Raw genomic sequence first — 144,179 nt, 5'->3', positions numbered from 1 at the left:
GCAGATTAACAACTCTATCTGAAATAATTGTGTCCTAAATGTAGTCTCCCAACTCTCATGCACATGAACTACTTAACATTCCAAGCTACAGATTCTCATCCAGCAGGCCTAGGGGGTTCTCGAATTCTGCACTTGGAATAGCTCTCAGTGATCCTGAAGGTGCTGTGTAGCCTGACACCTTAAATAGGATGGAAAATAATGCTGCATCCACACTTCTTTTGCTTTTCATTTGGTAGAAATATTTTCATTGTTTCTGAAAACAACCTTTGTATATTGCTTGTAATTTCTTATTTTACTTTGAATTCTGTGAGTTAATGAAGCTTTCTTAATGATTCCAACTTCCTGATTGGACTTAGAGGCACATACAAAAATACTCTGTGTCCTGTCCTTCCTGACAGAACTTCAAGAGCTGGAAATAATGACTACTTTTGTGAGGGTGAGACTCAGGCCCAGGAAGTGATGCTCAGGATCTGGCAGTTGAAAGATATGAGGCAGGTGGGAATTCTGGTCATCCTTTATTCAGAGGGGGCAATAACCTGTAGCCAGACGCCATTCCTGAGCCATTTTCCTAGGCTCTTTTAATGTGCAGTTCTCACAAGAAGGCCCCTGCCAACAGGGTACACAGGGCTCATGCTCTCAGGTTACACTTTATGACCTTGAGTGCATGTGGTGATTTAGAGGGTTTATGGCCTTTACCACACAGTAACCATGATGCCCACATCATGGCCTTAGCAACACACTAAAAACATAAAACACATCAGCCCACACGAAGGCTAATTCTATGGTTCACCAATGAAACAAATATGGAGGTTTGGGATTTTAAGAAAATTAAAAATTACAGTACTTATGCCCCATTGAAAAACATATAAACTCATTAGTACATATTGATATTTTGAAGAATAAAGAGATATTCATAAATCACCAATAAAATTGTCCACAAATTCTTATTTGTTACAAAGGAGACAACTAGCAAGATATTGGAGAACTCTGGTGACACCCTGAGTCCAGGTTCAGAATGAGCATCACTAAGATGAAGGGCCATGAAACCATGCCCGGCCTGGCTGGAGGCCATGAGAAGGGCAGAGCTTCCCCTCTGTGTACTTCTGCCTACTAAGGGCTGAGCTGTGTCACCTGAACATGCACTGTGGCCCCCAAAACCTCACAATGTGACTGTCTTCACAGACATGGTGTTGGAAGAGATTATTATGCAAAATTGAGATTGCAGGTTGAGGTCTAATCCAATACGACTGGGGTCCCTTTAGGAAGTGGAAACTAGGTCTCAAAGACACCAGGGAAACACCATGTGACACAGGAGGATGGCCATCTGAGAGCCAAGAGAGAGCAGAATGGCCTGCTTGTACCTTGATGTCTGCCTGAGATCCCACAGTCATGGGAAAGTCCATTTCTGATGTGATGCTGCCAAGTGGGGTCCCTCATTATGGCAGCAGAATGACCACAATGCTGGATGTAGGAGCAGAATTCAGTCCTGAGGGACACTGCATCCTCTCTGAGGATATTCTATAGGGCTACTGGCACAGCACCTTCAACAGAGACAGGACCATGAGATCCAAGGAAGCAGAGGCTGTCACCCCAGGCTGAAGGAGGCTGAGGAGACCTGGCTCCACAGAAGCCGTGGGGAGTGACCCCTGTGCAGGACTCTTAAACCCTGCAGAGGATTCCCAATGACCATGCTGCACCTGTGAGCAAACACAGGGCAGAGCAGCTGCAGGAGCTGCTGACCCCACCACAGCAGGCTGGGAGGTGGGCTGTGCTCAGCTCAGGTCCTGGGAGAAGCTGCAGGGCCTCTTCCCAGGGCTCCCCTCCACATAAGTTCTTGACAGGATCCCCACCTGTGGTGGTGTGTACGTGAGGGTCCAGCAGGGGTCAGTCTACTTGAGGGTTGGATGCTCAGAAGCACTAGGAGCAAGTGAGTCCTGGCTAGCTGAGAGTCCTGCTGTGGACACCTGCAGCAACCTCACTGGATGGGCTGGGTGGTGGCTGACTGGGATCTGTGTGTTGGCCATGTGGGTGACTGAGATCCCCCTGCTGAGCAGAGACCAGCTGATGTATATGCACTTGGAAGGTCAGTGTTTCCATCCATGGCCATTTTGAAAGCTCCAGTCCTGCTTTTCAAGACAATTTTATCTCTAGACTTCCATTTGTGTTTCTTTTAAGGTGTGACAAGCTGTCAAAATGAGCCTTCAATGTCACTGAAGTGCCCCTGCTCTTTGCAAAGGGACTGTGAGAGGTTGCCCCTGGAGTTCCTCTGGTGTGATCTTCAGTCTCCCAGGGAATCCCTGACTGAGTCATAGTCCAGTATGACTGTGTGACAAAGGTCAAGGCAGACACACCCCAAATCCAGAAATAACTCAGAAACAGACAAAGTGCCTGGAGGAGCCGAGACACCCTGCCTCACCTCAGGCCTAGGGCAGTGGAGTGGCCGACCATGGACTGAACCATTGAAACCATGAGCACCAAGTAAATGTCCCTCCTCTTAAGTTGTTCTTGTCAGGTCTTTTGGTCACAGTGGGGAAAAGTTCACTATCACCCTGGGCTACCAGCTGTCATTCCTGTCATCAGTTTCATTCCTGGAGCACATTTGCCACTAACACTTTTTACTCCTGGTTTCCTGTACAGTTGCTCAATAAGGGGCTGAAAGTGGAGAATCCTGTGCCAGCCCCGGCACCTATGCTAATACCTGTGCCCATAGAGGAGGACAGAGGAGCCCCTGGGAGGGGTGAGCACTGATGGCACCACCCTTCCCACCACTGGGATCCCTGAGAGTCTTGAAGTCCTCATGGGTAGAGGTTTACAGCTTCAGTGGCAGACGCACATTGATGGCTGGGGGAGGACAAGAGTGTCTCCGTGTCTAGAATCTGTGCCTTTTATTGACAAAGGTCAAAAGTTTGAAATGCTGACCAAAAAGACTTGATAAGTATCTAAGGGAAAAAGTATGCTAATTGCATGATTTCATCATCACCCAGTGTACAGAGAGAAATCTCACATTGCAACCCACAAGTTCATAGCATTAGGTTCATTAAAAAAAATTCAGAAGGCTGGAGGGTGGACTCTCATTTTTTTCATTTTAAAAATCCCTGCTTGGAATACCTACAATAGCTCCTCTGTGCCACCTGAACAGAAACATATTCCATGAGCCCTTTGCTCAGTGCACTGATCAGTGTCCTTTATTAAGCAAAGAGGCACATTTGCATGTCTGTCTGCTAGTGCTGAGCAGAGGAAAGAGAGTATGTCTACAGAGGAGCCTCCCTGACCCTTTCATCAAAACCTCCCAGTGACCCTGAGAGCCTGGTTGCCTCTGAGCAGTGCCCTCAGCAGGTGGAGACAGCAGGAAGAGCAGCTGGCACAGCTCAGCCTCACACTTCTGCTCCCTGGAAGGTTTTTGTCCTGGCCTATGTCACGGTGTGAAAGGTAACTCTAATACTGTAGACAGTAATAAGTGGCAGCATCTTCAGGCTCTAGGCTGCTGATGGTGAGAGTGAAATCTGTTAGAAATCCACTGCCACTGAACCTCAAGAGGACCCCCAGATACCAAATGGGTCACATCATAGATTCGGCATGTAGGACATTGCCCTGATTTCTGTTGATACCAGGCTAAAAAATTGGCAATGCACTCACTCGCCCTGCAGATTATGGTGACTCTGTCTCCTGGAGATATAGGCAGGTATGATGGAGACTGGTTAATCTGGATGTCATATCTGACACCTAATATTGGAATCAAAAGCAAATAGCCACAGAATTACACAGAATTATCCATGTTATTACAGGACTGTCCTGAAGATCCAGGCAGCACTGACCACACTGTGATTAGTAAATCCCCAGGAATTTCCCTCCTTACCAGGGAAGCAGAGAAGCAGGAGACCCAGGAGCTGAGCAGGGGCCCTCATGGCCATGCTGTGTCCTGACTGGGACTGACTCCTGCACAGGATGTGAGCAGCCTCTTAAGAAGTCTTCAGGGCAGTGGGCTGTGCTGTGGGCACATGCAAATTAGTAGGGGTGGGCAAGCTGGGCTCAGATGCAGGGCGGGCTTCTCTCAGTTACTCAGCCCAAGCTCCAGGTCATGAGTCCAAGATTAGACCAAGGAAGCTCAGAATTGCTGACAGATTAATCTCTCCTCTCTGGGGCTAAATGAGGTATATGTGTGGAATCATGCATGGAACATGCTATTTTGACCACCTCTACCTTCCATCCATGATTTCTTCCATCTCTGACAGAGGCTGTAGGCTATGGCACAATCCGGAGGCTTTCGGAATGCTTACTAGATACTTTCATTCAGCACCTGTGAACATTAATGTGTCCAGAGTGGCTGTTTTCTCTTATTCCCTGTGGTCTAGGCATGAAGGAGACAGGCAGTAAGAAAAAATGTTGGGTCATAATTTCTAAGAAGGTAAGATCTATCCACACTCATCTGTCCTCCTTTGAAAGTTCGAATATAGATTCAAATTGAAGAATTTCAATTCTGTGGGCTTCAATGTCATTTAAGACAAGGTAATTGGTTTTCTGTGGCTTGTCTGCCATCTACTGGTTATTTTTAGGCATAACATCATTAGGACTTGGGTCTCAGTGAGGCTTCACTGTTAATCCTCACTGTTACTCATGAAGCTGATCCTATTGCATCCGTCACTGGGACAGGTTTTGTAAAAAACAGAAATGTTCCAATAATATTTCTTCAGGTTGAGAACAAATGACTAACAGACAACCAGGGATTCAAAAGATGGATTAGTCATAAGAGAGTGAAGGGCTGGGCTCTGGTGCCTGTGAGGTGCCAAGGGTGTGACCTTAGAGAGGCTCCTGAGGATGCAGGTGTGAAGCCAGGGGTACAAGGACCTCAGGCCTCCTGGTCTCCATCTGACAGTACAGCCTCATCCCTGCCCTCTCAGAAATACACACTAGAAATTCTCTAGACCCCAGACCTATGCCAGCTAGGGAGGACCCGAGGCCACTCAGGCCTGTGACCTATTGCTGGGAGGTTTGTGCTCTCGGCTACAACAACAAAGATGGACAAATTCACATTTAGAAAAAACATTGACCAACATAATATTCTGTTCCCACCAGCCACCAATGGGAATTGAGCACTGGAGATGTAGCAAGTGCATCTGGAAGACTTAAATTTCAAAAAAAAAAATTATTAACTTACATGTGGCCAGTGTTCACCATAGAGGCCAGCATAGTTCTAAAAGTAACAGTAAGGAATGTCACCGAGAACCCCAGTGTGCCTGTTTGTAACCATGTGCTCTGTCCTGTGCCACCATAAGAGTGAGGGACAGTGGCATCCCAGCCCCCAGGCTGCTGTGTCAAGGTGACATGGCTGTCAGACCCACTGCCACTAACACACTGAAACAGCCCCCAGAGACCTGCAGATGCAGAGACTGTGACCAGGGCTCTCTGTGGGAGCTCCACCCTTCCTAGCCAACAGGCAGAAGGCAGATACCTGCACCCACCAGGGGTGCCTGGCAAGACTTTCCCCATAGAAATCCACACACCTGGACTCCTAAAGCATCATTCCTGGGTGAAATCTTGGTTATGTCCACTTCCTTATCCACCTGCATCCTCCAGGCCCTGTAATGAAATCTAGGGGATTAAAGAAATTGGGTGATGAAGTACTAGTGACAATCAACCCCAGCATCAATCTCATGCTTTCCAAGGACCCATGGCCCCTCTCAGCCTTCACTTATGTACACCTTACCTACCTACAGTTTCCACCATTCAATCCACAAGCAAGAGTTTACCCACTGACTAGGCTAAGGCTCTCCTAACTCCCAAATTTTACAGAGTCATGGGGAAGCACAACACACCCATCAACAGATGCTCAGGTGCTCGCCCTTAACAATCATGGAAAGCTCTGTTTACACTCCTGATAAGGTGCCAACTAACATCGTGATCAGTGAGTAAATATTCATTATCTCTCCTTTAGATTGATTTTTAAAGTGTCCATTTTTTCACTTTCATTACACCCCTGGACAGTCAGTCTCCCTCTCCTGCAGGTCCAGTCAGAGCCTCCTACACAGTAATGGAAAAAATTTACTTGCACTGAGTTGTGCACAAGCCAGGCCAGGCTCCACAGGAACAAATATATTTGGTTTCCAACCGGTTCACTGGTGTCCCAGACAGGTTCAGTGGCAGTGGGTCAGGGACAGACTTCACACTGAGGATTAGCAGGGTGGAGCCTGAGGATGCTGGAATACATTACTGCTATCAATCTAAAGAATACCCTCCCACAGTGGTGCAGCCCTGAGCAAAACCTCCCTGCCTGGGTGGCCCAGCTGCCACCTGTGCTGCTGGTCTGGGCAGCAGCTCAGCAGATTGTCTGAGATGAAGAAGCTGCAGCTGAGGACTCTGGGCCAGGAGTGCATGGCCACAGCTCAGTCACCACTTACCAAGGTCCCACCAGCTGCAGAAGCCCTGGTGTGTGACGAGCAGAAGGGAAATTTCTGGGGAAAAGATGTGTTCCAAGTTTAAATGAAGTAGGCTAAGAAGTAACTAGAAATTGTTTAAAACTACAGAGTTCTTCTGTCAAAACAAATACAGGAAATAATTTTTTAATCATTAGTGTAATTTCATTATAACTCTAGTCTTGGTTTTCACAGGATATTTAGGAAATATATTAATGGTAATCATCATTAAGCATTATGTTAACACCTGCACAACTAACAGATGTGAATTGACATTAGTAATGTCAAGGGATTCGGAGTGTAAAGGGAGGGCAGTATTTTAAGGAGACTGAATTCAAATCATCACCAGCTCGTGTTAAGATGTTATAAATTGGATTAGGGGGCGGGAACATGGTCGCCGAGGAGGAAGCAGCGACTCTAATGTCTCCGCACTAACGAGATCAAAAAGACCCTTTGGAACAGCGGCAGTCTTCACACTGAGGAACTTCTAGCAAAATTCCATGAAGAGGGGTCCTGCCGGGATCTGGTAGGTCTATTAGAAGTGTCGGTTTGTGGCCGCCGGGACTCGGGACCTGGGGACTGCGGTACTTGCCGGAGACAGACCGTCGCCTCCCCGGCCCCGGGCGCTGCTGGAGCCACGAGCCATAAAGACACGGACCGGGCCGCGGTGCGGCTAGAAGCCAGGAACGCCGGGGGCGGAGAGAGCAACCAGGGCAGTGCTGGCTGTAGAAACCGCGGCGGAGAGAGGCGTGGGAGCTCGAGGCAGAGACACACCGGAGAGAGCGAGCCAGCACCCCGCCATCATCCCGAAATAGCGAGAAGAGGAAGATGGCGGCGGGAAGTGAGTAAGCCCCTCTGTGTTCCGCGCCCCGCACCGCCGCGTCTGAAAAGCTGAGACAGACAGCTGCAACTCAGCATTAAGCTATCCGGCTGAGGCGGCTGGTCAGCCCTTCTCATCCTACGGAGGTGGATGCCTGCCGGGCCTTTGTGGGTAGTGGCCGCAGGGTCCAGGCGGGGCTTGGGAGACAGTGGGGACCCGCCCGTGGCGTTGGTCGCCCAGCAGGGTGAGGCGAACTGTAGCCGTTTGCGGAGGACACCACTGTGGCAGAGTGCTGGCGTGGCAGGACTGCGGCGGAGGAGATAACTTCTTTGAAGCCTGCAGGTGTGTGGTCTCCTGGCTTTCCCTCTCTATGCATCAGGGAAACCTTCAGAGCCCCTCCCAGCTCTCCCGAGAGTGCTACAGCCAGCCCAAGGGAGTCAGAGGTGGTGCTGGACTGCCGCTCCCGCAAGGGCTGACTGCTGAGGTCTCTTGCACCAGCTATGGGGGTGTGGCTACCGGAGGGCAAGCAAAATTCGCTGAGGATTCTCAGCACCAAGCTCTACAAGCTTAGGGTCTGAGGGAATGGCAATCTGGAGGAGTGAGCCCAGTCGTTCATGAAAACAGGGCTCCCGGGAGCAGCAGACCTGGCCTGTAGCCAGTATTGTGGTGAGAGGGGCCTGGCTAGAGGAAAAGTGGAAGTGATTGGACACAAGAGGACTCCCTAGGCACTCAGGATTGGAGACTCGCCCAATCTGGGAGGAGCTGCTGCACAGTGATTGGTTCCCGTGTACTGACGGGAAAGACTTGACCTGGTGGGCACAGCGCCACCTAGTGGAAGAGAAGTTAAACAAACTCTAAGACGGCATTTATTAGTCTTTTTTATTGTTGTTGTTTTTTTTTTTTTTTTTGATTGGGGTTTTTCTTTCATCTTCATTTTTCTATCTTGTTTTTTTTTTCTTTTCTCTTTTTTTCTTCTTTCTATTCTAATCTTAATTTTATTTTTTTAATTATTATTAATATTTTTTTAATTTTTGTTCTTTTTTAGTTCCTATTTCTTTCTTCTTTTGTCTTTTCATTTTTCTTATCCCCCCTTCCTTGAATTCTACCTGCCTACTCTCATTTTCCTTAGTGACTTCTTCCCTTCCCTTCTAATACCTTTCCTCCCTAGCATCAAATAAATTTATAGGAATAAACAGTAACCCAGCAGTCAATCAGAACAAGAAGCAACATGAGCAGCTTCAAGAAACAAGGAAGAAAAGGAGTACAAACAATGCAGGACAGCCTAAATATTCAGGAGGACCTAGAGTCATCAGAAAAATGGTCATATAAAGACCTCAAGGAACACCTTAGACAGATGGAATGGAACCTCAAAGAGGATACAAGACAGCAAATTCAAGCAGCAAAAGAACACATTGAGAATGAGTTACATAAACAGCTAAAAGAAGAAGTTAAGCATCTTTATAAGGAGATAGAGATTATAAAAAATAATCAAACAATAATTCTAGAAATAAAGGAAATGATAAACCAAATTAAAAACTCAATTGAGAGTATCACTAACAGAGTGGAACAAGTAGAAACCAGAACGTCAGATAATGAAGACAATATATACCATCTTGAAAAGAGTCTAGCCAACTCAGAAAGGCTGGTAAAAAATCACGAGAAAAACATCCAAGAGTTATGCGATAACATGAAGAAACCAAACTTACGAGTCATCGGGATAGAAGAAGGTACAGAGATTCAAACCAAGGGAATGAGAAACCTGCTGAATGAAATAATTACAGAAAACTTTCCAGAAATAAAAAAGGAAACAGATATACAAATTGAAGGTGCATACAGGACACTGAGCACACAAAATCACAGTAGACCAACGCCAAGACACATTGTTATGAAGATATCCAATATACAGAACAAAGAGAAAATATTAAAAGCTACAAGAGAAAGGAGACAGATTACATTTAGGGGTAAACCAATACGGTTAACAACGGACTTTTCATCACAGACACTGAAAGCAGGAAGGTCATGGAACAATGTATTTCAAACACTGAAAGACAATGGATGCCAACCAAGAATTCTGTATCCAGCAAAATTAAGCTTCAGGTATGACAAGAAAATAAAGATCTTTCATGATAAACAAAAGTTAAAAGAATTTGCAGCCAGAAAACCTGCATTGCAAAGCATTTTGAGCAAAACACTACACGAGGAAGAAATGAAAAACAATAACCAAAACCATCAGTGGGAAGTGCCTCAGTAAAGACAGAGGGCGAGGGGAAAGATAATCACGGAGAAACAAACTAAGTATTTAAAAAAAAAAAAAAGGATAAACATTCAAACATGGATGGAAGTTCAAACCATATATCAATAGTATCTCTGAATGTAATGGCCTAAACTCTCCAATAAAGCGACATAGGCTGGTATCATGGATTAAAAAAACAAATCCAACAATATGCTGCCTCCAGGAGACACATCTGATTGGAAAAGACATACACATGCTGAAGGTGAAAGGATGGGAAAAAATATACCACGAACACAGTTCTCGTAAGCAAGCAGGAGTGGCCATCCTCATATCGAATAAAATCGACTTCAAGACTAAGTTAATCAAAAGGGATAAAGAAGGTCATTATATACTGTTGAAAGGAACCATTCACCAACAAGACATAAAAATTATCAATATTTATGCACCAAACAATGGTGCTGCGACATTCATAAAACAAACTCTCCTCAAGTTCAAGAATCAACACATTAATTATGGGTGACTTCAACACACCTCTTTCACCGTTGGACAGATCCTCCAAACAAAAATTGAATAAAGAAACTATATAACTCAATATCACAATCAACAACCTAGACTTAACTGACATATATAGAATATATCAACCATCATCAAATGGATATACTTTTTTTCTCAGCAGCACATGGATCCTTCTCAAAAATAGACCATATATTATGCCATAGGGCAACCCTCAGTAAATATAAAGGGGTGGAGATAATACCATGCATTTTATCTGATCATAATGGAATGAAACTGGAAATCAATGATAAAAGAAGGAAGGAAAAATCCTACATCACATGGAAAATGAACAATATGTTACTGAATGATCAATGGGTTACAGAAGACATAAAGGAGGAAATCAAAAAATTCTTAGAGATAAATGAAAATACAGACACAACATATCGGAATCTATGGGACACAATGAAAGCAGTTTTAAGAGGAAAATTCATCGCCTGGTGGTCATTCCTCAAAAAAAGAAAAAACCAACAAATAAATGAGCTCACACTTCATCTCAAAGCCCTAGAAAAGGAAGAGCAAAACAAAAGCAAATGTAGCAGAAGGCTAGAAATAATTAAAATCCGAGCGGAAATCAATGAAATTGAAACAAAAGAAACTATTGAAAAAATTAACAAAACTAAAAGTTGGTTCTTCGAAAAAATAAATAAGATCGACAGACCTTTAGCCATGCTAACGAAGAGAAGAAGAGAGAGAACTCAAATTACTAACATACGGGATGAAAAAGGCAATATCACAATAGATCCTACAGAAATACAGAAGACAATTAGAAATTATTTTGAAAACCTATATTCCAACAAAATAGAAGATAGTGAAGACATCGATAAATTTCTTAAGTCATATGATTTGCCCAGACTGAGTCAGGAGGATACACACAATTTGAACAGACTAATATCAATGGATGAAATTGAAGAAGCCATCAAAAGACTACCAACCAAGAAAAGCCCAGGACCGGATGGGTATACAGCGGAGTTTTACAAAACCTTTAAAGAAGAATTAAAACCAATACTTTTCAAGTTATTTCAGGAAATAGAAAAAGAGGGAGCTCTTCCAAATTCATTCTATGAGGCCAACATCACCCTGATTCCGAAACCAGACAAAGACACCTCAAAGAAAGAAAACTACAGACCAATATCTCTAATGAACCTAGATGCAAAAATCCTCAATAAAATTCTGGCGAATCGAATACAAAAACACATCAAAAAAATTGTGCACCATGACCAAGTAGGATTCATCCCTGGGATGCAAGGATGGTTCAACATACGGAAATCAATAAATGTTATTCACCACATCAATAGACTTAAAGATAAGAACCATATGATCATTTCGATAGATGCAGAGAAAGCATTTGACAAAGTACAGCATCCCTTTATGTTCAAAACTCTAGAAAAATTAGGGATAACAGGAACTTACCTTGACATTGTAAAAGCTATCTATGCTAAGCCTCAGGCTAGCATCATTCTGAATGGACAAAAGTTGAAGGCATTCCCTCTAAAATCTGGAACAAGACAGGGATGCCCTCTATCTCCACTCCTATTCAATATAGTTCTCGAAACACTGGACAGAGCAATTAGACAGACGAAAGAAATTAAAGGCATAAAAATTGGAAAAGAAGAACTTAAATTATCACTATTTGCAGATGACATGATTCTATACCTAGAAGACCCAAAAGGGTCTACAAAGAAACTACTAGAACTAATAAATGAATTCAGCAAAGTGGCAGGATATAAAATCAACACGCATAAATCAAAGGCATTTCTGTATATCAGCAACAAATCTTCTGAAATGGAAATAAGGAAAAACACTCCATTCACGATATCCTCAAAAAAAAAATAAAATACTTGGGAATTAACCTAACAAAAGAGGTGAAAGATTTATACAATGAAAACTACAGAACCCTAAAGAGAGAAGTTGATGAAGATCTTAGAAGATGGAAAAACATACCCTGTTCATGGATAGGCAGAACTAACATCATCAAAATGGCGATATTACCAAAAGTTCTCTATAGGTTTAATGCATGCCAATCAAAATCCCAATGGCATATCTTGTAGAAATTGACAAAGCAATCATGAAATTCATATGGAAAAATAAAAGACCCAGAATAGTAAAAGCAATTCTAAACAGGAAATGTGAATCAGGCGGTATAGCGATACCAGATTTCAAACTACATTACAAAGCAATAGTGACAAAAACAGCATGGTACTGGTACCAAAACAGGCGGGTGGACCAATGGCTTAGAATAGAGGACACAGAGACTGATCCACAAAGTTACAACTATCTTATATTTGATAAAGGGGCTAAAAGCATGCAATGGAGGAAGGATAGCATCTTCAACAAATGGTGTTGGGAAAACTGGAAATCCATATGCAACAAAATGAAACTGAACCCCTTTCTCTCGCCATGCACAAAAGTTAACTCAAAATGGATCAAGGAACTTGATATCAAACCAGAGACTCTGCGTCTGATAGAAGAAAAAGTTGGATCCGATCTACAGATTGTGGGGTCGGGCTCCAAATTCCTTAATAGGACACCCATAGCACAAGAGTTAACAACAAGAATCAACAAATGGGACTTAATTAAACTTAAAAGTTTTTTCTCAGCAAGAGAAACAATAAGAGAGGTAAACAGGGAGCCTACATCCTGGGAACAAATCTTTACTCCTCACACTTCAGATAGAGCCCTAATATCCAGAGTATACAAAGAACTCAAAAAATTAGACAATTAGATAACAAATAACCCAATCAACAAATGGGCCAAGGACCTGAACAGACACTTCTCAGAGGAGGATATACAATCAATCAATAAGTACATGAAAAAATGCTCACCATCTCTAGCAGTCAGAGAAATGCAAATCAAAACCACCCTAAGATACCATTTCACTCCAGTAAGATTGGCAGCCACTATGAAGTCAAACAACAACAAGTGCTGGAGAGGTTGTGGAGAAAAGGGTACACTTGTACATTGCTGGTGGGACTGCAAATTGGTGCGGCCAATTTGGAAAGCAGTTTGGAGATTCCTGGGAAAGATGGGAATGGAACCACCATTTGACCCTGCTATTGCCCTTCTTGGACTATTCCCTGAAGACCTTAAAAGAGCATGCTACAGGGATACTGCCACATCGATGTTCATAGCAGCACAGTTCACAATTGCTAGACTGTGGAACCAACCCAGATGCCCCTCAGTAGATGAATGGATAAAAAAAAATGTGGCATCTATACACAATGGAGTACTATGCAGCAATAAAAAATGACAAAATCATAGAATTTTCAGGGAAATGGATGGCACTAGAGCAGATTATGCTTAGTGAAGCTAGCCAATCCCTAAAAAACAAATACCAAATGTCTTCTTTGATATAATGAGAGCAACTATGAACAGAGCAGGGAGAAAGAGTAGGAAGAAAAGAGTAACATTAATCAGTGACATGAGATGGGAGGGAAAGGGAGAGAAGAGGAAAATTGCATGGAAATAAAGGGAGACCCTCATTGCTATACAAAATTACATATAAGAGGTTGTGAGGGGAATGGGAAAATAAATAAGGAGAGAAATGAATCACAGTAGATGGGGTAGAGAGAGAAGTTGGGAGGGGAGGGGAGGGGGGATAGTAGGGGATAGGAAAGGTAGCAGAATACAACAATTACCAATAGGGCATTATGTAAAATTGTGGATGTGTAACCGATGTGACTCTGCAATCTGCATTTGGGGTAAAATTGGGGGTTCATAACCCACTTCAGTCTAATGTATGAAGTATGATATGTCAAGAGCTTTGTAATGTTGTGAACAACCAATAAAAAAAATAAATAAAATAAAAAAAAGAAGTGATTAGAACAGCATAACAAAGACATTCTCATTAAAAAAAAAGATGTTATAAATTTAGTGTGTTATATTTCAACCCAAATTCACCAAAAAAAAAAAAAAAAAAAAAAGAAAGAAAGAAAATGGGAAGACTGATTGTCCAGGGGTGACAGGCTGAGAGAGAGGAGTCTGGTCCATCACAGTATCCCCACTAGTTCCTGGAAAAACAGAAAAAACAAAGTTTTTGTCAAGTATTATAGACATATTTGTATTACTTTGTATATTTCCATAGAAATAATGTTTGTGATTTTGATATATGTGGCCAAAATATTTATTTTTTAGAAGTGAATCAAGTGTTCTAAGTCATGAGTGACTGTGAAAAATTTACCTATAGCATCTCCTTATATTCCTGTTTCAATTTTTATCACATTTCCTGTCATATGCACAGGAAAAAAAGAAAATGGGAAGAAAATAAAAATATTTTACCCTCAAATCCACTAAAGATAAAGGAGGAGATGGACAAATAGACATGAGACAGAAAGAAAGGTTTAATAAAAAGGGAAAGGGGAATTTTTCCCCCTCTGTACTTCTGCCAATGTAAATAAATTAACCTCCCATTAAAATAGTAGATTGGCAACATTGATTGAAACTGTATGTCTACATGCTGTGTCCAATAGTCTCACACTTGGTCTTTCTTAAAACAAGCAGAGCTTGACAGTGAAAACATGGAAAAATATGATACGCAAATACTGAGCAAGAGACACAAAAGAATTTATGTTCTTGTCCGACATCTGTAAGTTTTTCAAAATTGCTTTAGAGACAAAGGAGGAAATTATTTAATGAAAACATAGTCAATTCACCAAGAAGATAGAACAGCCAAATACATGTGCACTAAACCTCAGAGCTCCAAAACACATTTAAAACAGGGACAGCTAGGGGGGACAAACAGATTATAATACAGTAACAGAGGAGACCACTCTATTGTACCTTTAATAGTCCCTGGGACATCCAGACAGAGGACAAGTCAGGAAACAGAGACCTGCAGTAATGCCACCCACCTAACAGACATGTAGGAGGATTCCACCCACAGTGGCATGTTACATGATTGCTCAAGTGCACATGGAATGCTCTTCAAGATCCTGCATGTGTTAGGCCACAAAGCAAATCTCAATGACATTATGAAGCCTTAGAACATAGAACATGCAAATTTTCTGCCCTGAAGAAAATGGTATGAAGGTACAAATTAACAGCAGAAAGTAAACTGAAAAATTCACAAATATGAGGAAAATAACATACTCATATGTAAGAACTGGGTCAAAGTATAGGTTTTACTCAGCTTTTCATCCTTGTGACAAAAAGAGCAGACATGATCTGGGACTCCTTTAAGGGCCCATGCAGTGTGGGAAGCCAGGTGCACTGGAGCTGCAGGGGCAGGTCCCTTCCCTTCCTCAGCACCCTGCAGAGGCTAGGAGGAAGGATGCAGAGTGGCAGTGGGGGCTTGATCTTGGTCACCTCTGGAACCTTCTGCAACACTCCTCAGCTTCCCCTGCCCAAAGGCTAAGTAGGGAAGCTCTTCCTAGGAGCCCTGTGAGACCCTCAGCAACTCTGGAAGGGGTTTTGAGTGGGAATCATGAGGCTGGGTTGGCCTCTCTAGACCAGGAGTCCTCAGCCTCCATCACCAATGCCACTGCACACCAAAGGGTCTTTCAGAACTCTTCTCTTCTCTGTCAAAACTCTAGCTTTGGCATCTCCTGTGGGTTACACACCTAGACCCCAAATGCCCTGAGATCAGTATGTTTTCTGAATTCCTGGTGAATTGTTGGTCTTTGGTTTGACAACTTACTGAGGAAAGGGATCCCTTGAGTTTTCCAGGAAATCTGTCCTAGTGACGTATGGAAGAGAATCAGCTTCATGAATGTTATGAATGTGGGAGAAAGAATCCACAGTCAGGACTTTGGGTCCCCAGACCCCAAATTCCACAACTTGCTGTGTCACAAACCTACCACTAGATGGCAAATAGACCTCATACAGAGCAAAGCCTCAGCATCACTGGGCAAGCAGCAGAGATCCTGTCCCACAGGAGATCTAAGGCTTGGGGGCTGTGTGTAGGGCCCATGCTCATGGATGCTGGGGCTCTGTTCACAATGGGCCAAGTGTCCCACAGTCTAGTCCCTGGATACATTCCTATGTAACTTTGTGATCTCTCTTCACCTCAACTTGACAAGCATGACCCTCCCTTTGACACCAGTCTTAGAATCAGGGTGGGTCCTTGTTCCTCTGTGGTGGAAGATGAAGCACCTGAGAAGAGCCAGAGAAAATATAGAGAGCAAGTTTTATTTAAGCAACAGAACAGAGATGGCAGACCTCTCTGGAGTGAAGCCAGGGCCAGACCTGGCATCTGCAGGAGATGGGGTGTCATGCTTTTATCATAGACAGCTAGCCTCTTTATTTCTTGTATATATTCCCCAACTCCCAATTTCAGTTAACTTACCTTATTATCTTTTGAAATTCAGAAAGAAAAAGAAAAGAAAAAAATAGACATCTATGGAAGAAACTAAGGGCATAGAACTGCCAAACTTGTATAATTTTACAATTTTAGGCTCAACTCTTATTACACAATTTTTATGAATATTATCCAATAACTGTATCTGTTAATCAGATTAAATGACAAATTTTAACTTAGCAGTTACAGTTTGCTTTTATTCCTTAGTTTGTTTGTGTATTATAATTATACACAATGGTGGGATTCATTGTTACCTATCCATTCCTGAATATGACATAATAATGGTATGGCCAATATGATTTCCATTATTTTTGTATTATAGTGGCCATAGACAATACACATTTGCAAAACTATATTTATTCCTGCAAAAAAACTTAGATGCTGTGATATACAAGGGTCAATTCCCGTAACCCAGTGTCTGAGTCTCACCTAGTGACACCCAAATTGAAACTCATGCCAATTCACCCTGCCAAAGTTCCAACAATGCCCTAAAACTGTCACACTGAGAAAACAAGCATATTCTTTGCTTCAAATCCTGAGAAAATACCTATAGCACTCCAGAAAATGCATGGAAACTTCCTCCTCTTAACTACTGGTGATATTAATAATGCATTATCCTAGTTTGGGGTTTCAGGTGGGGAGAGGAACTGGAGAGTATCATGTCTATTTAGAGCCTCCTGAGATTCTTCAGGCTACTGTAGACCTTGGGGAAGGAATTCCTCACATGTATCCTTGTGAGACAAAGGGCCTTTAAAATACTCCATTCCATTCACAGAGTTCATGAGTGGCAAAGGTCTGTCCCCAACATAGATGGTCTGATTCAGGGTTCAACACTACAGGTCAAAGTCCCCTGGTTGGATATGGCATAGTTTTGGGTGAAGCTTTGTATCAGTGGTCCACCTTGTCTTTGAATATAGCCCTTGCTGCTCTGCAATGGACATTATTTTTTTAAAAAATTTCAATTATTTGTTCTAAATAGTTATATATGACAGCACAATGCTCTTCAATTCTTAGTACACAAATGGGGCACAATTTTTACTTCTCTGGTTATACAAGATGTAGAGTCACATCATTTCTGCAATCAGGATAGTGACATTCTTCTCATTCCACCATCTTTCCTACCTCCAGGTCCCCTTCCCTTCTTTCCCTCCTATTTTCTGAATCCAAAGATCCTCCATTTATCCATGCCTCCCCACCCCCTGAATTATGGAGCAGCATCCACTTATCATAGAAAACAATTGGCCTTTGGTTTTTTGGGATTGGTATATTTTGCTTAGCATGATATTCTCCAACTCTGTCCATTTACTTGAAAAGCCATAATTTTATTCTCTTCTAATTCTGAGTAATATTCCATTCTGTATATATACCAAGTTTCTTTATCCATTCATTCGTTGAAGGACTTCTAGGTTAGTTCCACAGCTTAGCTATTGTGAATTGTGCTCCCATAAACATTGATTTGGCAGTGTCACTGTAGTATGCTCTTTTTATGTCCTTTGAGTATAAACCAAGGAGTGGGATAGCTGGTTCAAAATCCAAGTTTCCTAAGAAATATCTATAATGTTTACAGATTGGTTGCACCAAATTGCAGTACCACAAGCAATGTTAAGTGTGTGCCTTTTCCCCCACTTCCTCACCAACACATATTGTTGCTTGTATTATTGCTACTTGCCATTCTAACTGAAGTGAGATAAAATATTAGAGTAGTTTCAATTTGCATTTCTGTAATTCCTAGAGATGTTGAACATTTTTGCATATATTTGTTGATCAACTGTATTTCTTCTTCTGAGATCAAATGTATTTCTTCTTCAGTTCCTTTGCCCATTTAATGATTGGGTTATTATTATTATTATTATTATTATTATTATTAATTTGGTGTTACTTTTTTGAGTTCTTTATGTATCCTAGATATTAGTGCTCTATCTGATGTGCATTTGGTAAAACATTGCTCCCATTCTATAGGCTCTCTCTTCACCTCAATAATTATTTTGCTGAGAAGAAGCTTTTTAGTTTTAATACAACCCATTTATTGATTCTTAACTTTATTTCTTACATTTTAGGAGTCTTGTTAAGGAGGTGGGTGTCTAATCTGACATAATGAAGATTTGAGCCTACTTTTTCTTCTATTAGTCACAGGGTCTCTTGTTTAATTCCTAGGTCCTTGACCCATTTTGAGTTGAGTTTTGTACATGGTGAGAGTTAGCAGCTTGATTTCATTTTGCTTTATATGGCGTTCCAGTTTTCCCAGAACCATTTGTTAAAGAGGCTATCTTGTCTCCAGTGTATGTTTTTGGCGCCTTTTTCTAGTATGAGATAACTGCATTCATGGGGTTTGACTCTGTGTCTTCTATTCTATACCATTGGTCTGGCTTTCCTTGTGATTCTGTATCCCCACAAGGGGAGTAGAGCTATTCTAAGTTGTGCTTTGCAACATTTTAGTCTAATAAGATTCATATTAATTTCTAAATTTGTCTGTCTACATATGAGCTTTTGTTGGTGTATTAATGTTTTCTTAGTCCATAACAAAGCACCAATTCAAGTCTTTCCAGAGGACCTCACTCTCATCAACTCATACTAATTCATCAAGCATCCTCGCTGCATCTGAAAAGTCTCTCCACTTTGGTGATATTGCTTGGGCTGGAAGCCAGTCAGAGCTCTACCACCTTGAGAGGATGTTTGGTGACATTGGTGAACAAAAGGGATCTGTACCCTGTGTACCTCAACTGTCATAGTGTCAAGTTTTGGCTGTTTCCTTCCCCTGTCTTCCAAATGGCCCCTGCACTCAGCTATCCCATGTGGGAGCTTCCCTTGGTGACAGGCTTGAACTTCACAGCTCACAGGAACCTCAGGATGGCTTCCTCATTCCACTTCTCTAGCTCCTGCTGTTGATTTGCAAGAGAGGAAATGGCCAAGCTGCCCCTCTGTCAAAGTGGCAAATTTGTATTAAACAAATGAATATTTGAATTTACAAATATAAGCCTCTAATTTTATGTTCTAGTAATGATGAAAAAATCTGAAATCAATTATGTAACCTTAGAAACTACGAGAAGAAAGAGAAATCTAGAGCAAGCAGATAGAAGCAAATCATATAAAGTAGAAGATAGATAAATGAAAGAAAAATGGAAAATCAATTACACCAAATAGTTATTTGCTGGGAAGATCAAAAACCTTGCAGATCCTTACAAAAATTCATTCAGAAAAAAAGTGGAAATGCAGAGATGACCAAAGTCAGTGTCATAATTGATCACGAATGTACAGAAATTTAAAAACAGTATAAGTGAATATGAAAACCTGCCATTATTGTTAAATTATACAATTTAAATGAAATACAACAACTCTCTGAAAGAGATAAATTATTAAATGACTTAGGAATATCTAGAAAAATTGGATAGTATTATAAAAAGGGAAGAATTTTAAAGTGTTTAAATAAAGCAAAGCACAGAGTCAGGACTTCATTGGGGAATTCAATCACATATTTGAAGTAGAAATGTCATCAGTCTTACTCAACTGTCTTGAAAAGCAGGAAGAAGAACTTCCAACCTTTTCTATGAGACCAGTTTCACCCAGGACCAAGCCAAAGGGCCTGTCAGGAAAAGGAAACTGATAGTGTCATTTGATCACTTTCTCCTTGTCCCCACAGTGGGACCACTGAGGATATCCCTGGGAGATTACTCACCAGGGAGCCTCTGAAGCAGCTGCCTCCATCATGAGGAATCTCTAGAGATAGCTCCAGGCTTCCTCCTGATTTCTGCCTCTCTGCAGTGTACACAGGAATGGGGAGTGGATTTGCTGTAAGACTGGACAAATCGTGTCACAACCTGGCCTTGATAAGACTCTTAGGTAAACTTTCTGACCTCAGTACAGTCGCTCATTCTTTGATAATGAAAAGATCATTTACTTAAAACTCCTCTTCCACACTCCCATCGGGATGTGTGACGTCAGCTTAACCCTTCAGGACAGGACAGGGCTCCTATTGAGGGTAAATGGTCATCACTTGGACTCACTGTTCCTTAGTCTGAGGCTTCCTTCAACTTCTCAAGCCCAGGGTCCTGTGACACCAGGCCAGAATGGAGCCCTACAGAAACTGTAGCTGTGATGTGCAGAGGGCTGCGTCCCTTCAGTGGGACAGGGTCCCTGCTGCTCCTCACTGGGGCTTTCCACTCTGGATGGAATCCCTGCCTGGCTTCGTTACCACCTCCCTGAGGATGTGAGATCAAGCTCACATTGGAGTTCAGCCATCTAGGAGGCCATGAGGGATGAGAAAGGCCTTGGAGCCACAGGCAAGGAGACCAGAGGCAGGGTGTGGCCTGGGACACTCTGATGGACAGTCCATGTGGTCCTCCTGAGCAAGTCCTTCTCACAGAGGACACTGACCTGCTGCAGACAGGAGAAGCACAGGGACAGGAGGGCTTCCTTGTTCACTAGGTCAAATGAAGCCCAGAAACACAGGAGGACTCTGGACAAGAGCTCAGGACACACTCAGGTCCTCCTCCTTTGGCCACTTCAGCTTCTGCAGTGGGAGGACCACGTGGTCTATGGGCCAGTGCTGCGCCGCCCACCCTGCTGATTTGCCTGTTTCCTCTCAGATACCACAGAACTGTGAGCCAATTTAAGGGGTCCCTGGGGGAAGAGGAGTGTTCAACACCATGGAGCTTCAGGCTCAAATTTTCAGCTTCCTGCTGCTCAGTGTCACAGGTAGGAAAGAGAAAGCTCAAGACCCAGAGTCCACTTCCCACATGAGTCAGTTGGAGCCTACATCAGGGTCTTTTCTTAGTTGCTTCTGCACCTTGTCTGGTATGAAGACATCCATGTGTCTCTGTTTCTGCTAATTTCTCTCTCTTTTCATCTCTCCCACATGAGCATAGTGTCCAGTCTCCAGGGTCCCTGGCTGCTTCCCAAGGGGAGAGGGTCACCATGACCTGCACAACCAGCTCCAGTGTAAGCACCAACTACTTGCACTGGTACCAACAGAAGCCAGGGGCCTCTCCACGGCTACTGATGTATATAGAACATCCACTCCAGCCTCCGGAGTCTCAGCACGCTTCAGTGGCAGTGGGTCTGGGACCTCCTACTCTCTTACTATTAGCAGGGTGGAGGCTGAAGATGTCGCAACCTACTACTGTCAGCAGTGGGACAGCTCTCCACCCACAAGGTGCTACAGACTGTAACAAAAACCCCTTGAGCTCCTTGGGCCAGCTGCTTCCCCCTCAGAGTCTGGCAAGGTCTAGGGCAGTGTCTGCAACAGAATCTCCATCCTTTTCTGCAGTGGTACCATGGTGAATTTTTCTCAAGGGTGTTTGGCTTCTGAACAAGAGGAAAGTGTAGATGTGCAGCTGGGATGGGGTCCTCAGAGGGCCCAGCTTTTGTGACAAGCGTAGAGTTTGCTAATGATGACACAGAGCTCCTGAGTGGAGCATTGATCCTGGGGAGGAAGTTCCTGGGCTTCTGAACCACTGTGCAGGGGCCTGAAGAAACATTCCTTCCAGAGTCATTTCCTGTCAGTGAGGAGCAACTATGAAGAGACAACCTACTGCTCTAGGACCAAGTCACTCAGCACAGAGCAGCTGTGCTTCCAAGGCAAAGGACTGCAGGGTAAAGCCATTATTGCTTCTTCTTTTGGGGAATGCTGAAGTTACATCTTGCATGTTTCTGAAGAATGTGTTTCACTATGGAAGTGGCCAAGACAGCCATCCAAACAGGAGAAAGTGACAGAGCTCCCAAGTTATGACAGAATGGGTGTCCTCATTCTCTTTCTGTGGTTTGTTACTAATCCTCCTTTGGGGTACTGATGCTGTGATAAACGTGTGGAAAACAACTCATGTCAAACAACTGTGCACAGGAACAAAGTGTCTGAGGCAGAGACCTCAACCTCTGCACCCCACCCCATTTCCTTGAATGACAGGAAGACTGCTTGACACCCTTTTCCACCTAAAAAGTGTTTTGAAAATTTAAAATGTATTTGAATATTTCTAAAAATTGAAACAGAGAACATGAGCATAACAGAAAGAGAGAATATTTAGTGAAAGGTCCTGTTTAGGTGTGGAGACAGAGCTCTGCTGGAAAGGCACCTCTCAGTTCTCTTTCCCTTCTAAACAAAATTAGCTAACACAGTCCAATTAACTAAAGGAGAGTGTGGCCTGGAGTCACCTGCTTGGTCTCTTCAGTGACAAAGTAAAGAGCTTTCACAAGGAGCTGTCAGTTTTGCAGGGATCCAGAAAAATACTAAATGGTAGTGAAGATATTGTGTCTTCATAGGCTGGTCAGTAGATGCCTAGCCAATTCACTCTTTGTGCCCTGGACATTCTACTTAGGGCTGTCACTAAGCAAGGTCTCGGGGTTCAGAGGGCCATCCTGAATTTTCATGTGTGCATGAAATCCATGTAAGTCTGCAGAGCTTAAAAGTACCCAAAATATTTTGCTTCCTCTAGGCTTCAGTGGCAACCAGAGGCTAATCCCATGGCAGATGTATGGCAGAGATCATTTGTTATTTATAACAAGAAGGGAAGTGAGAACATGTCAGAGACAGCTTTAGAAGTGAAGTTATTTTTTCTGCAAAATCTTTCTTGATTCATATAATTTGTATTTTATATTTCAGAGGCAAAAAATGCTAACTGAAGGCTATTTTATGGGAAAATAATTTGGGAGGATGAAAGAGGACGTCTCTGGAAGTAGCTGGGTGAGCCTTGGTATGTCAGGTACAGGCCCTTCCAAGTCTAACCTGAGCAGCTCTTGAAAATAGCAAAGATGTGGCTCTGTCTAGTCCAAATAATGAAATTATAACACTCAAAATCACACTCTCTTACCTGACTCCTGCCTTTAAAATAAGGATAGTCATAGGATACTGGGCCACTCCACCCACACTCCCTCTGAAATGTATTCCTTGTTCCCTGCACTCTCCGCTCTCCGTGAATTTCCAGCCTTGTCCCTGACCAGTCCTGGCTCCCCAGGGTCCTCCTCACTGAGGAGCTGGCCTAGGGCAGAGGGGGCAACCTGTCTGCTCCCTGGCCAGGTTGGCAGCCCACACAGCATTGTGTTATCCTGAGTCTAGGATGTCCTGCAAGGATGATCTGAGCATGCAGCTGAGGAGGAGGAGTGTAACAGAGATCTGCTCAGTGGCCCTCTTCTTTAGGCCCCAGCTGAATCTGCTTTGCATATCCCTCTCCAGAGAGCCCCCACCTCACACAGTTGCTATTAATGGACCCCCAGGAGAGGAGACAGGTCAGCGGGAGGGAGTGAAGGCACTCCTGGCAAGATGAGGTCCCCATCTCAGCTCCTGTGCTTTCTGCTGCTCTTCATCTCAGGTGAGCAAAGGAAGGGAACATGGTGCTCTGAGCCACCTTCCCATGGACTTTGCCAAAGGGGACCCACTGAGCATGTGCCTGAGACAATCTTTCTTTAAAGGAAATGGATTCCTCACCCTAAATTCCTTCATACTTTGAGTAGTTTAGTATGTATGCTTTGCATGGTTTAAATTGATTGTGTCCTTACACTGACCTTGAAAAGTCTTATGAGATTGCAGGTGTGAAAATTGGCAATGCCCTCACCCAGTCCCCAGCTCTCCTGGCTGTCTATCCTGGGGAAAGAACCACCATCACCTGCACAACCAACCCCAAGGAGAACTCCAAGTTTTCTTGTTACCAGCAGAAACCAGGCCAGGCCCCTAAACTCCTGGTGCATGGCACATCCACCCTGGCTTCAGGAGTCCCAGCACGGTTCAGTGGCAGTAATTTAGGAGCAGATTTTATGCTCACCATCAGCAACATTGAGACAAATGATGCTGGCACTTATTACTGTATTGAGTGGCCAGGAGACCACAGTGACACATCCCCAAACAAAACCCCTCACAGCTGCGGAGAGCAGTGCCACCTTATGATGCATGAAGCCCAGGGTCCTGGGTGTGACTGCTTCTCCTCTGAGGCACTGTGTTTGTCCTGTCACCTGCAGAAACACCTCCCAATTGTACCCAATGACCCAGCACTGCTCTTCCAGAAGAGAGGTGGTGGAGATTGTTGAAGTCTCTGGAGGATTCCAGGAGGAAGGTCAGACATGGAACATGAGGTGTGCTTTGACTGAGCAGCTGCCCTTCCATAGCACGTCTGCATGGAGCCATGAGGACACAGTAGATGTCATGGCTGAAACCTTCATCTCCTAATTGGAATCTGATTCCTGGAGGGAGATAGTCACAATTAATTATATTCATAAATAAGGGTAATTCTAAGCTGAAAGTGCCCTTGAGAGAACCTGCAGCCTTACTCCACACAATGTAGGGTCATGCACCATGCACAGGTTGAAAAGGAGAGAGGGCTCATGCCCCTCAACCAGAAGACCTCCAAGCCCTACCCTACTGAAGATGGAAACTATCTCCCAATAGGCCTGTAGCATAAAGCCCAACTTTAACTCATGGGTCTTGGGGGGACATTTATTCAAACCAAAGCTCAGATTAGAGGTTATGTCCTGTGCCACGCAGAGGAGCAGAGCAGTGAGTTTAGCTTGTCCTGCTTCAGAATAATCTCTCCTCTTGTGTAAGGTACAGAAGATGAGCACCAGAGGACCTGAAATCCCAGAGTGTCTAGGTCAGAGTTCTCAGAAAACAGGAGGGATAAGTTTGTGTCACAGAACACTTGCTGTGAGCACTGGGTACAGGATTAAGGAGTTAGGAGCCCTGGTGTCTCAACTGCTGTGCCCTCCAGACAGCACAGGTGGCAGCTGAGCCACCAGCAGGAGGTTTGTGTTCTGGCCTGCACCCCTATGGAAGGAGCATGAGTCCCTTGGATACAAATGCACTCCAGGGTCCTCAGCTCCTTCCTGCAAATTGTCAGTGTGAAGTCTGTTTCTGACCCACTGCCACTGACTCTGCCTGAGACCCCAGAAACCTGTGTGGGCACATAGTAGGCCTTCTGGAACCTGGCCTGGCTTCTGTACAGCCCAATAGACATAGGTGTTTCCATCACTGTGTAGGAGGCTCTGACTGGACCTGCAGGAGATGGAGGCTGGCTGTGCAGGGGTGATGGGCAGGGAGATGGGAGTGTGGGTCAGCACAATGTGCCCACTGATCCTGAAATAAAGACATTGAAATGCAAGGTTATCTACATCATTAGCCATTTTCATGAATTGTTGTTTCTATGAGCTTAAATCAGTTTTCATGTGCATTATTTTGATTATTTCCACCCAAATGTTCAATTTCAAAACAGAAGCCAGTTAACTCAGGTCTATTTGTTCTCTAAGATTCTCCCAACTTCATTTCCCTCTTTCTCTGTCTTCACCAGAGTACAACTCCTTACTAAACCTCACCTGGCCCATCTGGAGGACAACACTAGCACATTTCCACGTGATTCTCAGGGTTCACCCCCCTCCTCCTTCTCCTTCCCCATTCTCTTTGTCAGCAGGAGGGATCCAGAGCAGCAGCAGCCCAAGGAGCAGAGCAGGGAGCCTCATTTGGAGAAGCTGAGCTGAGGAGTCCTGGTGAGTCAAGGCCAGATTAGAGCTGAGCTTTTATGTCAGCCTTGCAGGAAGGTCCTCCTCAGGGAGCAGCATCCAAATCCCCAGGTGGGTGCTCTGGGGTGGAGGACCCAATGGTGTGAGTGAACATCAGTCCTGTCAGCAATTAAACATGGCAGGTCCTCTCTTAGGAAGCTAAGAGAAAAAAACTGGTTCCCTGATTTACAGTTTCTTCCTGTTTTTCCTTGGAGATTTCCAATTTTTTATTACTTTCTCAGGAACATATTAGTTTATTTTCTAAATAATGCCTAGTTTCCATAATCCTGTGGCAAATGTTATTTCTTTGTTCACATTAGTATGAAACATCAGGGCATGATTACTTTTAGAGACATAACACACACAGAGCAAAGAGCAGACCCTTAAGAGTGAACCTGAGTGGATTTAAAGTACAGTCCTGACCCTGGAGGAGCTGCAGAAGATACCATTTCTCCTTCTGCCTCCTGCTGCCTTCTCCTCATCAACAGCCTCCCATGGTGGCTCTATTCTGAGGTCTAGCACAACTATTTGGGTCGTCTTGAACTTGAACTTTATGCTAAATTCATTTTTGCCTTGTGTCCATAGCCTGTCTTGTTTCTTTACCATCTTGAGTCTATCCTTGCTCCTTGTGGACTCTAGACCTGTCTGTGGTCATTTCTTGGGGTCCTACAGGGCTTCCTCTGGGGATTCAGGTAGGGCTGTCTGTCTGCCCAATGGCGTCTTCATTTGTGATGATTTGCCTCTATTTTTTTGGTGTGTTTAGGGGTGTGGGATTCTGCTCTAACTTTCCTTTCAACACCCCTCACTCCACTGTCATTCAGTGTCCCTTGGTCACAATGACAGTTGGCCAATTGCTTTGTGTCTGTCTGCAGAGAGTCAGTTTTCACTGGTTCATTTAGGGTTTCCTCTCAGTTCTCCCTTCAGCATTTTAGCTGTAATATGTGGTGTTAGAAATCTTATCCTGTTTACTCTGACAGGTTCTGTGATATACACATGAATCAGCTGGAGGGGTCTCACTCCCTGTCCACCCTACCCACATCCACCCATATGATCATCAGTTGCCCAAGTGTGCTGCCATCCTCCTGTTGGGGACACTGTGAATCCCCTGGTCTGGGTGTGGAAAGTTGGGTCCCAGAAGACAGGCCACAGACTCCTCTACTATTACCCTAAGCTCTAGGGCTTTACAGGAATGAACCTTCTCAATCTGCTTTATTCCTGAGATAATTTCCAAAGAACAGAGTCATTCCTAAGGATTTTAATGGATCATTTTCAGTTTTCTGCTTGTTTTCATGGTCTATCGTGCTCAGAGGATGCACCAAGTTGTTTGTGGCAGCAGAGCTGGCTGCACCTTCCCATGTGAGTTTAAAGCCTGTTGTTGCCTCTCTGAAGGAGACGGGCTGGCAACTTGGTGCACCACAGAAGTACCTGTGAGCCTGGAATTGGACTGGTGCAGCTGGGTGCAGAGCACTAGGGCAGCATGTGCAAGGTCCTTCAGCAGCACCTGGATGGGAAACCAGAGTTTGGGCTCAGTGCTCTCCTGTCACAGAGAAACCAAACCCTAAGCACACGCTGGATTCCAATCTGGAGATGCTTGCACTCAGAGGTATTCATGGCAGTGTCTACAAACATTTTATGTAATAAGATTGAAAAATCAGTTCACACCCGGGAGACAGTAGGACAAGGACACATGCCAACACCAGGGTTCAGAGAGGAATTGCAGGTGGGGAGAGGAGGAAACAGCAGGAGAGCTGGGGTTACTCAGAAAGGCTCCTGCTCCCTCAATGGCATAGTTAAATTTATTATGAAATAATCTTAAATGTGGAAAATTTAAAATATAAACCCAGATGATGGGAACCAACTGCCAGCCAGAAGGAGGTGAAGGGCTCCTGGTCTGTCCACAGGAGGGCTCTGCCCTCACAGTCTGCTGCTTTATTAGCAGCCACAGGAAGGATGCCTGAGGCTGCAGACACAGGGCTGGGCAGGAGAGGGACCTGCTGATTCCCTGAGGTGACCACTGCACACTGCACCTGTGCTCTGCCCCCACAAACTTCTCCACGACTGTGCACAGTCACTAGGTGCCAATCAGACATGAAACCATGGAAACAAATCCCCCCTGTTCTCCTCCTCAAGCTCCTCCAAGCTCCCCTTTCACAAAACCACATGTGATTATGCAAAGGGACAATCAGCATGGACACAGTGCTGCCAAGGAGTCCAGTCTGGGATTTCATCACACTGATTTTTTTCCCCCCAAGAATGCCATTTTTATGTTCATGGACCTAATTTCAAATTCCTTTCTTTTTTGGGGGGAGGGGGCCAGGGATTATTTGTCATGAGTCTTTATCTTCCTAGCATCTGTGATTTTTTTTTGTTAGATTATTTGTTCTTTTCTTTCATGACCTTGACAATTCCAAAGGGTACAGATAGGCTATTTTCCAGAATGTCCCTCTGACAAGATTTTTCTGGTGTTTTTCTACTGATCAGATTCACATTATATATGTTTATAGGAATGCTTCAGAAGGAATGCTTCTCCTTACCACACCATATCATGGGTTACAAGTGACAATGTGACATTACTGAGGAGGATAAACAAATGTGACTATGGAGCACTCTGTGTGAGGGAGAGGAGTTCAGGAAACCTACCTGGTCACAGCTTCTCTAGTATTAGGAATAGTCTTCCTCTAGCTGAGCCTGTGGTTTTAAGATTCAGTTGTGTTTGAACTTGCTCTCCAATAAAGAAGAGTGAAGAAATAAATTGCTTTCACTCAAATGACAAATGATTCCATGATGGACACTAATGGCTGAAATGGAGAAAGGAACAGAAGTATGGGCTCATTAAACCATGGGAGAGTCCACTAGAGAACAGCTGTGGCTGAGTCATGTATTTGGGTAAACAAATGGACATTTCCACCACTCAGTTTCTGCTGAAGTCAAATGGACAGGTGGAGCAAGTACAGAGCTTCTTCCAAGGAGGTGATGGGTGGAGCTGCCCTTGGTGACACTGGGTGCACCATATCTGGAGTCACACAAGGACAAAAGCCATCACTGCTGAGGAGAAGTGGATGTGGCTGGTTAGCAGTCCAGGGGAGGAAGCTGAGGTCACAGGACACATAGACACAGCTCTCTCCAGTCTTCCTTTTTGGAGGCACGCATTTGCTTCCTTCAGTAGAGGCATCCCCCTGAGATTTAAATTATTTCATCTCCCTGAAGAATGCATAGCTCCATATATATGGCACTTGTGTCTGGAATTCTGTGGTTTTCCTTGTTTCAATGTTTTTTTCAATTTGAAAATCAACAGGATTTTTGCCCTTAGATTTTTAGTGAATGAAAAAACAGAGGGGAGGTGAGAGGTTCTTCTAAAATTTTACAGCAAAGAAGAACCACCAGATATTCAAGGAAAACTAAACTTGTTGAGGAGAACTGGCAATGTGACTGGGACAGTGGTAAAGAGCTGAGCGCTGAAGTACTACAGCATAGGGAGGGGGACACCAGTTCCTTAGAAGAGAAAATGGGAGGAAGGCTGAAATGCCCTTCTCTCATATTTGTAACTCACATTTACTTGACACATTGTCTGAGACAAATTACTAAGCTGGCAGCCACTCCCTAAGGGTCTGCCTGCTCCCCTCCTTGGCTCCCAGCTATTTCCACCTCAGTCCAGTTTGGCCCTCCTCTGAGCAGGGTGCTGGCCCCACAGGGTAGGTTTGTGTTTGTCCCTTTCTTTTGGAGGTACTGTGAGTGTCCTGCCCACAGTAGAGTGCAACACCTGCACCCCTCAGCCAGACTGTGAGTCATAAACCTAAACAGACCTGCTCCTACAGAACCAGACTGGCACCCCAGGACCCCTGTTGATAGAGAACTGGCTCAGGGGACAGTGTGGCTTCTGCTGGAACTAGTTCACAGAGGTGCTTCCAGGACTGTGGCTGGGGGGAGGGAGGCCATGTAGGGCTTGGAGATGCTCCCTCCTGTGGGTGGAGTCAGGAGGGATGCAGACTGAGTCAGCATGGCAGCCCCCCAAGAAATACACACAACTAAGATAATCCTGAATTAGCCAGAGTGGCTGAGTGTAGTCACAGCCATCCTCCTGAGAGAGAGACAGAGGGATATTTAACACAGACAGAAGAGAGGAGGTCGTGTGGACACAGAGACAGAGACTAGAGTGATGTGGCCACATTCAGGGAGAACTTCAGCTTCTAGAAGCTGAAGACATGTGGGCAGACTCGCCCAAGCTACGCAGGTGGCCCGACCTGCCAACACCCTGATGGTGGCTCACTGAAAGTGAGTCCTTCCTGTGTCCTGCAGAGCTGTGCTGCTGGGTATTGCTGTGGCTTCCAACCACACTTTGTTCCCATTTGTTACAATAATCCTTGAAAATGGTGCAGATAGTGCTCAGGAACCCCAGAGCCAGGTCTGTGTGCTTGTTGCCTCCTGCTTCCTTTTCTATTGCTGCACATAAATTAGTTGTTAGGAATTTGTAAGTTGGAAAAAAAAGCACATGGAACACCGGGAGGCATTGGGGAGCTTGTGGCTGCTGTAGAATAAATGTTGATGACTCCTGGAAGAAAATGATGAATGCCTGGGAATATCCTACACAGTAAATTCTTTCTGTGTTCTTCAAAGTGCATGGAAAGAGGGTGGGATGTGTTCCTGAGGATCATTTGATTAAACTCTCAATACCCTGGATACCTTTTGTGCTGCATTTCACCAAACCATCAAATCACAGGTTGTTTGCCCAGAGCTATGAGTCAGTGATGCAGGGTTGTGATTTGAAGGCAGGTAAACCATTTTTACCTGAAGTATATCTTCTATGTGGCCAGATGCTTTTCAGAGAGAGTGTCAAATCCAGAAGGGTTATGTACAGTTGACCATTCCTTCTGCCCCCACCCACACCATGCTGACCATGATCCTAATGTCTCTTCCTCATCCTCCCAATTCATTCCAGATTTGGGGGAAGGGTGCATCTCCATATCCTAGGTCGTCTCTTGTCCTTCTCTTCCCATTCTTCTGACTCACTTCTTTCTTCTCATATTCCATCATGCAAACATAATCATACCCCTCTTAGATGAAAAAACCCAAGACTTCTAACTGCCCTCCCCATCACCCCATGTCTGTGAGCTATGCCCAAGCTCTCACATCATGTAATTGGCAAGAGGTTGCATAATCCACACAAGAGACTTTCTACCTAAGATCTCTTTGCAAGTTCTCCCTATATTAAAAGGGCTTATGAATTTTGTCAAAAAGACACCAAATCATGACATGGTGGAAATATTTGGGGAATCAGAGGACTGGCTCCCTCTCAGGGAGACTACAGAAGATCTCATCCCTCTCTGACCATCCTGCTGCAGCTCCAACAGATCACCAGCCCCCCCCCCCCACCCCGGCTTTAAGCAGCACAAACTGATCATCTAATAGTTCTGAAATCAGAATTGGTTCTGAGCCAAGATCAAGGGCTCAGGATAGCTGAGTTCCTCCAGGAGGCACCTGTGAGTGAATCTACCTCAAACCTTTCCATGTTTCAGTTGCACCCATCCTACCTGCTCCTGGCCCCTTCCCCATCACTCAAGGCCCCTTCCCATGTTCAAGACCCCTCTCTGATTGAGATTCCCTCTCTAAACAGTGAGGGCTATGTTGGTCTCTTCCAGGTAGTTGTGGACACACTCCACATCTTATAATTCTCAACTCATTCACATGTATCAAATAATGGATCGCTTAATGCACATGACCTCTGTCTTTACTAGAAAGATCCCTCTGGTAGCTCCAGTGCTGGGCACAACCCATTGGAAACTGGGCAGTCCACCTCTTACCCATGTTGTGCCAATGTCCACAAACCCCAAACCATCATATAGTTTATACATCTTCCTCTCTTTCTGTCTATTTTTGTTTTTACTTCCAAAGCTTAAACTATCCCCTTGTTTCTTTCACGCCTCCTCCATATCCTCCAAGGGTCAGTAACACAGAACTGTGCTTATGTCAAGGATCAGGCTACATGGGCAGTGACCACACAGACTCCATTTTGCCCTGAGACTCCATGTCCTGTAAGAAGTGCTTCTCCCAGGGAAAGCCCTGCATCTGTGCCCATCAAGAGGGGCTGAGAACAGCATGTTTGGCAGCACAAAATGGCAATTCTTATTCCATGTAAAAATATTCTTTCCTTTGTTCCAATTTTTTCTTGGATAAAGTACCCTGTCAGAGATTAATTGTCTAGATGTAACTAACATTTTTTAACTTGTACTCAATGAGAGAGGTTTGGGCCCACTCCCTTTTCTGCTTATAATTTTAGATTTCATGACATTTGTTCATGGTTTTGAATCATAGCAACAGCCACTTATGTTTTAATGTGGTTTTGTACTATAAAGGGTGTATTCAAACCCCAGGAGGGGGTTGAAGGGTGTAGATTTGCAGCCTCCCCCTTGGCCCACCAGCTGGTGGATCCGGACCACCATCTCCTTCTCTAAGATGGACTTGGTGATTTATTGAAATCTCTCCTTAACACTTAAAACACAAGGACAGCCTGTCCTCAACCAGGAAATGGTACAGATCACCCCTCATAGCTCCAGGGGCTGACTGTGTCCAATGGCCCCATGGAACCATGTTCACCCCAAGCAAATCTGAGCTGCCCTGGTCTGACCTGGGACATCTGGACACACTGAGCCTGTGTTGATTGACCAGGAGGAGCCTCCCTGAAGCTGTGCCCAGCCTGCCCAGCCCTGCTGATTTGCATGTGCCCACAGCACAACCCACTACCTTGAGGACTTCTTAAGAGGCTGCTCACACCCTGTGCAGGAGTCAGTCCCAGTCAGGACACAGCATGGCCATGAGGGTCCCTGTTCAGCTCCTGGCATTCCTGCTGCTCCGCCTCCCAGGTAAGGAGGGATAGCACTGGGGATTTACTAATCACAGTGTGGTCAGTGCTACCTGCTACTCAGGAAAGTCCTCTTGTAACATGAGTACTTACAAGGATATTTCTTTTATGTTTCCAATGACAGGTGTCAGATGTGACTTCATGATGACCCAGTCTCCATCCTCCTTGCCTGTGTCTCGTGGAGACAGAGTCACCATCACATACAGGGCGAATGAGGACATTTATGATAATTTAAAATGATATCAGCAGAAACCAGGGCAAGCTCCTAAGCTCCTCATCTTTGAAACATCCAATCTGCAATCTGGGGTCCCCTTGAGGTTCAGTGGCAGTGGATCTGAGACAGATTTCACTCTCACCATCAGCAACTTGGAGCCTGAAGATGTTGCCACTTATTTCTGTACACGAGTTTGGAGTTCCCTCCCACAGTGATACAGGCCATGACAAAACCTCCCAGGGAGCAGAAGTGTGAGTCTTGGCTGTCCCAGCTGCTCCTCCTGCTGCCTTCACCTGCTGAGGGCACTGCTCAGAGGCATCAGGATCCCAGGGCCACAGGGAGGGTTTGTGGAGGATCCAGGGGGCTCCTCTGCACCCTGACTCTTTCATTCAGTTCAGCCCCAGCAGGCAACCATGACAATATTCTCACTGGTATGATTAAGAAAATAATTTAAAACCTGAAGAGATTTAAGCAGTGTCAGGGCTTGTGCAGCCAAGCTAGGCCTCTCTATGGGAATATTTTAAGAATTTATTTTTAGTATATTGTATGTCCCAGAAAAACTGGGGTGAAGTGCAGAGTTCTCCCATGTCCCCTCTGTTCCCACAGCCCCTCCATCATCAGCATCTCTCAGACACTATTGCATTTCTTACAATTCATCAGCCTCTGCCCGCATTTACAATCACACTAGGGTTCCTTTTGGAATTCTATGGAATTAGACAAGTGGACAGTGATATGTGTCCATAGTGTGTCTTGGCCATTCCCTAACGGAGATGTTTTCTCCTGTGTTTTAATTTACATTTCCCTGGTGACTTGGGGTTTCACTGTGATGTTTGGACAGATGTCCACAAAGTGCAGTGGTCAGCTCAGGTATCAAATGCTTGTCATCTGTCCTCCCTTTATGGTCTTTGTCCATCCTGTGTTCCAAGATCCATGTTCCTATCACACAATATTTCTTTATAGAACACTTTGCCCCCACTTTGGGGTTAGCTATGTATTATTCTCTTTGTTTTTCTACACCTGAGGGGCTCTTGATTTTACCTTGATTTCTGAAGTACATTTCCCTGGATCTAGAGTTCTAGATCAACAGAATTGTCCTTCAGCACTTGAAAGTGTGTCCTTTCCCTTGTCCTCCTTGTTTTCTGGGGAGAAATTCTCTGATAATTCTAGTTGCTTCTCCCATCAAACTAAGGATTCTGTCTCTGTCTTTAGAAGCTGGCAGAGTGGCTGTGAGAGGAGCTGAGAGGCACTTCCTGGTTTATTCTGAGTTCCTGTGCATTTGCCTTCTCAGGGTTCTCCCAGGGTTCTCTAGCTGGGTGTGACCTTTGCTGCTTCCTGCTGCCTCCTCCCTCTGTCTTCTCCATTTACCTGCTCAGCTCACCTCTGCTTTCATTGTGGTGGATGCATTTTTCAGTTATGAAACTTTTATTCTTTGCCTATGTACAGTTTCAATACTCTTGTTGAGGCTTTCTGATTGTTTATCATTTCTTTCAAACATATTTGCAGGTGCTTGTTGGTGCACTTTTATGGTGGCTGCTTTAAAATCCCATTCATATAATCCTTAGATACATTTCAACTCAGTGTTAATGTGAACTGACTGAACTTTCTCATTCCCATGAGTTTACCCAGGTTTTCATATAATGAAGAATGTTTTCTTTTTTACCTTGACATTACTGGTATTTGGTCCCTTCATAGGCCTATAACTCTTAATTTGTAGCAAGCTCTTATTTAGTGCCAGTTCTGTGACTTCTGGTCAAAGAGGGCCTCAGCTCACACTAAAGAAAGGTTTCTTATCCTGCTAGGCCCAGGAAGCACATTCTCCTTGGTAGCACTTAGTCTCCACAGATGCCTGAATTCAAGGCAAATCCTCTTAATCACTTGTGGTCAGTTTCATATCAGTGGGGCAAAATTCCAACAGTCATCTAACTTAGAGGAGAAAAAGTTTATTTAAGTACATTGGTTCAAAAAGTCAGTCCATGTTCAGCTAACCCCATTGCTCTTGACCTAGGTGGGCAGAACATCAGGGTAGAAGGGTGTGGGGGAGGAGAGCTGCTTTACCCTTGGTGGCCAGGAATTGTAAGTGGCCTCTGGGATGATGTACATTCCAGGGTTCACCCCTAGTGACCACCTGCTCCAGCCACACACTCCTACCCTCATTCAGCACCCAGTTAGTCCACGCAAGCCAGGAAGGACTGAATAATCTCAGGTCTCCTAGTCTCTTCATTTCACCTCTGAATATTCTTGCATTTACACAGTAGGTGTAGAGGGTCACCTGAAGTTGAAACCAAAGCACAGTCTACAGAACTGCACATGCAATGACATCAATATAACTGTTTTGATTCAAGAAGAATTTTTTTTTCTTAAAACAGTGACTTGTGGTCTGGAACCAAATACCACACATGGCACATGATCTGAGGGAAGTATGTCATGGAGCAGAAAACTAAGAAGTCCTCACTGTGCCCTTTCCCTTTTCTCTTTCAGTCACTGGCTTGCCACAGTGAAGCTGCAGCCTCTGCTGAGCCCTGTGTTTGCAGGGACAGGAATTAAAATATCCTCCCTATTTTTGTTTCTTCTGATTGTTCCCAATTTTACTCTATCTTCATCTGAGGACAATTCTCATCTGCTTTTGACAAGTGTATATCTTCTCAGGATCACTTGGACTCTGATTTCTGCCTTCTCCCTGCATGTCCTGACCAACCTGCTTTCCAGGAATGCATGCACAGATCTTTGACAAGGACACACATCTCTCCACACAGAGCTTGTGACCATACACTCTTCTTAAATATGGGCTAGCTTGATAAAATATATCAGAGCCACCCATAATTCTGGCTACACTGGGGAGCAGTCACCTTACATGTGCCACCTTATGATGCTAATGTAGTCAAGTCAAAGCCTACCCAAGCCCCCTACCCCTTGGCATTAACTGATGAGGACAATCCTCGTGGTACTCCGAGTGAGCTCATGATGAGATGTATGGTAAGAGAGAAACTTGGTACTGGACACCCAGTATCTGTACATGAATTATAACTTTGCTCTGAATCTGCTGATTCCCAGATTCAGAAAAAATCTGCTGTTTTCTATCTCCTCTTTTTCAAAATAATATTTGCCATAAAACAACAACATTGAAAATACAAATTTGGATCTCAGTTAATGACATTTGTTAATAATTTTCACAAATTAGTTTACAAAATTGTATCACTTTTTCATCATTTATTTTTCAGCATCACCCAGATTTTATCCCAAACATTGCAAAAATAATTAAAAAATGATATTTCTACACTGTGGCTTCTGATAGACACACTCACCAGTTATCTTCACAAAACAATTTCATACAGGAGAACATCACACTTATAGCCTGGAATTGTGCCAAGAGTATTGAATTCAAATGTGAAAATAAGCTGAGTGAGAGGGAGCTTCTATAGGACACCAGGTGTGCATGTGTGTGAGCTCTGTGCACTGGATTGGAAGCACAATATTTTCAAGTTCTATTCCATGTACTCTATGTCCATGTAGAGTGCTTCCCACTCCCTTCAGGTCAAAACTCAAGGAAAGAGAGCTGTAATTAGTCACCTGGTCCTGAGGCTGCTCCTCAATCCCAACTTCCTTCCCAAGATTGACCCTTGCATGAAGCATCACCCTCCTGGGGTCTCTCCCTCCTCTATTTGGGATAAATTAAAACTATATCAATATTTTACACTCAAGCTATTTTTCTATCACTTCAAAAAATCTGTGTTGCTCTTGTAACTTTCTTTTCCATTTCCCAATAGATATGTTTTCAACTGTGAAAGTATTTGTACCTGAAGTTTAATGGAATTTACTATTTTTTTTTCAATATAAAGCCCAAACATTCTCTGATGTTTGAGGGTTTTCAGATTCATGGCAGAGTTTGCTGGAATAAGTTATAGTCCTCACATGGGGTCAAGCGCACTTGAGCCAGTGTGTGATCTAGGCTTTGATGTCCTTGTGGTTTGGGGCACCAAGCCATGAAGGAAACAGTGGCTGCAGGAGTGAAAGTGGGCGGAATCATTTCAACCCTGATGAACTACATGTGGGTCTGCTGTGGTGAGTGGGGTGTGGAGTGTGTGGCTCTTCCCCTCTGTGGATCCGGGAAGGCACAGGGGCATCTGGAGATGCATCTGAGATGGGAGATGGGATACCCATGACCAATAAAGGACAGCAAAAACAAAGACCACAAGGTGCCCCTGGGAACAGCAGGGGCCCCAAGATCTCAGAAGAATATTGTTCATTGAAAAGCATATATATATATATATATATATATATATATATATATATATATATACATACACACACACACACACACACACACACACATTGTTTTTACTTATGCATTGGGAAAATCAACCAGACCTACAGTGATTGATAAACTTTTCAAAATATTTCACATAAAAATCACTAGTTAATTGACCACAATCTATAGGCTGGATGAGCTGACTTTCAACAGTGCTGTGAAGACATAACTGTACATGATTTTCTTTACTTCTCATCCTCTTCTTCTCCCTCACATGGGATTTTCTGATCTGTCTCCAGGGCTGGGAAACAAACTGTTTTCTCTTTCAACTTAATCTCCACAGTGTCTGCTGTCCCAAGAGGGTTCCTGTGTAGGTGACCTTGAAACCTTCACTTCCCCCTCCTGTTTCCATGTCCTCAGTCCCTGGGTTAGTGGCTGGAGATAACACTGGGGAAATCCAGGGGCCACCCCTCACTGTGCCTTCACAAACAGCAGGGGGCACTTCAGTGACACTGAAGGCTTCTTTGACAGAATGTTGCACCCAAGAGTAAACAAGACTAAAAATCTGGAGACAAAATTGTTTTTTCTGGACCTTTCAAAATGGTCATGATTGGAAATAATGACTTTCCAAGTGAATACAAATCATCTGGTCTCTGCTCAGCAGGGGGCTCTCAGTCACCAACATGGCCCAACACAAGGACCCATCTGTCGCGACCCCCTTGCCCGCAAGGAAGACGCAACAACAGGAATCTTCTTTCAGCCGTTTATTCAGGTCCTTGATATTTCTTCTTCTTCCTCTCGGATGCCTCTCCCAGCCTTAATAAAGCATCTCAAGCCCCAATGCGAAGCTGCCACGTGGAGCTTTCTCATAGGGTGTTAAAAAACCATGCGCCAACTCTCCCAAATAAGGAGTTGTTTGTTACAGACCACAGCGGAGCCAGCGCCATCTTGTAATGGCGACCACAGTCCGCAGAAACGGCTCACCACAGTTCCCCCTTTTGTTTTCCAAAAACAATACAGGCGAGAGTAGAGGTCCTATCCCACTGTGCAGAAGTGGCTGCATAGTATGGCTCAGCCCCAAGGAGGGCCCTTCCCCAGATCTGAGGCCATATCAGCCGACGCCTTTTTTCGTGGGACGGGGCGTGGACGCGTCTAACCCGCATGCAATAGGACATGCTCTCCTTGAGGTCCACTTCAAGGATCACTCAAGTGCAGTGCCTTTCCTCGCATCCTGTATCGTGATGATGGTGGACGAAGGGGGATGGCTGAGGCTGAACTGTGGCTGTATAGAAATACGACGACAAACAAGTTGGCAACACCCTAAAAGAAAGGCACGGGTCTTAAGGCGATAGAAAAGCACTAGTGTGGAAACCCATCTGCGTGCAATGGCAGTAAAGCCGGCAGAGTGCAAGGGCTTTCCAACACTAAGAGAATAACAAAGAAAGACATGTCGATCCCAGTGCAATGTTCATAAAACTTTGGTGCAACGACCATGTCAAAGATTTACTGTTTAATCTGCACAAGCCAGACTTGAGGTGAGATGCCATTTTCTAAAGCTGCAAGAGCTTGTATGATCATAGCTTTATCTGGACCAATTTCCGGCCAAATATTCACCAATGATACCTTCTATGCTTAATTCCAAAGTAGGGCGATGGCTCATATCTAGTGACAAACAAGCACAATTCCCTCCGGTGGCACCAATCTCATTCCCTGTCCGTGACCTTGAGTCAGCAGGGAAGTGATTATGCAAACTAGGCAAAATTAGTAATTGAGCAATCCGATCTCCTGGGGAGATGGACACAATGCCCCCTGGAGCTTCCACCATAACCTTTACTATCCCTACAGTATCAGGACTTATGACTCCGGGGAAAACACGAAGACCTTGTAAAATAGAGGATGCACGTCCAATTAGCAAACCTACAGTGCCAGGTGGTAAAGGCCCTTTGAACTCAGTTTCCACCAATTGGACTCCCATCTTACGAGTCTGGAGGTGGAACAGAGGTCCAATCCCGCGGCACCTGTAGTGGCTCTCCGCGTTTCATGGGATGGCGTAGAGATGGCCATGTCTCGGGTTCGGGTGTAACATTCTCCACTGCCCCATATATTTGTGGGCCCTGGGGTCGAGGGCCCCGTCGGCCGTTTTTTGGCCCAGCTGAAATAGGTTGTCCATGAATGTCCCTCACTGATCTACACTCTTTTGCCCAATGCTTCCCCTTTTTGCATCTTGGACACAACCCCGGTAGACGAAAGCCATTGGAAGGGCCACCGTGAGGAGGTCCAGTAAAATTGTCTTTTTTGGGACATTCACGTCTGACATGACCGGGTTGACCACAATGGAAGCACGTTCCGGCGGCAGGACCGCCCCCTTTTGCAATCCGAAGGACAGCAGCTGCAAGACCTGCATTAGTTAAAGGTCCTCCAATCTCTCTACACACCTTCATCCATGCTTCTATGCCTTTGTTCTTATAAGGAGCGATTGCTGCTTTACATTCCTTGGTGCATTGCTCAAAGACCAATTGCTTAACAAGGGGCATGGCTCTATCAGGATCCCCAAAAATCTTTCCAGCGGCGTCCACCATCCTTGCTACAAAGTCTGAAAAGGGTTCTGTAGGGCCTTGTATAATCTTGGTCAAATTACAAGATACCTCTCCTCTGTTTGGAAGTGACTTCCATGCCCGAATGCAAATGTTATTAATTTGATCATATACCTCAAGAGGGAATCCTGTCTGTTGATTAGCAAATCTACCTTGCCCCAAAAGCATGTCCTTATCCCAATGAGGATGTCCCGCCGCATGGTTTTGGGCGGCCTGTTCTATTGCGCCCTCTAACACAAATGTTCTCCAGTCCAAATATTTACCTGGGGAAACACAAGCCCGAACAAGGCTAGCCCAATCAGAGGGAGTCATACAGTATCTAGACAGACTCTCCACCTGAGTTAGTGTGAAGGCGGCATCCACCCCATAAGTGCGCACAGACTCCGCCAGGGTCTTCACAATTTTAAAATCTAAAGGCTCATGGAATCTTCCCCTATTATCGTCCTGAAAAACTGGATAAGCAAGACCCATCTCAGCGTGAACAGCCTTCCATGTTTGAGCATGGAAAGCTCTCCCCGAAACACCCCCACCATACGGCGGTGGATCCGGAGGATCACATTTCTTGAACCCCTGCTTATCTTTGCTCCCTTCTCCTACAGCTAAACTCCCTAGCTGGCGAGACAGCCTCCCAGGCTCCTCCTCCTCATTCTCCTCTTCCTCTGACCCACTTTCACATGGAGGTGTGCGCAGCGCACTGAGATCTGGATACAATCGCCTCTTCCCCTGTTTCACGCTCCGCACACTTCCATCCTCCCGAGATACCTCACTTCCTGCCGTCTCTGATTTCTCCTCATGTAATTGTTCTAGAACTTCCTGTCCTTTAGTAAGTGCGTCATGACATCTGTCCTCTGTGAGGCAACTACGGACTATTCTCCAAAGGGGTATCACCCCGCCCTCTAATATGCCCTGCTCAGAAGCAAAGTCAAGATCTTTGCCTAATTTATCCCAACTAAGTATGGTAAGGCTGCCCGAAAATGCAAACCACGGTGCAGCAATATCTATCTTCTGTAAAAATCTCTGTAAAGTACGATGCTTCACTTCCAGGCCCTTGGAACGTAACAGGCCATCTAGGGCCAGGAGAAGCGGACTTGAAGATGCGGCACCCATGACACAACAACAAAAGAAACACAGAAAACAAAAGACACAGACGACAAAAGAAACACAGAAAACAAAAGTGAAAGTACACATTGCAGCTGCAATAAAATATGAGGCTCTCTCTTTCTTTGTAGAGGAGCTGACCCCGCTTTGGTCGCGGATCCCACTTACTGGGACTATCCCCGCTTTGGTTGCGGGTCCCACTTACCTGGGACTATTCGGTGCACCACCCCTGACGACTGAAAGTTCTGGTTCCCGGGTTTCGGCACCACTTGTCGCGACCCCCTTGCCCGCAAGGAAGACGCAACAACAGGAATCTTCTTTCAGCCGTTTATTCAGGTCCTTGATATTTCTTCTTCTTCCTCTCGGATGCCTCTCCCAGCCTTAATAAAGCATCTCAAGCCCCAATGCGAAGCTGCCACGTGGAGCTTTCTCATAGGGTGTTAAAAAACCATGCGCCAACTCTCCCAAATAAGGAGTTGTTTGTTACAGACCACAGCGGAGCCAGCGCCATCTTGTAATGGCGACCACAGTCCGCAGAAACGGCTCACCACACCCATCAGCCACCCTCCCTGCCTTTCCAGTAAGGTTCCTGCAGGTGCCATCAGCCAGGGCTCACGGGGCTCCTGATACTTTTGAGCATCCAGCCACCAGGCAGAATGACCACTGATGGGTCCTCATCTACCCCACGTGGGGACCAGGTCAAGGACTGTGGAGGCTTATTTAAGATCACACACTGTACTGTGAGAAGCATAGATGCACCCTTACTAGGCCTCAAACACTGAACTCAGTGCAGTTTGGAAGAAAGCATTTGAATCTTCCTGTCATCATCAGGTTGAACCCTCATAAAATACAGAACACACCTGAATTAGAGAGATAGGGAGGCTCCCCTCTCCATCATCCTTGCAGGCCTGCTCTGGTCCTCTGAGGCATTTTAATGGAAGCTAAGACCCTAACTGAGGCCTTGAGGACAGTTCTTTGTGTATGCATCACTCTGTCATCCTGATGTGTCCCAGGGAAGCTGCACATGTCCAAGGGAGGGAAACTGGTCACTGTCTGTTTACCCAAACCTTTGTAGACTCTAGTTTCTTAAATATGAAATGGACCATATGCCTTTTCAGAGGCTCTTGAGAAAAGCACCAGGTGCTGGAACACCAAATGTGGCCAGTGGCCCATTCATGGAGGAGGCATAGATTGCTTACACAGAGAATATAATGAGTGTGGATAAAAGTGGTGAAACAGCACAGATAGTGACAAACTTCATGATGATTGGGCATTTCTAAGGGTCACACTTGTTTCTATTGGTTAAGTGGACTTGATGGACAAAAGCTTCACAGTCATTAAGATTGAATGTTCTGTGGTTGGTCATGTGTTTTTGATGATTCCAACTATCAATCAAGACTATGGAGCAGAGGTTTTAATTTGGGGCTCAGGAATCTGATTGATTTCTAAATCTCTGATTACCCTTCATTCTTCATCTCTTATAATTACATTGAGGACATCTTGGAATATTTTATTTATCACAGTGCTTTGCTGATTACTGAAACAGGTCAACAAAGTTGTCATTGAACTGCAGAGATACTCCACAGCTTGGACCCAAGCACCATCATTCTCTGGTGCCTCTATTGCTACTGAGAGTGTTGAGCAGCACAATATTGTGTGGCTGGTAGATTCCAGACATGGTGGATGATTAGCCGTGTGAGTTTATAAAATTAAAATAAAATTAAAGTTTAAATTGAATCTTTCAGATGTACTTGCTGTATATCAAGTGGTCAATACACACTGGTGACTGGTGGCAACAGGATGTTCTATTGGCCTATGTTGGTCTAAAAGGTTGGTTTGACCATCTTTGATGTTGTAGCTAAGAGCACAAACCTCCAAGCAGCTGGTCACAAGCCTGTGTGACCACCCCTCCCCCCCCCCGGGCCTTCTTAGTAGGCACAAATGGTGTGGTCTTGAGTTGTCCCAGGGATCTTCCTGAGAGGGCAGGAATGAGGCTGCACTGACAGGGAGGCCAGGAGACCTGGGCTCCCCTACTCTGCCTCCACACCTGCATCCTCAGGAGCCTCTCTGAAGCCACAGCCTTGGCCTCTCACATGCACAACAGAGTCCAGCCCTTAACCCTTTTCTCAGTTATCACTTTTGAAACACTGGTTGTCTGTCAGTCATTTGTCCTCAGCTAGAAGAAAGACTGTTGATATGAACTGGACATCTGTGTTCCTTACAGAATCTGTCCCAGTGATGAATACAATAGGGTCAGCTCCCTGAGCAATAGTGAAAATTAGCAGTGAAGCCTCATGGGACTGAGTTTAAAATCCTATCCATGTTATGCCTAAGATCGACCAGTAGGTGGGAGACAAGCCACAGCCAACCAGTCACCTTGTCTTAGAAATATCAGGAAATACATAGTGGACCACAGCCCACAGCACATGCCTCACACACAGAGTCCCTCTAGCAATGCTCCCACCACAGTCACATCCTGGGTGCTCTTGGTGACTCTGTTCTACTGCATTTTATTCTAGGGCAAGCTGAATCTTTCTAGTCCTAATTTCCCATATCCAAAAAGCTCAGAAATCTGAAAGTTTTGGGATGGATTCCAGTGGGGTTTGGATTATTGAATGGAACTGTTCAATTAGTAAATGATAAAAATTTTCCAAAACCTAAAAAATATTGAAGTCTAAAGCACTTTCAGTTTCCCACATTTAGAAAAAGGATATTCAACCTGTGTTCTACATTCCATCAGTAAAATATTTGATGATCAGCACATAGAAACAGGAACACCATAGACCAAGATTATGTATAACTGTAATGCTTTAAAATTAAAAAAAATCTAAATAAATTTATTAGCCCCAAATTGATGAATCACTCCATTTTCTAAAACACTGTTTTAGGTAATGTGCTTCTTGTGCATTTCCAGAGACCCTGGAAGAAAAAGCTTAAGGAATTCTACTGCAGCAGACCCCAAGTGGAGGTGGTGATTTTTTCCATTTTGTGAGTCATTTGACAAATATTAGAGAAAAGGTTAAAAAACAAAACAAGAGTCCCATAATCAGGAAGGCTGGAACAGTCTTATCTCCAATTTTATGTATCATTTAAGATATTGTGCTGACACAGACCTCACCTCACTGTCTCTGTCTCCGGGGGAACAGCAAGCTAGAGTGTGGACAGCTCATGACCTTGGCACCAGCAGAAGCCTGGGAAGACACCTGGAGGCCTCATCTGTGCTGCATCCTGCAGGCCCAGTAGTGTCCCAGCCTGGCTCAGGGGCAGTGGGTCATGGAGAGACTTTCCCTTGTCCATCAGCATCCAGATTACTAATCTGGGGTAATTAGCTGCACATTTTTTAGTACTAAATCCATTTAAGTAATTTGAGTTAGAATAAAAGCTCTTCATTAATCTGTCTGACTATGCACATTGTCGGAGGCTCTGCTCAGCCCCAAAGTCCAGGCAGTTTGTCCCTCATGAGCTAATGTCTCCACAGAGGCCCCTGCAGCCCTTTCAGTGCCCACATGTTATAAAAGAGGACTTTGCCACAAGACCCAAGCTGTGTCAGGCAGGCAGTGCAGCAGGGATGGTGTCCCTGGTGTACCTGTTCCTGTGGCTCTGGGCCTCAGGGGAGCAACTTAAGTACTTCAGTGGCCTCAGAGTAATAACTCTGTGGAGTTGGAATAGCAATTAGAAGATGGACTGGGAAACAGTGGCCACTTCCATATGGGTCTTACTGTTTGCTGACTCACAAGACCCTGGCAAAGGGATTGTAAATGGTATTTCAAAGTACAAATGACACAGCGTGTGTGTGTGTGTGTGTGTGTGTGTGTGTGTGTGCATGTATGTTCATAGTTCATTGTTCATTTCCCTGATTTCAGGTGCCTGTGGGGACAGCATGATGACCCATGCTGTGTCTGTAGGAGACATAGTCACCATCAGCTGCAAGTCTAACCAGAGTCTCTTATTCAACCAGAGCATGACAGGGCCTGGGACCAGCCTAAACCAGAACAGGGTCCTGGCCTGAGTGCCCCCAAGGGCAGCTGGGGTCCCAGTGCAGTTTAGTGGCAGAGGGCCAGGGACAGCTTTCCACAACAGGCTCCAGGGTGAGGCAGTGTACCACCACATGCTTCCCCCACAGAGCTTCAGACCCAAATGTGAACCTCCTGCCAGGCCAAGGGTTAGTGAGTCTTTGCCAGTTGCTTTCTCCTCAGAGGACATTCAAGTCTCCTTCTTGCTGAGTATCATATGTTTCTGATTTATTCCTTGAATAGTTTGCAAGTCCCAGGGAAAATTTAAGAAAATGTGCCTGTTTTAGATCCTAACCAAATTAAATATAGGACTAATCTGTGACACAACTATCCCTCTGCTGGACATTAACTCAAGGGAATCAGGTCACCAACTGGGATGACCACACTGCCATGATCACTGCAGAATTCTTCACAGTGTCTATGAGGAGACAGTCAAAGGCTTACTTGGTGGGTGACAGGACAAAGGAATAGGCTCTTTAAAGGTCAAAGACAGGAGAGGGCACAGTTAGGAGGCCATTGGCAACACCCAGGTGGGCTTGGTGGGTTCCTTGGTGCAGGGAGATTAAACTGGGGGGATCAGGGTGGGGTGCATTTTGGAGATGGAGCTCTCTACCGGAGCCCCCTCTCTGAACTGCCCATCACTGAGTCCTTCTCTCTCAAGACTTCTGCCTGTACTTGCAGAAACTGCTACTGCCTCCATCCCTCTGGTTTTCTGAGGCTCTGGACCTGCTCAGAGCCATAGAGCTGTCTTTTGAGGAGTCTGGGTGGTGGGCTTTTATCCCCCAGTTTCTCGTCTGCAGGGAGCTGGAATCCTGACCCTTCCATGTGGAGGGCTCTGTTCCCTGGCCAGTACTCTCTGCATGAAGACAGGGGTCTCTGGTGTTTAGAAGTCACCTGTGCTCCTGGCCTCCTGGGATATGCTCAGAGTAGGCCAAAGCTAAGAAGGCATTGGCCCTGGAAGCCAAGCTTAACAAGCTCCCGAATTTTGTTATTTGCATGAATCATATTTGAATACAACATTAAAGAAAACTAAATGCATGTAAATATACTTCAGTATTAAATACAGTGAGAATTAAAAAAAAAACACAGGATCTATGTTGAACATTAAGACACAAAGAGGGAAAGGTATGTGTTGTGAAATTTTGGTTTTGAAGGATACGTCTATGAATGGATTGTCTTTTATTTCATCTATCTATCTATCTATCTATCTATCTATCTATTTATTTTTGTCATAAAAATAAATAGATAGATAGATAGATAGATAGATATCTGGAGATGGCAATGGGGTTGAGAGAGGACTGGTAAGCTGGTATTTAAGGACCATCTCAGCAGGGGATTTCATAGCATCTACAGTGCATAGAGCCACTTGTGTGTGTCGCTGTCTGCCTTGGGCTGTCAGGAGTGTCTCTCATGAGGGCAGAGCACTAGGGGTCCCTTTGAATGAACCAAGTTCAGGTCCTGGTGCACACATGTTCTGTTTGAGTCTGTTTCCCACATGTAGAATGCAGACAAAGGACAGGCAAGGGGTCTGACTCTTCCTACCCTGATATTCTGAGATGCTGAAGCAGCTCTGAGCCTTTGGCCCCACATCACAGGAATCCTCCCAAGAGGAAGGTGAAGGATCCTGAAAAAGGAGAGACCTTCAGGGGACTGTGCAAAGTGTGGGCTTGGCCAGCAGAGGGCAGCAGTGAGCACTGTCATTTCAAGGTCCCCTTCAGATCTTTCTGCTGTTCAGGGACCCTGCATGAAAAGGTGTCTGCACCATTTGTGGGAAATTAGGGAGAGGTGGAGAGTGCAGGGGACACTGGGCATTGTTCCTTTTGGGTTTGGAAGGCTACTGTAGACTGGTCTTGCTGTTCATTAGGGGGAGATTTTAATGGCTCTTCTCATGTTAGGGTGGGCAAAGCTGAAGCTCACTAGGTGGTGTGAGCCTGGGAACCGTAAGGCCACCTGACCTCAGGGAGCATCTCTCTGGAGTGACCTCTTACTTGGAAGTCTCATGGAGAAAGAGATATGTTTAAGTTCACACACACAGACAGGATAAAGGGCACACATTTTATTACTTGTGATGAAAAAAAGAAAAAAAATACAAGCTGAGGTTCAAACTGTTCCAAGAGACAACTGTGAGGACAGGAAAGTATTTGTTCACTTCACACTGACCTTAGATGACAAAAGAAGTCCCATCTTGAAGGAGCTCATGAAATAAGTTCAGAGTATTTGGAAAGGTGTCTGTTGGATGTCTTTGATGCTACTCTTTCTTGGATCTTGACTCTGTACTGGAGAAGGGGGACGGGATACCTGGTTTGACTTGACACCTGGTTTTGCCCTGAGCTCGTCCTGAAATCAGTGCATGACCTGGTTAGACACATCTGCTCTGCCCTCTTTCCTCGTTCCCATAACAATTGGGTTCTGAACTTCTCTCTGGGTGTGAATGTCCGCCCCATTTGATGGACAGGTGGGAGCTGTAGAGCATCATTGTGGAGAGCAGAGGGCACAGGACCCTGTGGACAGAGAGGTGGCTCACATTCAGGTAGGTTCCTCTAACTGAATTATGCGCTAGGATGTTCCACTTCTTGAACACCAGAGTGTGACATGAACCTGGATATATACTCACCATAGCCTCAGCCCTGGAGAGGCTGATCTATATTTCAAGCATAAATTTAATTTTCATTTTTATCTGTTAAGACAGCATCATTATAGGAACTGAGTGAGACACCTGTCACTCAGTTTGTCTTTTGTGCATTGATAGCATTCAGGATGGAGGTCACCACTGTACTTGTACCAGCTGGCATTACAGCATATTGTTAAGGCTCTGTGCTCCGGGGCCAGGCAGGGGTGCTCCACAGAATCATATGGGGACCCAGGCTAGGGAGGCTCCATCCCCGTGTGTGCACCATGTGGAACCCATGGAGTCTTCCCTCTACTCCTGTGGGAGAGGGGGCCTGGAATGTGAGTGACTTGTTGAACAGTATTTTTGTTTGTTAAAGAAAATTGTCCCCCCCCCACAAAATCACTCTTCAACAAGGCAAACCATGAAAGAGAAAAACAAAAGACACTCTTTATTTTTACAGAGATAAGTCAGATCATTAGCACTCTTACACTTCATGGTCAATTCAGGAACTACTCACCACTTCCAACCATAGACCTTCTTTCTGTGATGCTAACATTATGTAAGGTTCATGCATGTTTTCATTACCCAGTGAAACAACATTACTTTGTGTGAACAATGGACAATACAGCTTTCGCATCAGTTTTTTTTAGCTTCTTACTGTTTGTCTGCACGCATTCAATTATTTTGTGTAAAATGTTGCTCTAACCCAGAAGCTAAGCTATTAGCCTCTTACCCTCCCCACCACCCTGCCTTTCTGTGATTGAGGAATCAGGCTGTGGCTTTCTGTGTGGCCCTGGCACAGGGCTCATCTTGAGCATGTTGTCGGATGGTGGTCAGTGGTGGATCAGGTGCCTCTCGGGAAGAAGCGCTGGTTTCCATTCCCACAGCCAGAGCAATGACTTTTTCCACTCTGCGAAACAGTATAATTTTTAATTACATTTATTGTACTTTTTTCTTCTAACACACTGCTTTTCAAGCTCTCCAGGTTTATGTACATCTGGATCTGCACAAGGTACTCACCCATCGTTTGTGCAGCCAATATCAGTGCACATTTACCCACTAATTCATGCCCCCCTGCGTCTGCCTTTACAAACCTCCGTGTCTCTCTGAGTGATTGCTCCTCTGTGAGAAGTGTCTTTAGTGGTTTCTCCAAATCAAGGACAACTAACTGTCTGGTTTTAATCGCAGTTTCCCTTCCCCACAATTGTTTCTTTCACCTTTCTGGGATTCCAAATATTTTAAAAATTTCTTATTCACAACATTCTTTTTAAATTTAAAGAATTGTGAATTATTTTTCATCCACATAAAAAAATATTTGCATATAAATTTAATACTCATCACAAATAGTTGAGATTTCCTTACATTCACCAGTTGCTCTATTATCTAGGAATGACCTTCGACACAACAGCACAACCTTCTACCCTCTTGGTAATGTATGAGTGACTTCTCCAACTCTGATCCTTTCAAAGACAAAGGCAGGGAGAGTGGAAACTGTATCCTCACTGTATTCCAGCTTCACACTATGGAATAATAAGAGAATACAAGAGTAAGTGCCCAGTTAATAAGCCATCATTTTCCGTTCATAAGTTATTATAGACTTAGGCATTTTTTGTGTTTGTGATTAGATTTGAATCCCAATTACACCAAGAACAGCATTTGCAAGCATAAAGGGACCTGAGAAGGTCCCTATACCATCCCCTGCCTGCGCCGGAGTCCTTCCCAGGCCCCAGGTCCTGCTCCTCCTGCAGAGTTCTCACTCATCCTGTCTGCTCATTCAGAAGGGGCCTGGACACCTCAGTGTTGACCTCCACATGCCAGGCCAGGCTGCTGCAGCTGACAGGGCCACTCATGGGTGTGACCTGAGCTGTGGCCCAGGCAGTTCACAGCCCTTAGCTACTTCCTGTTCCCTGATTTCCTAGCACCTTCCTTTCACAGGGCAGAGAATCTGTTGAGTTGCTTCCCAGACCAGGAGTTCATGTGGCAGCTGGGCCACCCAGGCAGGCAGGTTTTTGTTTGGGGCTATACCACTTTGGGAGTGCCACAGTCTGGCTGCAGCAAAATAACTGGGGGTGACGAGCAACTTGTGTACATTGATACAGCAGGAGTGAGAGCCATTTATTGTAAGATAGGAGGGATATATATATACATTCCACACAGCTTATCTTAATTAACATAAACTAGATACAGCAGTCAACCAATAAGGAATCTCCACACTTAATGGCTCGCTGGAGTTATTTCACAAACCACTCCTTCTGGCAAAATGCCAGGTGCCATCTTGACTTGTTTACAGACTCTAACATTTCCCCCTTTTGTTTAATTTAAATCACGACCATAGTGGTTTTTACACAAACACCATAAATAACCTGCTACAAGCAGAAGGGGAAGATATAAAATGCCACAATACCAAGCCAATTGATGGCTCCATGGAAGAAGCCCTTGGAAAAATTATACCAGCAATGACACCGTTAGCAAAGATACTGAGTTACAATTTGTTGTAGATTACAGTTTGTTGTCTCAGTCCAAGTAAAGCACTGTCTCAATAGATTAACTCACAGTCCAGGTAAATCACAGTCCAGGTAAGTTCACAGTCCAGGTAAGTTCTGCAGACAGCTAACTTGATCCGAAGTCTCCTCTGGTTCTCAGCAATACTGGAAATTCTTCCACCCTCATCCTCACTGGCACTGGGACGAAGGCAGGAACTCTGACAATGCTGTCTAAAGAAAATCCTGTAGTATTCAACTAAGAAACAACCTTCTGAACAATTTACTACATTATCTCAAGGTTTTTTTTTACATTTGAAATAAGCCTTAATAGTGCTCATTACTCATTAGCTTCCAGGTGTGGGAGAACCTTTGTAGTTACTGGCCTTGGAAATGATCAAACTTCAGGACACGGGCTGTCTTCCACCTGCAGCGTCCTGGGCAGCCCAAGATGGCCCCCAGGAGAGTCTGAGGAGTGTTCCAGACTCAAACTGCCACTGGGCACAGGGAGCAAGAGCCTGCGAGACTGTGCCTCCGGGTCAGGTTTGGATTTGGGCTCTGGAAGTGGCATACTGTTCCCTGGGGGGGGGGCAGGGAAGAGCTGGCTGCTGCCCCTTGGAAAGTCCTTGCTGTGCCATGACCAGCTCAAGCACGTGGCAGCCACTACGATGATTCACGCACCCTCTGGTAATGAGAAGTATTTAGTAATAGCCTTTTGCTGCAACTTTTTTTTTTCCTGATAATCCTTTCTCCTCTGAACTTTCTTCTTTCTGACTAGAGTTCCTGGGCTTCCATCAACACATGCCCTAACTATTCTTTGTTCCACTGGGGTGACTCTTTCCCTTGTCAATTTACCTAACACCCCTTACATATTTTCATCACAAAGACAATACAATACACTGAGACAAAACAAGACACAACATACTGTATCAATCTTCTCCATTTTCTCAAAATGGCCATTTTTCCTCTCGCCCTATCTGCCTAGGGATGAGCAGATTTGCTTCCATCCTATCTAGGGACGGGCAGCTATTTTTTGACATTTACCCCTGAGTGTCCCAGGGCTCCCAGTATGGGCCACCATCTACCGCAGCCCAGCTGGCTGTGCAAACTATCCGGGGGTGACGAGGAACTTGTGTACATTGATACAGCAGGAGTGGGAGCCCTTTATTGTAGGACAGGAGGGGTATATATAAATTCCACACAGCTTATCTTAATTAACATAAACTAGATACAGCAGTCAACCAATAAGGAATATCCACACTTAATGGCTCGCTGGCGTTACTTCACAAACCACTCCCTCTGGCAAAATGCCAGGCACCATCTTGACTTGTTTATAGACTCTAACATGGGAGGATGCTGTGTGGTTTGCCAGCAGTAATACACCCCAGCATCCTCAGCCTCCCCTGCTGATTCTCAGTGTGAAATCTGTTCCTGACTCACTGCCACTGAACCTGTCTGGGACCCCGTGAAGTGGTTGGATCCTTATATATTAGGCGCTGTGGAGCCTGGCCTGGCTTGTGCACAACCCAGTTTAAATAGTTGTTTCCATCACTGTGTAGGAGGCTCTGACTGGACCTGCAGGAGATGGCGGCTGGCTGTCCAGGGGTGACAGGCTCAGAGACAGGAGTCTGGGTCATCACAATATCCCCACTGGTTCCTGAATAAAAAAACATAGTTCAATACAAGGTTATATAAATGTTTTAGGAGAATTTGTGCATTTTTCTTTATTGTGGATTTCAGGTTAACTTATTTTTGTGATTTTGATTTGTACAGTAAAATTATTTATGTTTAAAAACACCTCAAATATTGTAATTTAGAAGACCCTCTCTATAATTCACCTACAACATCGCCCTCTTATTATGTGACAATATTGATCAGAGCCCAGTCACATGCTTCTTCTGGAATACTCTCTCACATCAATTAACCTATCGGCCTCATTCTGGAGGACAGACCTGCACATCTCTCACATGGATGTAGCATGTATGGGCAGAATGGGGGCCCAGGGCTCCCCTCACTCCCAATTCTCCCTCCTCACCCTCCCTGTCCTCACCAGTGATCCAGAGCAGCAGCAGCCCAAAGAGATGAGCAGGGAGCCTCATTTTGAGAGGCTGAGCTGAGGAGTTCTGTTGAGTCAAGGGCAGATTAGAGCTGAGCTTTTATGTCAGCCTTGCAGGAAGGCCCTCCCCAGGGAGCAGCATGCAAATGCCCTGGTGGGTGATGGGTGGAGAGAGTGAGGGAGGGAGGGGCCTCTTTGGTATCTCATAGACATCAGATGTCTTCTATATTTGGAGGAAATACAGTAGAGAAACAGCCCAGGTTACCTGTGGTGTGGGGAGGAGGCCCCATGATGGAAGCCTGGCTCTGTTGGCATCAAGGTGCCCAGGGCTTTCCTCCATAAGATAGCACAGAACCAAGGATCTAGAGGTAGCCTGAAGGTCAGCCCCTAGTAGGGAACATCCATCCTGCTGGTTCCCTCACAACTGAGGAGACAATGTGACAAGTCCCACTTCATAAGTGTTGATCTTTGAATTTGGACCAATGACAACACCCAGTGGAACCAGTTCTTGAGCTTCTGTGTTTGCTGTTCCCTGGAGAAATATGAAACTGTGAAGAACAGTGTTAGATGTCCTCTTTCTTCATGTTGAAAGCAATAAGACCAAAAGTGTCAGAGAAGCTGGTGGGAAAAGGGTCCTGTGTTTCAGCCAGAGAGACAGTAGCCCTGCCCAAGGCAGGAGAAGGGATATGTCCTCCTGAGGCAGCCAGTGTGGAATTCCCAGGGTCCAGATCCACAAACTGGTGGACATCCTATTGTAGTCACCTCCATCTGTGCAACTCAGCAGAGTCATGCAAACATTTCCTGAGAGAAGAGCCCCTTGAGTCCACTGGACTGGGTGGTCAGGGAGGATTCTATGGCTCTTCTCATTGATGGGAAATTCCTTCCTCCCTCTGCTTCTCCTTGACAGGGAACTTGGCAGCATGTGTCACCAGTCCAGTGCTGAACAGGATATACCCTCTGTGAGAACATGACTGAGTCGACTATCTCCATGTACAAGGGTGATTCCTTCTGCCCAGAAATTCTCCCGGGCATTGCACCAGGGGAGGGCTCTGGGGAATTGTTCTGGAGTCACAGCTCTGGGACATTAGTTTTAGATTATCTCCTCCAGCTTGGGAGAAAATAAGCCTTTGTGATTTTGGTCTCCAAGGCTGAGCTGCTTTCCAGGCAGCCAAGGCCCTCTGACACACCCTTTCCAGAATGTGGGATCTTGGTGTGGGGGCCCCAGCAGCTGAGGACCCTATCATAGTTTCTCTTACCACCAATAAACTTTGGTGGCTGTCCTTCTTGAGTGAGCAGCTGCCCTCTGCACACTGTGAGGAGCAGGTGTGTGGGCATGGTGGTCTTTCTGGGTTCTGAAGACCCAGATCTCCATCTGCCTTATCTTAATAAGCAGAAGCAAATGGAATGACATAAAATGGGTAGAATCTCAGGATCTCATTGGAGCAGGCACAAAGCCAAAACTTAGAGTTTATCAATGATACCAGGGACAGGACAACTTGTCAGAAAGGGATTCAGGAGATATATGTCCTTTCACACGCTTATCCTCAAAAATTAGTATCTTCCTCAAGCCACTTGCTGTGGGGTTCACAAGTTGTGGTTTCTTGCAGTTCCAGGGGAGTTTGAATCTGATTTAATAATTCATTTTACTATCTTATTACTAAAAACATGATGTCACACATTGTCCATCAGAGACAAAATTGAGACACTGATTAAATGGAAAAACTAAAACATATATTTAGTTGTCAATATTATTTCTGGATTAATGGTAAAATTCCCAGGTCAGTGAAATAATAGGCTTTGGATATCAAATATCCTAACATGTGTCAATAATATCCAGTCTGTTATTAATGTGTCTTTAGAGTTTCTATTACTTTGCCTATCATGTCAAGTTTATGATTTTTTCCTTATCCTTTCATATTTCTAAATCTGAAGGGTGGGGACATTTGGTTCCTTGAGTTTGATCTTCTAGTTGACTTCTGTGTTTTCCATTCACTAAACTACAGTATCTGTGATTATATTTTTGGCTTTTTCTTTTCTTATTTGTCAGATATATTCCCCATTCCCCTCCCACAGTCCAGACAATTTTCTTCCCTCTTTGCTGATGGCTTTGCAGAGGCCCCTGCTTCCCTGTCCAGCTGAACACATTTAAGACACCAGGACTTTGACAGGAGATCTGAGCTGCCTCAGGCAGGCAGAGGCAGCAGGATGGTGTCCCACACACAGGGGTGAATGTTCTGGAATCTCTGGGCTTCACATGAGAAATTTAACTACTGCAGTGTTGTCAGATGAATATGTTGGTAGAGTTGATGCTCTAAAGTTAAGATATAGTGGGAATTAATGACTACTCTCCAAATGGACCTAATTCTTTCACACTAATAGGAAATTTTAAAGGGAATATTTCAATGTGCATGTGAAAAAGATTTTGTGTGTGTGTTTTTATGTGTACATTTGTGTGTGTGTGTGTGTGTGTGTGTGTGTGTGTGTGTATTCATGGTCCATTCTTGATTTTCCTGACTGCAGGTGCCTGTGGGGACAAGTTGAAGACCCAGTCTCCAGGCTCCCTGGCTGTGTCTGCAGGAGACATGGTCACCATCAGCTGCAAGTCCAGCCAGAGCCTCTTATCCTTCCACAAGTACTATGTGGCTTGTCACCAGCAGAAGCCAGGACCAGCTCCTGGGCTGTTCCCCTCCTGGGCATCTGCGTGGGCAGCTGGGGACCCCTGGAGGCTCAGGGGCAGTGGGTCAGGGAGAGATTTCACTCCCCATTAGCGCCCTAGGTGGAGGACTTGGCAGATTGTTCCTGTAGCAGCACCACAGTGCTTCTCCCAAGAGCCTTAGCCTCAGACCACACCTCCCCCAGGCTGAGGGTCAGAGAGCCTTTGATCAGCTTCTTCCTCCTCCCAGGGCTCTGGCCTTGCTGTCTCCTCTCTTTTGACCGTTCACATTTTTTGATTGTTTCCTTGGAGGGATTTCAGGGTCCAGGAGAAAATAAAGAACAAGGATGTTCTGAGTAATTATTAGTTCAGCAGGTGATCACCAAGCACAAAGGCTGCAGAGGTCTTCTGGGACAGTGTGTTTTCAGGTCTCAGAAATCTGCTCTTTCCATGGACAGATGGCATGACTGAGCCAACCATTAGTCCTCACCCTCATAGGACAATCTGATGATGTTCACACTCAGAGGATTGCACTCATTCTGACTATGTAAATAGACAGGGAAATGTACCCCTAGGGAGCAAACTCCCTGGGGGTAATGGGCACCCTGATTCCCAGGATTGGAATGCCCAGCGATTCCCTGCTGAGGCTATTAGGATAACTGTGTGGATGCACTACCTGGTTTACACAGTGGCATCCTTTGAAGAAGAGGGGCTCTGTGTTTGCAGCCACCTGGACCTTATCTCAGTGAGCCAGCACTCAGGGTTAGAGGAACACCGCTGAAGGGTAGTCACTGGTGGGGGCAACATGTAACTTTTGGGTTATTAAAGAGAAGGCAGAGAGCAGTAAGCACCACTCTGGTCTGCCATCCTCTGTCTGTCTGCACTTCCCTGTGTGTGTCCTTTGTGGGCCTCCTCCACAGGTGTCGCTTCCCAGGTGTTCCTTACAGAGGACTGATTCTCCCTTTTCCTCCTCCAATCTGAACTTTGTCAATATTCATCCTTGTTCTCCTGGTCTCCTTATTCACATGTGATCTCTTTCAACCTGGATGCTTCCAAGATCAGATGCTCCACCCAGCAGTTCAAACTCTCTCACCCAGAGAAACCTCTCTCTGTCTCTCTCTCCCTTCGTCCCCCTCCTCCTCTTCCTCTCTCTTTACTGTCTCTTTCCAAGACTCTGCTTCTCAAGTGAGCCATTCTGGTGACATTCACTTAAGTGGTTCCCTGCTCTGTCTTCTCTTCTGGCCTCTGGACTTTTCTCTATTTTTGTGAACTGTTCTTATAGTTTCCTTTTCATTTTTATAATTCACAAAAAAAATGCAGAACAATACATTCTTGGGCAAGAACTGAATGGCACCCAAGTCAGTATCCTTGGATTTTTTGCCAGAGTCCTGCCCAGGGCTCAGGTCCTGCTCCCTCTGCAGTGTCCAACCTCATCCTGTCTGCTCATTTTGAAGGTCCCTGGACACCTCTGTGTTGTCCTCCACATGCCAGGCCAGGCTGCTGCAGCTGACAGGGCCACTCATGGGTGTGGCCTGAGCTGTGGCCCAGAGAGCCATGGTCCAAAGCCCTCAGCTGCACCTGTTCCCTGAGTTCCCAGCACCTTCCTCTCACAGGGCAGAGAATCTGCTGAGCTGCTGCCCAGACCAGCAGCTCATTTGGCAGATGGGCCACCCAGGCAGGGAGGTTTTTGTTCGGGGCTATACCACTGTGGGAGGAAAATGTGTAGCTTGCCAGCAGTAATACACCCCAGCATCCTCAGGCTCCACCCTGCTGATTCTCAGTGTGAAATCTGTCCCTGACCCACTGCCACTGAACCTGTCTGAGACCCCAGTGTGCCGGTTGGAAACCTTATATATTAGGCCCCGTGGAGCCTGGCCTGGCTTGTGCACAACCCAATGCAAATACGTGTTTCCATTACTGTGTAGCAGGCTCTGACTGGACCTGCAGGAGATGGAGGCTGGCTGTCCCGGGATGACAGGTTCAGAGAGAGGAGTCTGGGTCAGCACAACATCCCCACTGGTTCCTGGAAAAAGAGAAAAGCATAGTTATTGTCATATTATGAGACATATTTGTATTTCTTTATATATTTCCATAGAATTTGTATTTATGATTTTGATTTATGTGGCCAAAATATCAGTTTTTTAGAGAGGAATCAAGTTTCTAATCCAGAAGTGAATCTGGAGAATTCACCTAAAGCATCTTTCTCTTTTTATGTGACAATCTTCATCACAGGAAGGTCCTTGCTCATTCTGGAATGTTCCTCTCTCACACAGACCTAACCAGTGCAAGCATATCCTAGAGGCCAAGACTTGTGCCTTTCTCATGAGGACAGAGCACACATGGCAGAATGGGGGCCAAGGGTTCACCTTCCTCCCCCTTATCCTTCCTCATCCCCTCTGTCCTCACCAGGGGTCCAGAGCAGCAGCAGCCCCAGGAGCTGAGCAGGAAGCCTCATTTTGAGAAGCTGAGCTGAGGAGTCCTGGTGAGTCAAGGGCAGATTAGAGCTGAGCTTTTATGTCAGCCTTGAAGGAAGGCCCTCCCCAGGGAGCAGCATGCAAATGCCCTGGTGGGTGCTGGGTGGGGAGAGTGAGGGAGGGAGGGGCCTCCTTGTGAACCCAGGGACATCAGATGCCTTCTATAGTTGGCACCAATACAATAGAGAAGCAGCCCAGGCTCTCTGTGGCCTGGGCAAAAGGCCCTGTCATGGAAGCTGGCTCTGAGGGGGTCATGGGGTCCAGGGATGATACCCTAGTACAGTACTTACCCTAGGCTAGGGATGTTGTCTCCAGGTCAACCTCTAGGTGGGAAATGCCAACTGGCTGGCTCCCTCTGAGCTAAAGAGAGAAGGTAACAAGTGCTACCTCACAAGGATGCATCAGTGGATTTTCTGCCAGCCACCACAGGCAGTTGAGCCAGCTGCAGAGCTTCTGTGTCTGCTGTAACCTGGAGAAACAGGGGAGTGTCAGGGACAATGTTAGATGGCCGCTTTTCCTGGCCTAGTGAATGCAATAAGAGAAGAAGGTTCAAAAGAAGGTGGTGGGGGAAGGAAGAATGAACCATTGTGTCAGCTGGAGATCCAGCAGCCCTGTTAAGGCAAAAGGAGAAGGGACATGTCCACCTGACACAGTGGGAGTGCAATTACTGGGAGCAAGTTCTGCAAAGTGGAGGACATTCTGTCTTGGTCATCTTCATGTGTGTGACACTCAGAGTCATCTCATAACTTACTCAGGGAAGAACCCCTGAGTGTGTCTTGAGGCTCATGAAGAAAGTGCCTGGAGGAGGAGGGTGCTCTGAGGTGCTAAGTGACATTGGTGGGTCTACCAGGATGATGATTGATATGGCCACTGGACTGGGCAGTGTGGACATTTCAGGTCTACAGGTAGAATGTGTGCTGCCTTAGGTCCATCCTGCTAGATGGGAAAACACAGTAATAACATGAAAAAACAAGGGAAATACGTGGCCCAAGCAAACCAAGATGCTCCAATGACAGAACCCACTGATACCACAGTAGAATGAAAGTCCAAGAAGGAGATCAGATTGCACAGAGAACATTTGATCTGTGAAGTAAGAAATAGTGTAAGGAGTGAAATCAAAGAAAAAATACAGAAAGAAAAAGATCACTTCAATAAAGAGTCAGACATTGTGAGAAAAATATAAGCAGAAATCCTGAAAATGAAGAAATCAATAAACCAAATTTCAGATTCAGAAGAAGGCATCACCAACACAGAGACCACTTGGAAGGCTGAACCTCAGACAATGGAGACAAAATATAAGGTCTTGAAAGTAGAATGGAGTACTTCCCTAATTTCTTGATTTTCTTTGCATTAATCATTTCTTTTTTTTTTTACTTTTCTTTTTTTATATTTTTTATTGGTTGTTCAAAACATTACAAAGCTCATGATATATCATCTTTCATACATTTGACTCAATTGGGTTATGAACTCCCATTTTTACCCCAAATACAAATTGCAGAATCACATCGGTTACACACTCACATTTTTACATAATGGCATATTAGTGACTGTTGTATTCTGCTACCTTTCCTATCCCCTACTATCGCCCCTCCCCTCCCCTCCCATCATCCCTCTCTACCTCATCAGCTGTTGTTCAATTCTCTCCCTTGTTTCCCCCCCTTTCCCCTCACATCCTCTTCTATGTAATTTTGTGTAACATTGAGGGTCTCCTACCATTTCCATATGCTTTCCCTTCTCTCTCCCTTTCTCTCTCCCCACTCGTCTTTGTTTAACGTTAATCTTTTCCTCATGCTCTTCCTCCCTGTTCTGTTCTTAGTTGCTCTCTTTATATCAAACAAGACATTTGGCATTTGTTTTTAAGGATTGGCTAGCTTCGCTTAGCATAATCTGCTCTAATGCCATCCATTTCCCTGCAAATTCTATGACTTTGTCATTTTTAATTGCTGCGTAGTACTCCATTGTGTATAGATGCCACATTTTTTTATCCATTCATCTATTGAAGGGCATCTAGGTTGGTTCCACAGTCTAGGTATTGTGAATTGTGCCCCTATTGTCATTGATGTGGCAGTATCCCTATAGTACTCTCTTGTAAGATCCTCAGGGAATAGTCCGAAGAGGGCGATAGCTGGGTAAAATGGTGGATCCATTCCCAGCTTTCCCAGGTATCTCCATACTGCTTTCCAAATTGGCCTTACCAATTTGCAGTTCCACCAGCAGTGTACAAGTGTACCTTTTTCCCCACATCTTCGCCAACACTTATTGTTGTTTGACTTCATAATGGCTGCCAATCTTACTGGAGTGAGTTGGTATTTTAGGGTGGTTTTGATTTGCATTTCTCTGACTGCTAGAGGTGGTGAGCATTTTTTTCATGTACTTGTTTATTGATTGTATGTCCTCCTCTGTGAAGTGTCTGTTCAGGTCATTGGCCCATTTGTTGATTGGTTATTTGTTATCTTATTGTTTAAGTTTTTGAGTTCTTTGTATACTCTGGATATTAGGGCTCTATCTGAAGTGTGAGAGGTAAAAATTTGTTCCCAGGATGTAGGCTCTCTATTTACCTCTCTTATTGTTTCTCTTGCTGAGAAAAAAAAAAACCTTTTTAGTTTAAGTAAGTCCCATTTATTTATTCTTGTTATTAACTCTTGGGCTATGGGCATCGTCCTATTAAGGAATTTGGAGCCCGACCCCACAGTATGTAGATCATAGCCAACTTTTTCTTCTATCAGACACAGTGTCACTGATTTGATATCTAGCTCCTTGATCCATTTTGAGTTAACTTTTGTGCATGGCAAGAGGAAGGGATTCAGTTTTATTTTCTTGCATATGGATTTCCAATTTTCCCAGCACCATTTGTTGAAGATGCTATCCTTCCTCCATTGCATGCTTTTAGCCCCTTTATCAAATATAAGAAAGTTGTAATTTTGTGGATTGGTTTCTGTGTCCTCTATTCTGTACCATTGGTCCAGCTGCCTGTTTTGGTACCAGTACAACGCTGTTTTTGTTACTATTGCTTTGTAGTAGTTTGAACTCTGGTATCGCTATACCTCCAGATTCACACTTCCTGCTTAGAATTGCTTTTGCTATTCTGGGTCTTTTGTTTTTCAATATGAATTTCATGATTGCTTTATCTATTTCTACAAGAAATGCCATTGGGATTTTAATTGGCATCGCATTAAACCTATAGAGAACGTTGGGTAATATCGCCATTTTGATGATGTTAGTTCTGCCTATCCATGAACAGGGTACATTCTTCCATATTCTAAGATCTTCTTCTATCTCTCTCTTTAGGATTCTGTAGTTTTCATTGTATAAATCTTTCACCTCTTTTGTTAGGTTGATTCCCAAGTATTTTATTTTCTTTGAGGATATTGTGAATGGAGTGGTTTTCCTCATTTCCATTTCATAAGTTTTGTTGCTGATATACAGGAATGCCTTTAATTTATGTGTGGTGATTTTATATCCTGCCACTTTGCTGAATTCATTTATTAACTCTAGCAGTTTCTTTGTAGACCCTTTTGGGTCTGTTAAATATATTATCATGTCATCTGCAAATAGCGATTATTTAAGTTCTTCTTTTCCTATTTTTATGCCTTTAGTTTCTTTTGTCTGTCTAATTTCTCTGGCTAGTATTTCAAGAACTAAACTGAATAGAATTGGTGATAGAGGGCATCTCTGTCTTGTTCCAGATTTTAGAGGGAATGCCTTCAGTTTTTCTCCATTTAGGATGATGCTAGCCTGAGGTTTAGCATATATAGCTTTTACAATGTTGAGGTAAGTTCCTGTTATCCCTAGTTTTTTAGTGTTTTGTACATAAAGGGATGCTGTACTTTGTCACATTCTTTTTCTGCATCTATTGAGATGATCATATGGTTCTTGTCTTTAAGTCTATTGATGTGGTGTATAGTATTTATTGATTTCCATATATTGAACCAGCCTTGCATCCCAGGGATGAATCCTACTTGATCATGGTGCACAATTTTTTTGATATGCTTTTGTATTCGATTCGCCAGGATTTTATTGAGAATTTTTGCATCCAAGTTCATTAGAGATATTGGTCTGTAGTTTTCTTTCTTTTAAGTGTCCTTGTCTGGTTTCAGGATCAGGGTGATGTTGGCCTCATAGAATGAATTTGGAAGAGCTCCTTCTTTTTCTATTTCTTGAAATAGCTTGAAAAGTATTGGTATTAATTCTTCTTTGAAGGTTTTGTAAAACTTCACTGTATACCCATCCGGTCCAGGGCTTTTTTTAGTTGGTAGTCTTTTGATGGCTTCTTCAGTTTCTTCCTTTGTTATTGTCTGTTTAAATTGTGTGTGTCTTCCTGATTCAATCTGGGCAGATCGTATGACTTAAGAAATTTATCGATATCTTCACTATCTTCTATTTTATTGGAATATAGGGTTTCAAAATACTTTCTAATTATCTTCTGTATATCTGTAGTGTCTGTTGTGATATTGCCTTTGTAATCCCTTATGTTAGTAATTTGAGTTCTCTCTCTTCTTCTCTTCATTAGCATGGCTATGGGCCTGTCGATCTTATTTATTTTTTCAAAGAACCCACTTTTAGTTTTTTCAATGTTTTTTTTGTTTCAATTTTGTTGATTTCTGCTCTAATTTATTGATTTCTTGTCTTCTACTACATTTGCTGTTGTTTTGCTCTTCCTTTTCTAGGTTTTTGAGGTGTAGTGTGAGTTCATTTATTTGTTGTTGTTTTTTCTTTTTTTGAGGAAAGAACTCCAAGAAATAAATTTCCCTCTTCAAACTGCTTTCATTGTGTCCCATAGATTCCGGTATGTTGTGTCTGTATTGTCATTTGTCTATATGAATTTTTTTTTAATATCCTCCTTTATGTCTTCTGTAACCCATTGATCATTCAGTAACATACCGTTTATTTTCCATGTGATGTAGGATTTTTCCTTCCTTCTTTTATCATTGATTTCCAGTTTCATTCTATTATGATCAGATTTGGTGCATGGTATTATCTCCACGCCTTTATATCTACTAAGAGTTGCCCTATGGCATAATATATGATCTATCTTTGAGTAGGATCCATGTGCTGCTGAGAAGAACGTGTATCCACATGATGATGGTTGATATATTCTATATATGTCAGTTAAGTCTAGGTTATTGATTGTGCTTTTGAGTTCTATAGTTTCTTTATTCAGCTTATGTCTAGAGGATCTGTCTAATGGTGAGAGCAGTGTGTTGAAGTCACCCATAATTATTGTGTTGTAGTCTATTTGACTCTTGAACTTGAGGAGAGTTTGTTTTATGAATGTTGCAGCTCCATTGTTTGGTGTATACAAATTGATAATTGTTATGTCTTGTTGGTGGATGCTTCCTTTTAACAGTATATAGTGTCCTTCTTTATCCCTTTTGATTAACTTAGGTTTGAAGTTGATTTTATTCGATATGAGTATGGCCACTCCTGCTTGCTTCCGAGGGCCATGTGAGTGGTATGATTTTTCCCAACCTTTTACCTTCAGCCTGTGTATGTCTTTTCCTATCATATGAGTCCCTGAAGGCAGCATATTGTTGGATTTGGTTTTTTTTTTTTTTTTTTTTTTTTTTTTTTTTTTTTGATTCAGGTTACTAGCCTATGTCTCTTGATTGGTGAGTTTAGGCCATTAACATTTAAGGTTACAATTGAAATACGATTTGTACTTCCATTCATGTTTATATATTTATTTATTTTAGTTTGGCAAGTTTTTACTTTTTGGTTATTCTCCTCCCCCTTTGCTGAGATACCTCCTGCTCTTAGTTTTGGGCACTATTTTTCAATTCCTCTTCTTGTAGTATTTTGCTCAAAATCCTTTGCAGTGCTGGTTTTCTGTTCTTTTAGCTTTTGTTTATCATGAAATATTTTAATTTCATTTTCAAATCTGAAGCTTAATTTTGCTGGATACAGTATTCTTGGTTGGAATCCATTATTTTTCAGCATTTGAAATACATTGTTCCAGGATCTTCTCGCTTTCAAAGTCTGTGATAAAAAATCAGTCATTAACCTAATTGGTTTACCCCTCAATGTAATCTGCCTCCTTTCTCTAGTAGCTTTTAATATTCTCTCCTTGTTCTGTATATTGGCTATCTTCATAATTATATGTCTTGGAGTTGGTCTATTATGGTTTTGAATGTTTGGGGTCCTGTAGGCTTCCAGAATTTGGCAATCCATTCCATCTTTCATCTCTGGGAAGTTTTCTAGAATTATTTCATTTAATAGGTTGTCCATTCCTTTGGTTTGATTCTCTATGCCTTCTTCTATCCCGATGACTCTCAAATTTGTTTTTTTATGACATCCCATATCTCTTGAATAGATTGCTCATGGGATTTAAGCATCTTTTCTGTGTTGACTATATTCTTTTCAAGTTGATAAACTTTGTCTTCATTATCTGATGTTCTGACTTCTACTTGATCTAGTCTATTTGTAATATTCTCGTTTGAGTTTTAATTTTGTTTACACTTTCCTGCATTTCTAGGATTACTGTTTGATTTTTTTTTAAGATCTCTATCTTCTGGTAAAGCTCGTTCTTTGCCATTTGAATTTGTTTGTTTAATTCATTTTCAAAATATACTTTTATTGTTTGGACTTGCTGTCTCATGTCTTCTCTAATATATCTTCCCATCTGTGTTAGGTATACCTTGAGTTCTTTCCCTATCCCTGTTTCTGATGCTTCTAGATCCTCCTGTAGATTCAAGTTGTCCTGCATTGTTTGTACTCCTTTTTTCCCTTGTTTTTTCATGATGTTCACCTACTTTCCAGCTCTATTTGATTGCTGTGTTTCTGCTCTCTTCTAGAAATTTGTTTTGGTTTTTTATATCTCTGTTGACTCTCCTTTGTGTTGGTAGACTATACCTGCTAAAGTGGATTCCGCTGGGAAAGAATTCCGATTGGCGAGCTCCAGTGACGTCACCTCTCTGCTATGGCGGGCCCCAGGATCCTTGCCGGGGTGTCCGAATGGGTGGGTGGGACTGGACTGTCTCTGTGTCTCTGGTTGTTTTCAGTCCCCGGACGCCAGCTGCCGGGTGGTCTCCAGCCGCCCAGTCACACTGGCAGCCGGTGGGCTATCGGTTGCTGGTGGTCGGGAGGACTCCAGCCGCCCAGTTGCGAGGGCAGCGGGCGGATGATCAGTCACTGGCGGGCTTGTGGTCTCCAGCCGCCGAATCGCAGCGGCAATGGGCCGGCTGTCACTGGTGGGCGGATGATCTCTAGCCGCCCAGTCGCAGGGGCAATGGGCCGGCTGTCGCAGGTGGGTGGGCGGTCCCCAGCTGACCATTCACGTGGGCAGCTGGCGGGTGATTGGTCGCCGGTGGGCGTGCAGTTTCCAGCCGCCCAGTCGCAGGGGCAATGGGCTGGCTGTCGCTGGTGGTCGGTCAATCTCTAGCTGCCCAGTCGTGCAGTTGGTCGCTGGCGGGGGGCAGACTCCAGCCGCCCAGTCACGCAGGTAGCGGGTGGAGTTTCGCCGGTGGGCGTGCATTCTCCAGCCGTCCAGTCATGAGGGCCTGGCCTCTGGTCCCCTGGTTTCTCCTGCTAGTCCTGGTTTCTCCTGCTAGACCAGATTCCCCCTGAGTGATGCCTCTCAACAGTTCAAACTGTACTCTGGGCCTGCCATTTGTTGGGCATGGAGGGTGGCTATTGAGAACCCTGGCACTCTATTGTTTTGATTTTTTCTGCTTGCCCCTCCCCCCGAGCTGGCAATACAGGTTTCATTTTCCCCACTGATGGGAGGGGGAGTTGAAGGTCGGGTGTCTCTAGTTTTCCCCGCGTCTTTATGCAGGCTTGCTCTGATAATCCCTCCCCCGGAGAGCCTAGGAGAGATTTTATGCGAATTCCCCACTGTATGGGAGATTAGCTGAGTAACACACACCTGTTTTATTGTTGCAATCTGTCGGAGAGTGGCGGTGGTTACTTCAGTTCTCCAAGATGGTGGCCGCTGGTTTCCCTGGTGGAGTTTCTGTTGTGGGGGATAGAACTGTCCCGCTTCCTCCCACATCTGAAATCCCGAACTCAGCCGGGGGCTCCGTGGATGCTCAGGTGGCAGGATTTCACAGAATCTGCAGCAATGTTTCTCCCTGCTTGCTGGTCGCTTCTCGGTGGCTCCCCGCCATCTGTAGCTGCAGGGCAGGCCGCACGGATCCAGTAACTTGTTAATTATACATGAATTTATAATCTTTCAGGGATTGTTACCTCATATTTCTTTAAAAAATATTACAAACCTGTTTCAGGTTGAGTTTGGGGAAGAGAACCCAGCTGACCTAGACAGTGGCATGGAGCCTCCTTGACAGACAGGACAGGAGCTGAGCCCTGGACCCCAGGCTGGGATTCTCCCTGGACATGTGCTGTGCTCAGGGAGAAGAAAGGGGCTGGGTCAGAAAGCAGAGGACACCTCCCCCATTCCAAGGGGACTCTCCCAGGATCCTGGCTGCTGTGGTTTCCGTGGCCAGTGGAGGGCACCTGGGCTCCCACTGCATCTCCTTCTGACCTTCCCAGCCCAGCTCTGCCTTTGGGTCAACATCATATTCACCTTGACCATAATGGCTCTCCTGAGTGACCATCTCCCTGCAGTCATGCCCAGGCATCTGAGGTGGGCAGATGCCCTCAGGTCCCCAGCCTTGGGCAGAACGGGAACCCCAAAGTTCACTCTCCTCCACATTCTCCTTCATCACCTCTTCTGTCCTCACCAGGGGTCCAAAGCATCAGCAGCCCTGGCGGCCTCACTAGAAATCTGTGAGTTGACCTGAAGGGCATCTAGACAGGACCATTAGAAGTCACTGAGGCAGTAGAGACCCAGATTTGCAGTGCCCCAGGGACAACCTTCCACCCTCTGGAACTTTTCCAACTCTGATCCTTCCTCACATGGAGGCAGGCAGTAGAGGGGTTCCAGGCAGGGTGACTGGAGTCTGTATCACCCCTCTGCCTCTGCTGAATCCTATAGTTGTGGGGACCACATTGAATGACTTCACCTCCCAGTCCTGATGCACCATGGGTACCTGAAAGAACTGTAGTCTGGTGGGGTAGTGCCATGACTCCTGACTTGGTCTTTTCTCTTTGTGGGGTATGCCCCAAGGGTTGTGTTACATTCACTTGTTTCCTTTGTAATCCTGCCCTTTGCCTGTTAGGTATAGAAGGTTCCATGGAAACTCCCTTTGTGTGTCCTCTTCTCTTGCTCTGCCTTTTGGTATGGCCTTCCTAAATGTCAGTGAATGTTGCTGAAAGGAGACATCACAAAGCTAGACTACACCCCCTAAATCCTGACTCTTTGCCTCATTTAAATTGTTTCTTCCCACTAAAAGGGTTCAGCACTTGCTGTTCTCTCTCATTCCAGGGACCCCTAAGGACAGAGAAGCCACCACAGGACCCTAAGAAAAAGGTATTACTCTGTCCTTCTGTTATTATTTTGTGTAGCCCAGTTCACCTTGAGTGACCTTGAGTGTTTAGTTGTGGAACATGGCATGTAATAATAAGAGAAATGCAAGACTTTAGCAAAATTAAAAAGTTAATTTCATGCTTTTTTCTTTTATTAGTTATTGCAGACAAAGTCATGATGCTGTTTAATTTGTTTGTTTTAGTAGGTTTGAATCTGAATTTTACACAGAGCAACTTTTGGAGGGACCTCTAGCATTTCACTTCTTCTCTTCACTAACTTGGCCAGAGTCCTGCCCAGGTCCCAGGTCCTGCTCCCTCTGCAGTGTCCATGTTCATCCTGTCTGCTCATTCAGAAGGTCCTTGGACACCTCTCTGCTTGTCCTCCACATGCCAGGCCAGACTGCTGCAGCTGACAGGGCCACTCATGGGTGTGGCCTGAGCTGTGGCCCAGGCAGTCATGGTCCACAGCCCTCAGCTGCACCTGTTCCCTGAGTTCCCAGCATCTTCCTCTCACAGGGCAGAGAATCTGCTGAGCTGCTGCCCAGATCAGCAGCTCATGTGGCAGCTGGGACACCCAGGCAGGGAGGTTTTTGTTCAGGGCTGAACCATTGTGGGAGGAACTTGTGTAAATGGATAGCAGTAATAAACTCCAGCATCCTCAACCTCCACCCTGCTGATGCTCGATGTGAACACAGTCCCTGAACCACTGCCACTGAATCTGTCTGGTGCTTCAGTGTAGTGGTTGGAAACACAATATATTAGGCCCTGTGGAGCCTGGGATGGCTTGTGCACAAAACAGTGCAAGTACGTGATTCCAGTACTGTGTAGGAGGCTCTAACTGGACCTGCAGGAAATGGAGGATGACTGTCCAGGGGTGACTGGCTTGGAGAGAGGAGTCTGGGTCATTACAACATCCCCATTGGTTCCTGTAAAAATCACAGAGCAATGCAAAGTTATGTAGAAACCTTAAGAAAACTTTTTGCACTTTTTTCTTTTTTTAATATATTTCAGTCTAAATTAATTTTTGTTTTTTATTTATATACTAAAGGTATACATATCCATAAGGAACTCCAATTAATAAGCTCAAAGAGCCTCTATAGAATTTTCTTCAACATCCCCCTTGTATTATGTGACAACTTTCATCAGAGCCAGTCCCTTGTTCCTTCTGCAATACTCTCTCACATTGATTGACCTCAGCTGCCTCATCCTGGACAACAGACCTACACATGTCTCATGTGGACACAGCACACATGGGCAAAATGGGGGTCTAGGCCTCACCTCCCTCCCCCTTCTCCTTCCCTATCCCCTCTATCCTCACCAAGTTTCCAGAGCAGCAGAAGCCCCAGGAGCTGAGTAGGGAGCCTCATTTTGAGAATCTGAGCTGAGGAGTCCTGGTGAGTCAAGTGCAGGTTAGAGCTGAGCTTTATGTAAGCTTTGGAGGAACCCCCTCCCCAGGGAGCAGCATGCAAATGCCCTGGTGGGTGTTGGGTGGGGAGAGTGAGGGAGGGAGGGGCCTCCTTGTGAGCCCAAGGGCATCAGATGTCTTCTACAGTTGGAGGCAACAGAGCAGAGAAATAGCCCTGGGTGCCTGTGGTGTGGGCATGAGGCCTCATCATGGAAGCCCCACTCTGTGAAGGGTCATGGTGCCCAAGGCCTGCCCTCTTAAGATAGTGCAGATTCAGAGATAGGGAGGTGGCCTGCAGGTCATCATCTGTGAGGAAATGATAATTCCTCTCAGCTGAGAAGAGAAGGTGACAAGTGCCACCTCACCAATGTTGGTGTTTGAAATTTCTTCCAGCCACAGCATACAGTTGAATAAGATCAAGAGTTTCTGATGTTACCTGCAGAAATCAGAGCATCAGGGACAGTGTAGATGTCACCTTTTCCTGGCCCATTGACTGAAATAATAGCAGAAGTATGAAAAGAAGGTGGTGGGAAGAGTAATAGTGTTTCACCTGAAGATCAAGTATCCCCACCCCCGCCCTCTTCTCTCCTGTCCTCCTTTTGTTTAGTCATTTGCTCCTTTGTCATTGGTGGGCTCTAGATCTTTGTGGAGCTGGGCTCAGTGCTGTTCTTTTCTGTCTGTGCCCAAGTACATGGTGTCATGTGGTGCAATTCTTGCACATTTCCTCCCTGTCCCTGTCCCCTTACCCTCCATCTCTCTCTCTTTTGCCACTGGTCGTCCTTCTCTTCTATGACACCTTACCCCCCTTTCCCCTTCCTTTGCTCTAGCTTTTGCACGGGAGGGTGACATGGGACCCTCACCTTCCAGAGTCTGGCTCTTTCACTTGTCATGATGTTCTCCAATTCCATGCATTTACCTGAAATGCCACCATTTCCTTCTTCTTTAAGGTCCTGAGTTCAGCCTGTATTGTGTGGGTGTGGACAGATCAGGAGGATCTCTGTGGCAGAAGAAGGCAGAACCTGACCACACTGCAGAGACAGCAGAGAGCCGAGGGTCCCCTCAGCCATGAGCCATGTTGGACAATTGCTTCTTGTGTTTAGTTTCTTATCATTCTGATGAGATATGGCAGTGTGATGTCTCTCCTAGTTTTCTGTGGCTGAGCAACACATTCTCCCCTATTGAGCAGCATGTTCCTTCTCAGGCCTGTCCCTCAGGAGTACAGCCTGGGTCTTCAGCTCAGTCAGAGAAGACTAAAATGGAGCAGTCAGTGGGCAGTTCTTCTTGCTGAAGTTCAGCGTCTTCTTCTAAGTCCAGTGGCTGAGGCAGAGTCATCTTTCCACAGTTGTAGGGTGAGGTCCCAATTTCCCTGTGGCCTTCAGCACAGAGCTCATGGACACTGCCCTAATTGCCACCTCCAAGAGCAGCATTAGAACATGTCCTCAAATCCAGTCTTCATGGCCTGAGATCCTCCTTCTTCTGCCTCCATGTGCACATGGATGGGCTTCAATGTTGAAGACAGATCTAGTGTGTACTCTCTCCCTCTCTTAAATTCATCTTATTTGATTATGTATCCAAAATATTTCATAGGAATTTTTATTGAAATTTCTGTTTGAATACCTGAGGAATGGGATGGTACAAAGCCTGGGGTTTGGGGCCAACAATTTGGAATCCTGTCCACATACTACCATTTTTTTTCCATTTACCATAATGACTGAGTCCTTCTCTCTCAAGACTTCTGCCTACACTTGCAGAAACTGCTGCTACTTCCCTTCCTCTGATTTTCTGTGGCTCTGGACCTGATCAGAGCCCTGGAATTGTATCCTGAGGAGTTTGGGTGGTGGGCCTTTATACCCAGCTTCTCTTCTATAGGGAGCTGGAACCCTAATCCTTCCATGTGGAGGGCTCTGTTCCCAGGCCAGTCCTCTCTGCATGAGAACAGGGATCTCTGGTGTTTAGAAGTCACCTGTGCTCCTGGCCTCCTAGCACATGTTCAGAGTGGGCCAAAGCTAAGGAGGCATTGGCCCTGGAGGGCAAGTGTAACAGGCTCCCCAATTTTGGAATTCACATGAATCATACTTGAATGTAATATTAAAGAAAGTTAAATGAATGTAAATATATTTCAGTATTAAATAAAATGAGAATTTTTAAAAAAAGGATCTATCTTGAATATGAAGACACAAATAGGGAAAGTTTTGTGTTGTGGCATTTAGGTTTTGAAAGATACTTCCATGTGTGGATTGTCTTTTATTTTATCTATCTATCTATCTATCTATCTATCTATCTATCTATCTATCTATCTATTTTTGTCACCGGCTGGACATGCAAGGGGGTTGAGAGGAGTGGTAAGCTGGTATTTAAGGATCATCTCAGCAGGGCCTGCATAGCTTCTGCAGTGCACAGAGCCACCTGTGTTTGGCATGGTCTGCTTTGGGCTGTCAGGAGTGTCTCCCATGAGGGCAGAGCACTAGGGGTCCCTTCGGATGAACCAAGTCCAGGTCCTGGCGCACACAGGTTCTGTTCAAGTCTGTTTCCCACATGTAGAATGCAGACGAAGGACAAGCGAGTGGTCTGACTCTTCATAACTCGATATTCTGAGATGCTGAAGCAGCTCTGAGCCATTGGGCCCACATCACAGGAATCCTCACAAGAAGAAGGCAATGGGCCCTGAAAAAGGAGCGACCTTCAGGGAATTGTGCAAAGTGTGGAGTGGGCCAGCAGAGGGCAGCAGTGAGCACTCTCCTTTCAAGGTCCCCTTCAGATCTTGGTGCAGTTCAGGGACCCTGCAGGAGAAGGTGTCTGCACCATTTGTGGGAAATTAGGGAGAGCTGAAGAGTGCGGGTTACACTGGGCATTGCTCCTTGGAGACTACTGTAGACTCTGGTTGTCTTGCTGCTCATTAGCAGAAGTGTTTTTTTTTTTTTTTTTTTTTTTTTTAATGTCTCTTCTCATGTTAGGGTGGGCAAAGCTGTAGCTCACTAGGTGGTGTGAGCCTGGGCACCGTGAAGCCACTTGACCTCAGGGAGCATCTCTCTGGAGTGACTTCTTACTTGGAAGTCACATGGAAGAAGAGATATGTTTAAGTTCATGCACACAAATAGGATAGAAGCACACATTATATTACTTGTGATGGGAAAAAGACAAAGTTTACAAGGTGAGGTTGAAACTGTTCCAAGAGACAACAGTGGTGACAGGAAGGTATTTGTTTAATTCACACTGATCCTAGATGACAAAAGAAGTCCTATTTTGAAGGAGCTCATGAAATAAGTTCAGCATATTTTGAAAGGTGTATGTTGGATGTCTTTGATCCTGCTGTTTCTTGGATCTGGACTCTGTACTGGAGAAGGAGGATGGGACACCTGGTTTGACTTGATACCTGGTTTTGGCCTGAGCTCATCCTGAACTCAGTGAATGACCTGGTTAGACACATCTGCTCTGCCCTATTCCCTTGTCCCCAGGCATAACATTTGGTTTCTGAACTTCTCTCTGGGTGTGAGTTTCGGCCACTTTGATGCACAGGTGAGCGAGCTGTCTTCCTGGAGCTTCAGAACATCAGTGTGAAGAACAAGGACACAGGATCCTGTGGACACAGAAGTGGCTCACCATCAGGTAGGTTCCTCTCACTGAATCCTGCACTAGGATGTTCCACTTCTTGCCCACCAGAGGGCGACGTGAACCTGGAAATATACTCACCTTAGTATCCTTCAAAACCAAATCAGAGGCTGATCTATATTTCAAGCATAATTTAATTTTACATTTTTATCTGTTAAGATAGCATCATTATGATTGAGCGAGACACCATGGTCTCTCACTGCTGTCACTCAGGTTGTCTTTTGTGCTTTCATAGCACTCAGGATGGAGGTCACCACTGTACTTGTCACAGCTGGCACCACAGCATATGGTTAAGGCTGTGTGATCCTGGACTAGGCAGTGGTGCTCCACACAACCATGTGGGGACACAGGCTAGGGAGGCTCCATCCCCGTGTGTGCACCATGTGGAGCCCATGGCCTCCTGCCTCTGCTCCTGTGGGAGAGGAGGCCTGGAATATGATTGACTTATTCAACATTATTTTTATCTGTTAAAGAAAACTGTTCCCCCCCAAAAAAAAAATCTCCTTAAACAAGGCAAACCATGAAAGAGAAAAACGAAAGACACTCTTTATTTTTACAGAGATAAGTCTGCTCATTAGTACCCTTACACTTCATGGACAATTCAGGAACTACTCAACACTTCCAGCCATAGACCTTCTTTCTGTAATTCTAACATTATGTAAGGTGAATGCATGTTTTTGTTACCAGGAAAACAACATTACTTTGTGTGGCCAATAGACAATACAGCGTTGCCATCACTGTTAGGTGCAGGACAGGCTGAATAAGTTGTCTGCAGGGCATGCCAAACAAAGTTAGCTGCAAAGTGACCTGGCTTCTCAAACCCTCTTTCTGGTTCTTTATCACCTGTTTGCATCAAGCCCTAATGCCCAAGCCCCCGCTCAAGGCTGAGTGCTTTGCCACCTGCTCAAGGCTAAACACTTAACCCCCCTTGTGCCAACAAGGCACCTTGCAGACCCAGAGACCCCATTAGATTTGGGCTATAAAAACTCCCTCCTCCCGGGCCCCTCTCTTGTTCTCTCTCTTGCTCTGTCTCTCTTGCGCTTTCTCTCTCTCTCTCTCTCTCTCTCTCTCTCTCTCTCTCTCTCTCTCTCTCTCTTTTTTCTACTCTGTTGCACTGTTGCAATAAACATCTCTTGGTTGCTCTGAGCATTGTGGTCACTCTCCTTTCAATGAGGCTGAAACCCAGGAAGAGGTTTAAAACCCACTTTTGGGTCCCTCTTATTTGGAAGTGCTATTCACTGGATGGCCTGAACCCATTTTCTTGACCACCAGAACTGCATCCACCATTGGCCTTCAACTGGTGAGTTTCCCCTTCCTGGAGTCCTAAACCCAATGGTGGTGTTGGGAGGATTTGGCCGTTGATTGTCCAGCAAACCTCTTTGCCTACCTGTGGGGAGGAAAGCACCCCACCACAGCCTTTGAGGCCACGGTGGCCCTCAGAGACTCCTTCCTTGGGAAGATTCGACTCCTGGGTTCAAAATTATTCCCCTTCCCAGCTGGTAATTTACCAGCATAGGCTTTGTAGGTCTTCCTCAAAGGACTGTGTAACCTCCAGGGACACACAACAGAGAACTGAACATAACCCCACCCAGACCTTCACAGTTTTGGTGGCTCTCCTAAAGTCCAAGTCCTCGCACCTTCAAGACTCAGCCACTAGAGAGATGCTTACCCTCCCCTACCTCTCTCTCCCCATGTCTCTCTCTTTCCCCTCTTTCTGGCCCTGGGAGTATCCAGCCTCTCCAGGAGGGGTCCCGAAAAGCCTTGGCCAAGGTCTCCCATGGCTCTAGCTCTGTCCAGAATGAGAGCTTCAACTGTCAGGATTTGGTGACGACTAATCTCTGCAGCTGGAACCTGCCACTAAGGCACTCCTGATTTTTGGCTCTAGTGGGGATGCCCCTTTTGCCAATAAATTAGTTTCCTCCTTCTCCCTTATACTATCTTTGCATCTCCTTCCTTTCCCCCCATACTACATTTGAGTCATCTTCCCTCCACCTTATACTAAGTCTACGACATGAGTAATGTGTCCTCTCTGCCGGTCGACTCTCCCCTACAATGCCTCTTGGATAACCTCAAACTTCTCTCCTTGACACCAGACATCAAACCCCCCAAATTGATCAAATATAGCACCCAGGCCTGGCCCACTTATCTCTTAGACAACCAAAGCAGATGGCCCTCTTTTGGGTCCCTGGATCCCTCCATTCTAAGGGATCTCTACAATTACTGTGAGCATTCAAAAAAAAATGGGTAAATATCCCTTATATCCAAGCTTTCTTCTTGCTTGTGCTCTCTGCTCCTCTTGCAAACCTCTGCAAAATTTTCTAGCTTGCAAACCAATACCCACAACCACTGATCCCCAATCTTCTCTTCCTATGGACTCATCCACTTCTTTTAGCTCCTGTCCTCCTTCTGTTTATTCATCTGCTCCTTTGTCATTATTGGGCTCTAGACCTCTGTGGAGCTGGGCTCACTGCTGTGCTGTGCTGTGTGTGTTAAGCACATGGTGTCATGTGGTATATTCCTTCCACATTTCTTCCCTGTCCCAGTACCCTTCCCCCAATCTCTGTCTCCATTGTCACTAGTCATCATTCTCTCCTTATGACACATTACCCCCCTTTCCCCTTCCTTTGGTCTAGCTTTCACACAGGAGGGTGACATGGGACCCTCACCTTCCAGAGTCTGGCTCTTTCACTTGTAAAGATGTGCTCCACTTCCATTCATTTACCTGAATTGCCACCATTTTCTTCTTCTTTAAGGCCCCGTGTCCAGCCTGGATTGTGTGGTTGTGGACAGATCAGGAGGATCTCTGTGCAGAAGAAGGCAGAACCTGACCACACTGCAAAGGAGCAGAGAGCTGAGGGTCCCCTCAGCCATGAGCCATGTGGGACAATGGCTTCTTGTGTTTAGTTTTCTGATTCTTCTGATGAGATATGGCAGTGTGATGTCTCTTCTAGTTTTCTGTGGCTGAGGAACAAATTCCCCCCTATTGAGCAGTGTGTTCCTTCCCAGGCCTGTCCCTCAGGAGTCCAGGCTGGGTCCTCATCTCAGCCTCAGAAGACTGAAATGGAGCAGTCGGTGGGCAGCTCTCCTTGCTGAAGTTCAGGGTCTTCTTCCAGGTCCTGTGCCTGTGATAGAGTCATGTTTCCATAGTTGTAGGGTGAGGTCCCAATATCCCTGTGGCCATCAGCACAGAGCTCCTATACGCTGCCCTAATTGCCACCTCCAAGAGCAGCATTAGAGCATGTCCTCACATGTCCTCTTCATGGCTTGAGATCCTCCTTCTTCTGCCTCCATGTGCAGATGGACGGGTTTCAGTGATTAAGACAGATCTAGTGTGTACTTTCTCCCTCTCTTAGATTCAACTTATTTGAATATGTCTCCAAAATCCTTCATAAGAATTTTTTTTTGAAATTCCTGTTTGAGTACCTGAGGAATGGGATGGTACAAGGCCTGGGGTTTGGGGCCAACAACTTGGAATCCTGTCCACATACTTCCATTTTTTTCACTTACAATAATGACTGGCTCCCTGTTGGATATTCAGAAGTGGGTGTTGTTTGGAGGAGTCAGTTTTAATAAGATCAGGTGATTCCAAGTAAGCAGAGGATAAAGAGGCATCCTGCAGTTGGCATAGGAATGACAAGGGCTTCCTCTGTCTTTCCTGTGTGTCAGCTGCACCAGGCACTAAGTAGTCAGGAATATGTGGCCTGATTCTCTCCCTGACCCACACACACTCTTTGCTCTCAGCAGAGGCCTCAGGCTCCCTGGCAGAGCTCCATGGCCTCCCAGACTCAGGCCCTGTCTGCCTCCACACACTGACTCTCTGTCTTCCTTCCTCAGGACCATCCCTTCCCTCTCCCAGCCCTGAGCAAGCCTGGTGTGCAGCCTGGGCATGCAGTGGAATTACATGGCCTCCCAGACTGGCCTCTAAGGCACAGGACTCTAAGTTCACCCATGGAGTCCCACCTTAGACCTGCAGTCTCAGAACACCCTGATGGTATTTCAGAGCCCAGTGGATTCATCTAGATGCCACATGCTGATGTTTTCAGGGAAACCAGATATCTAGCCTTCCTGGAGGCTGGCATATGACCTTCTCTGGCCATCAAGTTTCTTCCCACAGGGAAGAGGCATGACATGTTTGATGTTACACAGCCCCTCCCATAGAGGATTAGGATCTTGACTCTTCATCTTAAGAAGTGTGTGAGACATTGGGTTAATTATTTCAGTTCCCCCAAGCCTCAATTTCTGATATGAAATATGGGAGTAATAGCATCTCTCTTAGAAAGTTGCCGGGGGAGTAACTAACTTAGTGTAAGTAAGTTATGTGGCTTAGTGAATGGTCACATACTGCAATTATAGTTATCCCTCAATTTTTTTGGTTAGATTTAGCATCATGTGAAGTCCAGCCAGAGTCTCTTGTCCAACCACAAGGATGGTTGGCCTGGCACCAGCAGAAGCCAGGAGAGACTCCCAGGCTGCTCCTCTCCTGGGCATCCACCCGGGGAGCTGGGGTCCCATGCATGTTCAGGGGCAGTGGGTCAGGGACCGGTTTCACTCTCCCCATCTGATTTTCCTCTCCCAGACTGAGGACAGGGGAGATTGTCCCTGTCAGCATCACCACACTGCTCCTCCCTCAGAGCTCAGCCTCAGCCTCTAACCTCCCCCCAGGCGGTGGGACAGGGAGTCTTTGCCCAGCTGCTTCCCCCTCCTGGAGCTCCAAGGTCTCCTGCCTCCTTTCTTTCTGAGCATCCTCCTCTTTTTAATTCATTCCTGGAGGGCTCACAGAATGAGGACAACATTTGGGTATTTGGACTTTTCTAGATGCTAAGCTAACTAATAATAGAAGTACTCTGTGACCCACTGAGGGGTTTCTGTTCTGGCAACTAAAAGGCTCAGGGGTCACTCCAGTTGAGGTGGGCTAACTGGGCTGCATGAAATAACCACACAAAAGACACAAATAGCTTTTCTTTGGGGTTGCTGTGACTGTTTCTCTGACCTCAAGGGTCTGCAGAAAGAGAGAGAGCAAGAACACAAGCTGATCCCTTTTATTGAGGAAAAGCTATTCAAATGAGGCAAGGGGTCAGGTTTCAGGGCGCTGAGTCTATCTTCATGATGTCCACTGTCAGCAGGTTGACTGACACCTGGGTAGGCCACACCCAAGGGCATAATAAGAGAAGGGAACACACACAAGGCACTTCCATGGAAGATTCTATCCTAAACAAGGGAAGGGGTTATATTACAAAGGAACATGTGAGCATCGCTCCACCCATGGAGCTGTAGCAAGACACACCCAGGCAGGAGACACTGACCCTGGAATGCAAGAAGGGTGGGGAAAGCTCTGCCTCATTTCTGCAACTGAGTGCCTTGGCACCCACTGGGGAGTGTGACTCAGTCACCTGCAAGGTTGGTCTCCCACAACTTACAATCCTTCTGTTGTGTATTTATTCAAGGGAACCAGGTCACCAATGGATAAAAATGACCACACTGCCAAGATCACTGTAAAATTCTTCACAACGCCTATGAGAGACAGAGCTCATCTGTGAGTGACTGGACAAAGGAGTAGGCTCTTTTCAGGACAAAGACAGGTGAGGGCACAGTTAGGAGGCCATTGCCAACACCCAGGTGAGCCTGGTGGGTTCCTTGGTGTAGGGTGATTAAAGTGGGGGGAGCAGTGCGGAGTGCATTTTGGAGATGGAGGTGAACAACCTGCTGTGGTTAGGTCAAGGGATGTGAGAGAAGGAGTCTCAAGATGACTCTGAGATCCTGCTTTGAGAAGCTAGAAGGGTGGAGGTGCCATTTTTCTGGAGAGAAAGGACTGTGGGGAGAGGGACCTTGCGGAGGAGATGAGGTATGTGGCTCTGGATATTGGGCTGGCCATGTGCATTAGACTGGCAGTGTGTCTCCATGTACCTCAGAGAGTGTTTGAGGCTGTGGTTCAAAAGTGAGGTCTTCTCTGGGGACTGAGGTCTGTCTGATGACCACTGCAATGAGGGATGCACAGAGCAGAGGCCCAGGGCCTGAGTTCTTGGATATATGGAGAGGGAGGACCAGGAAGGTGACTGGAAAGGGGCAGTGGGAGGGGGGGCAGCAGGAGAGAGTGATGTCCTGAGGTTTAGGAAGAAAGTGCTTGGAGGAGGGTGTTCTAAGGTGCTAAGTGACATTGGCGGGTCTACTAGGATGAGGATTGGTGTCGACACTGGACTGGGCAGTGTGGATGTCTCAGGTAAACCTGAGCAGGAGATTCAGTGGCACCGTGGGGTAACAACTTGAATGGGGAAGCCTTAAACAGAACTGAGTACAAGTTTTGAGCATGGTACCAAGGACAGCTGTTACCAGGATCTTTATGGTGAAGCTCAGAGATAGGCCATGGTTAAGGGCAATGTCCAGTGAAGATTTTTTCCCATTCACAGAGCTTTGCCCAGAGTCTTGACTCCTCTGTGTTAGGGTCCATCATTCCTGCTGGGTCTGGTTCTGGTTCTGATGGTGCTCAGTGTCCTCACAGGGCTTCTTGGATTTCTGGTACCTCACACTGTTTTCCTGACATCAGAACATGACCCACTGGGTCAGAGGGGCTGCTGGGACCAAGCCTCTGATCCTGTGGTGGTAAAGAGAGGAAATGCTCCCTGGTCCTGTGTCTTGGTCTCTGTCCTGTTCTGTGTGCTGGGATTGAGCCCAGGGCTCCCACATGCTGGGCAGAAATGCTCCTCTGAGCTGCACCCCTGGGCTGGTCTCTTCCTGATCCTTTTGAAGAAGAGCAACATGCTCTGGCACATTTCAGAATTGGCACTTTCCCTCTCCCCTGGTGAATCATGGGGCTATTTCTGTGACTTGCTTCTGGGCTCCTTGAGTTACAGCTCACAGGAGTTTGGGCTGTCCCCTGATGGGGTGACCAGGGGTTTGTAACTCTCCCAGTGTCCAGGTTGAGCCTCCAGCCACTTGTCAATTACAGTTCAGGTTTCCTGCCTCTGTCCCCATTTCTTAGAGGCTCCTGTCCTGTTGAGTGTGATCCTCTGTATCTGCCTGCTCTCTCCCTAGTCTTGGGCAGTGGTTGGCCCTTGGGCCTCTCTTCCGTGGTGGGCTTCAGAGGAGTTGTTGAGTTTTCGGGTTCGTTCAGGCTTTGCTGGAGGTGGCTCTTTCCTGCTGACTGGAAAGCTCTGCTCTGTCCTGCCAGCATCGGGGTCCATCTGGGTCCATCTAGGCTCAGCACTGGAAGAGATTCCTGGTGCCCTGATTTCTGCTGTCATGAGATGTCCCTGTTGTCTCCTGCTTGAGGTGCAAGCCGGTGTCCTTAGCTGGTCTGGGCATGGTGTGTGCTTTGGTCTTTATTGTCAGTCAGTCACCTCACACTCTTACCTGAAGTGCATATTGTATATCTACCATGCAGCTTTGATTCCAGTGATGTTCATATTTGTAAAATTATACTTAAAATGTAAGGTAATTATGGGCAATTCTGGGTCTAAATCTGGCATCTTTTCATTTATTGATTTTATTTGTCCATCTGTCTTATGGTCCATTTCTCTACCTTCTTGATTTTGTTGAATTAATCAGTTTCCAAGTTATTGTTTTTCCTCATGATACCTTGTTAATTATACAGGCATTTGTACTCTTGCAGGGACTGTTACCCCACATTTCTTTAAAAAATATGAGAAGTTTGTTTTGCTGGAGTAGATTAATTGTGGAGCATGTAGAAAAGGGTCCAGCTGACCTGGGTAGTAGTGTGGAGCCTGCTTAACAGATGGAACAGGAGCTGTGCCCTTGAAACCAGACTGAGGTTTTCCCTGGACATGTGCTGTGGTCAGGGAGGAGAAAGATGGGAGGTCACAAAGCAGAGGGGACCTCCCCCATTCCCCTGGGACTCTGCCCAAGATGCTACCTGCTTGGGGTTTCTGTGCCCAGTGGTTTGCAAATGGGCTCCCACTACATCTCCTCCTGAGCTTCCTTATGGTTCCCCTGGACCATAAGGGCTCTCTGAGTGACCATCTTTGTTACTTCATCCCCAGGCATCTGAGGAGGGCAGAACCCCATTTTGGAAGCTCATCTGTGCCCTGTTGCTCTGAATCAGATCATGTGAGATGACCTGAGGGGCATCTAGCCAGGACATTTAAGAGTCATGGAGGCAGTAGAGACCCAGATTCTGAGGGTCCAAGTCTGTATCATTCCTGTGTCTCTGTTGGATTTTGGGATAACAAGGGAAAGGGGTGATGGAGTGTAAACTTAATAAGCCATTTCTGTGGTTTTCCTTTTATTAATTATTGTAGGCTAAGTCATTAATGGGTTATGTGATTAGGACTGAATCCCAATTTCATAAGGGACAGCTTTTAAAAACACAAAGGACCTCTATCATTTATCTACATTACCCACTAACTGTGCCAAGGTCATGCCCAGGGCCCAGGTCCTCCTCTTCCTGCAGTGCTCACACTCATGCTGTCTGTTCATTCAGTAGGTCCCTGGACACCTCTGTGTTGTCCCCCACATGCCAGGCCAGGATGCTGCAGCTGACAGGGCCACTCATGGGTGTGGTCTGAGCTGTGACCCAGGCAGTCATGGTCCACAGCCCTCAGCTGCACCTGTTTCCTGATTGCCCAGCACCTTCCTCTCACAGGGCAGAGAATCTGCTGAGCTGCTGCCCAGACCAGCAGCTCATGTGGCAGCTGGGCCACCCAGGCAGGGAGGTTTTTGTTCGGGGCTGCACCACTGTGGGAGGAAATTGTGTACCTTGAGAACAGTAATACACCCCAGCATCCTCAGGCTCCACCCTGCTGACTCTCAGTGTGAAGTCTGTCCCTGACCCACTGCCACTGAACCTGTCTGGGACCCCAGTGTCCCTGTTGGAAACCTGATATATTAGGCGCTTTGGAGCCTGGCCTGGCTTGTGCACAAACCAATTCAAATAAGTCTTTCCATCACTGTGTAGGAGGCTGTGACTGGCCCTGCAGGAGATAGAGGCTGACTCTCCAGGTGTGATGGGCTCCGAAAGAGGAGTCTGAGTCAGCACAATATCCCCAGTTGATCCTGAAATAATGACAAAAATGCAGGGTTAAGTCAAAGTAATAAGAGATATATGTATATTTTACTTTCTTTATTTCAAATAAATTATTTTTTAATTGATTCAACAAAAGTATTCGATTTTTAAAAAGGACACAAACTTTCTAAGCTACAGCGGCCTCTCTGGAATTCACCTACATCCTCCCTCTGTTTCTTTATGGCAATATAACAGGGCCCAATCTTTTCCTCTTTTGGGTCTTCTGTGTCCCATTGATCAACCTCACATGTGTCATCCAGGAGGACAGATCCACACATCTTTCATGTGCATGTATCATAGGTGGGCAGAATGGGAGCCCAGAGCTCCCCTCCCTCCCCCTTCTCCCTCCTCATCCCCTCTGTCCTCACCAGGGATCCAGAGTAGCAGCAGCCCCAGGAGCTGAGCAGGGAGCCTCATTTTGAGAAGCTGAGCTGAGGAGTCCTGGTGAGTCAAGGCCAGGATAGATCTGAGCCTTTATGTCAGCCTTGCAGGAAGGTCCTCCCCAGGGAGCAGTATGCAAATGACCTGGTGGGTGCTGGGTGGGAGAGTGAGGGAGGGAGGGGCCTCCTTGGAGCCCAGGGACATTAGATGCTTCTGTAGCTGGAGGAAATACAGTAGAGAAATAGCCCTGGGTGCCTGTGGCCTGGGCAGAAGGCCTCATTATGGAAGCCTGGCTCTGTAAGCAGTCATGGTGCCCAGAGTCTGCCCATCTAAGACAGCACAGACCCAAGGACATGGAGGTTACCTGCACCTCAGACTCTGGGAGGGTATCTCTATCCTGCTGGCTCCCTCCCAGCCTAGGAGAAATATTAGAATTCCCACCTCACAAGTATTGATCTTTGAATTTTCTTTCAATGACAGCATGCAGCTCAGATAGTTCAAGATTTTCTAGTGTCTTCTGTTACCTAGATAAATACAAAGGTGTCAGGGACAGTGTTAGATGACACGTTTTCCTGGCCTAGTGCATAAGAGCACAGCAGTGAAGAGAAGTTGGTGAGAAAGCAAAATCCTTTTGCAGTTGCAAAGCCAATAGCCCTGCTCAAAGCAAGAGGAGAAGGGACATGTCCACCTGAGGCAGTGGGTGTGAAATTCCTCAGAGCTAGGTCTGGAAACTGGTGGACATCCTGTCCTAATGATCTCTATGTGTGGGACCCTCAGGATCATTCATACATTCCCAATGAGAAGAACCCCTTGAGGCCACTGTACAGAGTGGACAAGGAAGTATTCCATGTTTGTTCTTTTTGAATGATAAAGAAATCCTTCTCCATCTGATCCTCCTTTTCAGGGACCCTGAGCAGCAGCATCCCAGTCTAAACTTCTAAAGGAGATTCCCTGTGTTAGAACAGGTCTGAGTCCAGGCTCTCCATGTCCCTCAGGGTCATTCCATGTGTTGGGCCAAAGGTGTCACTTTGAAGGTAGTCTGGGTCCACTGCTCAGGTACATTAGTATCAGACTTCCTCCTTCTTACCTGGGAGAGAGAGAGAGCCTGTGTTCTTTGGACAAGAATGCTGAGCTGCTTGCAGAGAGCCCAGGTCATCTGACACATCCTCTCCATTGTGTGGAGGCTTGGTGTTGTGCCCCAAGGATCAAAGGACACTGTCATGGCTTCTCTTGGTACCAATAAACCTCTGAGCTCTCCTCCTGTCCTGAATGTGCAGCTTTCCTGGGAACACTGTAGGGACCAGGTGTGATTGCAGGCTGGCATTCCTGGATTCTTGAGACCTGGGTCTCCATGTAACTTATTTGAATGAGCACAAGTATGTGAAATGAAAGAAAATGAGTTGGAGCTGATTGGAGGGGGAATGAATGAAATGTTTAGTTTGACAGGGTCTCAGGGCAGGACAACTTGGTAAGAGGTGGGTGGGGGAGACTTGCTGATCTTTCACAGCCTTTCCCTGAGGAATTGAGGACCTCCTCAAGACTGGGTTTTGGGTTCTCACGTTGCAGTACCAGCAGGCTCAGGTGAAGTGTGAATCTGATTACAGGAATGTGTATTAATGTTTTATAACTGACAAATTGATGTTACAATATTATTTCTATGAGATAAAAAAATAAAAGATCACATTTACTAACTGAAAAAAATCATTATCTGGATGTTAATAATCTTTCTGCTTTAATGCTAAAATTTCATGGTAAATTATATAATTTGCTTGAATATGAAATACCCTCACGTGTCAATAATATTTAGTTTATTCATGTGTTTTAATTTTTTTAGTCCATGTCCTGGCCCATCATGTCATTTTTATGATTTGTTTTTTCAATATGCTTTCACAGCTCCAAATCTGACATCTGGGCAGAGAACTCTTTTACTGTATTATTTCTATTATTTTCACTCCTACTCAAGTTGTCCTTCTGATTTTGGATGCAGAAATCTCTGACTCTGTGGTCTTGGGCCTTACAGGACCATGTGTGAGGATTTAAGAGGACTTGGGGTTGCCGTGCCTCCTCAGAGGATCCAGGTGTCTGCTCAGCAGTGAGGCTGTAACTGAGGCAGGCTGGTGGCCCTTCCCCTCTCCAACATGCACCTTGGAATAGCAGCCTTGGCAGGGTGGGGGCAGCCCCACTTCCCAGGGGATCCTGCTTCTCCCTCCCCCTCCTTGCTTACTTAGAGCCTGCTGCAGTCCTGGCAGTCCTGGGAGGATGGTGTCCAGGGTCCTGATCACACTGACCCTAGCTGAGAGCCCCAACCCCTGGCTTGAATGGTGCACTGCAGGGCTCCCAGGAGTGGGTTCTGGGCTGCCTTCTGGCTGTGGCTGTAGAGCTAGGTCCTGAGCCCTGGTGTGGACAGTGCTGTCACAGCCTCAGGGCCAAGGTGGCATAGCTCAGGTCTGTCCTGGTCATGGGGGATGGAAAGTGTCCCCAAAGTTGTCACTTCTCTTTGTCTCCCTGTCTCCTTCCCTTCTTCCCTCTCTTTCCTTCTCACTCTTTTTAATTTTTCTCTAGTGTGTTTTATTAATTCACCTGTTTGTCCATCTGAGATAACATCTTTCAATTCTTTGAAACTCAATGAATGAAAACATATTTTTGATTGAAAACTAAACTGTTCCTTTGATCATCTAGTGATCTGTTGCCTTTAATCTTCTATTTTGAGTTCTGTGTTTTATGGTCCCACCATGACATGTTGGTGGTTTTGGGGTCTTGATTGACCACAGATGCTTCCCCCACTCACAGTCCAGCCAATTTGATCACCTACTTGCTGACTGTTTTGCATAGGTTCCTGTAGGCCTCACCAGCTGCTCACATTTTATAAGCAAGGACATTGGCATGAGACCTGAGCTGTGTCAGGCAGGCAGGGGCAGCAGGAAGGTGTCCCAGACACAGTGTGCATGCTCCTGTGTCTCTGGGCCTCAGGTGAGCAATTGTAAAAGTGCCAACATGTGGTCAGAAAATATGTTTCATTATAAAATTCATTTCAATTATTTATTATATTATTTAAAGTAAGGTTATGACTTAGTGTGTAAGAATGACTATTAATAAATCTAATTAATTGATTACTTATGTTTAGAAAGCACATTTTAAGTAGCCTATTATTTTGAGCATGATGGTGCATGCACTTGTAAGCTTATTATTCACTCCTGATTTCAGGTGCCTGTGGGGACATCTTGATGACTCAGACTCCAGGCTCCCTGGTTGTGTCTGTAGGAGAGAAGGTCACCCTCAGCTACAAGTCCAGCCACAGTCTTTTATGGGACTCTGATAATAAGGACTACTTGGCCTGGTAGCAGCAGAAGCCAGGACAGGCTCCTAAGCTGCTCATCTACTGGGCATCCACAAGGGCAGCTGTGGTCCCATGGATATCCAGTGGCAGTGAGTCAGGGACAGATTTCACTCTTGCCATCAGCATCCTGCAGGCTGAGGTCGTGGCCGATTATTACTCTCAGCATTGGATCATCGCTCCACTCACAGGAATTCAGCCTCTAGCCCAAACCTCCTCTCCAGGTCTTCCTGTCAGTGGGTGAACAGCAGCTTCCCACTTCCCCTCTCTGCCCAAGGCCCTGTGTCTTGACTTAGTATGAGAAGATTTGCCAGATTCAGAAGCGATTAAGGGCTTCTGTTTTCTTCCATTACCTGTGTAATACAGCACTCTGATGCAAGACCTTTCTTTGTGAGCAAAGGGTCTTCAAAATTAATACTGTTTATTGTTGATTCTCATAGGTGATTAAACACGGCTACCTCAATTACTATTATATTAAATACAGCAATATCATTTTAATATTGTGAATGGTGAAATTGTCAGCTAAGGGAGAGATAGATAGACAGAGCACTCAGAGTGGATAAAGAGTGAAAGCCAACTATATGGTGTCTGTAAGAAGACCCACTTTAAATATCAGACAGATTCTTGTTAAAAACAAATGGATGAATAAATGATTTCTAGATAGGGAAGAGGGAAAGGAGGGAAAAGGGGGAGGCAGGGAACCAGCAATGATGGTGGAATGTGATGGACATCATTATCTAAAGTCCATGTATGAAGACACGAATTGGTTGTCAACCTACTTTATATACAAACAGAGACATGAAAAATTTTGCTCTATATGTGTAATAAGAATTTAATACATTCTGCTGTCATGTATTTTAAAAATGAAATCAATAAAAAAATTTAATTAAAAAAAGGAAGAAAACGTCTTTCTGGTGTCATTACTGATTTACAAATTCTTCTATTCACTGAGCTTTCTGTAAACATAATGAAACTGATCAAAAGTTATAATATGCGCATGCCCCATTTTATTGCACTTAGCTTTATTGAGCTTTATAGATATGGTATATTTTACAAAAAATAAAAAATAAATAAATAAAATAAAACTGAAAATGAAGGAATCAATAAATAAAATGTTAGATGCAAAAGATGGCACCACCAACACAGAGACCACTTGCAAGACTGAACTTCAGGCAATGAAGACAAAATATAACTTCTTGAAAGTAGAGTGAAGAATTTCCCTGATTTCTTGATTTTCCTTGCATTAATCATTTCTATATGATTGTTTTTCCTCCTGGTAACTTGTTAATTATACATGAATTTATAATTTTGCAAGGAATGTTACCCGACATTTCTTTAAAAAATGTTACAAATCTATGTTTCAGGTTGAGTGTGGGGAAGAGAACCCAGCTGACCTGGGCAGTGTCATGGAGCCTCCTTGAAAGACAGGACAGGAGCTGAGCCCTGGACCCCAGGCTGGGATTCTCCCTGGACATGTGCTGTGCTCAGGGAGAGGAAAGGGGCTGGGTCAGAAAGCAGAGGACACCTCCCCCATTCCCAGGGGACTCTCCCAGGATCCTGCCTGCTGTGGTTTCTGTGGCCAGTGGAGGGCACCTGGGCTCCACTGAATTTCTTGCTGACCTTCCCAGCCCAGCTCTGCCTTTGGGTCAACGTCATATTCACCTTCACCATAATGGCTCTCCTGAGTGACCTTCTCCCTCCAGTCATGCCCAGGCATCTGAGGTGGGCAGATGCCCTCAGGTCCCCACCCTAGGGCAGAAAGGGAACCCCAGATCTCTCCTTCCTCCCATATGTTTCTCATCCCTTCTGTCCTCACCAGGAATACAGAGCATCAGCAGCCCTGGTGGCCCAACTAGAAAACTGTGAGGTGACCTGAGGGACATCTAGCCAGGATCTTTAGGAGTCACTGAGGCAGTAGAGACCCAGAGTCTGCAGGGCCCCAGGGACAACCTTCCACCCTCTGAGAGACTTATGAGTGACTTTTCCAACTCTGATCCTTCCCCACATGGAGGCAGGCAGTTGAGGAGTTCCAGGCAGGGTGACTGGATTCTGTATCATCCCTGTGCCTCTGTTGAATCCTGTAATTGTGGGGACCACATTGTGTGATGATGCCTCTCAGTCCTAATGCACCACTGGGACCTGAAAGATCACTGTGTCTGGTGGGGTAGTACCATGACTCCTGACTTGGTCTTTTCTCTTTGTGGGGCATGTCCCTAGGGTTGGGTTACACTCACCTGTTCCTTTGTAATCCTGCCCTTTGCCCTGTTAGGGATAGAAGGTTCATGGAAACTCCCTTTGTGTGTCCCCTTCTCTTGCTCTGCCTTTGGGTGTGGCCTTCCTAGATGTCAGTCAATCTGCTGACAGCAGACTTCACAAGCTAGACTCCACCCCCTGAATCCTGACCCCTTGCCTCATTTAAATGGTTTCTTCCCCCAAAAAAGGGTTCAGCACTTGCTCCTCTCTCATTGAGAAGCTGCCACAGGACCCAAAGAACAAGGCATTACTCTGTTCATTTCTGGGTATTTTGTGTAGCCCAGTTCACCTGGAGTGACCTTGAGTGTTTAGTTGTTGAAAGTGACATGTAATAATGAGAGAAATATAATTAATTATGCAAAATTAATAAGTCAATTTCATGAAGTTCCTTTTATTAGTTATTGCAGGCAAAGTCATTTTTCTGTTTCATTTGTTTGTTTTATATGGTTTGAATCTGAATTTCACACAGAGCAGCTTTTGTAGGGACCTCTAGCATTTCACTTCATCTCTTCACTAACTTGGCCACATCCTGCCCAGGGCCCAGGTCCTGCTCCTTCTGCAGTGTCCACACTCATCTTGTCTGCTCATTCAGAGGGTCTCTGGACACTTCTGTGTTGATCTCCACATGCCAGGCCAGGCTGGTGCAGCTGACAGGGCCACTCATGGGTGTGGCCTGAGTTGTGGCCCAGGCAGTCATGGTCCACAGCACTCATCTGCATTTGTTCCCTGAGTTCCCAGCACCTTCATCTCAGAGGTCAGAGAATCTGCTGAGCTGCTGCCCAGATCAGCAGCTCATGTGGCAGCTGGGCCACCCAGGCAGAGAGGTTTTTGTTTGGGTCTGCACTACTGTGGGAGGTAACTCTATACCTTGATGACAGTAATATATTCCAGCATCGTCAGGCTCCACCCTGCTGATTGTCAGTGTGAAATCTGTCCCTGACCCACTGCCACTGAACCTGTCTGGGACCCCAGTGAACTGGTTGGAAACCCGATATATTAGGCCCTGTGGAGCCTGGCCTGGCTTGTGCACAACCCAATACAAATAAGTGTTTCCATTACATGTAGGAGGCTCTGACTGGACCTGCAGGAGATGGAGGCTGACTGTCCAGGGGTGATGGGCTCGGAGAGAGGAGTCTGGGTCATCACAATATCCCCACTCGTTCCTATAAAAATCACAGAGAAATGCAAGATTATGTAGAAACTTTAAGAAATGTTATCACTTTTTTTGGTACATTGCGGACTAAATTAATTTTTATTTTTGATTTATACATTAAAACTATTCATATACATAAAGAACTACAATTGAGTAAGTTCCAAGAGCCTCTCTAGAATTCCCTTCAACATCCCTCTCGTATTATGTGACAATACCCATCAGAGCTCTGTCCGTTGCTCCTATTGGAATATTCTCTCACATTAATCAATTTCAGCCTCCTCATCCTGGAGGACAGATGTGTACATCCCTCATGTAGGCAGAGCACACATGGGCAGAATGGGGGCCCAGGGCTCCCCTCCCTCCACCTTCTCCTTCCCCATCTCCTCTGTCCTCACCAGGGATCCAGAGCAGCAGCAGCCCCAGGAGCTGAGCAGGGAGCCTCATTTTGAGAAGCTGAGCTGAGGAGTCCTGGTGAGTCAAGGGCAGGTTAGAGCTGAGCTTTTATGTCAGCCTTGCAGGAAGGCCCTCCCCAGGGAGCAGCATGCAAATGCCCTGGTGGGTTCTGGGTTCAGGAGAATGAGGGAGGGTGGTGCCTCCTTCTGAGCCCAGGGACATCAGATGTCTTCTACAGTTGGAGGAAATAAAGCAGTGAAATAGCCCTGGGTCCCTGTGGTGTGGAGAGGAGGTCTCATCATGGAAGCCTCACTCTGTGAGGAGTCATGGTGCCCAGGGCCTGCCCTCTTAAGACAGCACAATGCCCAGATAGGGAGAGGCCTTCAAGTTAGCCTCTGTGAGGGAAATGAGCATCCTGCTGTCTTCCTCTCAGCTGAGAAGAGAAGGTAACAAGTGCCACCTCACAAGTGATGATCTTTGAAATTTCTTCCAGACACAGCATGCCATTGAAGAAGTTCAAGAGCTTCTGATGCCTGATGTTACCTTCAGAAATACAAGAGCATCAGGGAAAATGTAGATGTCACCTTTTCCTGGCCCAGTGAATAAAATAAGAGCAGAAGTGTGACAAGAAGCTGGAGGAAAAAGAAATCTTGTTTCAGATGAAGATCAAGTAGCCCTGCTCAAGGGAAGAGGACAAGGAAGATGTCCCCTGAGGTAGTCAATGTGAAGTTCCTGGGGTGAGGTCTGTAACTGGTGGCAATCCTTTCCTAGTCATCTTCATGCATTTGACACTCAGAGCTACCAAACATTTCCCAGGAGATGGACCCCTAGCCCACAGGACAGTGTGGACAAGGAGGATTCTGCATTAGTTCCTTCTCATAGATGATAGAGACATCCCTCACCATGTGCTCCTCCTTGTCAGGGACCCTAGGGAGCAGGTGCCACCACCTGGGTTTTAAAGTAGATTCTCTTGTTCAGAACTGCACCCAGGCACTCTCCCCATGTTCAGGGGGTTCCATGTGCACTACTGTTCTCCTGGGACTTGCCCCGAGGTGTCTTGGGGAGAAGGTCCTTTTCCCTGCACAGGGACATTGATTTCAGCCTTCCTCATCCACAGGTGGGACAGAGGGAGCCTGTGTTGTGTTGGACAACATGGCTGTGCTGCTTTTCTCCCCAGCCAAGGACCTCTGACACACCCTCTCCACTGTGTGTTACTTGGGCCACCAGCAGCTGAGGACCCTGCCATGTGTCTCTTAGTTTAACTGAACCTCTGTGGCTGTCCTGTCCTGAGTGGGCAGCATCCTCTGAACCTGTGAAACATGCCTGTTTGCAGTTTACCAATGCTGTGGTCTTCCTGTGCTTTTTCTGAATGAGCTGAAGGAAAGGAAATGAAGGAGAATGGGTTGGAACTCACTGGGGAGGAGCAGGAGTGCAGAGTCTCAGAAAGTTCCAGAGCATAGCACCCCTTGGGAGAAAGTGGTGGGCAGATCACTCCTCTGTATTCTCCTTGCCCTAAGGATGTCCTCAAGGTATTTCCTGGGAATCTCATGATGGCCCTGAGCCATCTCAGGTGCAGTTAGGTCTGGTTATCTCAACTGATTTCCATAGTTTACACCTGATTTACTTATAAAGATATTTTTTAGTCAGTAGATTTCACTTTTCCATGACTATTTTTCAGTGCCCTATTTACTATTGTAAATGCTCATATTGGTTCATTGGAGTTCTGCAAAACAGATGGTTCCCTGGGCACAATCTGCAGGCCTGGGATACACTGTGCTTCATCTTAATCCCTGGTGCCCCCTTTTTACCTTTCTTCCATCCCCACTCCCCTCCCTCTTCTCTCCTGTCTTCCTTCTGTTTATTCATCTGCTCCTTTGTCATTGGTGGGCTCTAGACCTCTGTGGAGCTCGGCTCACTGCTATGCTATGCTGTCTGTGTCCAAGCACATGGTGTCATGTGGTGCATTCCTTCCATATTTCCTCCCTGTCCCAGTCCCGTGACCCCAATCTCTATCTCCTTTGCCATTGGTTGTCCTTCTCTCCTATGACACCTTATCTCCCTTTACCCTTCCTTTGCTCTAGCTTTTGTACAGGAGGGTGACATGGTATCGTCACATTCTAGAGTCTGGCTCTTTCACTTGTTATGATGTTCTCCACTTTCATCCATTTACCAGCAAATGCCACCATTTCCTTCTTCTTTAAGAACAGGAGTTCAGCCTGGATTGTGTGGGTGTGGACAGATCAGGAGGAGCTTTGTGCAGAAGAAGGCAGAACCTGACCACACTGCAGAGTGAGCAGAGAGCTGAAGGTCCCCTCAGCCATGAGCCATGTGGGACAATTACTTCTTGTGTTTCATTTTCTGATCCTTGTGATGAGATATTGCAGTGTGATGTCTCTCCTACTTTTCTGTGGCTGAGGAACAAATTCCCCCCTATTGAGCAGTGTGTTCCTTCCCAGGCCTGTCCCTCAGGAGTCCAGGATGGGTCCTCAGCTCAGCCTGAGAAGACTGAAATGTAGCAGTCAGTGGGCAGCTCTCCTTGCTGAAGTTCAGGGTCTTCTTCCAGGTCCAGTGGCTGAGGCAGAGTCATCCTTCCACAGTTGTAGGGTGAGGTCCCCATTTCCCTGTGGCCAATAGCACACATCTCCTGGACACTGCCCTAATTGCCACTTCCAAGAGCGGAATTAGAGCATTTCCTCCCATCCAGTCTTAATGGCCTGAGATCCTCCTTCTTCTGCCTCCATGTGCAGATGGACGGGCTTCAATGTTGAAGAGAGGTCTAGTGTGTACTCTCTCCCTCTCTTAAATTAATCTTATTTGTTTATGTCTCCAAGATCCTTCATTAGACATTTTATTGAAATTCCTGTTTGAGAACCTGGGGAATGGGATGGTACAAAGTCTGGGATTTGGGGCCAACAACTTGGAATCCTGTCCACATACTACCATTTTTTTTCACTTACCATAATGACTGGATTCCTGATGGATATTCAGAAGCAGGTGCTGTTTGGAGGAATCAGATTTAATAAGATCAGGTGATCCAAGTAAGCAGAGGATAAAGAGGTAATCTGCAATTGGCACAGGAATGACAATGACTTCCCCCGTCTTCATGTGTGTCAGCTACACTAGGCACTAAGTACTCAGGAACACATGGCCTGCTTCTCTCCTGGACCTACAGGTGCTCACTGCCCTCAGCAGAGGCCTCAGGCTCCCTGGCAGAGCTCCATGGCCTTCCGGCCTCAGGCCCTTACTGCCTCCACACACTGACTCTGTGTCTTCCTTCACCAGGACCAGCCCATCCCTCTCCCCGCCCTGAGCAAGGCTGGTGCACACCCTGGGAATACGTTGGAACAACATGCCTGGCCTCCCAGACTGGCCTCTAAGGCACAGGACTCTACAAGTTCACCCATGGAGTCCCACCTTAGACCTGCAGTCTCACAACACCCTGGTGCAGTGGATTCATCCTGATGCCACATGCTGATGTCTTCAGGGAAACCAGATATCTAGCCTTCCTGGAGGCTGGCCGATGGACACCTCTGGCCATCAAGTTTCTTGCTACATGGAAGAAACATGACATGGCCAATGTCTCTTCTGTGGTTTATTTTGAAGCTATCATGGTCTATTTTTCCCTCTCCTCCTCACTAACCTGAGGGTAGCAGGATGGCCTCCTTCCCATTCCAGGCTGGGTTATCTGACCTTGGGCACACACACCAGAGCCATGAAGTAACTTAGACTTTGGCATGTGCCAGAGACCTAACATGTGGGTATTTATCAAGGCTGCAAGTGAATTTTAACCTCTGACAGGTCACAGCTGGAGTGTGGCCTTTGAAGGCCCTCTTTAAAAGCTCTCTGTTCCCCTGAGGGTGAGAATCCAGCCTCTGGGACAGGAGTGCCTGTGTTTCTCTTTTGCTAGCAAAGCAATAAAACTTCTCTTTTCTTTCTCTTAAAACTTTGTCCTCATTATTGAACTTCAGGAACAAGGATGAAAATTTTGGTGCCAGTAACTAGCAAAGAAAACTGATCTTCAACAAATGGTGTTGGGAAAACTGGAAATCCATATGCAACAAAATGAAACTGAATCCCTTTATCTCGCCATGCACAAAAGTTAACTCAAAATGGATCAAGGAGCTTGATTTCAAATCAGAGACTCTGCGTCTGATAGAAGAAAAAGTTGGCTCCGATCTACATATTGTGGGGTCGGGCTCCAAATTCCTTAATAGGACACCCATAGCACAAGAGTTAGTAACAAGAATCAACAAATGGGACTTACTTAAACTAAAAAGTTTTTTTTTTTTTTCTCAGCAAGAGAAACAATAAGAGAGGTAAATAGGGAGCCTACATCCTGGGAACAAATTTTTACTCCTCACACTTCAGATAGAGCCCTAATATCCAGAGTATACAAAGAACTCAAAAAATTAGACAATAAGATAACAAATAACCCAATCAACAAATGGGCCAAGGACCTGAACAGACACTTCTCAGAGGAGGACATACAATCAATCAACAAGTACATGAAAAAATGCTCACCATCGCTAGCAGTCAGAGAAATGCAAATCAAAACCATCCTAAGATACCATCTCACTCCAGTAAGATTGGCAGCCACTATGAAGTCAAACAACAACAAGTGCTGGCGAGGATGTGGAGAAAAGGGTACACTTGTACATTGCTGGTGGGACTGCAAAATGGTGCGGCCAATTTGGAAAGCAGTTTGGAGATTCCTGGGAAAGCTGGGAATGGAACCACCATTTGACCCTGCTATTGCCCTTCTCGGACTATTCCCTGAAGACCTTAAAAGAGCATGCTACAGGGATACTCCCACATCGATGTTCATAGCGGCACAATTCACAATAGCTAGACTGTGGAACCAACCCAGATGCCCTTCAATAGATGAATGGATAAAAAAAATGTGGCATCTATACACAATGGAGTACTATGCAGCAATAAAAATGACAAAATCATAGAATTTTCAGGGAAATGGATGACACTAGAGCAGATTATGCTTAGTGAAGCTAGCCAATCCCTAAAAAACAAATACCAAATGTCTTATTTGATATAATGAGAGCAACTATGAACAGAGCAGGGAGGAAGAGTAGGAAGAAAAGAGTAACATTAAACAGAGACATGAGATGGGAGGGAAAGGGAGAGAAAAGGGAAATTGCATGGAAATGAAGGGAGACCCTCATTGCTATACAAAATTACATATAAGAGGTTGTGAGGGGAATGGGAAAATAAACAAGGAGAGAAATGAATTACGGTAGATGGGGTAGAGAGAGAAGATGGGAGGGGAGGGGAGGGGAGGGGGATAGTAGGGGATAGGAAAGGTAGCAGAATACAACAATTACTAATAGGGCATTATGTAAAATTGTGGATGTGTAACCGACGTGATTCTGCAATCTGCATTTGGGGTAAAATTGGGGATTCATAACCCACTTCAATCTAATGTATGAAATATGATATGTCAAGAGCTTTGTAATGTTGTGAACAACCAATAAAAATAAATAAATAAATAAATAATAAAATTAAAAAAAAAAGAAAACTGATCTCATCATGGAGCCTAATCAGCAATAGAAAGTGAACTCCTGATACAACAACACAGAAGGCTCTCGGTGCATCCAGCTAAGGGAACAGAGGTTCTCAAAGCCACACACAGATGCCCTCCATTGTAGGGCATCCTGGAGGGGGCAAGCTACAGGGTCAGGAATCAAAGGAGTGGTTGCCAGGGGTCGTAGTGAGGCACTATTGACTTCAAAGGGGCCCAAGAAACTTCCTAGGGAGCTGGCTCTCTCCTGTATCTGGACTCTGGCTGTGGATTCTTGGCTGTGCATTTGGCAAATCTCATAGAAATATTTACTAAAAATCATGATCCTTTCAGAATATAACTTGTACTTCAGTAAACCTTATTTAAATTTTTAAAAAACTTTGGAATGCAATATAGAATGTTCATCTGAGCTTCTCAGAAGCAAAACAACAACAACAACAACAACAAGAAAAACAACAACAAAATATTGCATTAGTTACATACCTACCTCTAGGGGGAAAATTCCAGTTCCCCATTGAAGGTTTTGCAGGGTACAAAAGTTGAATAACCTCTCTCCTGGTCATTGTAGAGCAGCTGGTATGAGTGAGTTGGGTAACATTACAAATGGCAACTTCAGAGCAGATATAAGAACACAGTTTATGTGACCCTTCCAGGACAAATGCAAAGTGTGCCCATAGAGCATCAGGTAGAGAGGTGGGTGTGCAGCCTGGGAATGTGATGGACAAGATGTACCATGGCCTCTCAGGCTGGGCTCCCAGGCATCAGCCTTGGAAATTCACCTATGATTTCCCACCTGAGACCTGCAGGCTCATAGCTCTTTGGTGCTATTTCAGATCCCAGAGGTTTCATCCTGATGCCACATGCTGATGTCTTCGTGGACACCGTCATCTAGCCTTCCTTGAGGCAGGCTGGTGACCTCCTCTAGCCCCCAGATTTATTCCCAGCTAGAGGAGGTATGGCATGGTTTATGGTGTAATCCTCCCAGAGAGGATTACTATGTTGACTCTGCATCTTAAGAACTGTGTGTGACCGCCCCCCAAAAAAAAAAATTAAAAAAGACTAAAAACAAAACAAAAAAAAATAATTGTTTGTGATATTAAGTAACTTTCCCCATGCTTCAGTTTCTCATCTGAATTATGGGATGCCTGAGGAATCACTAAAGTGGCATATGTGAATTATGTAGCTGGGCATGTAATATGGTCTTAGCAAGCATTAATTTTTGTTGGTTATATCTAGGTTCATGGCAAGCAAACTGACAGTGGTTGATGAGCAATGGGTTTTCCATGTTATTCTTCACAAAGTAACGTAAGTCATCTTTAAAAACACAGAAACAACAACAGCAAAATTAGCCAGGCTTGGTTGTGCATGCCTATAATCCCAGCTGGTCAGGAAGCTGAGATGGAAGGATCACAGGTTCAAGACCAGCCAGGTAACCAAGTGAGACCCTGTCTCAGAATATCAATCAATCAATAAGTTAGTAAGAAAGGGCTGGGAATGTAGCTCAGTGGTAGAGTGCCTCAGAGTTCAATCCCCAGTACTATGAACAAACAACCAACCACACAACAAAACCCCTAAAGCAAATTTTATCATTCCCCTGTGTAAACTCTTTGAAGGTTTCCCATTGTCCTGTTCCTAGGTTCACAACTCGGGTTCCTGCCCTTGGCCTCTGGGTTCAGTATCTGGTGGGGAGTTCTGAAAACCCCTGCTGCCTGGATCTGTGCCAGCAGGTGAGACAAGACTCCTGGGCACAGATGGTTGGAGGTTTTTTCTTTTCCTTTTTTTTTTTTTTTTTTTTTTGTAGATCTGGGAATAAAACTCAGTCTCCCACATGCTAAGCAGGTCTCACCATAACCTCAGCCTGAGAATTGGGATGTTGGTGAGCTCTGCAGGTGGCTGCAGTGATCAGCCCTGACCCCTGCTGCTGCCTGGTGGTGTTCCTTAGCAGGGTCCCTGTCCCAGGAGCCTTCTTCCTGCTCCTCCCCTCTGTCTTTCTGGTGTGCTGAGTCCTTTCCCCTCTCAAGACCTCAGCCTCCTCCTGCAGAGCCAGGTGATACTTCTCCTTCCCTCTGTATTCCTTGTGGCTCTGGCCCAGCTCAGAGCTCTTTCCTGAGGAGTCTAGGTTGTGGGGCTTCAACCACTAGAGTCTCTCCCCTGGGGGAGCCCGAAGCCCTGACCCTTCCATGTGGAGGGCGCTGTTCCCAGGCCAGTCTCCTCCTCAGTGGACACATGTGCTCCTGGCATCCTGATACATGCCACAGATAAGGCAGAGACAGGGAGGCATTTGCCTTGAGGGTCATGCTTAAGGAGGTCCTCGATGTGGGTATTTCCATGGAGTATATATTAACACAATATTTAAAAAATTAAAATTTATGCAAAGGCATTTCAATGTGAAAAAATTCAAAATTAAAAAAAAATACACGATCTAGCTTGTGAATAAAGATATGTCAATAGAGACTAGTTTGTGGTATGTAATCCTGTATTTCAAAGTTGTTTGGGTCTGAGAATTTTCCCGTTTCTGTCACCAGGCAAAGTGCAGGGTCATAGGAAGTCCTCAAAAAGAAGACAGTTGCTCAGGGACTTCCTGGGCGTGTGCAGTGTGCGATCCTGACAGGAAGAGGGCAGCAGTGAGCGCTGCTGTTTCAACAGCTGTTTCAGCAGCACCTTCAGATCCAACAGCTGCACAGGAGGCTCTATGACCCCTGTGAAAAGGTGTCTGGCCCATGCCTGGACCATGCTGGTGAGCTGGAGAGTGCAGGGGACACTGGGAATAGGTGGACTCGGGTGCTGCTGTAGACATTGGTCTTGGTGATGATGCTTCCATTAGGGGGAGGTTTCTTTATGTCTCTTCTCATGTTAGGGTGGGCAAAGCTGTAGCTCACTAGGTGGTATGAGTTGGGCACCGTGAAGCCACCCGACCTCAGGGAACATCTCTCTGGAGTGACCTCATACTTGGAAGTCTCATGGAAGAAGTGTTGTGTTTAAGTTCACACACACACACACAGGGTAACAGGCAGAAGTGTGTTATTTGCTAATCTTCAGTCTGCACCAATAGCAGTGGGAAGAGGAAAGTATTTATTTATTCACTTCCCAGGGAGTGCAGATGAGGAAAGAAGAAGCCCCAAGTTAAAACATCTAGTGAAATAAATTGAGTATTTGTAATAGTTCTTTCATGTTGAACTCGTTTATCCTGCTGTTTGCTGGACTCTGGACTAGAGCAGGAGGATGGACCCAAGATTAGCCCTTGACTCCTGGTTTTGGCTTCAGCTCTGCCTGAACTCAGTGAGTGGCTTGGGCACACATTTCTGCTCTGGAGTCTTCCCTCCTTTCCAGGAGTGGCAGCTGGTTTCTGGGCTTCTCTCTGGGTGTGAGTGTCTGTGTCATGAGGTGGACAGGTGGCTGAGCTGTCTTCTTGAAGCTTTAGGTCATCAGTGTGGAGAGAAGAGGGCACAGGACCCTGTGGACATAGAAATGGCTCACCCCCAGGATCCTCCCACTTAATTCCATGCAAGGATGTTCCACTGCTTGCCCACAAGAGGGCAACAGGAACCTGCAAATAAACTCATTATAGTCTCATCCCAGGAAATGCTGATCTATATTACAAGCTCAAATTTAATTTTATGTTAACTGGTGAGACAGCAACATTACAGGAAATGAACAAGGCACACATGTCTCTCACTATCACTCAGGCCTTCTTGGTTTTAAAGGTAACTTTCAGAACCCAGTCTAGGTGATTTCTTCACTATTTGCTAATGGCTTTGCGTAGGCCTCTGTAGGCCAACCCAGCTGCATACATTTTATAAAGGAGGACTTTAGAGGAGACCTGAGCTCAAAGGCTGGCTTTCAACTACTGCCACCCACCTTTGCCTGGACATGATATGGGGGCATTCCGGTCCTGTGCAAGACTCAGGATGTGTTCTCCAGATTCTGTGTGAAAAGGTGTCTACATTTTCCTCAATCTAAAAATCTCAATTTTCTAGCTACAGAAACTTGAGTTGAAAGTTATTTTTTAGTATTTGAAGATGTTGTTTCTGTTCCTTTTCTTCAACTTCCTCCTTTCTTTCCTCTTTCCCTCCCTCCTTCCCTCCCTCCCTCCTGGCCCTCCTTCTCCCTCTCCTCTCTTCTTCATATGATGTTATTTTGCAGCAAGTCTTATTATTTTACCATCATTATTCATCTCTATTCATTAGCTTATTTTTTTTGAGTAATGAATCCACTCTGAGTTATATTTGATGTGAAATATAAGCTCTTTATTAATTCATGTGCCTGTTTACAGATTTAGTCTCTGCTCAGAAGCAACCGTCCAGGCAATGGGCCTCCCTATCATTTGAGAGCTTTGCATGGGCTCTGCACCAGCCCAGCTGCCACATTTTATAAACAAAGTCATTGCTGTGAGACCTGAGCTGAATCAGGCAGGCAGGAATAGTAAGATGATGTCCTAGACACCATTGTTCATGTTTCTGTGGCTCTGGGACGTCAATGTCTTCATAACTGTACAGTTGGAAAAGCCATTAAAACATGTGCTGAGAAATTATAATGAATTCCAATATGGGCCTAATTATGAGCTCATCACACATCCCTAGAGATTGGATGTTAAATGGTATTTCAAAGTACATATTTTGAAATGTGTACATGTGTGTGAGTGTGTGTGTGCGTGTGTGTGTGTGTGTGTGTGTGTGTGTCTATGAGATCAGGGTCCATTCCCAATTTACCTGATTGAAGTTGCTTCTGGGGACAACATGATGACCCATTGTCCAGGCTCCCTGGCTGTGTCTGCAGAACACATGGTCACCAACAGCTGCAAGTCCAGCCAGAGTCCTCTATCAACTATAAGGACTATGTGGCCTGGGCCCAACAGAAGCCAGGACAGGCTCCCAGCTCCTATCCTGGGCATCCAAATGGACAGCTTGAATTCCATGCAGCTTCAGGGGCAGTGGGTCAAGAGCAGATATCACTCTCCCCATCAGCAGCCCCAGGTTGAGGACATGGCAGGATGTTCCTATAGCAGCACCACAGTGCTCCTCTCAATAGCCTCAGCCTCAGACATAGCCTCCACCAGGCTGAGGGTCAGGGAGCCTTTGCTCAGCTGCTTCCCCCTCATAAAGCCCTGAGCTTTCCTGCTTCCTCTCCCCTCACAGGTGACATATTTTGATTGATTTCTTGGAGGATTTGCAGGTCCCAGGAGAAAATCAAGAACGGAACGTTATTGGCCATGTAACTGCTTGTTCATCTCCTGGGAGTCACCAAGCCCAAGCTGGGCAGGTCTCCTGGGGACCAAACATTTTCAGGTGACAGGAATCTGTGTGTTTTCATGGACAGATCATGTGAATGAGCCACCATTAGTCTTCACCTCAAAGGAGAATCTGGTGACTTCCACACTCTGATGACCAGTACTTCCTGTGCCTCCTCCAATATAGAAAGTACCAATTTTTATCCCTTGTCCTTGTGGCCTCCTTCGTGACATGCAATCTCCTTCCACCTGGGTCCCTTCAGTAAGAGACTCTTCACCCAGCAGTTTAACCCCCTTCATATAGAGACTCTCTCTCTCTCTCTCTCTCTCTCTCTCTCTCTCTCTCTCTCTCTCTCTCTCGTTAACCTCTCTCTATTATTACCTACCACTCTGTTTTCATCCTTGGTCAGACCCTGCCTTCTGAGGAGCCTTTTTGGTGAGGTCCTCTGTAAGTGGTCCCCTCTCTCCCTCCTCTTGTGGTACTCTGCTCTAACTTCTGTCAGCTGTTATCACAGTTTCCTTTTTAGTTTCATAGTTTATTTCATAATTGCATAAAATAAATTTCTTGGCAAAAGATGAATTTCCACTCTGGTCGAAGTCCTCTGATTCTTTACCAGAGTCCTGCCCAGGGCCCAGGTTCTGCTCCTCCTGCAGTACTCACTCTCATCCTGTCTGCTCATTCAGAAGGGGCCCAGACCACCTATGACCTTGTCCTCCACATGCTATGCCAGGCTGTTGCAGCTGACAGGGCCACTCATGGGTGTGGTGAACTGTGGCCCATGCAGTCATGGTACACATGACAGCTGCACCTGTTCCCTGAGTTCCCAGCACCTTCCTCTCACGGGGCAGAGAATCTGCTGAGCTGTTACCTAGTCCAGCAGCTGGGCCACCCAGGCAGGGAGTTTTTTGTTTGGGGCTTCACCACTATGTCAGGAGTCTGTAGACTTTGAAACAGTAATATATTCCAATATCATCAGGCTCCACCCTGCTGATCCTAAATGTGAACTCTGTCCCTGACCCACTGCCACCGAACCTGAGACCCCAGTGTACTGGTTGGAAACTTTATATATTAGACCCCGTGGAGCCTGGCCTGGCTTGTGCACAACCCAGTTCAAATACATGTTTCCATCACTGTATAGGAGTCTCTGATTGGACCTGATTTACACATTCTTCTATTCACTGAACTTTCTGTAAACTTAATGAATCTGATCAAAAGTTATGATATGTATGCATGCTCCATTTTATTGCACTTAGCTTTTTTGAGCTTTATTAATATGGTATTTTTTACAAAAAATAAATAAAATAAAATAAAACTGAAAATGAAGGAATCAATAAATCAAATGTTATATTCGAAAGAAGGCATCACCAACATAGAGACCACTTGGAAGACTGAACCTCAGATAATGAAGACAAAATATAACTTCTTGAAAGTAGAGTGGAGAATTTCCTTGATTTCTTGATTTTCTTTGCATTAATCATTTCTTTATGTTTGTTTTTCCTTATGGTAACTTGTTAATTATACATGAATTTATAATCTTGCAAGGAATGTTACCTCATATTTGTTTAAAAAATGTTACAAATCTATGTTTCAGGTTGAGTGTGGGGAGGAGAACCCAGCTGACCTGGGCAGTTGCATGGAGCCTCCTTGAAAGGACAGAGGTGAGCCCTGGACCCCAGGACATGTGCTGTGCTCAGGGAGAGGAAAGGGGCTGAGTCAGAAAGCAGAGAACACATCCCCCCTCCCCAGGGGACTCTCCCAGGATCCTGCCTGCTGTGGTTTCTGACCTTCCCAGCCCAGCTCTGTCTTTGTGTCAACATCATGTTCACCTTGACCATAATGGCTCTCCTGAGTGGCCATCTCCCTGCAGTCATGCCCAGGCATCTGAGGTGGGCAGATGCCCTCAGGCCCCACCCTTGGGCAGAATGGGAACCCCAGAACTCACCCTTTTCCACATTATGTTTCTCATCCCTTCTGTCCTCACCAGGGGTCCAGAGCATCAGAATCCCTGGTGGCCCAACTAGAAAACTGTGAGGTGACCTGTGGGGCATCTAGCCAGGATCTTTAGGAGTCACCAAGGCAGTAGAGACCCAGAGTCTGCAGGGCCCCAGAGACAACCTTCCACCCTCTGGGAGACTAATGAGTGACTTTTCTAACTCTGATCCTTCCCCACATGGAGGCAGGCAGTTGAAGGCTTCCAGGGAGGGTGACTGGAGTCTGTATCATCCCTGTACCTCTGCTAAATCCTGTAATTGTGGGGACCACGTTGAGTGACCAGGTCTCCCAGTCCTGATGCACCACTGGGACCTGAAAATCACTGTCTGGCGGGGTATTGCCATAACTCCTAAGTTGGTCTTTTCTCTCTGTGGGGCGTGCCCCTAGGGTTGAGTTACACTCACCTTTTTCCTCTTTAATCCTGCCCTTTGCCCATTAGAAATAGAAGGTTCCATGGAAACTCCCTTTGTGTGTCCCCTTCTCTTGTTCTGCCTTTGAGTGTGGCCTTCCTAGATGTCAGTCACTCTGCTGACAGCAGACTCCACAAAGCTAGACTCCACCCCACGAATCCTGACCCCTTGCCTCATTTAAATGATTTCTTCCCAATAAAAGGATTCAACACTTGCTCCTCTCTCTCATTCCAGGGAACCCTAAGGTCGGAGGAGCCACCAGAGGACCCAAAGAAGAAGGCATTATTCTGTCCTTTTGTGGTTATTTTGCGCAGCCCAGTTCACCTGGAGAGACCTTGAGTGTTTAGATGTGGTAAATGACATGTAATAATAAGCGAAATGCAAGACTTTAGCAAAATTAATAAGTCAATTTCATAAAGTTCCTTTTATTAGTTATTGCAGGCAATGTCATTTTTCTGTTTCATTTGTTTTATTGGATTTGAATCTGAATTTCGCACAGAGCAGCTTTTGGAGGGACCTCTAGCATTTCACTTCATCTCTTCACTAACTTGGCAACATCCTACCCAGGGAACATCCTGCTACCTCTGAAGTTTCCACACTCATCCTGTCTGCTGATTCAGAAGGTCCCTGGACACCTCCACAAGCCAGGCAAGGCTGCTGCAGCTGACAGCACCACTCATGGGAATGGCTGAGCTTTGGCCCAGGCAGTCGTGGTCCATAGCCCTCAGCTGCACCTGTTCCCTGAGTTCCTAGCACCTTCCTCTCACAGGGAAGAGAATCTGCTGAGCTGCTTCCCAGACCAGCAGCTCATGAGGCAGATGACCCACTCAGGCAGAAAGGTTATTGTTTGGGGCTGCACCACTGTGGGAGGAGCATGTGTACTTGCCAGCAGTAATACACCCCAGCATCCTCAGGCTCTACCCTGATGATTCTCAGTGTGAAATCTGTCCCTGACCCACCGCCATTGAACCCTTCTGGGACCCCAGTGAACTGGTTGGAAACCTTATATATTATGTCTTGTGGAGCCTGGCGTGGCTTGTGCACAACCCAGTGCAAATAGTTGTTTCCTTTACTATTTAGGAGGCTCTGAGTGGACCTGCAGGAGATGGAGGCTTACTGTCCAGGCATGACAGGCCCAGAGAGATTCTGGGTCATCACAACATCCCCACTGGTTCCTGGAAAATGAGAAAAGCATAGTTATTGTCATATTATGAGATGTATTTGTATTTCTTTGTATATTTACATAGAAGTAGTATTTATGATTTTGATTTATGTGGCCTAAATATCAGTTTTTAAGAAAGGAATCAAGTTTTCTAAGCCATAAGTGACTCTGGAGAATTTACCTAGAGCATTCCCCTCTTTTCATGTGACTATCTTCATCACAGGCAGGTCCTTCCTCATTCTGGAATGTTCCTCTCTCACACAGACCTAACCAGTGCAAGACTTGTACCTCTCTCATGTGGACAGAGTGCACATGGCAGAATGGGGGCCCAGGGCTCACCTCCCTCCCCCTGATCCTTTCTTATCCCCTGTATCCTCACCTGGGATCCAGAGCAGCAGCAGCCCCAGGAGTTGAGCAGGAAGGCTCATTTTCTGAAGCTGAGCTGAGGAGTCCTCATGAATCAAAGGCAGGTTAGATCTGAGCTTCATGTCAGCCTTGTAGGAAGTTCCTTCCCAGGGAGCAGCATGCAAATGCCCTGGTGGGTGCTGTCTGGGGAGAGTGAGTGATGGAGGGCCCTCCTTGTGAGTCCAGGGACATCAGATGTCTTCTGTAGTTGGAGGAAATTCAGTAGAGAAATAGCCTAGGCTATCTGTGGCCTGGGCAGATGGCCCTGTCCTGGCAGCCTGGCTCCATGGGGGTCATGGTGTCCAGGGCTGCCACCCTAGAACAGAACTGACCCTAGGCTAGGGAGGTTGTCTCCAGGTCAGCCTCTAGGTGGGGAATGCCAACTGGCTGGCTCCTTCTGAGCTAAGGAGAGAAGGTGACAAGTGCCACCTGACAAGGATCCATCAATGGATTTTCTTACAGCCACCGCAGGCAGTTGAGCCAACTGCAGAGCTTCTGTGTCTGCTGTTACCTGGAGAAACAGGGGAGTGTCAGGTACAGTGTTAGATGGCAGCATTTCCTGGCCTAGTAAATGCAATAAGGGCAGAAGAGTCAAAAGAAGATAGAGGGTAAGGACCTGTGTGTCAGCTGTAGATCCAGCAGCCCTGATAAGGCAAGAGGAGAAGGGACATGTCCATCTGAGGCAGTGGGTGTGAAATTCCTGGGAGCAAGGTCTGCAAAGTCATGGACATTCTGTCTTGGTCATCTTCATGTGTGTGACACTCAGAGTCTTCCAGTCACTTCCTCAGGGAAGAACCTCTTGCGGCCACTGGGTAGAATGGACAAGGGGGAGCATTCTACATTATTCTTTCTCACTGATGAGAGAGCATTTATTTCCCCTGCAGCTATTTTCTTTCAGAGTCAATGGGCAGCAGGTGTCACAAGTCCTGGGTTTAACAGGAGATTTCCTTAGTAAAAGAGGATTGTGTCCAGGTTCTCCTCATGTCAGGGTTATTGCATCTGCACTGATGATCTCCTGGGCCTTGCTCCAGTGGGTCACTGGTGAGAGGGTTCTGGGCCCACTGCACTGGACACTAGACACAGGCTCCACCTTGCTGATTCTCAGTGTGAAATCTGTCCCTGATCCACTGCCACTGAACCTGCCTGGGACCCCAGTGAACCGGTTGGAAACTCGATATATTAGGCCCTGTGGAGACTAGCCTGGCTTGTGCAAAACCCAATACAAATATGTGATTCCATTACTGTGTAGGAGTCTCTGACTGGACCTACAGGAGATGGAGGCTGGCTGTCCAGGGGTAAGGGGTTCAGAGAGAGGAGTCTGAGTCATCACAATATCTCCACTGGATCCTGGAACAAAAATCAGGACACTGCAAGGTTATGTAAAAACTTTAGGAGAATTTGTGCTATTTTCCTTTATTGTGTATTTCAGGTTAACTTATTTTTGTGATTTTGATTTGTACAGTAAAATTATTCATGTTTAAAACACCTCAAATTTTGTAAACTATAAGAACTTCTGTAGAATTCACCCACAGCACCCCCCTATTATTATGTGAAAATATTCATCTGAACCCAGTCCCTTGCTCTTTCTGGAATACTCTCTCACATTGATCGACCTCAGTTCCCTCATCCTGGAGGACAGACCTGCACATCTATCACACATACAGAGCACACATGGCATAATGGGGGCCTAGGGCTCCCTTCCCTCCCCCTTTTCCTTCTCTATCTCCTCTGTCCTCACCAGGGATCCAGAGCAGCAGCAACCCCAGGAGCTGAGCAGGTAGCCTCATTTTCAGAAGATGAGCTGAGGAGTCCTGGTGAGTCAAGGCCAGGTTAGAGCTAAGCTTTATGTCAGCCTTGCAGGAAGGTCCTCCACAGGGAGCAGCATGCAACTGCCCTGGTGGGTGCTGGGTGGAGAGAGTGAGGGAGGTTGGGGCCTACCTTGTGAGCCCAGGGATATCAAGTGTCTTTATATTTGGAGGAAATAATGAAACAGCCCCGGGTGCCTGTGGTGTGTGCTGGATGTCCCTTCAGAAGCCTGGCTGTGGGAAGTCAGGGTTTTCAGTGCCTGTTACCCTGAGATAGGACAGATCCAAGGATATTCAAGTGGCCTACTGCTCAGCATCTGGGGGGAAGTCACATCCTGCTGACTTCATCCAAGATAAGGAGACAAGGTGACAAGTCCCACCTCAGAAGCATTGATTTTCTGAATTTTCTACCAGCCACAGCATGCAATTGAACTACTTCAAGAGCTTCTCTGTCTGCTGTGACCTGGAGAAATACAAGAATGTCAGGGGCAGTGTTACAGGATGTCTTTTCTTGCCTAGCAAATGAAATAGGATCACAAGGGTCAAAAGAAGCTGGTGGGAAAAGAAACCTGTGATTCAGCTGGAAATCCAGTAGCTCTGCCCAAGGCAAGAGGAGAGGGGACATATTCACCTGAAGCTGAGTATGGAATTAACAGGAGTTAGATCTATGATGTGTGGTCAACATGTCCTAGTCATCTCCAGTGTGTGACACTCAGAGTCAGCCAAACATTTTCCTAGAGAAGAACCCTGGAGGTCACTTGACAGAGTGGACAAGGGAGGATGTCTTGTTGTTTCCTCTCAGTGATCACAGGGAATTCCCCCTCCCTCTGCTGTTCCATGTCAGGGACACTGGGCAACATGTGTACAAGTCCTGTGTTTAAAAGTAGATTCCCTGGGTTGGAACAAGACTACGTCCACTCTCTCCATGTCTCAGGGTGATTCCATCTGCACTCACAGTCTCCTGGGTCTTGCCTCAAGGGGCTCCCTGGGAGAGGGCTCTGGTTCTCTGCACAGGGACATTAGTTCCAGACTTTCCCCTCCAAGCTGGAGAGTGTGAGCCTGTTTTGTTTTTGACCAACAAGGCTGAGCTGCTTTTCCAGAGAGCCCAGGTCCTCTGACAGACCCTTTCCATAGTGTGGAACTCAGTGTGTGGGCCCTGAGCAGCTCAGGACCCTGCCATCGTTTCTTTTAGTCCATGTGAACCTCTGTGGCTGTCCTCCTGTCCCCAGTGAGCAGTTTCTCTCTGAACACTGAGGAGCAGCTGTGTCTGCAGTTCTCCAGATCACGTTCTTCAGGTGCCTTTTCTAATGAGTGGACTTAAAGGAAATGAAAGCGACTTTCTCAGGTCTCATTGGGCAGGAATAGGCAAAGCTCAGAGTTTAAGAAGGTCTAGAGTGTTGGACACCTTTCTGGAAAGTGGGTTGGACAGAGTCATTCATCTTTCTTCTCCTTGTTCTGAGCACCTCCTTAGGCCATGTACTGTGGTGCCCTCAGGGTGTGGCCCTGGTCTGTCCCAGGTGCAGTTGAAACCTGATCATAAAATCATATGATTTTATACCTGATATAATTATTAAGCTATTTTCTAGGGAGATAGGATTCCATTCATTATATTTCAGTGCCATGCATAAATGGACAATGTTTTTACTGGTGCATTATAGTGTGCATAATATTGGGTTCACTGGGACACAATCTTATAGGAATGGAGTTTAGTTCACTCTATTTCAGGCCTCGGTGCCTCCCTTTTCCCTCTTTTTCTTTCCCATATAACTCTGATGTTCTCTCCTTGCCTTCCTTCTGTTTACTGTTTTATTAATTTTTATTTTTATTTTGGAAAAGGCTAAAATTCTTTACCTGATCAAATTATTAATTTTCCATGTGCATAAGTGTTTGTTTTTCAAAAAACATAACATTTACAATATTCCTTACAATTCTTGTTTTTGATTGATTTATCTATTCTAATCACTTGTAGGACACGACAATGCTTGTCAATACATTGTACACAAATCTACCAGAATGTTTGAATTCTCTGGTTTTATTCACAGCAGGGTCATATCATTCCTGTAATCATCATCTACCTAAGTAATAATGTCCATCTCATCTTCATTCTGTCTATTTATCTACTTGTTCTTCATTGGTGTGTTACAGGTATCCATGGAGCTGCAATTCACTGTGGTTATTTAGTGAGTGGTGACCTTGCCTCATTCACTCCGCATTTCCTCCCCCTCCAGTTCTCAGCCCACCCCTCCATCTCTGTCTTCCTCTCCACTGGTCTTCTCTCTCTCTCTCTCTCTCTCTCTCTCTCTCTCTCTCTCTCTTTATGAAATGTGATTTTAGCCTTCCTTTCCTCTAGCTTCTGCTTAGGAGTGGTGATATTTGACCCTGAACTTTCTGAGTCTGGCTTGTTTCTCTCAGCATGATGTTCTCCACTTCTGTCCATTTACCAGCAACTGCCAACACTTCATTGTACTTTAGTTGAGGGCCTCAAGTTAAGCCTGCATTTTGTGTGTGGACAGGACAGGAGGATATCTATGGCAGAAGAAGGCAGAATCTGACCAAGCTGCAGAACGAATAGTGAGCAGAGGGTCCCCTCATCCATGAGCCAAGTGGCAGGTTTGCTTCCTGCATTTAGTTTTCTGATCCTCCTGTGGAGATGTGGCAGCTTGATGTCTCCCCTAGTTTTCTATGGATGAGCAAATTTTCACCTATTAAACAAAGTCTTCTCCCACAACCCTGTCCCTCAGGAGTCCAGGCTGGGTCCTCAGCTCAAGTCTGAGAAGACTGAAATGGGGCAGTCAATGGGCAGCTCTCCTTGCTGAAGCTCAGGGTCTTCTCCCAGGTCCAGTGGCTGAGGCAGAGTCATTTTCCACCATTGTAGACTGAGGTCCCAATTTCCCTGTGGCCATCATAACAGTGTTACTTGAAGCTGCTCTAATTGCTTGCACTGTGGCTAGTGCCACCTCCAAGACCAGCCTTAGACCATGTCCCCACATCCAATGTTCCATGGAATGAGATTTCCTTCCTCTGATTCTACATGCAGATGTGAAAGGCTTCTATCTCTTAAACCAGCTAGTCATTACATCTACAAAATCCTTCAAATGAATTTTTCCAGAAATCCATTTAGAATTCCTGGGGTGGATTTTGATATGGGGAATAGGTTCTTTGGGATAACCACTTAGAATCCTGACTATCTACTGCCTTTGGTTATCACCAGAATGACTGGATCCCTGTTAGATGTTTGGAGTTTGGTATTTTTGGAGGATTCCATTCTTCTTTGGTCAGTTGATCCCAGATATGGAGAGGATAAAGGGCTAACCCACAGTTAGCATGGAGGTGACAATAACTTCCCCCATCTTCCTGTGGGTCAGCTGAACCAGGCACTAAGTACTAAGGAACACAAGGCCTGCTTCTCTCCTCAACTCCCGGGCACTCACTGCCTTCAGCAGAGGTCTCAGGCTCCCTGGCAGAGCTCCATGGCCTCCCAGCCTCAGGCCCTGTCTGCCTCCCCACATTGACTCTGTGTCTTCCTTCCACAGGACCAGCCTGTCCCTCTCCCAGCCCTGAACAAGGCTTTTATGCAGCCTGGGAACTTGGGGAGAAGTCCCACAGTGGCCTCCAAGACTGGCCTCCCAGGCTTCAATCTTGGTGATTTATCTTATGAATTTCCACCTGAGACCTGCAGACTCACATCCTTTTGGTGTTATTTCAGTCCTCTGTGGATTCATCCTGATGCCATTTGCTGATGTCTTCATGTAAACCAGACACCTACCCTTCTTGTAGGCAACCCACTGGCCTCTTCTGGTCCCCAGGTTTCTTCCCAGCTGGAGGAGATGTGGCATAATTAATGCAACACCAACCCAGAGACACTATATCTTAAGAATTGTGTGTGACATTGTGTTAGTTACTTCATTTTGCTCAAGCCTTAGTTCCTCATCTGGAACATGGGAGTAATAACATCTCTCTTATAAAGTTGTCTGAGGGAAAAACCTGAGTACATTCTATGATCTTAGTTATGACTCATTGTTTTGGTTAGATCTAGTTTCAAAGGAAGCTAATGTGCAGACAGGTGGCTGATGGTCAATAGGTTCTTCATATTTTTATGTTTCACAAAATAATCAGAAACATCTTAAAAAACATCCTGTGATCCCAGGGACTGAGATGCTGAGACAGCAGGACTGCAAGTTAGCAGCCAGCACGAGAATCTTAGAACTAATCAAAATAAAAATAAATAAATACATTTGTAAGTAAGAAAAGAGAGGGAAGGAATCTGGGTAGTAGAGTGCCCCTGTGTTCATTCTTCAGTATTAAACCAAAAACCACAACCACAACAATGACCACATAACTAAACAACCACACAACAGCGCCAGAAATATGAAGCTGCCACCTCCCACTGGTAAACACTTTGAAGGTCTCTCAGGAACTTAGAAGCTCACTGTGCTCATCCTGGGATCTCATGCAGATTCCTATCTTTCGCCTGTGGCTTTGGAACTCATGGCAGTATCTGCACACTATCTCTGCCTGGGTCTCAGCCCACAGAGCTAGAGAGGATGGTGTGATGAGGGTGGACGTAGCTTGATGATGATGATGATGATGATGATGATGATGATGATGATGATGATTTGTGGTTCACTTTTCAACCCCAGAGTCTGGGACAGGACATGCAGAGCTCACCAACGTCCCCCTTCTGGGGCTGAGGTCAGTGTGGGGCCTGCCTAGCGCCAGGGAGACTCTGGGTTGAGCCTTCTCCCTAGGCCTCCTTTCCCCCTGCCAGTGGGTTAGGTGCTCCCCCCTTCTCAGGACCGGGCCTCCTGCAGAGTCTGGGACTACTCCCCCTCCCTCTGTTCCCTGATGTTCTAGCCCAGCTCAGGTCCCTTGAGCTCATTCCTGAGGACACTGGGTGGACAGCTTACACACTCAGATTCTCCCTTCGTCGTCCTTGTGGAGGGTGCTGTTTCCAGGCCAGTGTCCTCCTCAGTGAACGTGGGGTCTCTGGTGTGTGAAAGTCACCAGTGTCCTCACCATCCATGGGATATGCTCCAGACTAGGCTGAGGCCAGAGAGGCGTTGGCCTTGGGGCCAAGTGTAAGGAGCTCCCCAATGTGGGTATTTTCATGAATTTTATTTTAATGCAATATTTTTAAAAAGTTAAAATTCATGCAACAATACTTCAATATGAAAAAAGTAAGAAATTAAAAAAAAATAATAATGGATCTATCTTGTGAATGAAGACTTATAACTAAGGTACTGGTTTATAATGTGGCAATCTGTATCTGGAAATTACTTTGGTCTGTGAATTGTCCTGTTTCTGTCACCAGGTGGAGTTGACCAGGGTTGCAGTGTGTGGTGAATGGACGTGGGATGGGATCCCTCCAGTGTAGTTAAAAACCATTTCATCAGCAGACAGAAAGCTGTGCAGTGCACAGAGAAACCTGTGGCATTTTGTGACCTTGGCTGTCAGGAGTGTGTCCCCATGAGGGCAGAGCCCTAGGAATCCAGTTGTATGAACCAAGAACACATCCTGCACACACATGTTTTGTGTGAGCCTGTTTCCTACATGTAGGATGAAGGACAGGCAGGGGCATGGCTCCTCATAACTCAATACCCTGAGATACAAAAGCAGTTCCTCAGCTTGGCTCTGATCACAGGAGGGCCCCCAGAAGAGGAAGCCTGCTGAGTCACCTTCCTGGAAACATGTAGTTCCTGAGAGTGGCAAGCTGAGGGCAACACAGAGTCCTCTGTTTCTCCATCACCTTCAGATCCTCTAGGGGTGCAGGGAGCTCAGAAGAGGTGTCTGCACCATGCTTGTATCATGCTCAGGAGCTGGAGAGAGGAGGGGACACCAGGTAATTGCTCCAGATAGAGAAGTGGACCCTGGAAGCTGTTGCAGACTCTATGCTTGCTGCTAAAATGCCCAACTATATAATTTTCTTTTTTGATCTTCTCAAATTCAGGTGGGTCACGTTTGAGCACACCAGGTGGTATCAGCATGGGCATGATGGTGCCATGTAACCTGACAATCATTGCTCTGGAGTGTCCTCTTACTTGAATGTCTCAGTTAAGAAATGCCATGTTTAAGTTCACACACATGAGGGATAAAAAGCACAGGTTGTTTTATTCACTAGGAGAAAAAAAAATCCCACAATTTCCAACTAATCTTCCAACTGCTAAAATAGACAACAGCAGTGGGGGGGCAGAGGGTGATTATTCTCTTCACATTGAGCTCAGATGAAGACAGGAGAAGCTCAGTCCTAAAGTATCTAAAGAAGCAAATTCAGAGTATTTATAAATATTTATATTGGCCTTCTTTTATCCTGCTGTATCTGGACTCTGGCCTGGACAAAGAGGATGGATACAACCTTAGCACCAGCAGATAAACTCACCAGACCCTCAGCCCTGGAGAGGCTGATCTATATTTCAAGCGTAAATTTAATTTCAACTTTTACCTAGTAAGACAGCCTCATTTTAGGAAATAAACAAGACCCTGTGGTCTCTCTCTGCTGTAATTAAAGTTTTCTTTTGTGCATTAAGTGCACTCAGGGAGGGTAGATGTCACCACTGCCCATGTCACAGCAGGGACAACACAGAATCTTGCTCAGGCTGTTTCCTCCAGGGCCAGGCAAGGACAGCTGCACATAGTGTCACAGGGACCCAGGCTGAGGGGACTCCATCTCCTTGTGTTTGCACCCTGTGGATCCCATGGTCTTCAGCTGGTGTGGGATAGGAGCCCTGGAAAAGGAGTGACTTACTAAAGGTTATTTTTAACATTTACTGAAAAGTATTTTTTTTTTAAAAGAAACAAAACGACTGTTTCCCTGTTAAGACAGTAGAAGAGATAGTGAAGAATAACACCATATTTGGCCAAAAAAGTATAAGATGCTAATAACATCATGTAACTTAGGTACTCCAATGTGCATGCTCACACAAGGAAGCACTGCTGCTTTTTACAGCCAACAGAAATTAGAGTCTTGCCAATCCTTTTAGAATTTCTTACTATTTCTCTGCATGCACTGTGTTTCTGTGTGAGACATTGCACCAACTAATTTCAACCATGACCATTTTATTCTCACTCCTCTTTTGTGGGAGAGGAATCAGGAGCGGCTTCCCAGGTGGTTCTGGCTCACAATTTGCCCCCAGGTGTTGTGGGGTGTTAACCACAGGGGCATCCATGGAAGGACTTCTCTGGTAGGTCTCCAGGGGTCTGCCCTATGTTTGCCAGCTGATGGTGCCATAGCAAGGCCTGGGATTCTCACTGTGGCCCTGCCATAGCCTGCCTGGGGGATATCACCAGGGGTCCTCTGGCTTCCTCTGGAGCAGTTCTCCTCTCAGAGTGGTCAGCAGGCAGAGATCTTAGTGTCCTTGCCTCTGGAGTCACTCACTGCCACTTCCTGGTCGTGGATTGGTAAGAGGCCAGCCTTGTCCTGTGTCAGGGGAGAGTGTGAACAGCTGGAGGGAATCAGGAGGCAGGGCACTGGGACATCCTGGTGGCTGAGTCTGTTCCTGACTGTCCCCCTGGAGGCCTCCTGCCTGGAGGATCATCTCAGCTTTCGTAGCAGCAGGATTCTGCAGGAAACAGTGGTCAACTGTGCTGTCCTCAGGCATTTGACTGTCATAAGTTACACACCCTTGGGGCTGGGGATGTGGCTCAAGCGGTAGCGCGCTCACCTGGCATATGTGCGGCCCAGGTTGGATCCTCAGCACCACATACCAACAAAGATGTTGTGTCCGACGAGAACTAAAAAAAAATAAATATTAAAAATTCTCTCTCTCTCTCACTCTCTCTCCTCTCTCACTCTCTCTTTAAAAAAATTAAAATAAAATAAGTTACACACCCCAGGGTGCCTCCTTATAATTTTGAGGACAGGTTCCATCAGCTATCACAGACCTTTAAGTAAGAACAGAAAGTTTTTAAAATTAATTCCTGCTTTTCATCTTTGTACATTGAGACCTTTGCTTGGACATGTCATGTGGGCATTTCCTGTCCTGTGCAAAAAGACCCAGGATGTGTGCTCCAGATTCTGTGCGAAAAGTTTCTACATTTTCTTCAATCTAAAAATCTCTATTTTCTAGCTACAGAAACTTGGGTTGAAAGTTATCTTTTAGTATTTGAAGATGTTATTTGTGTTCCTTTTTTTCCACTGCCTCCCTTCTTTCCCCTTTCCCTCCCTTTCTACCTCCCCTCCTGTTCCTCCTCCTCCCTCTCCTATCTTCTTCATATGATATGTTATTTTGAAGCAGGTCTTATTATTTTACCAGCATTATTAGTCTATTAGCTTAACAATTTTTTGAGTAATGAATCCACTCTGAGTTATATTTGAGATAAAATAGAAGCTCTTCATTAATTCGTCTGCCTGTTTACAGATTTAGTCTCTGCTCAGAACCCTCCATCCAGGCAATGTGCCTCCCTATCTGCTGAGGACTTTGCACGTGGCCCTGCACTAGCCCAGCTGCAAAGTCATTGCCATGAGACCTGAGCTGAATCAGGTGGGCAGGGGAAGCAAGATGATGTCCCAGATATGGTAGTTCATGTTTCTGTGGCGCTGGGACTTCAATGTCTTCATAATCGTATGCTGGGTTTCTGTTCTCGCAACTAAAAGGCTCAGGGGTCACTCCAGTTAAACTGGGCTAACTGGGCTGCACAAAATAACCACACAGGACACACAAATACCTTTTTCTTTGGGGTCTCTGTGATGGCTCCTCTGACCTTAAGAGTCCGCAGAAAGAGAGAGAGAGAGAGCAAGAGCACCTGCTGACCCCTTTTATTGAGGAGAAGCTATTCAAAAGAGGCAAGGGGTCAGGTTTCAGGGGGCCGAGTCTATCTTCATGATGTCCACTGTCAGCAGGTCGACTAACACCTGGGTAGGCCACACCCAAGGGCACAGTAAGAGAAAAGGACACACACAAGGTACTTCCATGGAAGATTCTATCCTAAACAGGGCAATGGCTTATATTACAAAGGAACAGGTGAGCTTAGCTTCACTCATGGGGCTGTAGCAAGACACACCCATGCAAGAGACACCAACCCTCAGACCCAAGAAGGGTGGGGAAAGCTCTGCCACATTTCTGTGACTGAGCACCTCAGCATCCAGCCAGGGAGTGTGAGTCAGTCATGTGCAAGGTTGGTCTCCCACAGTCATAGATTTGGAAAAGCCATTAAAAATGTGCTGGGAAATTATGGTGAATTCCAATATGGGCACAATTATGAGCTGATCACACATCCCTGGATAATGGCTGTTAAATTATATTTCAAAGTACATATTATAAAATGTGCACATGTGTGTGAGTGTGTGTGTGTCTGTGTGTGTGTCTCTGAGTGTGTGTGTCTGTGTGTGTGTACTTAGAGAGAGAGAGAGAGAGAGAGATATTAGGGTCCACTTCTGATTTTCTTGATTGACAGTGCCTTTAGGGACAAGGTGATGACGCAGACTCCAGGCTCCCTGGCTGTGTCTGCAGGACACATGGTCACCATCAGCTGCAAGTGTAGCCAGAGTCTTTTATCCAACCACAAGGACTATGTGGCCTGGCCCTGGCAGAAGCCAGGATGGGCTACCAGGCTCCTCTCCTGGGCATCCACATGGGCAGCTTGAATCTCCTGCAGGTTCAGGGACAGTGGGTCAGGGGCAGATTTCCCTCCCTGTCAGCAGCCCCAGGTTGAGGACATGGCAGATTGTTCCAGTAGCAGCACCACAGTGCTCCTCCCAATAGCCTCATCCTCAAACATAAGCCTCCACCAGGCTGAGGGTCAGGGAGCCTTTGCTCAGCTGCTTCCCCTTCATAAGGCCCTGAGCTTTCCTGCTTCCTCTCCCCTCACAGGTGACATATTTTGATTGATTTCTTGGAGGATTTGCAGGGCCCAGGAGAAAATCAAGAATGAAACCTTTATTGACCATGTAACTGCTTGTTCATCTCGTGGGAGTCACCAAGCCCAAGGCTGGGCAGCTCTCCTGGGGACAGAACTAGAGATTTCAGGTTACAAGAATCTGTGTATTTCCATGGAAAGATCACGTGACTGAGCAGACATTAGTCTTCACCTCATAGGAGAATCTGGTGACTTCCACACTCTGATGACTAGTACTTTTCTGTGCCTTGTCCAATATAGAAGATACCTACTTTTATTCCTTGTCCTCCCGGCCACTTTCATGACATTTAATCTCCTTCCACCTGGGTCCCTCCAGTATGAGACTCTTCACCCAGCAGTTTAACCCCCTCATATAGACTCTCTCTCTCTCTCTCTCTCTCTCTCTCTCTCTCTCTCTCTCTCTCTCTTCTATTACCTACACCTCTGTTTTCATCCTTGCTCAGAGTCTGCCTTCTGAGGAGCCTTTCTGGTGAGGTCCTTTGTAAGTGGTCCCCTCTCTCCCTCCTCTTGTGATCCTCTGCTCTAACTTCTGTCAGCTGTTCTCATAGTTTGCTTTTTGGTTCCACAGTTTATTACAAAATTGCATAAAATAAATTTCTGGGCAAAAGATGAATTTTCACTATGGTTGAAGACATCTGATTATTTACCAGAGTCCTCCCCAGGGCCCAGGGCCTGTTTCTTCTGCCGTGACCATGCTCATCCTATCTGCTCACTCAGAAGGTCCCTGGACACCTCTGTGTTGTCCTCCACATGCCAGGCCAGGCTGCTGCAGCTGACAAGGCCACTTATGGGTGTGGCCTGAGCTGTGGCCCAGGCAGTTATGGTCCACAGCCCTCAGCTGCACCTGTTCCGAGTTCCCAGCACCATCCTCCAATAGGGCAGAGAATCTGTTGTACTGCTACCCAGACCAGCAGCTCATGTGGCAGCTGGGCAACCCAGGCAAGGTGGTTTTTGTTCGGGGCTACACCACTGTGGGAGGAAACTCTTTAGCTTGATAGCAGTAATACACTCCAGCATCCTCAGACTCTACGCTGTTGATTCTCAGTGTGAACTCTGTCCCTGACCCACTGCCACTGAACCTGTCTGGGACACCAGTGTCCCTGTGGAAACCCAATATATTAGGCACTTTGGAGCCTGGCCTGGCTTGTGCACAAACCAATGCAAATATGTTTTTCCATCACTGTGTAGGAGGCTGTGACTGGCCCTGCAGGAGATAGAGGCTGACTGTCCAGGGTTGATGGGCTCCGAAAGAGGAGTCTGGGTCAGCCCAATATCCCCAGTTGATCCTGAAATAATGACAAAAATGCAGGGTTAAGTCAAAGCAATAACAGATATATGTATATTTTCTTTTCTTTATTTCAAATAAATTATTTTTTAATGTATTCAACAAAAGTATTCAATTTTAAAAAGGACGCAAACTTTCTAAGCTACAGCAGCCTCTCTGGAATTCACCTAAATCCTTCTCCATGTTTAGTCTTTGGGAATGATAAAGAAATCCTTCTCCATCTACTCCTCCTTTTCAGGGACCCTGGGCAGTATAACAGGGCCTGATCCCTGCCTCTTTTGGGTCTTCTGTGTCCCATTGATCAACCTCACATGTGTCATCCAAGAGGACAGACCTACACATATTTCATGTGGGCAGAATGGGGCCAAGGGCTCCCTTCCCTCCCCTTCTCCCTCCCCATCCCCTCTGTCCTCACCAGGGATCCAGAGCAGCAGCAGCCCCAGGAGCTGAGCAGGGAGCCTCATTTTGAGAAGCTGAGCTGAGGAGTCCTGGTGAGTCAAGGCCAGGTTAGAGCTGAGCTTTTATGTCAGCCTTGCAGGAAGGTCCTCCCCAGGGAGCAGCATGCAAATGCCCTGGTGGGTACTAGGTAGGGAGAGGGAGGGTGGGAGGGGCCTCCTTGGAGCCCAGGGACATTAGATGCTTCTGTAGCTGGAGGAAATACAGTAGAGAAATAGCCCTGGGTGCCTGTGGCCTGGGCAGAAGGCCTCATCATGGAAGCCTGGCTCTGTGAGGGGTCATGGTGCCCAGGACCTGCCCTCCTAAGACAGCACAGACCCAAGGACATGGAGGTTACCTGCACCTCAGACTCTGAGAGGGTATGGCTACCCTGCTGCCTCCCTCCCAGCTTAGGAGAAATCTTAGAATTCCCATCTCACAGGTATTGATCTTTGAATTGTCTTTTAGTGACAGCATGCATTGGAGATAGTTCAAGATTTTCTAGTGTCTTCTGTTACCCAGAGAAATACAAAATGTCAGGGACAGTGTTAGATGTCATGTTTTCCTGGCCTAATGCATAAGAGCACAGCAGTGAATAGAAGTTGGTGAGAAAGGAAAAATCTTTTTGCAGTTGCAAAGTCAGTCGCCCTGCTCAATGCAAGAGAAGGGACGTGTCCACCTGAGGCAGTGGGTGTGAGATTCCCCAGAGCTAGGTCTGGAAACTGGTGGACATCCTGTCCTACTGATCTCTATGTGTGGGACCCTCAGGATCATTCATACACTCCCAATGAGACGAACCCCTTGAGGCCACTGGACAGAGTGGACAAGCAAGGATTCCATGTTTACTCTGTTTGAATGATAAATAAATCCTTCTCCATCTGCTCCTCCTTTTCAGGGACCCTGGGCAGCAGCATCCCAGTTTTCAAAAGGAGATTCCCAGTGTTAGAACAGGACTGAGTCCAGGCTATCCATGTCCCTCAGGGTCACTCCATGTGTTGGGCCAAGGGTGTCACTTTGAGGGTAGTCTGGGTCCACTGCTCAGGTACAATAGTATCAGACTTTGTCCTCCTTAGCTGGGAGAGAGTGAGCCTGTGTTCTTTTAGACAACAAGGCTGAGCTGCTTGCAGAGAGCCTAGGTCATCAGACACATTTTCTCCACAGTGTGAAGGCTTGGTGTTGGGCCCTAAGAATCAAAGTACACTGTCATGGCTCCTCTTGGTACCAATAAACCTCTGTGCTGTCCTCCTGTTCTGAATGTGCAGCTTCACTGTGAACACTGTGGGGACCAGGTGTGATTGCAGGCTGGCATTTCTGGATTCTTGAGACCTGGGTATCCATGTGCCTTATCTGAATGAGCAAAAGTATGTTAAATGAAAGAAAATGAGTTGGAGCTGATTAGAGGGGGGATGAAGCAAATGTTGAGTTTGAAAGGGTCCTGGGGGCTCGACCACTTGGTAGGAAGTGGGTGGGGGAGACTTGCTGATCTTTCACAGTCTTTCCTTGAGGAATTGAGGACCTCCTCAAGCCTGGGTTTTGTGTTCAGATGTTTCAGTACCAGAAGCCCCAGGTGAAGTGTGAATCTGGTTACAGGAAGGTATATTAATGTTTTATAACTGAAAATTGATGTTACCATATTATTTCTATGAGATTAAAAAAATGGAAGAACACATTGCCTAAGTGAAAAAATTAATAATTATTTGGTTGTTAATAATCTTTTGACTTTAATGCTAAAATTTCATGGTAAATTATATAATTTGCTTGAATATGAAATACTGTCAGGTGTCAATAACATTTAGTTTATTCATGTGTTTTAAATATTTTAGTCCATGTCCTGGCCCATCATTTCATTTTTATGATTTGTCTTTTCGATATGCTTTCACAGCTCCAAATCTGACATCTAGGCAGAAGTCTTTACTATATTATTTCTATTATTTTCACTCCTACTCAAGTGATCCTTCTGATTTTGGGTGAAGAATCTCTGACTCTGTGGTCTTGGGCCTTACAGGACCATGTGTGAGGATTCAAGAGGACTTGGGGTGGACGTGCCTCCTCAGAGGCTCCACATATCCACTCAGCAGTGAGGCTGTCACTGAGGCAGGCTGGTGGCCCTTCCCCTCTCCTACATGCACCTTGGAATAGCAGCCATGGCAGGGTGGGGGGCAGCCCCACTTCCCAGGGGATCCTGCTTCTCCCTCCTGTCCCTGCTTACTCAGAGCCTGCTGCAGTCCTGGCAGTCCTGGGAGGATGGTGTCCAGGGTCCTGGTCACACTGACCCTAGCTGAGAGCCCAACCCCTGGCTTGAATGGGGCCCTGCAGGGATCCCAGGAGTGGGTTCTTGGCTGCCTTCTGGCTGTGGCTGCAGAGCCAGATCCTGAGCCCTGGTGTGGCCAGTGCTGTCAGAGCCTCAGGGCCAAGGTGGCTGCAGCTCAGGTCTGTCCTGATCATGGGGGATGGAAAGTGGCCCCAGGGTTGTCACTTGTTTTGTCTCCCTGTTTCCTTCAATTCTTCCCTCTCTTTCCCTCTCATTCTTTTTAATTTTTCTCTAGTGTGTTTTATTAATTATCCTGTTTGTTTATCTGAGGTAACAAGTCTTTCAATTCTGTGAAACTCAAGAGTGAAAACATATTTTTGATTCAAAGCTAAACTGTTCCTTTGATCATCTAGTACTTTGTTGCCCTTAATTTTCTATGTTGAGTTCTGTGTTTTATGGTCCCACCATGACATGTTGGTGGTTTTGGATAGTGTTTGACATCAGATGATTCCCCCACTCACAGTCCAGCCAATTTGCTCACCTACTTGCTGACTGTTTTGCATAGGCTCCTGCAGGCCTCACCAGCTGCTCACATTTTATTTATTTTTTTTTTATTTTTATTTTTTTTTTGAGTTTGACTTATTTTATTTTATTTTATTTTTTTTTACATTTTTTTTATTGGTTGTTCACAACATTACAAAGCTCTTGACATATTATATTTCATACATTAGATTGACATGGGTTATGAACTCCCAATTTTACCCCAAATGCAGATTGCAGAATCACGTCAGTTACACAACCACAATTTTACATAATGCCATATTAGTGACTGTTGTATTCTGCTACCTTTCCTATCCCCTACTATCCCCCCTCCCCTCCCCTCCCATCTTCTCTCTCTACCCCATCTACTGTAATTCATTTCTCTCTTTGTTTATTTTCCCATTCCCCTCACAACCTCTTATATGTAATTTTGTTTAGCAATGAGTGTCTCCCTTCATTTCCATGCAATTTCCCTTTTCTCTCCCTTTCCCTCCCATCTCAAGTCTCTGTTTAATGTTACTCTTTTCTTCCTACTCTTCCTCCCTGCTCTGTTCATACTTGCTCTCATTATATCAAAGAAGACATTTGGTATCTGTTTTTTAGGGTTTGGCTAGCTTCATTAAGCATAATCTGCTCTAATGCCATCCATTTCCCTGAAAATTCTATGATTTTGTCATTTTTTATTGCTGCATAGTACTCCATTGTGTATAGATGCCACATTTTTTTTATCCATTCGTCTATTGAAGGGCATCTGGGTTGGTTCCACAGTCTAGCTATTGTGAATTGTGCTGCTATGAACATCGATGTGGCAGTGTCCCTGTAGCATGCTCTTTTAAGGTCTTCAGGGAATAGTCCGAGAAGGGCAATAGCAGGGTCAAATGGTGGTTCCATTCCCAGCTTTCCCATGAATCTCCAAACTGCTTTCCAAATTGGCCGCACCAATTTGCAGTCCCACCAGCAATGTACAAGTGTACCCTTTTCTCCACATCCTCGCCAGCACTTGTTGTTGTTTGAATTCATAGTGGCTGCCAATCTTACTGGAGTGAGATGGTATCTTAGGGTGGTTTTGATTTGCATTTCTCTGACTGCTAGAGATGGAGAGCATTTTTTCATGTACTTGTTGATTGATTGTATATCCTCCTCTGAGAAGTGTCTGTTCAGGTCCTTGGCCCATTTGTTGATTGGGTTATTTGTTATCTTATTGTCTAGTTTTTTGAGTTCTTTGTATACTCTGGATATTAGGGCTCTATCTGAAGTGTGAGGCGTAAAAATTAGTTCCCAGGATGTAGGCTCCCTATTTACCTCTCTTATTGTTTCTTTTGCTGAAAAAAAACTTTTAAGTTTAATTAAGTCCCACTTGTTGATTCTAGTTGTTAACTCTTGTGCTGTGGGTGTCCTATTAAGGAATTTGGAGCCCGACCCCACAATCTGTAGATCGGAGCCAACTTTATCTTCTATCAGACGCAGAGTTTCTGATTTGATATCAAGCTCCTTGATCCATTTTGAGTTAACTTTTATGCATGGCGAGAGAAAGGGATTCAGTTTCATTTTGTTGCATATGGATTTCCAGTTTTCCCAACACCATTTGTTGAAGATGCTATCCTTCCTCCATTGCATGCTTATAGCCCCTTTATCAAATATAAGATAGTTGTAACTTTGTGGGTTAGTCTCTGTGTCCTCTATTTTATACCATTGGTCCACCCGCCTGTTTTGGTACCAGTACCATGCTCTTTTTGTCACTATTGCTCTGTAATATAGTTTGAAATCTGGTATCGCTATACCGCCTGATTCACTCTTTCTGCTTAGAATTGCTTTTGCTATTCTGGGTCTTTTATTTTTCCATATGAATTTCATGATTGCTTTATCTATTTCTACAAGAAATGCCGTTGGGATTTTGATTGGCATTGCATTAAATCTATAGAGAACTTTTGGTAATATCGCCATTTTGATGATGTTTGTTCTGCCTATCCATGAACAGGGTATATTTTTCCATCTTCTAAGATCTTCTTCTACTTCTCTCTTTAGGGTTCTGTAGTTTTCATTGTATAAATCTTTCACCTCTTTTGTTAGGTTGATTCCCAAGTATCTTATTTTTTTTGAGGATATTGTGAATGGAGTGTTTTTCCTCATTTCCATTTCAGAAGTTTTGTTGCTGATATACAGAAATGCCTTTGATTTATGCGTGTTGATTTTATATCCTGCCACTTTGCTGAATTCATTTATTAGTTCTAGTAGTTTCTTTGTAGACCCTTTTGGGTCTTCTAGGTATAGAATCATGTCATCTGCAAATAGTGATAATTTAAGTTCTTCTTTTCCAATTTTTATGCCTTTAATTTCTTTCATCTGTCTAATTGCTCTGGCCAGTGTTTCGAGAACTATATTGAATAGAAGTGGAGATAGAGGGCATCCCTGTCTTGTTCCGGATTTTAGAGGGAATGCCTTCAACTTTTGTCCATTCAGAATGATGCTAGCCTGAGGCTTAGCATAGATAGCTTTTACAATGTCAAGGTAAGTTCCTGTTATCCCTAGTTTTTCTAATGTTTTGAACATAAAGGCATGCTGTACTTTGCCGAATGCTTTCTCTGCATCTATCGAGATGATCATATGGTTCTTATCTTTAAGTCTATTGATGTGGTGAATAACATTTATTGATTTCCGTATGTTGAACCATCCTTGCATCCCAGGGATGAATCCTACTTGATCATGGTGCACTATTTTTTTGATGTGTTTTTGTATTCGATTCGCCAGAATTTTATTGAGGATTTTTGCATCTAGGTTCATTAGAGATATTGGTCTGTAGTTTTCTTTCTTTGAGGTGTCTTTGTCTGGTTTCGGGATCAGGGTGATGTTGGCCTCATAGAATGAATTTGGAAGAGCTCCCTCTTTTTCTATTTCCTGAAATAACTTGAAAAGTATTGGTATTAATTCTTCTTTAAAGGTTTTGTAAAACTCCGCTGTATACCCATCCGGTCCTGGGCTTTTCTTGGTTGGTAGTCTTTTGATGGCTTCTTCAATTTCATCTATTGATATTGGTCTGTTCAGATTGTCTATATCCTCCTGACTCAGTCTGGGCAAATCATATGACTTAAGAAATTTATCGATGTCTTCACTATCCTCTATTTTATTGGAATATAGATTTTCAAAATAATTTCTAATTGTCTTCTGTATTTCTGTAGCATCTGTTGTGATATTGCCTTTTTCATCCCGTATGTTAGTAATTTGAGTTCTCTCTCTTCTTCTCTTCGTTAGCATGGCTAAAGGTCTGTCGATCTTATTTATTTTTTCGAAGAACCAACTTTTAGTTTTGTTAATTTTTTCAATAGTTTCTTTTGTTTCAATTTCATTAATTTCCGCTCTGATTTTAATTATTTCTTGCCTTCTGCTACATTTGCTGTTGTTTTGCTCTTCCTTTTCTAGGGCTTTGAGTTGGAGTGTGAGCTCATTTATTTGTTGGTTTCTTCTTTTTTTGAGGAATGACCACCAGGCGATGAACTTTCCTCTTAAAACTGCTTTCATTGTGTCCCATAGATTCCGATATGTTGTGTCTGTATTTTCGTTTATCTCTAAGAATTTTTTGATTTCCTCCTTTATGTCTTCTGTAACCCATTGATCATTCAGTAACATATTGTTCATTTTCCATGTGATGTAGGATTTTTCCTTCCTTCTTTTATCATTGATTTCCAGTTTCATTCCATTATAATCAGATAAAATGCATGGTATTATCCCCACCCCTTTATATTTACTGAGGTTTGCCCTATGGCATAATATATGGTCTATTTTTGAGAAGGATCCATGTGCTGCTGAGAAGAAAGTATATCCATTTGATGATGGTTGATATATTCTATATAAGTCAGTTAAGTCTAGGTTATTGATTGTGGTATTGAGTTCTATAGTTTCTTTATTTAAATTTTGTTTGGAGGATCTGTCCAATGGTGAGAGAGGTGTGTTGAAGTCTCCCATAATTATTGTGTTGTGGTCTATTTGATTCTTGAATTTGAGGAGAATTTGTTTTGTGAATGTCGCAGCACCATTGTTTGGTACGTAAATATTGATAATTGTTATGTCTTTTTGGTGAATGGTTCCTTTTAACAGTATATAATGACCTTCTTTATCCCTTTTGATTAACTTAGTCTTGAAGTCGATTTTATTCGATATGAGGATGGCCACCCCTGCTTGCTTACGAGGACCATGTGCGTGGTATATTTTTTTCCCATCCTTTCACCTTCAGCCTGTGTATGTCTTTTCCCATTAGATGTGTCTCCTGGAGGCAGCATATTGTTGGATTTGTTTTTTTAATCCATGATACCAGCCTATGTCGCTTTATTGGAGAGTGTAAGCCATTAACATTCAGAGTTACTATTGATATGTGGTTTGAACTTCCATCCATGTTTGATTGTTTATCCTTTTTAAAAAAAAAATAAAAATTTAGTTTGTCTCTCCATGATTGTCTTTCCCCTTGCCCTCTGTCTTTACTGCAGCACTTCCCACTGATGGTTTTGGTTATTGTTTTTCATTTCTTCCTCGTGTAGTGTTTTGCTCAAAATGCTTTGCAATGCTGGTTTTTTGGCTGCAAATTCTTTTAACTTTTGTTTATCATGAAAGATTTTTATTTCGTTGTCATACCTGAAGCTTAATTTTGCTGGATACAGAATTCTTGGTTGGCATCCATTGTCTTTCAGTGTTTGAAATACATTGTTCCATGACCTTCTTGCTTTCAGTGTCTGTGATGAAAAATCCGTGGTTAACCGTATTGGTTTACCCCTAAATGTAATCTGTCTCCTTTCTCTTGTAGCTTTTAATATTTTCTCTTTGTTCTGTATATTGGATATCTTCATAACAATGTGTCTTGGTGTTGGTCTACTGTGATTTTGTGTGCTCGGTGTCCTGTATGCATCTTCAATTTGTATATCTGTTTCCTTTTTTATTTCTGGAAAGTTTTCTGTAATTATTTCCTTCAGCAAGTTTCTCATTCCCTTGGTTTGAATCTCTGTACCTTCTTCTATCCCAATGACTCGTAAGTTCGGTTTCTTAATGTTATCCCATAATTCTTGGATGTTTTTCTCGTGATTTTTTACCAGCCTTTCTGAGTTGGCTAGACTCTTTTCAAGATGGTGTATTTTGTCTTCATTATCTGATGTTCTGGTTTCTACTTGCTCCACTCTGTTAGTGATACTCTCAATTGAGTTTTTAATTTGGTTTATCGTTTCCTTCATTTCTAGAATTATTGTTTGATTATTTTTTATAGTCTCTATCTCCTGATAAAGATACTTAACTTCTTCTTTTATCTGTTTGTGAAATGCATTCTCAATGTGTTCTTTCGCTGCTTGAATTTGCTGTCTTGTATCCTCTTTAAGGTTCCATTCCATCTGTCTTAGGTGTTCCTTGAGTTCTTTATATGACCATTTTTCTGATGACTCTAGGTCCTCCTGAATATTTAGGCTGTCCTGCATTGTTTGTACTCCTTTTCTTCCTTGTTTTTTGAAGCTGCTCATGTTGTTTCTTGTTCTGTTTGACTGCTGAGTTACTGTTTACTCCTATAAATTAGTTTGATGCTTGGGAGGAAAGGTATTTGAAGGGAAGGGAAGAAGTCTCTAAAGAGAATGAGAGTAGGCAGGTAGAATTCAAGAAAAAAGGGGGGATAAGAAAAATGAGAAGACTAAAGAAGAAAAAGAATAGGAACTAAAAAAGAAAAAGATTAAAAAAAATAATAATAATAATTAAAAAAATTTAAGTTAAAATTAGTAGAAAAAAAAATTTAAAAAAATATTTTGTAAAAAAAAAATTAATAAAACAACAAGAAAGAAAAAAATGAAAATGAAAGAAAAACCTAAATCAAAAAAAAAAAAAGGAGAAAAGAAAAAGAAAAAAAAAAACCTAATAAATGCAGTCTTAGAGTTTGATTAACTTCTCTTCCAGTAGATGGCGCTGTGCCCACCAGGTCAAGTTTCTCCTGTCAATACGCGGGAACCAATCACTGTGCAGCAGCTCTTCCCAGACTGGGCGAGTCTCCAATCCTGAGTGTCTAGGGCCTCCTCTTGTGCCTAGTCACTTCCCACTTTTTCTCTAGCCAGGCCCCTCTCACCACAATACTGGCTACACGCCAAGTCTGCTGCTCCCGGGAGCCCTGTTTTCATGAACGACTGGGCACACTCTTCCAGTTTGCCATTCCCTCAGACCCTAAGCTTGTAGAGTTTGGGGCTGAGAATCCTCAGCGGCTTTTACTTGCCCTCTGGTATCCACTTCCTGTAGGTGGTGCAAGAGGCCTCAGCAGTCAGCCCTGGTGGGAGCGGTATTTCCGCTTGTGGGACCCGCACCACCTCTGATTCCCTCGGGCTGGCTGAAGCACTCACAGGAGAGCTGGGAGGTGCCCTTACCGGAGAGCTGGGAGGGGCTCTTAGAGTTTTCCCGATGTGTGGAGAGGCAAGGCTATGGGATCACACACCTGTTTCAACGCAGTTATCTCCTCCGCAGCAGTCTGATGACACGGTTTCCCTTTGCCGGGAGACTAATTCAACGGGTGGGTCCTTCTCTCCCAAGCCCCGTTTCAAACCTGTGGCCACTACTTATGAAGGCTCGGTAGGCATTTACCTTCATAGGATGAGAAGGGCTGACCAGTTGTTTCAGCGGGATGAATTAATGCCGAGTCATAGCTGTTTGTCTGCGGGAAGCAGGTGACCGGGAGTTTGAATTCAGCGGGTCAGAGCTCAGTGCGTGTTCTCGGATCACTTGGATTTTAAATTGTCGCTCATCTTATCAGCTGTTTCATATACTTCGGCAGTTCATTCGCGCAGTGAAGAGTCTGCTCTATGGTGCTCTGTGGGAGGCGGCGGCAGCGGCGGCGGCAGTGGCGGCGGCCTTCGGGACCCCCGGGGAGGGGGTGCGGGTTGGGGGAGGGGAGGCGGCGCCTCAGGGCCGCGCGGTCCGGGTACCGGACACGCAGGAGAGCGGGCGGGGTGGGGGAAAGAAGTTGAGATCTAAATTTAGAGACTGAGCTTGGGAGGAGAGACGGCTGGGGAGAAAGAAGCAAGGTGGAAAGGCGGAGAGGAGAAGGGGAGGGAGAAGGAGAAGGGGCTGATGGAGCCAGGCGGCTCGGGCTGCAGCCTTACTGCTCACGCTGAAGTCGTGCTGTACTCCCTTCACCTTGGCTGGATTAGTGGCTGATTCACTCCACCTAGGCCCCTATCTTGACACGGTGCTGGGTTTTTGTCGACAGATCTCCTTTAATGATCTTTACCTCATCTTTTCAGACGCCGCGGCGCGGAGCTCAGAGTGGCTTACTCACTTCCCGCCGCCATCTTCTTCTCCGCTGCTCACATTTTATAAGCAAGGAATTGCCATGAGACCTGAGCTGTGTCAGGCAGGCAGGGGCAGCAGGACCCAATGTGCATGCTCCTGTGGCTCTGCGCCTCAGGTGATCAATTGTAAAAGTGCCACCATGTGGTCAGAAAATATGTTTCATTATAAAATTCATTTCAATTATTTCTAATGTTATTTAAAGTAAGGTTATGATTTAGTGTGCAAGAATGACTATTTACAAATCTAATTAAATCATGACTTATGTTTAGAAAGCACATTTTAAGTAGTCTATTATTTTGAGCATGAGAGTGTGTGCACTTGCAAGTTTATTCTTCACTCCTGATTTTAGGAGTCTGTGGGGACATTGTGATGACTCAGTCTCCAGACTCCCTGGCTGTGTCTGCAGGAGAGAAAGTCACCCTCAGCTTCAAGTCCAGCCACAATCTTTTATGGGATTCTGATAATAAGGACTACTTGACCTGGTACCAGCAGAAGCCAGGACAGGCTCCTAAGCTGCTCATCTACTGGGCATCCACAAGGGCAGCTGTGGTCCCATGGATATCCAGTGGCAGTGAGTCAGGGACAGATTTCACTCTTGCCATCAGCATCCTGCAGGCTGAGGTCATGGCCAATTATTACTCTCAGCATTGGATCATCTCTCCACCCACAGGAATTCAGCCTCCAGCCCAAACCTCCTCTCCAGGTCTGCCTGTCAGTGGGTGAACAGCAGCTGCCCACTTCCCCTCTCTGTCCAGGGGCTTGTGTCTTGACATAGTATGGGAAGACTTGCCAGATTGAGAAGAGATTAAGGGCTTCTGTTTTCTTCCATTACCTGTGTAATACGTCACTCTGATGCAAGACCTTTCTTTGTGAGAAAAGGGCTCTCCAAAATTAATACTGTTTATTGTTGATTCTTTTTTTAATTGGTTGTTCAAAACATTACAAAGCTCATGACATATCATCTTCCATACATTTGATTCAAGTGGGTTATGAACTCCCATTTTTTTCCCCAAATACAAGTTGCAGAATCACATCGGTTACACATCCATATTTTTACATAATACCATATTAATGACTGTTATATTCTGCTACCTTTCCTATCCCCTACTATCCCCCCTCCCCTTCCCTCTCATTTTCCCTCTCTACCCCATCTGCTGTTGTTTAATTCTCTCCCTTGTTTTTTTTATTGTTGATTCTAATACATGATTAAACACAGCTACATTAATTACTCTTATATTAAATACAACAATATCATTTTAATATCGTGAATGGTGAATGTGTCAACTAAGGGAGAGATAGATAGAGCACTCAGAGTGGATAAAGAGTAAGAGTTAACTGTGTGGTGTCTGTAAGAAAACCCACTTTTAATATTAGACATATACATGTTAAAAATAAATGGATGAATAGATGAATTCTAGATAGGGAATGGAGTGGGGAGAGGAAGGGAGGAGGCAGGGAACTAGCAAGGATGGTGGAATGTGATAGACATCATTATCCAAAGTCCATGTATGAAGACACAAATTGGTTGTCAACCTACTTTATATACAAACAGAGATATGAAAAATTGTACTCTATATGCGTAATAACAATTGTAATGCAAAAATCCAAGTACATGTATAAAGATATGAATTTGCATGAACATACTTTATGCAAATATATGAAATATTGTGCTCTATATGTGTAATAAGAATTGTAATACATTCCCTTGTCATATATTTTAAAAAATAGAATCAATAAAAAATTAAACAGTAAAGAAAAGAAAGAAAACATCTCTCTGGCGTCATTACTGATTTACAAATTCTACTGTTCACTTAGCTTTCTGTAAATATAATGAATCTGATCAAAAAGTATAATATGTGTGCATGCCCCATTTTATTGCACTTAGCTTTATTAAGCTGTATATATATGGTATTTTTTTTAAAAAATAAACCAATAAATAAACAAATAAATAAATAACTTAAAATGAAGGAATCAATGAACCAAACGTTAGATTCAAAAGAAGGCACCACCAACACAGAGACCACTTGGAAGACTGAACCTCAGATAATGAAGACAAAATATAATTTATTGAAAGTAGAGTGGAGTATTTCCCTGATTTCTTGATTTTCATTGCATTAATCATTTCTTTATGATTGGTTTTCCTCATGGCAACTTGTTAAATACACATGATTTTAAAATCTTGCAGAGAATGTTACCTCACATTTCTTTGAAAAATTATTACAAATGTATGTTTCAAGTTGAGTGTGGGGAAGAGAATCCAGCTGACTGGGCAGTGGCATGGAGCCTCCTTGACAGACAGGACAGGAGCTGAGTCCTGGACACAAGGCTGAGATTCTCCCTGGACATGTGTTGTGCTCAGGGAGAGGAAAGGGGCTGGGTCAGAAAGCAGAGGACACCTCCCCCATTCCCAGGGGACTCTCCCAGGATCCTGCCTGCTGTGGTTTCTGTGTCCAGTGGAGGGCACCTGGGCTCCCACTGCATCTCCTGCTGACCTTCCCAGCCCAGCTCTGCCTTTGGGTCAAAATCATATTCACCTTCACCATAATGGCTCTCCTGAGTGACCATCTCCCTCCAGTGATGCCCAGGCATCTGAGGTGGGCAGAAGCCCTCAGGTCCCCACTCTTGGGAAGAATGGGAACCCCAGAGCTTACCCTCATCCCCATTAGGTTTCTCATCCCTTATGTCCTCCCCAGAAATTCAGAGCATCCGCAGACCTGGTGGCCCAACTAGCAAACTGTGAGGTTACCTGAAGTTCATCTAGCCAGGATCTTTAGGAAGCCCTGTGGCAGTAGAGACCCAGAGTCTTCAGGGCCCCAGGGACAATCTTTCACCCTCTAGGAGATTTATGGGTGACTTTTCCAACTCTGATCCTTCCCCACATGGAGGCAGGCAGTCAAGGGGTTCCAGGCAGCGTGACTGGATTCTGTATCATCTCTGTACCTTTTCTGAATCCTGTAATTGTGGGGATCACATTGAGTGACCATGCCTCCCAGTCCTGATTTACCACAGGGACCTGTAAGATCACTGTAGTCTGGTGAGGTAGTGCCAGGACTCCTGACTTGGTCTTATCTCTTTGTTGGGCGTGCCCCTAGGGTTGAGTTACTCTCATCTGTTTCCTTTGTAATCCTTCCCTTTGCCTGTTAGGGATAGAAGTTTCCATGAAATCTTCCTTTGTGTTTCCCCTTCTCTTGCTCTGCCTTTGTGTGAGGCCTTCCTTGAAGTCAGTCAATCTGCTGACAGCAGAAACCACAAAGCTGACTCCATCCCCTGAATCCTGACCAGCTGCCTCATTTAAATGGCTTCTTCCCACTAAAAGGGTGCAGCACTTGCTCCTCTCTCTCTCATTCCAGGGACCCCTAAGAACAGAGGAGCCACCCAAGGATCCAAAGAAAAAGGTATTACTCTGTTCTTTTCTGGGTATTTTGTGCAGCCCAGTTCTCCTGGAGTGACTTGAGTATTTAGTTGTGGAAAGTGACATGTAATAATGAGAGAAATACAAGATCTTATGCAAAATTAATAAGTCAGTTTCATGAAGTTCCTTTTATTAGTTATTGCAGGCAAAGTCATTTTTCTCTTTCACCTGTTTGTTTGTTTTATTAGATTTGAATCTGAATTTCACATAGAGCAGGTTTTGGAGGGATCTCTGGCATTTCACCTCTTCTTATTACTAACTTGGCCAGAGTCCTGCTCCCTCTGCAGTGTCCATGCTCATCCTGTCTGCTCACCCTCCTCTCACTTACAACACCCTTTTTTATTTTGTGACAATATCCATCGGAACCCAGTCCCTTGCTTGCCTCTTCTGGAATACTCACTTTAATTAATCTCAGCTGCCTCATCCTGGAGAACAGACCTGCACATCTGTCATGTGGACAGAGCACCCACAGTCAAAATGGGGACCCAGAGCTCCCCTCCCTTCCTCTTCACCTTCATCATCCCCTTAGTCCTCACCAGGGATCCAGAGCAGCAGCAGCCCCAGGAGCTGAGCAGGAAGCCTCATTTTGAGAAGCTGAGCTGAGGAGTCCTGGTGAGTCAGGGGTAGGTTAGAGCTGAGCTTTTATGTCAGCCTTGCAGGAAGGTCCTCCCCAGGGAGCAGCATGCAAATGCCCTGGTGGGTACTAGGTAGGGAGAGGGAGGGTGGGGCCTGTCTTGTGAGCCCTGGGATAACAAGTGTCTTTATATTTTTAGGAAATAGTAAAACAGCCCAGAGTGCCTGTGGTGTGGGCAGGAGGTCCCATCAGAAGCCTGGCTCTGTGGGAGGTCATGGTTTTCAGGGCCTGTAACCCTGAGATATGGCAGACACAAGGATATTCAGATGACTTGCTGCTCAGCATCTGCAGGGGTGAGGAATTCACATTCTGCTGAGTTTATCCAAGAAAAGGAGACAAGATGACAAGTCCCACCTCAGGAGAATTGATTTTCTGAATTTTCTACCAGCCACAGCATGCAGTTGAGCTACTTCAAGAGCTTCTGTCTCTGCTGTGACCTGGAGAAATACAATAATGTCAGGGGCAGTGTTAGAGGATGTCTCTTCTTAGCCTAGTGAATAAAATAGTTCACAAGGGTCAAAAGAAGCTGGTGGGGGAAAAAACCTGTGATTCAGCTGGAGATCCAGTAGCCCTGCCCAAGGCAAAAGGAGAAGGGACATGTCCACCTGAAGCTGTGAATGTGGAATTCACAGGAGGTAGATCTATAAACTGGTAAACTTCCTGTCCTAGTCATCTCCAGTGTGTGACACTCAGAGTCAGCCAAACATTTTCCTAGAGGAGAACCCTTGGAGGTCACTTGACAGAGTGGACAAGGGAGGATGTTTTGTTAGTTTTCCTCTCAGTGATGATAGTTCCATGTCAGGGACACTGGGCAGCAGGTGTAACATGTCCTGGGTTTAAAGGTAGATTCCCTGCATCCACTCTCTCCATGTCTCAGGGTGATTCCTTCTGTACTCACAGTCTCCTGGGTCTTGCCTCAAGGGGCTCACTGGGGAGAGGGCTCTGGTTCTCTGCACAGGGACATTAGTTCCAGACTTTCCCCTCCCAAGCTGGAGACAGTGAGCCTGTTTTGTTTTTGGCCAACAAGGCTGAGCTGCTTTTCAAGAGAGTCCAGGGCCTTTGACAACCCTTTCCATAGTGTGGACCTCAGTGTGTGGGCCCTGAGAAGTTCACGACCCTGCCATGGTCTCCCTTAGTCCCTGCGAACCTATGTGGCTCTCTTGTCCCCAGTGAGCAGCTTCCCTCTGAACACTGAGGAGCAGCTGTGTTTTCACGTTTTCTAGATCACACTCTTCAGGTGCCTTTTCTGAATGAGTGGACTTAAAAGAAATGAAAGTGACTTTTTCAGGTCTCATTGGGCAGGAATAGGCAAAGCTCAGATTTTAAGAAAGTCTAGATGGTGGGATACCTATCTGGAAAGTGGGTTGGACAGAGTTACTCATCTTTCCTCTCCTTGCCCTGAGAACCTCCTCAAGCCATGTATTGTGCCCTCAGAGTATAGTCCAGGTATTCCAGGTGCAGTTGAAATCTGATTATAAAATCATACTTTATACCTGATTTAATTATTAAGCTATTTTCTAGGTAGCTAGGTTTCCCTTCATTATACTTCAGTGCCCTTCTTAAATGGACAGTTTTTACTGGTGCATTATAGTGTGCATAACATTGGGTTCACTGGGACACAATCTTACAGGAATGGAATTTAATTCACTCTATTTCAGTCCTTGGTGCCTCCTTTTTCCCTGTTTTCCTTTCCCATATAACTCTCATGTTCTCTCCTTGCCTTCCTTCTGTTTACTTTTGTATCAATTTTTATTTTTGGGTCCATTTATTTTTATTTTTGAAAAAGCAAACTACTTTACATGATCAAATTATTAATTCTCCATGTGCATAATTGCTTTTTTTTTCAAAAAATATAACATTTTACAATGTTCCTTACAATTCTTGTTTCTGATTGATTTATTTGTTCTAATCAGTTATGACACCAGAATGCTTGTGAATACATTATACACAAATCTAACAGAATGTTTGAATTCTCTGCTTGTATTCACAGCAGGGTCACATCATTCATGCAGTCATACATCTACCTAGGTAATAATCTCCATCTCTTCTTCATTCTGTCTATTTATCGACTTGTTTTTCATTGGTGTGTTACAGGTATCCACGGATCTGCAATTCACTGTGGTTATTTAGTGGATGGTGACCTTGCCTCATTCACTCCGCATTTCCTCCCCCTCCAGTTCTCAAGCCACCCCTCCATCTCTGTCTTCCTCTCCACTGGTCTCTCTCTCTCTCTCTCTCTCTCTCTCTCTCTCTCTCTCTCTCTCTCTCTCTTTATGAAATCTTATTTTGCCTTCCTTTCCTCTAGCTTCTGCATAGGAGAACCTGAATTTTCTGAGTCTGGCTTATTTCTCTCAGCATGATGTTCTCCACTTCATCCATTTACCAGCAAATGCCAACATTTCCTCAATGAGGAAACATTTATTTGGGGGCTCATGGCTTCAGAGGTCTCAGTCCATAGACAGCCAGCTCCATTGCTCAGGGCTTCAGTGGAGGCTAAACAACATGGTAGGAGCATGGTGGAGGGAAGCGGCTCAATGATTATCAGGAAGCAGAGAGGCCACTCACCAGATGCAAAACATACATCCCAAGATGCAACCCCAATGCCCTCTTCCTCCAGCAAGCACCTAATTTCCTTCAGTTATCACTCAGATAATCCCTTTAGGGGATTATTTCACAGATTGGGTTAAGGCTCTCATAACCCAATCATTTCTACCCTAAACATTCTTGCATTTTCTCACACATTAGCTGTTGGGGGACACTTAATACCTAAACCATAGCACTGTTCTAGGATCTCCTGATTCTGTGTATTAGCTTGGCAGTGTCGACAGTTTTGTGGAGCTGTTTGCTACATGAGCTCACTTGTCTTGTGGATCTGAAAAGAGTAGTTGATCGTCCAGTATTGTTCAGTCTTTTACTTCTATTAAGGACAGAGCAGCAATTCCCAGTCTTCTCACATGAGGAACTAGCGCCTGGAGCCTCCATCAGCTCTTGTCAGTTGACTTTCACATCTCCTCCTAATGTTTCTTGTTCACAGCTAAAAGGACTGTGTCAGAGTGGCTGTATGTTCTGTGGGTGTGCATGCATTGGAGCGTGCATGTGTGGTTGTGTGTGCTCTGTGGGTCTATGTGCATTGCTGTATGTGGGTGGTTGTATGTACTCTGTGGGTCGGTGTGCATTGCAGTGTGTGTGTGTGTGGTTGTGAGTACTGTGTGGGTCTGTGTGCATTGCAGTGTGTGTGTGTGTGTGTGTGTGTGTGTGGTTGTGAGTGCTGTGTGGGTCTCTGTGCATTGCATTGTGTGGGTGGTTGTGAGTGCTCTGTGTGTATGTATGAGGGGCACAAGTCTTCCTTGGGTAGCCTGTCACTCTGAGTGAGAGGTGTCTGCTGGCTGTGTCTTCTCCCTGATGACACTTGCATTTGTCCTTGACTGTTGTACAGTTTTTGGTTTAGGCTCTAAGTCCACACTGAGATGATCCTAACTTTATCCTGACTCTTTCTCCATGAGGAGAACCAATAACACAAGTATTACTACACAGCCCTCCCCATTAGCTGTGGAAGGTGGCTTGAATACTTATTGAACACATAGATGCTCTTACTTATGCTTGAAGATCTCAGTATTACAGGCCTTCAATCCCCCTTTTTCCTTTGAAATTGAGAAGGATACTGGCAAAATCGTGTGTTTTACTGGTGGATTCTAGCTAATGAATTTTTTTATGTGTAATGACTATGTCCTGGCATGCTCAGTAACCCTGAGAGAAAATACTTAAAATTGTATCCTGTGCTTTAGCGAGGAGATGACACACCCACCCCAAGTCCACTGGTTGTATAGGAAGTTGTACATCAGTCTTGTGATTGGCATCTACCATCTGATCATGGATGCAGCTATCTAGTAAGTAGACTTGAGAAAAGGTGTGATTGGACTTTTAGTCATTGACTCAATCAATCCGGGTACTCATGCCTTCTCTAGTCATGTTGGTGTTATTGACAGAATTTTGTGTGATAGTTTGTCTATATTTCTTCTTTGGTTAAAAAAAAAGTCTGTGTGAGGCAATATATTCTGGATATAGTGGCCTCTTTGCTCTTTTTGAATTGTTATACATTACCTCACTAATATCAACTGAAGTGTGTTGTCAAGCATTATTCTGCTTTGCAAACACTTGAGCTACACTTGCCCTGAATTAGAATGAAGGTGGTAGGTCCTGTGTTGTCGGTTTTCCTTAACAGTAACAAAATCCACAAGATAATCATTTTACAAAGAAAAAATGCTTATTTTGTCTCATAGATTTGGAGATTCCACTTCATTGGAGGTTGGTCGAATTGCTTTAGTCCTGTGGTGAGCACAGCAAATGTAGGGCACCAAACCAGCTCACTTCATCAGCAGGGGACAGAAGAGAGAAAGAAAGGGGCCAGAGTTTCCCATTCATCCTCAAAGACACACCCTAAATAGCCTGATGATATTTTAGTCTTAAATTTCCACAGCCTTTCCAAAGATCCACTCTGGGGACATGGCCTCTAACACATGGGCTTTGGGGACAGTTTAGATTTGAACTATGCCTCATACTGTGACTTGAGAGAACTGCCCTGAGCCCCCTCAGCCCTTGAGATCGAGCTCTAGACCTGCTGCTCTTGGGTCCACTGTAAATATTCACTAGCTCTTTTGGTGTCTTTAAGTTGATGTTGAAATTCTTTAGAGATCCTGCCAAAGTTGTTGTTTATTTACTAAAGATAATATCTTGTAGAATTAAAGAAAAATAAGAGAAAACTAAATGGCAATAAATTAACTATACTTTAACATCTAACAAAAAGCTCTATTTTTCTGGGTGACAATATTCTTAAAAATTCTACTCTGGCTGATTTAAGTGTTTTTCCATAAGAGTATCAGATAGAAACCTTGCTGGGTTTTTTCCATTTGTTTCCTTGTGCCTTTAAACATCAAGAAGTGATTTCCACTTGAAGTAATTCTATTCATTCCACAGTCTAGACTGAATCTCATATTAATTATGTAACAATTCCTGGTGTCTTTGGGGCAACATGTCTTACTATGGGAGAAAATGGGTTCCTCAGCTCTAACCTTCAATGACAATAAAAGGGAGTTAATTGGAATTTGAGGACTAACTACTTGCCCCTCCTGATAGAATCCAGTTGAATGGCTGCTGCCTAGGGAGGCTTCAGGTGACAGCCTTGGTGTCATCACTGAGCAGATTGAGAGTCCCACCTCTCCCCACCTGAGACCAGTTTATTGATCAGTGTTGGTTGCCAGCCTTCCCCTGAGCTCCATGACTACCCCCACACATTTTCCAGATCCTGTGACATTTATAGGTTTGATTTAGGGTTTTTATTCAGTGGAGGACTTCCCCTCCCCATGGGAACAAGGTCACCCAATGACTGCACTATAAAACCACTGCTTTCCCTTTCTGACAATGACCAAAGACGAAATGCATTATCATTTGAGATGATGTGAGATATTACTCTTAATATGAAGTAACTCATATTCCAATGGCAGGTCAGCACTCCCCAGATGTGGAGTCTCAGGCAGACCTGGAGGCAAGGACTCAGTTGAGGAGGTCACAATCACCTGGGAAGCACTTGAGCCACAGTTGAACATGTTTTGCTAATCTCAAGCCCCATGGGGCTAAGCAAGAGCAGATGTCCCTTTCAGCACCAACACAAGCTTTCTTGAGCTGATTGCATGTGGTGTCACTAGAAGATGTCCAGTCTGCTCAAAACATCTTAAAGACAGCTTGCCCAGGCCTGGTTCTGCTTGCAGAGATGGAGCAACAGGGTCCCCTGCTGTGGGTGCTGCTGCTCTGGGTGCCCGGAGAGGGATGGGGAGGTGCAGGGGCCATGCTCACTGTGGCAATTACTGTTTTCTGTGTCTGTGTCCTTGGTCTTGGAAATTAAAACATGTTTCATAGGCTGCAGGTTTTCCAGCTGCATTTTGTTTTTAGTTACTCAGGGTAATGCTGAGTCTGTAGTTGTAGGTGTTACCAAAACAATGGGATAACCTCAACATTAGGTGGTCCCCGAGGACATCTGATGGCTGATTATGCTTGTTTATTATTCCAGGCTCCACTGGAAACATTGTGGTATCCAATTCTCCATTGTCTTGCCTGTGTTTTCAGGGGAGAGGGCCACCATCTCCTACAGGACCAGCTGGAGTGTCAATGACATGTTTGGCACCTTACAGTCTATTGACTGGTATCAACAGAGACCAGGACAATCCCCCCACTCCTGATCTATGCACATCTAATTGATCAGCTGGAGTCCCAGCCTGGTTCATTGACAATGGATCTGAGACAGTTTTCACCCTCAACAATCATCCTGTGGAGTTTGTGGATGTTGCAAGTCTCTAGTGTCTGAAGGAAAGGAACTTCCTCCCACAGTGCTCCAGGTCTGAACAGAAATCCCAGACAGCTGCCTAATGAGCCCAGCCTCAAATCGTCTATCCCCTTGGTCATGTCAACCAGTGATTTGTGGCTTATTTGGACAGAGAGTGCAAAGTGTGAAACAGAAAATTATATTTTGAAAATAAAGAATATAGTTTTAAAAATCATAATTATTAGTGTATTATTCAAAATATTGAGATTCATTGTGATAGTTTCATACAAATATAAAACATATTTTGCTCAGATCTCCCTTCCTTTTATTCTTATTTCTTCCCACCCTCCTCTCTTTCTCTGGATCCTTCACCTTCCATCTACCTTCATGCTCTCTTCCCCCTACATTACACATATGAGAGAGAACATGTGATGTTGGTCTGAGTCTGGTCTATTTTACTGAGTGCTATGGTCACCAGTTGCATCCATCTTCCAGCCATGCATGGTTTCATTCTTCTTTTCGGCTGAAGAATACTGTACTGTGAATATATACCACTTTGATTTAAGCTCTTAATTTGCTGATAGGTATCCAGGCTCATCAGTACTTTGTATCTAATGAAGCGAGTTGCAATGAACATGGGTATTAGGTACCTTTAGAGGGTGTTGACTTTGATTCCTTCAGATATATATGAAGGAGTGGTAGAGTTGGATTATATGGTAGTGTTATTTTGAGTTCTTTGATGAACCTGTACTGTTTTCATAGTGGCTTTACATTTCTATGAGTTCCTTTTACTGATATCCTCACCAGGTGTTTCAATTTTTTTTTTTTTGATAATAGCTATTCTGACTGGGATGAGATAGAATCTAAATGTAGTTTTGATTTGTATTTCCCTTTCTGTTAGAGATGTTAAACATTTTTCTTACAATTATTGGCCATTTGTACTTCCTCTTTTGAAAAAATCTGCTTAGTCATTTTGTCCATTTATTAACTAGTTTACTTGATTTTTGTTGTTAATCTTTAAGTTCTTTATCTACTCTGCTAATCTTCTGTCAGATGTGTAGGTGATGTTTTGCCCCATTCTACAGGCTCCCTCTTCACCCTATTGATTGCCTGTGCTGTGCAGAATCTTTTTAAACTGATGTAAACCTGCTTGTCCCTCCTGGAATTATTCCCTGAGCCAGTGCAGTCTTGTTCAGGAGAGTGCTGCCTGTGACTTTACATGGAAGTGTTTCTCCCAGGGATTTCTCTAGTAGGAAAATAAAAGTATCAGATCTTACATTAAGATTTTGGATCCATTTTGACTTTATTTTTGTATGAAACAGAAATAAAGAACTTTGGGAGTCAGGTTTCAAACTTCTGCAGGCAGAAGCCCAATATTTTAAGAATCATCTGCTCTAGAGGTTTTCTTCATCAACATGTTTTCATGACCCCTTTGTTGAGAACCAGATGGTTTAACTGCAAGGGCTTATTTTGGGACCCTCTTTTCTATTCCTTTGTTTGCATGGATATCTATACAGTTCATGCTGCTTTTCTTAAAGTGGTATATGTCAAGTGGTATGTTACTTAATCTGAAACAAAATTTCCTGTGTAAATGTCTGTTGTTCCCACCCCACACATTTTATAATTTAATGATTTTCATACTAAATTTAGACCTCAAGGCACAATTTGTTGAGAAGTTTCTAGGTTCAGTTGAATTTCATTCAGAAAATATTGTTAAACTTAAAGAAGTCTTTGTCAGTCATACCAAATAAAAGTGCTTTGAACAGTCAAAATTTTTAGTTATAAATTTTTGAACACAGGCTTATATCTTCATCCAAATATTTAGATTTCACCACTGCTATTTGCTCAAGCTCATGAAGAAGTCTTCCAAAATTGTTCAGAAAACACAGAATTGTGATGTTATATTTCTGCTTTGATTCAAATATCTCTGTGTCTATCCCAAGCATAAATCCTATGTTCTAGATTTTTTATTTTTTTGTTTTTTCTTATTCAATGTTAATGTCAGCTTTCTGTGATGGCTTCTATATGTGTGGCCAAATCTTTCCTGTGTTTCTTATTTTTCATTTTCTAATTTTTCTGGCAGTACAGGTGGAATGGACTCGAGAAGCCTTGTGTGTATGGTCACAATCATGAAGGTTTAGTTACCACAGTCCCCTCTATCCTACCTTGACCACCAGTGGGCTTCTGCATCTTTCCCAAAGGGAGTGGAAAAGCTCAAGCATACAGCCTTACGTAACATTTTACTCAGTTCAGATGCACATTTATCTACTTTCCAAGTTTATCATCCTATGCATGAAATTGTGTTGTTGTATTAGTTTTATTTTTTTTTTTTATTTTTTATTTTGTTTTAAATAAGAATAAATAAAGAACTGCTTACCAGGTTATTTCTCCTTTTACCACTAGGAGGAGCTGTGACACTTAGGGCCTTAATGACAGGGATTCCAGAGGCCTGGAGATGGTATTTAGCAAAGGCTTGGCCTGCAGAGAGATGGGCAAGGGATTCATGGAGTATGGGGCGACTCTGAGATCCTGCTTGTGACAGGGGATTTTCAGAGCTTTGGTTTGGATGTGCTGGGGTGACAGAGATGTCAGAGGGACTTCCCATGTGTGTTTAGAACCTAAAGGAGAATCTGAGAGGCAGATCATGCATCAGTGCACTGCACTCTCCTTCTGTCCAGTGGCAGGAATGCATCCCAGAGAATAGCACCACATTTGTATGCTTGCAGACACACGTGTCCCATTACAGACTTAAAGTATGGCTTCACCTTGACCACAGCACGTTAGAAAGATGACAGTAGAAACAAGCCAGTCCCCAAAAGTCAAAGGTGGAATGTTGTCTCCTTTATGAGGAAGCTATTGCGAAATAAGGTTGGGATGGGGAGTAGAGAAAATAGTGGAGGGAATATGAGTGGAGTGGAAAAAGGGAAATGGGATGAAGGGAGAAGGGATGTGACAGGGAAAGACAGTGGAATGAATCTGACTTCACTTTCCTATGTGCACATATGAATATACAACAGGGTATCTCACCATGGAGTACTCATTTACATTTAAAAAGTAAGTAACAGAAGATCAGTAATGTAAAGGGAAAGCAACAGGGGGAGGGAAGGGGGAATGGAAAGGGGATGTCCTGGGGACTGGCTTAGAAAAATTATATTACATGTTTTTATTAGTATGTCAAAGTAAATTTAACTGTCATGTATAGCTAAAAAGAACCAATAAAAATAAGTAATTCTTGGGCTGGGGATGTGGCTCAAGCGGTAACACGCTTGCATGGTATGCTCCAGGCACTGGGTTCGATCCTCAGTACCACATACAAATAAAATAAAGATGTTATGTCCACCAAAAACTAAAAAAAATAAATATTAAAAAATTCTCTCTCAAAAAAAATTAATTGTTTTTTCTAAAAGAAAGAAGAGACATAAAACAAATATTTTTAAAAACAAAAAAATAAATTGTAGGGACTGTGGTTATGGCTCAGTGGGAGAGTGTTCACCTAGCACATGCAAGGCACTGGGTTTCTATCCTCAGCACCATGTAATATAAATAAATAAAATAAAATAAAGGTATTGTGTAAAAGCAAAATTGTAATTTTTATAGGCATAAAAAAGGAAGACAAGAGTTGATATCAAAATATGGTATATTAGCATACTTCCCTGCAATTTAATGATTAATGCAATTTACAGTTGATTTGGGGGTTTTTACTTGGTGTTCAGTGACCTTACCTTTCCCACTGAAACTCTTATCTCCTCTTTATTTTATTGTTCCTCAGGACTTGCTGCACATGCACATTGGCTGTCACCCTCTCTCGTGCTGTGCATGGGCTCTTGGGGCCCAAGGCCAGATGCTCAGAGCTCTAGTAATAGGCTTTCCCTGGACTTGGGACTGAGCACAGACAACCTTGATAGACAGCAAGATGGTATCACAGAACCAAGTGCTTACACAATTGGTATTGAATCTCAGATAAGAGGTTTTAGATGACCTATATCCTTAGAAGTATAAAAAATTAATTTTAATATGAAGAAAAAGAAAAAAAATCATTCAAATTGGTTTGATGTGTTATAAATAAGAAAATATGTATTTTGAATATTTTAATCTGTCCTTTTTTAAAATGATTAGTCCTTTTTAGTTATAATTAACATTAGGATTCATTTTGATATAATCATAAAAGCTTAGAATGCCATTTCCTCAAATTCAGTGCCCAGGATGTCCCTTGCCCCTGTAGAGGAAGAGAACCAACACTGTGTGTTTGTGTGTGTGTGTGTTTTGTGTGTGTGTAATTAGTCATGGTGCTTATGATATATATATATATATATATATATATATATATATATATATATGCATTTTGTATATCTACATATATAAATAACTATATATATATATATATATATATATGTATATATAGTTAACTAATTAGTTAGTGAGTTTTAAATAAGCAGCCAGTGCCATAGCAGTCAGGTGTACACTGCCATCAGAGATGCACTTGTGGTGCCTTTGTGCACAGCCAGGCTCTCCCTCTCTGTGGTGCTTCCTAGGCCTTGGACATGCTGCACTGAGAGCAGCCTGTCCTGTCTGTTTCCCTGACCCCTCCTCCCTCCTGTGTCACACCCTAGGGCAGTTTCCCAGGCCACAGCTTCTTCGTCTTCTCCTGACCTTGGAGAAAACTGACTCTCAGGGGTCTTGTCTGATCCAGGGTCTAGGCTTATCCTGATCCAGACTTTAATTCCAGGCTCTCTCTCTCTCTCTCTCTCTCTCTCTCTCTCTCTCTCTCTCTCTCTCTCTCAAGTTTGTTTTATTAGTATTTTTAATTAGAGCTGATGAGCTGTGGGAAATGAGGTGAAATGACAAAAGAGGGCAGAGTGTGGAAGTTCCCAAATTAAGAACCAGGTTCAGCCAGTTTGTGCTTTGGAAATAGGGACAATGGCTTTGGATGGTGATGGAAGTATATTGCATAAATTCATGGAAGCCTGGTGCTGCCCCAGGGCATGTGCAGTGAGGACTGGGCCTGTGTGTTGATCAGATGGCAGTAAAATGCCTGTGAATAAGTTTAGCAAGTTCTCAAGAAATACTTGTGCATTTTTACAAAGTTCTGTAGGAATTTCCCACTTACAGAAAGTTAGTTAGTACAGCACACAGCACCCTGTGCCACTCTGTCATCTGAAAGCCAGTTGAGCTGGTAGAGCAGCCTCTGGAAACTTCTTTCTACATAACCTCAATCCAACTGTGAAATAAAAGTCAGCTCTAGTGCGTCCCTCCATGTGATCTTCAGATTCATTTCAGATTATGGAAATTGCCCTGATTTTGTCTTTTATAATAAGTCGACCTAGTCTTGAATCATGGGCGGCATTTACTTTCCATGGTTTGGGAACTCTTTCAGTTTGGAACAGTCTATCCATCTTTTCCTGAACTTCATTATCTAAGCACTTTTGCAGAGCCCACACTAATTGTTTTGTAAAATGTCCCTCATTTAGGGTGTCAGCTTTTCCTCATGGTAGGATTTTGATGCAGCATGTCCAACAGGAAGATCTAGACATGATTCTCCTCTGTTACACCTCCCTACTGGGTGGTGCCAGATTTCAATCTGTCTCACTACTGCTGATGTTCACATTGATTCCTGGGTTAAAGGAATGTCCCAAACTTCTCTCCTGAATAGTTCCTTTTCAGTTATTTGAAACTAGCATGACGCTGGGGGAGTGGCAAGTATTAGGTATGGTACTATTAAGTATGGTACTTCAGTGCTAATATAGCGTATGTTAACCCTGTGAAGAATGGCTGCTCTATTCAGCCAATAGAAATTACAAGTTTGCCAATACATCCTAGAACTCCTTATTATTTCTCTGCATGAACCTTGTATTTCTGTGTGAAATAGTGCCCTAGCCCAGCAGCTTAAACCATTAGCATTTAACTCTCCTGCTGTTTCTGTGAGAGAGGAATCAGGAGGGGCTTCCCAGGTGGTTCTGGCTCAAGGTTTGTCCCCAGGTGTTGTGGGCTGTTAACCACAGGGGCAGCCACAGAAGGACTCCTCTGGTGGGTCTCCAGGAGCCTCCCCTATGTTGGCCAGCTGAGGCTGCCATTGACAAGGCCTGGGGTTCTCACTGTGGCCCTGCCCTGGGCTGCCTGGGGGTCCTCACCAGGGGTCCTCTGGCTTCCTCTGGAGCAGTTCTCCTCCCAGAGTGGTCAGCAGGCAGGAGTCTCAGTGTCCTGGCCTCTGGAGTCACTCACTGGACTTCCTGGTCCTGGATTGGTAACAGGCCAGCCCTGTCCTGTGTAGAGAGGAAAGTGTTAAACAGCTGGAGGGGACTCAGGAGGCAGGGCACTGGGGCCTCCTTGTGGCTGAGTCTGTTCCTGACTGTCCCCCTGGAGGCCACCTGGCTGGAGGTTCCTCTCAGTTTTCCTTGCAGGATTCTGCAGGAAACAGTTGTCAACTGTGCTGGTCATCAGGCATTTCACTCTGGTTTTTACACACCCCTTGGTGCCTCCTTATAATTTTGAGTAAACAGTCGATTAAATATTAAAATGACATTTAAATAAAAAAAGAATATTTTCTAATCTTATCCTTGTTTTATCCCCCTGTATGTAATTGAGACCTTTTTCTGCTATTGCCTGCCTTTGCATATAAGACTTTTGTGGTCATTTCCTTTTTGTGCAAAGACCAATGATGTGTTTTCCATGTTTTGTATTTTTTTTTACATTTTCCTTGAAAATGTGAATTTTCTTGCCTTAGAATTTTAGGTCGAAACTTGTTTTTTAGTACTCTCAATATGCTGGTTCTTCTCTTCTCCCTCTACTCCCTCCCTTTCTTCCTTCCTTCCTCCTTCCTCCCTCCCTTCTCCCCCTCCTTCTCCCTCTTCTTTCTTATTTCTATGCTTCTAATACAGGCCTAATTATTTGTTGACTAACACTACCCAAGGAAAATGGATATTATATGATATTTAAAAGTACATATGATAGTGTGTGTGTGTATGTGTGTGTGTGTTCATGGTCCATTCTTTATTTTCCTGATGGCAGGTACCTGTGGAGATACGGTGATGAACCCAGTCTCCAAGCTCCCTGGCTGTGTCTGTAGGAGACATGGTCACCTGCAAGTCCAACCAGTGTCTATTATCTAACCAGAAGGTCGACTTGACCTGGCACAAAAAGAAGCCAGGACAGGTTCCCAGGCTGCTGTTCTCCTGGGCATCCATGTGGGCAGCTGTTTTCTCCTGGGTTCAGGGGCAGTGGATCAGGGACAGATTTCACTCTGCCCATCAGTAGCCCCAGGCTGAGGACAGGGAAGATTGTTCTGGTCAGCAGCACCACAGTGCTCCTCCTAAGAGCCTCAGCCCTAGACAAAACCTGCCCACACCTGAGGGTCAGGGAGCCTTTGGTGCCCTGGCTGCCTTCCCCCTCACAGGACCCTGAGATTTCCTGTCTTCTCTCCTGACAGGTCACATGTCTTGATTCATTCTTTGGGGGGGGGGGTTGCAGGGCCCAGGAGAAAATAAGGAACTGCTACTTTTCTGAATATTTATTTAGAGGGAGTCATTGAGCACAAATACTGGGGAGTTCACCTGGGACGTAGTGCTAGAGGTTTCATGTCATAGGAACCTGCATGTTCTCATGGACAGATCACATGACTGAGCCTATCTTTGGTCTTCAACCTCACA

The sequence above is a fragment of the Spermophilus citellus genome (assembly GCF_964194105.1).
Source record: "Spermophilus citellus genome assembly, chromosome: 13".
Classification (NCBI taxonomy): domain Eukaryota; kingdom Metazoa; phylum Chordata; class Mammalia; order Rodentia; family Sciuridae; genus Spermophilus; species Spermophilus citellus.
The sequence above is the reverse complement of the archived record's forward strand: the minus strand, read 5'-3'. Positions refer to the sequence as shown.